The 144,179-nt window shown below is 44.0% G+C and overlaps 2 protein-coding genes across 3 annotated transcripts; one reads left to right on the top strand and one right to left on the bottom strand.

The window, feature by feature from the left end:
• Window positions 1–463: 463 nt before the first annotated feature.
• KIF15 (kinesin family member 15) lies at window positions 464–46,577 on the bottom strand. 2 transcript variants are annotated; one of them, XM_053410179.1, is made up of 35 exons: window positions 46,449–46,577; window positions 43,507–43,531; window positions 42,972–43,149; window positions 41,066–41,142; window positions 40,622–40,659; window positions 38,082–38,179; window positions 36,752–36,931; window positions 35,809–36,018; window positions 35,475–35,600; window positions 34,227–34,349; window positions 32,164–32,287; window positions 29,840–29,931; window positions 29,326–29,535; window positions 27,661–27,838; window positions 26,140–26,272; window positions 25,282–25,423; window positions 24,531–24,725; window positions 23,325–23,432; window positions 22,921–23,026; window positions 19,499–19,664; window positions 17,455–17,605; window positions 16,314–16,399; window positions 15,380–15,455; window positions 15,173–15,259; window positions 13,670–13,774; window positions 12,832–12,954; window positions 11,328–11,474; window positions 9,906–10,010; window positions 9,392–9,547; window positions 8,991–9,100; window positions 7,119–7,191; window positions 5,956–5,993; window positions 2,677–2,842; window positions 2,004–2,135; window positions 464–1,257 (listed from the first exon to the last, which is right to left on the bottom strand). In XM_053410179.1, the coding sequence occupies exons 1-35, from the start codon at window positions 46,465–46,467 to the stop codon at window positions 1,186–1,188; spliced, it is 4,155 nt and encodes a 1,384-aa protein (XP_053266154.1). In that variant the 5' UTR covers window positions 46,468–46,577; the 3' UTR covers window positions 464–1,185. The 2 variants fall into 2 exon arrangements, with proteins under 2 accessions (XP_053266154.1, XP_053266155.1); XM_053410180.1 differs by lacking the exons at window positions 43,507–43,531; window positions 46,449–46,577 and adding an exon at window positions 43,279–43,307.
• Window positions 46,578–46,648: 71 nt separating this feature from the next.
• On the top strand, window positions 46,649–62,663 carry KIAA1143 (KIAA1143 ortholog). Its single transcript, XM_053410192.1, has 3 exons — window positions 46,649–46,847; window positions 52,769–52,916; window positions 61,784–62,663. The coding sequence occupies exons 1-3, from the start codon at window positions 46,740–46,742 to the stop codon at window positions 61,987–61,989; spliced, it is 462 nt and encodes a 153-aa protein (XP_053266167.1). The 5' UTR covers window positions 46,649–46,739; the 3' UTR covers window positions 61,990–62,663.
• Window positions 62,664–144,179: the final 81,516 nt, after the last annotated feature.

Here is a 144,179-nt window from a genome sequence, read left to right on the forward strand (position 1 = left end):
TGTTGTTCACCGCCTTTTCTGTGATGTAGGTATGATGTTTCTGGGGGTGGTCTTGGACTCCAGGGCAAGCAATTTTAAATGTATATATAAGGGCTTGTGCGCCTGTGCTCGAGGTCTCCCCCCCCCCTTGTGTGGGGAATACCCTGTTGCAACAGCTTTAATAAATATCAGGCTTACTAGCCGCCTTGCTTCTCAATATTCTCTGGTTGGCCTCTGTTATTTTCTCCTACTGAGAGAACTTAAATAGAGGACTCTATATGGGCTCTTGGGTACCCCATAAGGGAAAAAGAGGTTTTTTTTCTTATAACACGTATGCAACAGGAGCGGAAAACCTAATCATTTTTAAAAATGTTTAATTAATTTGGATTTATTTGTTAAAATTTGGAAAACTAGTAAAAATTAAATACAAAAAGAAAAGAAAAAGAAACAAGTTATTATCCAGGTCAATTTCTGCAGAGCCAACTTAATTTCACAACATATTTTCGTTTATTGCCTCTGGTGCCCGTGCACCAGTTTTAAATTCTAACGTTCCCAGTCTTCTGTAATAGGCATCCATGAATTTTATTCCGTCTGATTAATAATGTTTGTTGTGATCTTCCAGGATGAGCTGGGTACAGTTGACACACACAACCACTGCTAGTTAGATGGCAATGCTGGCAATTATGTTTAATATTGGTCTTGGACCGTTTACAGGAATGTTTTTATATTATAGGGTGTTTGGCTAAAAATGACCATTAATTACAAATAAAAAAGCAGTTCACACTGCCTATAGTATCAAATATAAACTTAGTTTTGTTTTACTGAAGAAAGAAAAACCTACTAGTAGAAAAAATAACAATTAAACAAGTCATCTAATTTTCCTCACATTCAGTATATACACATTCTGAAAGAAGTGCTACAGGGATTCATCTAGGAAAGGTAAGGAACTTAAAAATTCATACGAATACAGTACATCAATAAGAAGTCATGGTGATAATCCCAGCACCTACAACACAAGACTGAATTAGCACCATGGCTTGGTAAGAAAGGAGAATTTCACTGAGGCAGAAGATCTACCTGCAGCAAGAAGGCTTTACTCAGAATTTGTAACATAATTCGCAGCAACCCTGATTGAGACGTTTCGCTAGGAAGGATGAAGCCCAGTCGCATGTCTTTGTGAATAGAATTAAAACTCTTGGTGCCGTTTCAGGATGGATCTTGATCAAATTCACTCTTTCTTTTCAAAAAAGCGTTTTCAACACGAAGCACTTGAACTGTCTGCAAAAGAGAGAACAACACTCAACGAGAATTGCAAGGCATGCTTACTGTGGCGATCACACAGGGTCCCCGGACGTTTGACGGTCTATTGATCCCTGTGCCACCACTGTGATTGCCTCTTCGCTGCCACCAACCCGTTTCTCATGGGTACACACGGAGTCCAGACAGTTGTTAACATTAACAAATAATCAAGTTTATTTTTATAAGCATGAACACGTTTAAGGTTTCAGTTAATTTTTCTTGGCAGTTTCTTAATCTTAGTTTCCTTACTGACCCAATGTTCCTAACAACTTCAAACTGATTATCCCAACTATCTATCGGACTCCACCTAACAGTTCCTCTCTCTTTCTCACCACACAACTCGACCAACCCACAGACTTATATCCTCCCTCTTCCTTCTCCAACTCCCCACTCTCAACTGACTTTTACACAATACCCACTCTAACTCTAACTCCTCCTATCAGTTTCCACTGGCCAATCACATCACACTCATTTTAACCCTTATGACCCACCTAGGAGGCAAACGTCACACTTACATATTTAGAAACTTGGATCTGTGAACCAAGCTACTTGAGTCTGGGCTCAAGAAACTAGAAAGAAGAGCTTCTATCTCAAAGTATGAACCCCAGAGAATGTTGAATGGAAGGGTCGAAAGTTAGATCTGTTAAGTGTACAAAAGTATTTTCTTCATCAAGTATTTGTTCCAGCTCCCATCGGAAGCTAAATTGATTCTCATCTCATTTTACCTCCATCAGTTTAGCATTATCTTTCTTCAACTTCACAAGGTACTGGATCTTCTGATTTAAATTCTGGTGACCAACCAACTTCCCGTTCTCTTCTGCAAGATACTCAATCTGCTTCCTTAGCGAGCACATCTCCTGTATTTCAAGAGAAGCACCAGAGCAATAGTGAATGTAGCTTAAAGGCAAAGAATACAACCCAGGGGTCAGAAAACTTTTTCAGCTGGGGCTGGTCCACTGTCCCTCAGACCTTGTGGGGGGCTGGACTATATTTTGGAGGGGGGGAAACGAACAAATTCCTATGTCCCACAAATAACCCAGAGGTGCATTTTAAATAAAAGGAAACATTCTACTCATGTAAAAACACGCTGATTCCTGGACCGTCCGCAGGCCAGATTTAGAAGGCGATTGGGCCAGATCCGGCCCCCAGGCCTTAGTTTGCCTACCCATGAGCTATATCTTTAATGCTTTCTTGAAAGCAAGGATAGCTATATTGTGGTCCTTCTCCAGATTTTGCTGGACTGCAAATCTCATCATCCCCTGACCATTTGACCACGATTCCAGGGGTCATGGACTTAAGACAACCCCCACATTTAAGCCTACTTGAAAATCTCTCACACGTGGTACAGAATTCCTCTATTTTTGTTCAAACTCACAACCCAACTCACAGCAAACAAACCTTTTCAATTTTTGCCCTCTCTTCGTAGGTTTCCTCCAGTTTTGATCTCATTTCTTCTTTCTCGGTGAAGGCCTTAAACTCCAGAGCTCTTGTCCGTTCCACCTCTTGAAGCATTCCCTGAAAAGCAGCCTCCTTGTTTCTAAGCTCCCTCCTGGCTTCTTCTAACCTGTCAAAAGTGATTGTACACAGAGACATTGTGAACCTGACTGCCACTCTTAAGAAGTTTATTCACCACTATTTATTCTGCAGCAGGAGTTTCCAACTTTTCTTTTTCCAAATGCGGAATTTTACACTTTTAAAATATAGTGGAAATTTATCACTAGCTAGAACTTAATTGCCTGATCTTCCAGTATTTGCTACTTGGAAGTAAACCTTAGATGTTTTACTTCATATCCTGAACTCTCACCCTCGTTTGGGTCATGGGAGTGCGGGGAGGAAAGCACTTTTATTTGAGAATAATTTGGTGTACTGACACTTTATTAGCTCAATTGGTTAGAGTGTGGTAACGCCAAGGTTGCAGGTTCAATCCCTGCATTTTGGGGGGTTGGACTAGATGATCCTCAGGTTCCCTTCCCACTCTACAAGTCTATGATCCTAATCCCTTCATTTGCCCACATGATCACTAATGTAATTCTACCACATCACACTGTAGCTTTATAGACCAAGGATGAGTTTTACCATACATACGTTCATACAATAGATAAAAATAAAGGGTGGATTTTCTCCTCTTTCAAAGTAATACCACGGAAGCATGTAGATTCTCAATTATTCTGAATCACTTCTCTGCTCTTTAGGGAAAAGACCTGTGTGATCACTGGAACATTTCCGACAGGGCTGGAGAATCAACGGCCAAGGGGGTCAAACTGGACCATTGCTTCATTTTATCCAGCCTCAGATACCCTTGAAAAGTGTGGATCAGGTGTTACGTCAGCTGACCTGATCTGTACCTTCAAAGCTCACTTCAGGTGAGGAGGAATGCCATTGAAAAGCAGTCAGCACTTTCAAAGCTTTCCGCAGGTACTGTGTGTGTGTGTGTGTGTGTGTGTGTGTGTGTGAGAGAGAGAGAGAGAGAGAGAGAGAGAGAGAGAGAGAGTGTGTCACGGGGCCCTGATAGGAAAAAAAAATGTTTCCCACCCAGGTTTAAGATGTTGCTTTAAAAAAACCCAAAACCCTCTTGTGAGAGCTTTGGACGATACTCAATTTCACTGGGTCTGCTCCAAGATTAATGCTGGGTTATCACCCTTAATGTATGTATAAATAATGCACTGCTTTTTTACAGTCATTTTATTGCTGTCATAAGTTGTACAGAACATTTTTGGAAAACAAATTATAAATAATAAAAAAACAAGAGGGAATACAGCTTATGATTTATTTAGGCCAAACTGGCGTTATAGTTTCAGCATTTTTTCTTCCTGCTTAAAGAAGCAAGAGCAGTGCTATGCGAAGGTGTTCTAAGAAAACGAAAAAGATTGGCAAGCTATGCAAGATAAAATCTCAATTCGTATGACAAAAGGTGTAGCAGAATTATCATTACCAATCGTGGAATAAGGACACAATCCAGCCAAAGCTATGGGTTTTTTTACACACTGTCAATCCCTGTGTCATTATTTCACTGGTCACCCCAGGCGCATTAGAAACTTTCACTTTGATTGGAACTTACACCGGAGACAGAAAAAAGTCAGTACCTTTGATAGGGTTTAGCGCTGTGTCCTAAATCAGACAATGATGCTTAGTTGCATACTTAGGAGCAGCTTTCACTAATTGAGATTACAATCCTCTCCTATCCTAGTTTCAGGCAAGTCCCACTGAGCACAGGGAGACTTATTTCTGAATAAACATGTGTAGAATTGGATTGCATGTCCCCCATATTCTGCTGGGAGAAGAAACCACATAGGTTTTATAAACTAATGCAAGTATAACAATATTTAAACTTCGGAGAACACTGAAGTGCTTAGCTCAATAGGCAGATGATTTGTACCTCTGTATGGCTTTCATTAAATATTGATTGAGTAGACTAAAAAAATTGCAACACACATTGATTTAAGTTTTAATTAGAAGCTTCCTTTGCTGTTGACAATTCTGGAAAGAGGAAAGGGGTAGAACAGCATGTTCCGTGTCCAGGAAAAATGTTTAAAATCAGAATCGGGCCCTCAAATAGAGAAGACTGCACCCAAAGAAAATAATGCAGGCCTCTTGATAATTGCCTGTCACTATAATCTACTATTGCATTACTTTACAGCTGTTATTTTCACTTCAACTTTTCTTAACAATGGTACTCCAATTATTCTACCTGCCCCTCCATCTCAAAACCGATGCCATGAATTCCTTTGTTCGCCAGAATTAATTTCTGGAAGTAGCTAATAGCTCCTGCATTTTTGTCAGTTTCTCATATCAGTTATGAAACTTCTTATGCATAAAACCCTGTGGGACGCGGGTAGCGCTGTGGGTTAAACCACAGAGCCTAGGGCTTGTCGATCAGAAGGTTGGCGGTTCGAATCCCCGCGACGGGGTGAGCTCCCGTTGCTCGGTCCCAGCTCCTGCCAACCCAGCAGTTTGAAAGCACGTCAAAGTGCAAGTAGATAAATAGGTACCGCTCCAGTGGGCTTAGTTATGCTGGCCACATGACCCGGAAGCTGTACGCCGGCTCCCTCAGCCAATAAAGCAAGATGAGCGCCACAACCCCAGAGTCGGTCATGACTGCACCTAATGGTCAGGGGTCCCTTTACCCTAATAATTGCAACTGATCGATAAGTATACTGCTTTTGCCACGTAGGCTATCATTTATAGTGTTGTAATCCAGGTAATTTTCAACATAAGCATTAAGGTATGAATTATAACAATGTCTGCTAACTGCCAGAAAGACTTGCCTCCATCATTTATTGTGAGAACCTTTTGAAAGCTGCTTTGAGGGCTATAATGCAGGATATAAACACTATAAATCAATCAATTAAAAACACACTTCCTTCCTTGTAACCTGGTTCTACTGTACTCAGTTCAATCTTCAGTTCTAAACCAGGTTCATGTGATTTAAATTTGTAAAAAGTACTTAATTAGAAAGCAGTCTTGTGGCAAATATGCAAGTTTTCTGCTGCCATCTGCTGGCTAAAAGCAAGGAAGAAACTGATGTTTCAGAAAACCAAGTCACTCCATTTGGAACTCTTGTTTTCTTAACCTTAAAAGTGAGTATTTCGTGCTATGCATACTTAGCTGTGTAAGTGAATGGTTAATATCTGTGCAAATGGTTAATCTTTTTAATCAATTCAGAAATTGTCAGCTTACTCTGATGTAACTTTCAGTGTTTCTTCCAGGGCTTTACTCTGAAAAGAAAGAAAATAGAACTGTACTTAACTGCAGTATTTAGAAGTTATAGCAGCAATGATACATTATTCAGCAACAGTCAAGTTATCTGAAATTGCCAATGACCAATTTATGCATGTCCATGCACAAAATCCATGTGACTTTTAAAATGGCCCTAAGTGAGCCCAGAAAGGGCAAAAGGGGCATGAGAACAGTACCTAGCAATCCCACGAGCCTTTGCAAATGCAATCCCAGGAGCCCTTGCACCAACCATTGTGGCCTGTGGAGAGCAAGGAGATTTAGAGGGAGCAGTTGTGGTGGAGTTTGGCATCTGGTAGGTGCTGCTGGTTTTTTTAAGGGTTTTTCAAGGGTTTCCAGAGGTTTAGATGCAGAGGTTTTGGCAGGCTTTTTCCAATGGTGTTTCAAATGTAAAGTGGTACCTCAGATTACAGACGCTTCAGGTTACAGACTCCGCTAACCCAGAAATACTACCTCGGGTTAAGAACTTTGCTTCAGGATGAGAACAGAAATCATGTTCTGACGGCGCGGAGGCCCAATTAGCTAAAGTGGTGCTTCAGGTTAAGAACAGTTTCAGGTTAAGAACGGACCTCCGGAATGAATCAAGTACTTAACCCGAGGTACTATTTCACTTAAAAGCACTGCGTCTTGGAACATAACTCCCGTGTAAATGGGGAGTTGCCTGTATCTGTAACTATAGCCACCTATAGAACCTTGTTATATTCTTGAAGAAAAATACAATTTATCTCCATTTCAGTGCTTGCTGTTACCTCTGCAACTGTTAAAAGACTTGATGTTGATGGAAAGTACATTGTAAAGATAAGTTTCCATAGTAACAACATTGTTTTTTTCAGCATGTGACTGTGATATATGCATCTATCAGGGATTGTGGTTGGGACAACTCCGCCCCCCCTGCCCGGAAAGCCGTGGGGGAGAAAGCAGGGAGTTGAATCCAGAGCAATCCATCCGAATTAACTAATTTCTTTTTTACGTTTTCTGTATCATAAACTTGACTGAAATAACATAATCAAAATAGTTAAAGTTAAACCAATAGTTCAAGTCAAGGACATGAGCAATAACCAAATTCAAAACAAGACAGCCATAATTAAACCAAAAGATGCAAGTACCTTTGCTAGTTTTCCTTCCGCAATTTCCTTATCTCTTTCCCTTAGGTCTTTAATATCTGGATACTTTGTGCCGCTGTTAAGAAACCCAAGGATGAGAAATAGTTTATTTTGTTTTATTTCTTTATAAATAAGACTTCTTGCCCACTGTTTGCGAAGTCCCAGGGCAGATCACAATGTTACAATCAATGGCAACTTAAAACATGCAAAACACTTTATACAATTATAACAAGTAATTATTAATTACCATTTAAATATCGGGTTTTTAAAAAAGTATTTGGAGCATGTGAAATACAAGATCTTCCAGTATCACTATTCCCCATATTGCAGATGGCGGCAGGGCAAGGCTACCTATTGAGTTTATGGATTAGGCATGCTACACCACATAGACAAAGGAATGTAAAAAGGCCAGGAAATTGGTCGTGATCCCACGACACCATGTCTCAACTGCAGCTCCAAAGCATCTGTGGAAACAGAGGAGTGTTGCCAGCTCACCTCCATTTTGGGTCCCTACAGGACCACCTTGGCTCAAGTTTCCATTTAGTCTGCATATGTAAATTGGCAAAATCTAGCAAGCTAGGACAAAATGCTTTTGCAGTTTCCTGCCAGCATTCTATACCAAGATGGGTATAGGAGTGTCTATATATTGGACTGGGACCTCTTGGAATCACCTACGCTTTGTCTCCTCAATTTTCTTATTTAATTAAGGCAACATGTATTGCTTCTCAGTTGGATATGGAGAACCCTGGGTGTTCTTCTTACAAGAAGCAAGTCCACCTAGAACCCACACCTCCTTCTCTGTAAGTTCAGGGAAGAAAGACAAAGATAACCATACCCCCATTGTTCCCCAGGAAATTCCAGGACCCAATCCACTCTTTAGTATTGTTTTCAAAGACTGTAACTGGTCTTAGACCTTGAAACTTGGTGTGAGATTCAAACAAGACTCTGAGATTCAGGAGTGGCCTTGCTGGGAAAAGTTCAGTCTGGCTGGCTCTTGAGCTTGGCGCCCAAACTCACACCTTTAAGCCCCTAAACTCTAGGTGATTCCTGAAGATGTCTTACTGCAACTTGACTAACTCTGAACTCCTAGCTCTAGGTGGCTTGTTCTGTACTCCTGCACCCAGTAGGTTCTAGCTGTGGTTGAGAATAGTCTTTTCCCTTTTGCCCTAACACTATGGTCCACACACTTCTGGGGTTTTGACAGGGCATAAGGAAAGGGGTCAACTTTCCAGCTTCCACCAGTTCAATCTCACCCCCTGCCCTGCAAACACTGACACCACCTCCTCCTCCTTCTCCTTCTTGTCCCTCCCAGTCCTTTTTCTGGGACAGTCTTCAGTGTTAACCTGCAAATTGCCTGTGTTTTATTTTCTGAAGAAAAGCTCAAATTTTGGAAAAGCTCTCATCTTGTCTCTTTTGTTCCCTCCAGGGCATCTTAGAAGGGCACTCTGATACCTAGGCTACATTCCTATAATTATGCATGCTGTGCTGCTGCATATTTTGAAACACGTGCTGGTTTCTGAGCTAGCTCTACCAGGCTGATAGTTGCCTGTCCTCTGGCAGAACAGAACCAGTGCCACAATGGGGAAAGGCCCCGAATTAAAGTGCTTGAGCGATCTACCCCCCCCCCCCCCGCTTCTCATTTGTGCTGCAGAAAGACTTGTTCCCTGAATAAGAGAAAAATAGGTATGTTGGAAGGCAAATATCCTTCCAAGGACAACAATAAAGTTTTAAAAGTCAATTGTAATAATGTGCAAAGTCCAGTAGCATTTCAAACTATTGGTTCAAATTCTGCAAAACAAAAGAAAAAAATGTTCCCTTTAGTTGTTACCGAAGAATTGTACACAAACGATCCTATTATTTGGCACTGATTTGTACCTGATCTTTCTTCCTCTCTTCACCTCTTCAAGCTGGCTCTGCAGATTTCTGTTGCTTTCCATTAATTCCTGCATTTCCAGACGGAGGTTTTCCAGTTCACATAACTGAGCCTAAACAAGAGGACAATATGATTCCGTTGATTTGAAACAAGCGTTTCATAACAGTTCCAGGTATTCTTGAAGTCCGTACCAAATTTGCGTGCTTCACATCAACAAAAAAAGTCACTAAACTCTCTCCAATCTCTGTTTGCCCAATGGCATGTTTGCTCTCTGCTCCTTTTAAAAATACGCTCCATCAAGATTATTAAGATCGTATTTTCAAAATGGCAGCACTTTAAGCATGTACACTACAATAGTTCACAAATGATCAGATTCAATGTACAAAGTGCTTGGAGCATTTACCTTTAGTCTTAGAATTTCACTATTTTTAGCATCTCTTTCTTCATTTAATTCGGATACAAGACATTCCAGGGTAATTGCAGAAGCTGTCCTATCTGCTATCTCCTGCTCGTGTGTTTCGAACAATCTTGCCAGACTGTTGGGAGGAGTTCGAGGGCTCTATCAAGGAAACACAAAACCATTTAAGCAGGAACTCTTTTAGAATATACCACAAGTTGCTTATGGGACAAATTTATGAAACCTTTATACAGGCATTGCTCAGTCAAAACAACACAAATTCTCGCTGTTTTTTGCAGCCACTTAGTCCAAAGGCTCAAATTACCATTTTATTTGATTGGCAATGAAAAAGGGCATTCACAACAGGGGCAATAATGAACAGCCTTTTACCTCTAGCACAGCTCTTTGCCTAGTTATAGATCAGGACCTCTCTTTTGACAGACAAACTTGCAGGTATACATTTCATGGAAGTAACTGTAGGTAATAATAAAAAAAAATGATTTCCTAAGAACAATCATACCTGTGGAAGGGTTGTGACTGCAGAGTCCATAAACTGGTCTATTTGGCGCACTTTAGCTTCATATTCACTTCTCCTGTTTTCCAATTCTCCTGTCCTTTTGTCCAGCTGTAGAAAATGGCAACGCATCAAAATACTGGTATTTAAAGGTCACAAATCATTGCCTATCTTGACTGACATAGACAGCAAACATGGTTCTAGATATTTCTCCTCAGAATCTGGAATATTTCCAAATGTTTCATCCTGCTAGTTCCTAAGTCTACCGTGTATTATAAAACAATACACATCTGCAAGGGTCTCTGGGAGCACAGGTTAGACTTTTATACAGTGGTGCCCCGCAAGACGAAAATAATCCGTTCTGCGGGTGCCTTCATCTTGCAGGGATTTTCGTCTTGCGGAGTACCGCTTATCAGCCGATCAGCTGATAAGCGGTATTTGACAGATAAGCGGCTTAGCGGCTTGTAGCGGCTTAGCGGATAAGCGGCAATTTACAGATAAGCAGCTTAGCGCCTTTCAGAAAAGGCCAAAAAAAAGGGAGACCACGGAAAAAAATTCGTTTTGCGAGACAGCCCCATAGAAAAATTCGTCTTGCGAAGCAGAAAAAATATCGGAAAGCCCTTTCGTCTTGCGCATTTTTCGTTTAGCGGGGCATTCGTCTAGCGGGGTACCACTGTACCGAGGTAGCATGAAAGCATTTCAATCTGGATAACACATCTTCAGCTGCTAATGGGTTTCCTCTGTATCCTTAGAGTCTGTTGTGACATTTGAACTGATGTATATTCATAGCCCACTTACACTAGTAAGGAACCGATATCGAAAGGGACTGCATTTAGGTTTCTAGCCATAGCCAGTGCAAGCTGCAATGATGGGCTATGATTGCAATGGCAGAAGAAATTAAAGGGTGTGAGAGAGAGGAGAAACGCCATATTGCAAAGTTGCTACTGAAGTTACTGGACCTCATGGTGCAAGAAGCACCATAGGTGGGGTTCTGGGGGAAATGACTTTGGCAATCCCACCCACCCCTGGTGGACTGGCACAGAAAAAATAGTCAGCCTGGTGCTTGCCATGAGCTACAAAATAAAATAAAAAAGGACCTTAGGCAGGGAGCTACCATTTCAAAACTACCATCAGAGGTGGCCTATGATTTGGTGGCTGTTTTGAGGACACCACACAATTGTAAAAATAATGGCAATCCATGAAATCCTGAAGTGGTAGCTCAGTCTTGGCAGGAACTAGTAGAAAACCTCAAAAGTGCCACTGTGCCCACTTTAGTGAACCCAACACTTTAGTGAACTAAATCATAAACATAGACATTCTTTTAACAACACAAAAGCAACCAGTCTGGGCTAGGATAGGTCGGGCCAGGTCAATAAGCTTGTTTTTCCTCTTCCACTATTTCTCAGAGGTGGTAATGTTCATATTTACCTGTTCCTGAAGTTCTTGGATCAATGCTTCTTTCCTAATTAGGTCTTCTTGTGCAGACTGAAGAAGCGCCGCATGTTTTTTAGAAGCTTCTGTTAAACTGCTAAGCTGCTCAGTAGTATGTTGTAGTTCTTCACAAATAATCTCTTTCTACGTAAAGCAAAGAACAGCAGCAGCAACAAATAGCCTAGTGGTTATACGGCCCATGGTATAATTAACATGGTAATATACATAGCCTCTATTTTTCCTCAAATGCCCTTTAAAAATAAATGCAACAGTTTCCATAACTGCAGTCCGTTATCCAGAATTATAAACACAAAACTAGGTTGATAAGTGGTACCTTGGTTCTCGAACATAATCTGTTCCAGGAGTCTGGTTGACCCCCGGAACCGTTTGAAAACCAAGGCGCGACTTCTGATTGGCTGCAGGAGCTTCCTGCACTCAAGCGGAAGCTGCGTCGGCTGTTCGGCTTTCGAAAAACATTCGCAAACTGGAACACTTACTTCCGGGTTTGCGTTGTTTGGGAGCCGATTTGTTCAGCAACTAAGCTGTTCGGGAACCAAGGTACAACTGTATATTGTACTGCATGTCTAGAAAAAGTGATCTTATTCTAAAGTAGATGTGTGCAGTACATCACTATCTTATTTATTTTCCATGCTGGGACTATTTTTAACCACACAACTCAAATATAGTTTAAATTGAGGCAGAAGCCAGAAAAAGTGTGCAAAATGAAATTCGTAACCTACTATAGAGTTATGAATCTAAACTAGATTTATTTATGTGGTGTTGAGAGCATTGATACTTCTGAGTCAGTTTAGGAAAGAAGAAAAGGATGTAGAAACAGATACATTTATTTTTAAAAAGCTACTCCTTGTGAGAGGGTGACAAAGTTACCCAGAATCTGAACAGAAAGCTAGGCAGGGGGAAAAGGAAGGGGTTATCTCTCCACATGGTGAGATAAGGGTGTGTGATTCGTGTTCATAAGGGAGGGGCAATTAATCCAAGGATCCACTGCAGTGCTAGGCTCTGTGGTTTAACAGCCCCACCCGCGTCCCAGTGGAATGCAACCTAAATGTCTCTTCACTGGTTTCCAACCACCACCACTGATGAAACCATTATTCCACACGGCAAGGATTCAAATTTTGATTGTTTAAAGCAGGGGTAGTCAACTTTTTTTATATACCTACCGCCCACTAATGCATCTTTCTTCATGGTAAAATTTCCTTACCGCCCACCAGTGCTCGATGGAAGGAGGGTTCAGCTTGTGCCGTAGAACTGTGATTGCTCACCTAGAATCCTGAAACGCCCACAAGTGGGCGGTAGGAACCAGGTTAACAACCCCTGGTTTAAAGGGTGGCAGTTGAGATTCGATCAACAGCACTCACATCAGGAAATAGTATGTTCATTCCCAATTCTTGCTGAACGATTGTACAAATATATCACACATGGTATAGGCAGCTTTAAACAGGGATACAATATGAAATAGCACCATAAACAAAGACTTTACCTCAATTCTGTCAGCAGCTTGTGCTCTTTCCAAGGCCTCTCTCAACTCCTCAATTTGCTTCTCCTGATCTTCTATAACTGCTCTGCTTTCCTCTTTTGCAGCCAAAGCAGAATTATATTTACACTAAGAAAGCAGGAATGTAGATATGTCAGGAAAACAACGTATATTAGATCTATATTTATTTCTACAGGTCAGTAAAGATAATTGCTGACTACATCCATTCTGATACACATCACAAAGTCCTCCAATTCTTCATAATTAGTATAAAGCAGGTGAATAAATGAGCAAATTGAGTTAATTTGGATATGCAGAGGATATTAAAAATAAATTTAAGGAACCGCAGAGAGAGGGGGAAGGAAGTAAAGTTTTGAAATGTTAAAATGATTGTAAAATTAGTGAAAGGTATAAACTTGAAAAGTATAAATAAAATTTGAAAACTGGAAAAAAAACCACAATTCTTCATAATTAGAAGACTAAGGGGGAATAAAAAAACCGAGTGACTCAAAAAATACCACAAAATAATTCACCCAAGATGATGGCCGTCTAACAATAATAGTTATATACTCAGTTAAAGACCATCAGCTAGAATATCCTATTAACTGTTAACAGTTTCTCCATGCTCTGTCACTAGACTTCTTTTTCTGACTTTTGGAACATCTAGGTTACTGCTCTATCATGTACATTTCAAAGCTGTTTTTCTGGTCTATGGAGATGATACACAAAGTTCAGTCATCAGCCCAGCCAAAGAAACCAGAAGCACTCAGCACAACCTGCTGTTGATCTGTTACTCCACTTTGACACATCACTCTGGGTCACTATAGGAAAGAATGGAACGTACTTTTATGTCCTCCAGCTCACTTGTAAGCCCTTCTATGCACTCTGTCTTCCGGCTAATGGATATCCTCATGTCCTGGATCTGGTTCATCAGGTCTGACACAACTTCCTGCAAGAAAAAAAACAACGTTGTATTGATCTTGATTTGTTAAGGCATATAATTCCACATAGCAACTATGTCACAAGGTATTATTGTGTTTTTAATATTCTGTTGAAAGCCGCCCAGAGTGGCTGGGGAGACCTGGCCAGATGGGCGATTTTTTTTTTTAATTATTATTATTATTGTCAGGGGCTCAGGAGCAGAAGCACAGGGGAGAGAGGAAATGGAGAGCAAAGGGGAGGAATCCGAGGGCAGCGTAGGGGGGTATGACAGTGACCCGAGAGATTCCATGAGCTTCTCCAGCGAATCAGAAGATTCCCAGAAGGGGGCGCCGATGGTGAGGGCAAGGGGGGTCCCAGGGGGGACGCACCAGAAGCAAGGGGCCAGCGGGGACTCCCAAAGCAGCAGCGGGGGATCAGGACCAGCTTCCCCACCAGAGCGTAGTGGGGGGGAAGAGTCACATGTGTCAGGACCAGCGTCTCCTCCAGCGGGGAGAGAAGATGAGTCAGGGCTGACCACGCCCCCATTGGAAAGTGGGGAAACGGAGGGGAGGTCAGTTCCAGCTAGCCTTCCCGAAGGGGGGAGCAGTGACAGCAGCAGTGTAACGGTCAGGAGGAAGGTGGCAGGCTGGGCGCGCGCGCCAAGTTCAAATGTACAGGCGCGCGGGACAGCAGGAAACCCGGATTGGGAACCAGGTCCTAAAGCCCGACGGAGGGAGGGGGAAGATTCAGGGGACTCAGCGTCAGAAGAGTCTAGGAAGGGTGAGACCCCGACGGACAGGCGGACCCAGAGGAGGAAAGAACAAAGGAAGAGGTGGAGCAAGGCTAGAGTCTTAAACTGGTGTCAGGGGGGAGGAGATTCAGACGGAGCTTCGGCGGTCTAGAGTTTGAGACGTAGGGCTGCACGCTGCGGCTGTGGAAGTGAAACTGAACTTCAATAAAGACTTTTATACTTAACAACGAAGCGGCGTTGGTCCTTTGTGAGCTGGGACCTAGGGCAGCTCTGACAATTATTATTATTATTATTATTATTATTATTATTATTATTATTTTGTTTTTGATCTCCTTGGGCCAGCATCAGGATGGTGTTTGTAAATTACTCTCTCTCATACACCCACAAATGTATCAACACTTTAACCAAAACTTTACCTTTAAAAAGTGTCAAGTTTGTTAGAAAACATTTCTCTCTCTCGTTAGGTTCCACACATCTAAATAAATTAAGTAAATGAAAGTTTTTTTAACTGGGATTGCAAAACTTTGATTTACTGTATACAGAATGCCTGCTACAGCAGGGAAACCTTTTCTTCCCTGAAGAAGAAATAGTTTATCACCCAAGCAACAATATCAACTCTCTCTCTCTTGCTCACACACACACTTAGGATATTTTGTGCACAAGTTGTATCCATACCTTATCAGCAGCATTTGTTTTCTGCAGAGAAACAATAACTTCTTCAGAAGCAGTTAGATTTTGCTCCAAATTCTGCAATTTTACTTCCTAGAGAGAAAAAAATGGCTTCAAACTAACTCTCCGTAGCATTTGCAAATATAGCAGTCAAGTACATTTACCGAAAATCTAATTTTAAAATGCTCCATTTGTAAGCACACACGGCTGTACCTGCTGCTCACATCTTGACACCATTTCGGAATATTGCTTCTCTAGCTCCACGATTTCACTAATTTTCAGGTGTTCCCTAGCAGAGAACAAATACAATCACTTATAAGGGACAGAAGAAAAGGCACTAACCAAAGTAAACTTTGCAAGTTTGTCCTGTGCTAATTTTAATTTAGTTATTCTCTACAGTATGAAAACGGCACTACAATTGTCAGAAGAAAGCTCTTCCCCAAACTTACTGGAATTGCTGTTAGCTATCACTTACTACTTCTTGTGGCAAACACTCACTTGCGGTTTTGCAGCGTTCGGGAGCCAAAACATTCGAGAACTAAGCTGTTTGAAAACCAAGGTGTGACTGTGCTCTAGTTATAATCTGTGACATTGGATTGCTTGATTTTTTATTTTTTTTAGTGAATTACCGGTATAAAAATGATAAAAGTGAAAACTTTGATTGTTTATAAAGCTAACTACTTGGTCAAATTTCAATGTATATATTATTAAACATTGTCTATAGGTGCTGTCTTGAGATATTAAAGGAGTTTATGCTTTTAAAAGCAATTAAAGCTACTGTATATAGTTAAAGGGAATGGGTTATCTTTAAATTTTTTTAGTTCCCTAGTAATGAACCTGAATCAAAATAGCTGAAAATTAAATCAACCAAAGTTTTGTTTGTTTGCACTTGCTATTAAACATTGCACCTATACTAGAAATATAAATTTAATTGCTCTCATTATTAAATGGCATTTCTTTGTGGAAGATTTTGGCATTTTGGAATTGGTAGATGTAGAACATCTAATGTACAGGGCATATTTCAATTACTTCCTCCACAAAAAATGGATTTATATATTTCAATGCACAGATACTACTCAAAAATGTTAAAATGATGCAACCAGCAACCCAAAATTGAACTCAGTGATTTCATATAGTTAAGACTTACTTGGAATTATGCTCTTTATCTTCTTGTAACTGCATTGTTAATTTTTGATTATGTTCTTTTTCACTTTCCAACAGGCCCAATGCATTCTAAAAGATAATAGACGTACAAACATTTGGCGAACGGTTGCAGTATTTTCAGTTCTTTCTTTAACATTCCTAAGTACTTCAGTAAATATATAATATTATTAACCTTAGGAAAGCCTCATTAGTGAGACAGCAGCGCAAGGCTGCCAGTCCTCATTTTGCCAGTCATTGCAAGGGCAGTTTGGGGGTTTATTTGTTGATAAAAACCCTGAGCAATTTCATAAGGATCCAAATCGCTGCTGAGATACAGCCCCTGCACTCGTGTCTGATCTAACACAGGGTGAACACAGAGCTTCCAAAAGCTTTAGACAGGAAGTCAGTGAAGGAAATTTGTTCTGAAGGCCAAGCTTTTAGAATTAGTGAGTTTTTGCAGAAATACATAGGCTCATCTTCAGTTCCACCAAAGAATTAACTGCCTGTGACAGTAGTAGCTGTTTTACCATAAGAGGGTATTCCTTAGAAGCAGATAGACAAGTAAAGGTAAAGGGTAAAGGGACCCCTGACCATTAGGTCCAGTCGTGGCCGACTCTGGGGTTGCGGCGCTCATCTCGCTTTATTGGCCAAGGGAGCCGGCGTACAGCTTCCGGGTCATGTGGCCAGCATGACTAAGCCGCTTCTGGCAAACCAGAGCAGCACACAGAAACGCCGTTTACCTTCCCGCCGGAGCGGCACCTATTTATCTACTTGCACTTTGACGTGCTTTCGAACTGCTAGGTTGGCAGGAGCAGGGACCGAGCAATGGGAGCTCACCCCATTGCGGGGATTCAAACCACCGACCTTCTGATTGGCAAGTCCTAGGCTCTGTGGTTTAACCCACAGCGCCACCCGATAGACAAGTAGAAGCCTGGAAATGCATGGCTCCCCCTCCTCGTCTTCACCTGTGTAATGCACGTTGCATAAATGTTTACACTTATATGTGTCCAATCCGATCTTGCAGTAGGTGGTGGGATTGGGGCAAATTGATAGTTTGCTCCTTTCCCACTGCCACAAATCTTTAATTATGCTGATCTATACAATGTACAGTTAAAGGTGAAATCTTTTTCGTATTCATTACTTACCCAAAGCTCAGTTTTCAGTGCTTCAGTTTCTTGCTTGCTATCAGTGAGCTGCTGCGTTAGCTGGTCAGTCTCAAATTTCAGTATTTCCTGCAGGTTGTCATAGTCATCTTGCAGGCTCGTCTTTCTTTCAAGTATGTTTTCGTATTCGAGCCTTCAGTGAAAGAACATTACGTTAATCATAAGGCATCTGGTTTTGTCTTGCACCTTTCGAGTTTCAAAACAAAGTTAGTATATCACCTCAAGGATTAGTGTGGGCCCAAAAAACAGCTGGAGGAGTGAGAAATACAGAGCAAGAGGCCAAAGCAAGTAGACCTAGGCACACTGAAGTCACATCATACAGGTATATTTTATATCTTTCAAGTACTAGAAATCCTTTCGATATAGGCCAGAAAAAAGACTAACACCACTTCCAGAATGCAGCTAATTATTAACAAGACTAAACTGGCTGTTGGTATCCGTTTTTTACACAATACCGTGGTACCTCAGTTTTTGAACATAATCCATTCCGGAAGACCATTTGACTTCTAAAAGGTTTGAAAACCGAGGCGCAAAGGGCGGTCTGCCAATTCAGTAGAGAAAATTGTGAAAAATAGATACACACAGCGGAAGCCGTTCAACTTCCGAAGGGCCTTCGAAAATGGTAGCATTTACTTCTGGGTATTTGGCGTTCAAAAATGGAAACGTTAAGCAACAGATGTCCGAAAACCGAGGTACCACTATAGACCAAAAGGAGGCCTTTCTATATGACGCAGTCTAAAATCAGTGGTTTTCAATGTCCTTCCAGGAACTCTTTCTACCTCAACACATACTGATTTCCAGATTCTGGGCCATTTTGTGGGAGGTACCCTGTCAAACAAGGCAGGACCCTCACAATTGCCTCATGTGAATTGAGGACATGCCCTAAAGCACAGCCAGCACTCCCCTGTAGCTGTGCAGTGTAAGATAAGATTTCTCTGCCACTACAGATCTTCTCACTGACAAGTCCCTGACAAGTTGCCAAAGGACCCCTAGGTGTCCTAGAACACAACTTGAAAAATCAGATGTAGACTGTCATCTTAGCTTATTTTCTGATAAAGGAATAGTTTCTTGTGAATATAAGCCCAATTGTTGAAATAAATTACTGTATAGACACCCCGTAAGGTTCATTTTATTTTCGCAATCTTCTGCTAATTTGAGCCTGTGGAACTTGAAGTTAGCATTTTAATCCCCTCACAAACCAAGGTGACGGTAAAAGGAATAGCACATAACGAAATCTTCCTCTTGAAAATATTACACAGCTGGTACAGTGGTGCCCCGCAAGACGAATGCCTCACAAGACGGAAAACCCGCTAGACGAAAGGGTTTTCCGTTTTGGAGGTGCTTCACAAAACGAATTTCCTATGGGCTTGCTTCGCAAGACGAAAATGTCTTGCGAGTTCCTGCAGGGTTTTTTCCCCCCCCCCCCTTTTTCCCAAGCCGCTAAGCCGCTTATCAGCTGATCCGCTAAGCCGCTTATCAGCTGATCCGCTAAGCCGCTTATCAGCTGATCCGCTAAGCCGCTTATCAGCTGATCCGCTAAGCCGCTTATCAGCTGATCCGCTAAGCCGCTTATCAGCTGATCCGCTAAGCCGCTTATCAGCTGATCCGCTAAGCCGCTTATCAGCTGATCCGCTAAGCCGCTAAACAGCTGATCCGCTAAGCCGCTTAACAGCTGATCCGCTAAGCCGCTTATCAGCTGATCCGCTAAGCCCGCTAAGCCGCTAATAGCGCTAATCCGCTAATGGGCTTGCTTCGCAAGACGAAAAAATCGCAAGACGAAGAGACTCGCGGAACGGATTCTTTTCGTCTTGCGAGGCACCACTGTACTTCAGTGTAGGAGACAGCAGTTCATGTGAATATCATGACATATGTAGATGGTTCAGCAGTCACCACGTGGCAGCTTACACAGAGACATTTGTGCACATTTTCTCTTATTCAGAGGTGCTGTTCATATGGAAATATATCAAGTTTGAAATAGCCCTTATTCTCATGTATTTAAGAAGCTTTTGTTAAAATAACGGCATACCTTACGTTATCAAGCTGCAGTTGTACATTCATATGTCTGCTAGAGAGTTCACCCATTTCTTTTTCTTGAGTCCTTCTGAAATGGTCATATTCCATTTTTACAGCAGACAGATCCTTGTCTGCAGACTGCAGGACTATTCGTAAGTCACGAACCTCAGTGTTTAACACTGTTTGGAAAAAACAAACAAAATCCTTGTAAAATGCACTTGTAAAAAATTCCATTATTAGATACCAATATTCACTTGATGTAATACCAAATATTCCAGTCTTCCCTGAAAGCTAAAGAAATATGCGAAAGTTCCAACTAAAGCCATTCTTGCCATCTTTCAGAAGAAAAATACTCAGTAAGTAGTAAAGTCAAATTATAAATTTGGGGGAGCTATGAAAGGCAAAACCCTACGAAGATCACAAAAGCACTTCAGTAAGTAAAGAATTCAAGGAATGATGCCAAACCCTTTTTCATGTCCAGTTGTATTGACTTGGGATTAAGCTGTGCTTTTTAGCATATACTTCAGAAAGCATTTACTGCCATAAAAATTGTTTTATCATACTAGCTGAGTCACATTCATTATGCAAGCAGAGATTCGTTCCTCCACTATTAGCAGTGTTTAGAGAAGCAACCAATCTTCAAGAACCCAATATTCCATTCCATATGTGGTTGTTTCTATTCTATGTGATATTCTAGGGAAAATGTCATGCTTTGAGAGAAAGAAGTGCCTCCTATCTCTTGCGGGGGCGCAGTTAGTGCCAGCACTGTCCGTTAAGAGTTTGGGTGTAATCTTTGACACCTCCCTTTCCATGGAGGCGCAGATTGCAGCTATAACAAAGGCGGCATTTTTCCATCTCCGCCAAGCTAAGCAGTTGGCTCCTTACCTCTCTCGCCCTGACCTAGCCACTGTGATCCACACAACGGTCACCTCCAGACTGGATTATTGTAACTCGCTCTACGTGGGGCTGCCCTTAAGACTGACCCAGAAACTCCAGCGGGTGCAGAATGCTGCAGCGAGACTCCTTACGGGGTCTTCGCTGCGAGATCACATTCATCCGGTGCTATATCAACTGCACTGGCTCCCGGTGGAGTACAGGATCAGGTTTAAGGTGCTGGTTTTAACCTTTAAAGCCCTATACGGCCTAGGACCCTCGTACCTATGGGACCGCCTCTCCTGGTATGCCCCACAGAGAAACTTACGGTCTTCAAATAAAAACATCTTGAAGGTCCCAGGCCACAGAAAAGTTAGGCTGGCCTCAACTAGAGCCAGGGCTTTTTCGGCTGTGGCTCCGACCTGGTGGAACACTCTGTCACAAGAGACTAGGGCCCTGTGGGACTTGACATCTTTCCGCAGGGCCTGCAAGACAGAGCTGTTCCGCCAGGCCTTTGGCCAGGGCACAGCCTGACTCCCTCCCTCGGCAATCTTCGCGGAGCTCTGCCCAATGGTGGCCAGTGGCTTGAATTTAATTAATTTTATAATGAATGATTTTAGAGTGTTGTTTGTGTTGTACTTTTGTATTGTTTTATTGTTGTTAGCCGCCCTGAGCCCGGCTTCGGCTGGGGAGGGCGGGATATACCGTATTTTTCGCTCGATAACACGCACCTGACCATAACACGCACATAGTTTTTAGAGGAGGAAAACAAGAAAAAAAATTCTGAATGAAACAGTGGATGTATCATTTTTGTGCTTCATGCTGCGGCCACAGACATGTGATTTGACGGTGAGTTTGGGGTAGCCCAATGCAAAGATCCTGAGGATCCATGTGGATCCATGCTTTGTAACCACGTTTTTGCACCATTGCAGCCCCAGGCAACAGTGGGTGCGTGATTTTTTTGGTGCAGGCTGTAGCCATGGACATGCTATGTGATCTGATGGTGAATTTGGGGTGACCCAATGCAAAGATCCTGAGGATCCATGCTTTGTAACCACGTTTTTGTACCATTGCAGCCCCAGGCAACAGTGGGTGCGTGATTTTTTTGGTGCAGGCTGTAGCCATGGACATGCTATGTGATCTGATGGTGAATTTGGGGTGACCCAATGCAAAGATCCTGAGGATCCATGTGGATCCGTGCTTTGTAACCACGTTTTTGCACCATTGCAGCCCCAGGCAACAGTGGGTGCGTGATTTTTTTGGTGCAGGCTGTAGCCATGGACATGCTATGTGATCTGATGGTGAATTTGGGGTGACCCAATGCAAAGATCTTGAGGATCCATGTGGATCCGTGCTTTGTAACCATGTTTTTGCACCATTGCAGCCCTGTTTTTGCATCAGATCATTGCTATGTGATCTGATGGTGAATTTGGGGTGACTCAATGCAAAGATCCTGAGGATCCATGTGGATCCGTGATTGGAACCACGTTTTAAGTAGGGAGGGAAGGAAAAACATAGAAGCGACAAGGAGAGGGGTGTGCAGAGAAGCAGCTGGCTAAGAATGCAGGAGAGGGGTTTTACCGGAGGGAGGAAAGGAAGGCAAAAGTCCCCCCCCCACAAGCCAGCCAGCTCTCTCTCTCTCTCCCTCCCCCCCCCCAACCTGCATGTTGCCTTCGAGTCCCAGACTCACGGAGAGGGAAGGACGCTCTGCTTGCCTGGAGGGGAGGGGTTTTCTCTGCTCTTTGTTCCGTTTGAGCAAACACAGTAAGGAAACAGAAGAGGGTGGGCAGTAAGACCCTGAGGCAGAATGCAGGAAAGCAGCAGCTTCCTACTTTCCTCCCTTCTCCGGACGATTTGATATTTGCCTGATTTTTGCCTTCACTCGAGCTTGTCAGCTCCAGGGACCACACATTCGCTCAATAACACGCACAGACATTTCCCCTTACTTTTTAGGAGAAAAAATCTGCGTGTAATAGAGGGAAAAATACGGTAAATAAAATTTATTATTATTATTATTACGTCCTCTTTTCAGATTTTTCTGATTAATGGAGTGCCTCAGACTCTGTGTATAGCAGATTTCAGAGCTTTAGCAAATGCACTAATAATTCTGAATGAAGCCCAATAACTCTCATTAATTTAAATTCTTTTCTGTCTTTCTACCCAGAAAGCAGCATGGCAGTTTCCAACAAATGCATACACATACATGGAGGCAACATCTATCTCTCTACCATTTAGGGGAACATCTTTTCCTCCCTCCACCCAATTCTATTGGCTGCGCCCACTGACTCCCATTCCATTGCAATTTTCAGACTAAAGACAACTAAATGATCTGCTATGGGGTTACCTACAAAGAACAATGACCCATAGATATACAGAAAAATTGAATTAATTTTGAAAAGATGAAGGTAGTGGTCCTATCTATCACATCTCAACAAAAGACAATATTCAGCCACACGAAAGTAGTAAAAACAGTGCACAAATTGGGACTGTTTCGTGCTGCACTAGAAAAAAATACATCTTTGGTAAAAAATCATGCAGAATTCTATTGTTGCCCAAACTTACTGTCCGCTTTGCTCTGAGTGTCTTGGTATTGTTTCTCAAGATGGTCTAGCTTTTCAAGAAGCCCTTGCTTTTCAGTCTGCCAATTGCTTCTTTCCGAGGCAAAGAGCTTCAGTTGGAAAAAGAAGAAGTCAAAGAATGAGTGTTTGAGTATGAGGATGCATATGTATATGAATTCATAGGATGTACAAGTTACAAAGGAACATTGCCCGGCCCTGTTGTTCTGATTGGATGGTTAAGTCTTGGATCCTGTTAAGTCTTAAAATGGTACAAGCAGCCATGGACACTTCAAGAAAAATCTTTGCATGCAGTTAAAGTAAATAATGAAGTATTACATCAGATAGTAACAATAATTAAGCTAAGCTTTCTACTTCCTCCTACAAGAGTCCTTGCACTAGTTCTTTTACCTCTTGCACTTGTGAAGAATGGTGCTCCAATTTATTAATATGCTGCTGAAGTTTTACAGTTTTACTTTCTTCGGCATCTAGTTTGATCTGAAGAGTGCTTAATTCTTCCTGCAACAGGACAAATAGGGAAAACTAAGCAAATTTATAATCGTACTAGCAACTGCTTTGCCGCTACTAAGTATTTTCTTCTAATGCATTTATATATTCCTGCACAAACTTATGGGGTATGTAAATTGTAAATCTACAGGAAGAGTTCTAAAGCCCTAGCTTTACTGTATTGTAAATGCAGCCAGAATCCAAATGTCCAAATACAGCTAAACGGCTAAAGTGGAAAGTTTCCATAGAAAGATGAACAGCGTCAGATAGCTCTCTCATTTGAACAGCCTTTGCACACATTTTCTAAAAGCACTCAAGTAAAATCTGAGCATAAGTAGTCCCTGCTGGATCAGACTAAAGGTCTATCTAGTCCAGCAACCTGCTCTCAGTGGCCAGCCATTGTCTCCTTCATTATTAATTTTCAGGAAGAAATTAAAAAAATTACTGTTTACCCAGGCATTAGATGGCTCAAAGGTTCCTGGCAACCTTGAAATTATTAGCATAGATGCTTAAAATATTTTAAAATTTATTTTTAATGGTATTGTTTTACTATGTTGGTGTTTGCTACTCCGAGCTTCTTTGAGAGGAAGACTAGCAATTTAATAAATAAAATGAAGTTATCCAAGTTGGCGGACATCGCCACCTCTTGCAGGAGCAAATTCTATAGTTTAACTATGTCTGGTGCGGAGAAGCATTTTCTTCTTTTCTCCTGAATCTTCCAACATTGTTTTTATTAGATGGCCCTGGGTTTTACTATTATGAGGGAGGAAAACTGTTTCCTATCTACACCATGCCCAACCTTATGCACCTCTATCATGTCCCTCCCGTACACACCTTGTTCTAAACCAAAAAGACCAAAATATTGTAAACTTTCCTCACAGGAGTCGCTTCAAGCCCTCGGTCATTTTGATTGCCTTTTTCTGAACCTTTTCCAGTTCTTTTTGAGTGGAAGCAAGTAGAACTATACGCGGTATTCCAAGTGCAATCTCACCACAGGTTTGTGGATCTGCCTGAGACTGTTGACTTAACTTTGCCCATTCATACCTCCTAGTTCACAGCATCTTGATGAAACAATTTTAGAAATCTGCATTTTGCATCCTGAAACTTCACCTGTGCCACTCTCAGCTCTTCTGCAACAGCCTCATAGGCTTGTTCATTCATCTCAGGAGGCATGGGCTCATTAAAAATATAATCGTTATCGGCTGAGCTTTGAATATCAACAGACTCCGGGCTCAAGGTTTCAGGGGTAAATCGTGCCACCAGTCGAGATCTTAGCTGATAAGCCTTTGTTGGGGTAGCAATATTCTGTAATAGAAATGATATTTTTTTAAAAACACACACACAAAACACATTTCCATAATAATAATAAATTTACATAGGTAGAAATACAGGAATAACATGGAAGTAAATTTAGAGGATTTGCGTCATATGGTAAGTAAAGTTAAGGAACTTCATGAGATGAAAATTTTCCTGCCCTCCCTCCTCTTGCAGCCACTTATTCCTGCCCCCTGCTTCTCTGGTGAGTTAGGAAGCCCTCCTGAACAGTGTAGGATGGAGCATATGGGGTTGCTGAGGGAGGGGGAAATCACCCAAAATTGTATGTAAATAAAACAAGTGCAAGCACTCTCAGTTTGCTTGAATCTCTCCTTAGCTCTTTTGTAGTGTTCAGACATCTGAATTCCAGGTTCCTTTCCTTATTTTTCTCAAACAGCATTCATCTATGAAACAGTGCATCCCTATTATAAAACATGAATTTTAATGCCTGCACTCCCTAAATGAGAACTTTCTTTTTGCACAAAGCTCATTAACATTCCTGATATTTTAAACAGCTAAATTAGCTTTCCTTATCATAGCCTCATACCTTTAAAGTTTCTCTGTGTATTTTATTAAGATGGGAGACTTCCTGGCGTTTACATGCCTTAGTTGCCTCTAAAATTTTCTCAAGATGCTGGTTTGCCTTCTGCAGAGACAGAAGTTCCGACTCAAGCTCTATCTGTTTTTTCCTGTTAAAGAAACGAATGCATCATAAAATCAAACATGGTTATCTTATTAAAATGACTCTCATTAAGAAAAAAAAAATCTCAAAAAAGAAAAACACAGCAAGATTCAAGATGGTGTCTTCTGCTTAGATTGGAAACATCCCAAAAAAACTCCTCCCATGCATTTGTTAGATACAAGGCTTGTTGATGCTTTTAACTTCTGTCTCAAGAGGAAACCATACTTTTAGAAATATGGTTTTAGAAATTCTGGTTGGAACCAGAATTTTGCCCTTGATAAACAGCTGTTTATATTTTAAGGGAAGGGTATTTCATAGAATGGGAATGAAGGGACGCGGGTGGCGCTGGGGGTAAAACCTCAGTGCCTAGGACTTGCCGATCGCATGGTCGGCAGTTCGAATCCCCGCGGCGGGGTGAGCTCCTGTCTTTCGGTCCCAGCTCCTGCCCACCTAGCAGTTCGAAAGCACGTCAAGTGCAAGTAGATAAATAGGTACCGCTTTATAGCGGGAAGGTAAACGGCGTTTCCGTGTGCTGCGCTGGTGCTGGCTCACCAGAGCAGCTTCATCACGCTGGCCACGTGACCCGAAGTGTCTCCGGACAGCGCTGGCCCCCGGCCTCTTAAGTGAGATGGGCGCACAACCCTAGAGTCGGACGCGACTGGCCCGTAGGGGCAGGGGTACCTTTATTTCGTAGAATAATGTTAGGACACAGATTCATCTTACTTTGTTAGCTCTTTAAATTCTTCATGTTCCTGTTTGGAACTTGCCAGTTCGCTCTGTGTAGTGAGGAGGCGTTCCTTCAGCTTTTCACTAGAGCTGCTGTCTGTTGACGAGGCAGTAGAACACATCTGCTGACCTGTTTGGGATTTAAAAATTTACACTTTCTTAGATGTGCGAAAATGAACACCTTCACCTGTCCATGCAGCATATGAAAGCTGCAATGATTTTTATTTTTTTAATGTTTAAACCTGCATAAGATCAAACATTGTACTCCTTACAGAATGTATTGGATTTTGTTTCTGAATGCATATTGAACAATTGTCACATGTTTTTTTTACATCTATAGCTTTGCTGTCCTGCGCCACTGGCTAATTAAGTCAAAAAGGTGCTCAGCGTGTGCTTTCACTTTGATATGATAGCCTTGGGCCTAGTTCTCAGAAACAGCTGGTAAGTATGCCCAGGTTGTACCACATGGCACTGTAAGGTGGGCTATGCCCACACCTGTACAGACACTCCATTCACATAGATGGATGGGGTATGAATAATAAAATTATTCTCTTTCTTTTTTTGAAACCTTATAATATTTTTATTAAGTAAAAACTTAGGATATTTATATTTTAAGTAATGCTTTTTCGCAGCGGGAAGTTCAAATGAATCAGTTTTGTTCCTGCAAGGAGTTGTGATGACAATCCATCTCCAAAGGAAATACTTCTCATGAAGGAGTTAATAGTGCAGATTTCATCTGTGCAGCCTTGTTCTAGGCCAGGCATAGGCAAACTCTGCCCTCCAGATGTTTTGGGACAACAACTCCCATCACCCCTAGCTAAAAGGACCAGTGGTCAGGGATGATGGGAGTTGTAGTCCCAAAACATCTGGAGGGCCGAGTTTGCCTATGCTTGTTCTAGGCCATATTATGCCAGACACCGGGTTATGCAACTGCATAGCTCAGCTGGCCAGAGCATGGTGCTAGTAACACCAAGGTTGCAGGTTCGATCCCTGTATTGGGACAGCTTCCTATTCCTGCAGTGCAGGGGGTTAGACTAAATGATCCTCAAGGTCCCTTCCAACTCTACAGTTCTATATTTCAGGTAGCCGTTTCTAACTTTCCTTCATTGTATGCATAAAATTTTATTCTATCAGCAACTAGCTCCTGTTAATTCACAAGATCTTCAACATGATGCCAGGCAGACAATTGCCTTTTAAAATATGCAGAAAGCATTGCAGAGGGAGATCAGCCCGACTGCAGTATGTTCATTTGAAGCAGTCTGTCTTGACAAGAACTGCCGCCACAGTTACTAATCACAATGTTTATCAGTATATGACTCATTCGGTCTAGTAACATCCTCTAAAGGAACAGACATAAAATCCATCAAACCTGGAAACAAAATGCCAGTGAATTTATTGGGCACTGCTTTGGAGGAGAAAAATGTTAAAACAGCATTGCTTTAAGTATGAGATCAGAGTAGAGAACCTTTAAAAAAATATAACTTCATATATGAAAAACGTATTTCAGCTTTTTCATACCTCTTTTATTGCTTTCTCTACCTGAAGCTTCTAAAAATATTTTTTCCAACTCTGCCATTGCCTGAGCATCAATATCCTGGGCACTTTTCACTGACTGCAGGGAGCGAAGTCGTTTGTTCTCCTCTCGAAGGGCATGGTTCTCCATAGCATATTTTGCAACACGTGGATGCTGTTCCACCTGCACATAACACATATTCTGTTAATTCATGATATAAACAAACCTCAAAACCTGAACAGGTATGTTGCTATATTAGTACAGGAAGTTTTAATTTTTAAAAATCCTGATTGCTTTTCTTAGGCTCTCTATAAAACGTTTCCTAGCACACAAAAGGGAACGAACATCAAAACTACATACAATGGAACCTTGGTTGTCGAACGTAATCCGTTCTGGAAGGCTGCTCGACTTCTGAAACGTTCGACAACCAAGGCACAGTGGGTGGTCAGAGAATTCAACTGAAAAAATAGAGAAATGCGCCTTGGAAGCTGTTGGAGTTCCGAGGCGTGTTTGAAAATGGAAGCAATTACATCTGGGTTTTCGGTGTTTGGGTTCCAAAACGTTCGGCTTCTGAGACGCTTGAAAACCAAGGTTCCACTGTATTTACACATATCTGCTTTAAATAGTGATGCTGTTCCTTGCACATTTTTACACTATGGCCCACATGACATTTCTGAAAGGCTTGTGTCCTATTTGATCATATTATAATTATTAATTTCATTTCTATACCACTTTATATGTAAAAGAAAAAGGATCTCAAAGTGGTTTACAACCCACATTAAAGGATCAAACAAAACAATCGATAACAAAATATTACAGAAGAAAGTCAAATACAGGGTGAGTCCTTTAAAAGAGGCCCCGTGGATACAAAGTACACATGTTCCATGGGGCCTCTTTTTAAAGACTCACCCTGTTTAAAGTGTATATCCAAAACAACATGTGTAACAGGAAACTAAAATATTGTCTTTAAGGATTTCAAAAGAAAACATCACGAAGGAGGCCAACTACAGAATGCATATTGAATGCAGCAAAGTTAACAAAACAAAACAATCTTGAAACATTTCAAAAGAAAACATTACTAAAGATAGTCAAATATAAAATGCACAAGTACATCCTTCTTTGGAACATTCTACTGCTACTTGGTTAAGTGGTTCAGCTTAGCTTGGAAGAAATTGTTTGCTGCATCCAACTGAAGTCAATACATATGTTAATAAAAATAGAAGCTGATTTTCAATATGTGTTTTCAGAATTAGATAGATTATAAATTATAAAATCAATTCAACAACCACAAAAAGAAATGCAAAACCTTCAAAATCAATTAAGATCCATGAGTTATGGAAGAGTGCTGAAATCAGCTTAAAAGTTTTTCATCCAAGTTTAATACCAGGGATAGCGTAAAAGTGTGTCTCTTTTTGGTTCAGCTGTGTACATTGGCCAAAAAAACCTACTTACAATTTGTGTGTAGAACTTTTAAGGGCTACTAACCACAACAGCTAACCTCCATGTTTAGAGAAGTACACTTCTCAATAACAGATATAGGAAGACAAGAAGAGAAGAGGACTGTTGCTCAATTAATGTGCTTTCTGGGGGCATCTGGCTTGCCAGAGAATGCCGGAGTAGACAGATGTTTGGCCTGATCCGGGTAATACATTAAACAAAAATACAGCTACCTGTTCTCTGAGAATCTTCAGCTCCTCCTTCAGTTCCCCAAAGAGCTTCTCTTGTTCATTGGGCAAAAAGCTGCCATGAGCCTCTTTATGTAGTTTTTCCAGGCGAGTTATATGATCCTCTCTGAATTTAACTATCATTTTATTGGACTGAATGAACTTCTCCTTTTTGACACAGAGATCTTCTAGTTGGGCAACTTTTTCTAACAGCATCTAAAAAATAAAGGCAGCCGATTAAGCAGGAAGCAATAGCATCATGACACATACATAATGAAAAGTATACTTGTCCAACCCTCTCTTAGATGTGATCAACAGAAATCATTAAATGAAGGAACAAACTTATGTTAATATGCTATTCACACACTCTCAACATTTGTGTTCAACTGATTTGGGGTGCGTGGAGCCATATAAATACATTAGATCAACTTTTAAGAAAGGGACAAATTATTGTTCCAGGGCAAATATTTTTGTTAATTGGACCTTTCCTAACACTATACCATAGTGTTCCTATTCTTACCTTTCTTTCACTTTCAGCTTTTTCCAATAACAGCATTGCTTCAAGAAAATGGCTCAGATAATCTGCATTTCCTACATCACGTGTGAGGGTAGCTTAGAGAGAATAATGTAGAACAAAATACATTAGGTTACACTTCCTTAGATTTATTTGTCTATTTTGTGTGTCAACTGAGATATTTAGTGCTGATTTTTAATATGTTATAGCTGAAATACACATTATCGTTTTATTATTATGGCTAAACTTTCTTATCTAAAACTACATTTAAAAGAGATTCAGGATAAAGAGGTTTGGAATTTTTATATTTTAAAAAAATGTTTAAATACAAAAGCTTGTTGAACATTTCAGTTAAGCATAACTGAAATACAACAGAATGCTAAATGTGTTTACTAAGAAGTCAGTTCCAAAGGATTCAGTTTGATTCTGTGCAGAATTTGGGATCCTTGCGTTTGCACAGAATTGGCCATTAAAGCAACAATCATACCCACATTTAGTTGAGGATAAGTTTCACAAACATTGTTGCTTGGTTCAATATCATGGTTATAATTTCAACCATGTCTACCTTGTGGTACATGCCACTGAATTCAATAGGCCTTACTTCCAGGTGGAGAATTGCGGCCTATGTTCGTTACTACAGAAATGAATGGGAATTGCGGATGTAATTTAGTCCCAAAGATTTGGATCCAGACTAACTTTCAAGGTGACATGCACAGATCATACTGTTACTCCCTAGCAAATATGCAGAGGATTTCACCGTAAGCGCCTGCATTGTCTGAGCTGTAGTGATAGATATCTACAGTTTACACACATTAAAGGTAAAGGGACCTCTGACCATTAGGTCGAGTCATGGCCGACTCTGGGGTTGCGGTGCTCATCTCGCTTTATTGGCTGAGGGAGCCGGCGTACAGCTTCCGGGTCATGTGGCCAGCATGACTAAGCCGCTTCTGGCAAACCAGAGCAGCGCACGGAAACGCAGTTTACCTTCCCGTCGGAGAGGTAGCTATTTATCTACTTGCACTTTTGACGTGCTTTCAAACTGCTAGGTTGGCAGGAGCAGGGGCCAAGCAACGGGAGCTCACCCAGTTGCGGGGATTCGAACTGCCGACCTTCTGATTGGCAAGTCCTAGGCTCTGTGGTTTAACACACATCACCACCCACATCCCGATCAGACTGTTAAAGGTAAAGGTAAAGGTACCCCTGCCCGTACGGGCCAGTCTTGACAGACTCTAGGGTTGTGCGCCCATCTCACTCAAGAGGCCGGAGGCCAGCGCTGTCCGGAGACACTTCCGGGTCACGTGGCCAGCGTGACATCGCTGCTCTGGCGAGCCAGAGCCGCACACGGAAACGCCGTTTACCTTCCCGCTAGTAAGCGGTCCCTATTTATCTACTTGCACCCGGGGGTGCTTTCAAACTGCTAGGTTGGCAGGCGCTGGGATTGAGCAACGGGAGCGCACCCCGCCGCGGGGATTCGAACCGCCGACCTTTCGATCGGCAAGCCCTGGGGGCTGAGGCTTTTACCCACAGCGCCACCCGCGTTACTCCCTAGCAAATATACAGAGGATTTCACTGTAAGCTTCTGCATTGTCTGAGCTGTAGTGACAGATATCTACAGTTTACACGCATGAATTCTGTGTTAATAACCATAGTGAAAACAAAATGTTAGCTATTAAAGGATTCTACCAAATAGTGATCTGAAAATGAGACTTGCAATAACATGTGGTATTGAATGTTTCTGTTCAGAATTCTAGTCAACTAGTCATATTCTCTTCTAGTACACCATTCTATCCACCTCATTTCCCCCTCTTCCTCCAACACCAGCCAGAATTCTGTGTCTACTGAGCACAGATCCAGGTTCACTTATTCATGATGCTCACTGGGTGACTGTGGGCAAGTTACTTGCCTCATGGGGTTATTATGAGGATAATATGGGAGCTCAGGAAGAGAGAGACTTTGAAAAACACCCCCAGCAATTTGGAAGAAAGGTTTGGTAAGAATATAAATACACTCAGTCCTCAATGGACTATTTTGGTTTCCCCCACTAAAGATTTATTTATACTTCTGCAAACTTTGGTTCTTTGAAGCTTGCTGATACCTCCGCTCTTGTGTGTGTGGAAGATGCCATTTTTGAATACAGAGAACCAGTTTTCTATTACGACATTCTGTTTCTGCGATATATTGGGAGCATGAATTAAGTTTGATCCTGTACAAAAGTCATGTTTTATTTTTTAAAACTCTGAGGGGTTTTTTAAAATGGAAAACAAATGGAGTGCTTAAACAAATCATCCTGAAACACCAGTTTTAAGGGGGGAAAGGGGATAGGGCTTTACCTGTAGGTAGAGAAGCATCTTGCAGAGACTGCCCTGAATTAAGCAGAGCAAGCTGCTCTTTCAGTTTCTTCACTTCAGACTGCAACTGCTTCACATTTCCTTGGGTGTCTTCATTTATCACAGCCTTAAATAGAAAATTTAAAATATTGAAATGCACACGCCTGATGATCGGATAATTCAGATCCTACTGACAAAGCCAACTAGAATGCGTTGTTCTCACTTTCAAACATAATAGGTTAAAAAGAAAATAACATTGAAAAAGAAGACTATGTGATACTAGCACGGCAACATATATTCTATGCATTTACAAAAGCAGGTGTAGAATTTAGCCTTCCCCTGATCTCAGCTCTCTCTTCTTTTAGAAAAGCATGTTCTTAACGCAAGGCTTCACGTGAGGAGTGAAAAATGTATAGGTTTGCTTTGTGAAGGCGCAGAAACGAGTTTAGGGAGTCTTTTTCTGTTTTCCTACATGCTGCCCCTACTCATGACTAATACTACTGACTCCCCCCCCCGCCCATTTCTCGCTACCTGTTGGTGTTTTGCAACTTTCTGACCTGTTGCAGGAGCTTAGCCAGACCTTAGCAGAGTATACGCAGAGTTCACAAAAGCAATCGGTTGCAGGCAGGATGGACGAAGAAGGAACCAGTAACTTGTTACTTATAGGTGTTTATTATATACAGTGGACTTCAAGTTACTGAGGTCCAGCGCCGAGGGCCTTCTGGCGGTTCCCTCATTGCGAGAAGCAAAGCTACAGGGAACCAGGCAGAGGGCCTTCTCGGTAGTGGCGCCCGCCCTGTGGAACGCCCTTCCAGCAGATGTCAAAGAGATAAACAACTACCTGACATTCAGAAGACATCTTAAGGCAGCCCTGTTCAGGGAAGTTTTTAACGTGTGATATTTTACTGTATTTTTGGTTTTTATGGAAGCCGCCCAGAGTGGCTGGGGAGGCCCAGCCAGATGGGCGGGGTATAAATAATAAATTATTATTATTATTATTATTATTATTATTATTATTATTATTATTATTACTATTTACAGGAACAGAACAGAACACGGATCTTTAACTAGCTCTCTCACCACACGACTCGTAGACAACACACTGACCAACACTAACACCTAACTCCCAACTAACACATTCCAGTCAGTAGGCCATAAATCATTATGCCTGTGAGAGACCTTGACCAATGGTAGAGCTGTTTCCAGGCCTCTATATCTCCAGGCAGATTTTACTCCTTTACTTGGCCTTGGCTGTCGGCCAACTCTTAATTAACTCTGTGTGACGCCGCACGTATTCAAAAACCCAACACTACCGTCACCCCCTTAACTAGTGGCCCTATTTCCCTCTGCAGCCTAGGAAGGTTTTGAAAGTTGATGTTGGCAGAAGCAATAGTACACATATGCACATTTATAAATTTGTGAATCGTGTTTGCATAAGATGCATATAGCTCTGCCTATCAGTTTTGATTCTTCTAGCTTGGGAGTTCTTAATAGATGCACTGTAAAGGTTTAGCACAGAGAGTTGTTCTAGGCCAGGAAGCTTGTGTGTCTTGGTTGTAAGAACCGCAAGAAGGGAACTTCAGACAGTTTCTTCATTTTTACACAAGTTCCACAATGTCTGATACTGTTTTAAAAGTCCAAAGTGAATAGAAATTACTTTTATCTCATGTAATTATCATTGAATTGTATGTTGCACAGCTAAAAAATGTGAAACATACCTCACGTATTCTAGAAAGGAATGCAACCCATTTGCTAATACAGCAAATGATAGAATTTTCAGTAATTTGAAGGAGACAAGGTATTTGTTAAATGTCTGCAACTGCAGTCTCTCCCTCTCCCTGTTGGTCTATTCAGTTTCATGATTGGAATATTAAGACTTAGCAAGAACATAGTATTATAAGAGTTGAAATAGATGAGAAATACTCACAATATTTATTTTGATTTAGCAAACCCTTTTTCTGCCAAAGAACCCTTTCAGACAAAGAAATTGCTTACACATATGTACATTTGTGAAGAAAAATGAGGTGACTGAATAGCCAATGTAATATTCTGTCCCAATTAAATACCTTGTTTTTTATCAGTTTGGCTCTCTGAGCAAAATTAAGGGTGGACAAGGTTTCACCAAAACATCTGGAACTTGGATTAATGTTTGCTATGATGCAAGTTTTGGCATTACCTCCAAGAGAATCCTGTTTGAAGACATGAAAATTACTTTGAGATACAGCACTTTTAAAAGAAGAACAGTTTGGATTTGATATCCTGCTTTATCACTACCCGAAGGAGTCTCAAAGCGGCTAACATTCTCCTTTCTCTTCCTCCCCCAACAAACACTCTGTGAGGTGAGTGGGGCTGAGAGACTTCAGAGAAGTGTGACTAGCCCAAGGTCACCCAGCAGCTGCATGTGGAGACACGAACCTGGTTCACCAGATTACGAGTCTACCACTCTTAACCACTACACCACACTGGCTCTCTTCATTTTTACACAAGTTCCACAATGTCTGATACTGTTTTAAAAGTCCAAAGTGAATAGAAATTACTTTTATCTCATGTAATTATCATTGAATTGTATGTTGCATAGCTACAAAATGTGAAACATACCTCACGTATTCTAGAAAGGAATGCAACCCATTTCCTAATACAGCAAATGATAGAATTTTCAGTAATTTGAAGGAGACAAAAAAAGCACATAGTTTAACTAATTCTAGTGTTTATAGAAACACAAACTATTTCCTCCTCTTCTACTAAGCCTTGTTTAGGGGAGGATACCGCCCTCCTCATAAGACCACTGTTTTAGGCAACTGTGTTGCTTCAGGACTTAACATTCTGATGGGGCACTTTCGGTAGAACATTGTGACAGGATGCTCTAAAGCAAGATTAATACCTATTATGAGGACCACATACATATGTATTGCCACTATGTTTGGTTTACGATGCTCTATTATGCGTACTGCATACTAGTGCAAGCAGCCTGAATACTTATGTAAGCAGTATATCCAAATCTGGAATCACGGCTTGTTTCGCCATAACAAACCACAATTGCTAGCCTGCTTTAGACAAAAGCTTGTTGGATTATCACGTGATTTATTATGATGAAACAACTCTTCGGCTGTGTAAATCTACATGCAGCTTGTGTACAGAATAGCTTAATAAGCAGAACTTTGTGGTTTAGCATTATGTGGCCAATGGCAACAGACTGTAGTAATCATTGATTTCCCAGGACAACATACCGCAAGTAAGACATCTGAATAATATAAAAGTCAAAAGTATTTTGTCTTTTGAAAACCAATGTCCTAAAAATTAATGGTACACATTACCCGTAGCAGAAAAGTGAGCCTGGAGTCCCTGTAACAGATGTGCCTCTGTTTTCCATTGCCCACATCAACAAGTGCAGTAATCACTTGGCCCAGACAACTTAATGAACGGTTTATGTTCCCTGCTTCCTAGAACAAACAAGAAAATAAAAGTGAATGCCTTTGTTTTTAGTGGAAAAGAAATCAACAAGTTGGTGTTACTGTGAAGTGTGCTTCTGGTCAGCGGGTAGCGGAGCATGCATTATACAAGTGCATGGACTCTGTTTCCAGGAGGAGTTAACCCTTTTCTGCATGCTCCAATTCCCACTGACCAAGAATGCACTGTTTCGCCACTAACCTTTAACCTAACTCCCTCTGTGTGAGTATCTTTTTGTCTCTCTGATCCAGCCAAATCTACCAAATTCAGCAGAGATGATCGAATATTCATAACGTCATTGGTTTTCTCCATTGATTCGACCGTGATAGTAAAAACAGCATGAGATCTTGAGGACTCTCTGTTCATTGAGGTAGACGCTACGCGACGATTTCTCCAGCCCGTTGTTAACACCTAGTCAGAATAAGATACGAGTAGCATTTACAATATATTATGGAACAGGCTCAACAACTTTATCTTAAGCTATTTTGAAGTCACAACTGGGATTATAGTGCTAATCTTAAATGTGTTAACAAAAGATCCCCTCTATTTCTAATCCTAATCTGCAAGAAGTGTTAGATTAACATCTTACTTGTAGGTAACAATGCATGTTTTACACATCCCTGTTCAAAAGGAACTTAGAACATGGCTTCCCAAGTCTCCCATCCCATTTTTAAAAAATCTTATACTTGTCCTTCTGAATGTAAATTAAAATGAAAAGATGTCATTTGATAATGTTCCTATGTGTATATCGATGTACACATGAGCCAGGTTGATGATTTCCCCTTCCAGAGACAGTCTTTCACACCTTGTGAAATACTGTTCCAGGTAGTCCCAAGTTGTGGAGTGGATTTTGGTGCAAGAGTGTTTCTGCTGCTGGAAAGGCGAGCGTGAAAAGTTCTCATGCACACTTAATGCCTTCTGCATCCCGGGCACTGGAAGCTGAGCTGCAGGGATGAGTGTTTATTGCAGAACATAAATAGCCCAACATAAGGGAGCTGAAGGGCAAAAGGTACAAAACAAGCATAAGAAGCCCAAGTTATTTCTTTGAGTTAAGCTCTTCAAATCATAATACTGCTACTTCAATGAGTGCTGCCTCTATTACAACATGCAAGGATGTCTACCTCTACTTATCAAAACAGCATACTTTATATGCTTCAGCAGCTGAAGTCAACACTTGCTCCACTGCACCAACAACAAATACTCCTTTTGTGATGTGCTCTCTGAGGAAGAGTCCAGCTGAAGCAGAATCCAGCAAGTCAAATAGCTGCTCATTGTAGATTTCAATAAACGAACACTTGCAGAGAAAACTCTTTTCTGCACCAGCCTATAAGAAACATTAACATTTGTGTTATAGAAAATGCTGTTTTAATTTTATCTGGCCTCTAACGTCTTTACAAGGTTTTCACAGCAAATATGAAGGCATGCCTTTATTGATCTCTTACAGTTTACAAAAAGACATATTTTACCACCCAACTTCTACCTTCACTTTACATATTTGGAGCCTTTATTGTACGAACGTCAAGTCCTTCAAGAAACAGTTTACCCACCTACTTCCCTGCCCTATCGCACCACCTTTGGTCCTGTTCATAACCAGCTGTCCTTCTGCTGTTACCCACTGAACCCATTTCAGCTATTAAAAGCTGGGGCAAACTGACTGGATTGTCCAACTCTTCTACAGTGGTACCTCGCAAGACGAATGGCTCGCAAGACAAAAAACTTGCTAGACGAAAGGGTTTTTTGTTTTTTGAGCTGCTTCACAAGACGATTTTCCCTATGGGCTTGCTTCGCAAGACGAAAACGTCTTGCAAGTTTGTTTCCTTTTTCTTAACACCGTTAATACAGTTGGGACTTGACTTCGAGGTGTGGTAGCCTTTTTTGAGGTTTTTTAAGACTTTGGTGATTTTTGAAGATTTTCCAAAACTTTCCCGACACCATGCTTTGCAAGACGAAAAAAATCGCAAGACAAAACTCGCGGAACGAATTAATTTCGTCTTGCGAGGCACCACTGTATTTGCAGCCTGGAAAGAGTAGCACTGTACTACATTTATGCAGCTCTGTATCCTTTTTGCCTTTAAGGGCCAACAGAGCTTAATCAGTGCAATATTGTAGCAGCTTAGCCCTAGCAATTAATTCTCTGGTTGGAAGAGAACAGTGAGCACAGGCAATAAGGCACAACACAGTATTCTGAAACAGATAAATTTACCCTTGAAATTGGACAGATGGCTGGGAGGGTCAACTAGGGTAGAAATGAAGTTTACCATTTCACTTGCACATTGGGAGCCAATTGCTACTCACCATGCGTAAGTAGCAAGCTAGCATGAAATAGTGTGATCCCAAGCTATACAATCATTCCAAACATGCAGGTTATTTCTTCCAAATGAATAAAGGGCACCCAAGAGCTGGATGCCATTGCTACTAATTAAAACGAACCCTCAAGGACTTTTACCACAATCTTCATTAAGAAAAGAATTTACCTTTTCTTTTTCGCGCTCAATTAGAAAAAACAGATATTCAAAACTCCGTGGTATTACTCCTCTCAGATTATGAGTAAAGTTATCAGAGTCGGGAGGACCTTGAAAAAAGAAAGAAAGAATTGCTTGGATAGAAATCTAAAAATATCTAGCAGAAATGAGGTGGTTTACATTATTAGTATTAGTAATATGCAATGTTTCTGAAATAGGAAGGAGGCCTTACTGAATACCGTATTTTTCGCACCATAGGACGCACTTTTCCCCTCCTAAAAAGCAAGGGAAAATGTGTGTGCGTCCTATGGAGCGAATGCAGGCTTTCGCTGAAGCCTGGAAAGTGAGAGGGGTGGGTGCGCACCGACCCCTCTCGCTCTCCAGGCTTCAGGAAGCTATCCGCTAGCCGTGGGAGACCCAGCTCTCCCACGGCTAGAGGAGCGCTGCATTAATCCCGAAGCTTGGGGCGTGCGGAGCTCAGCGCGCCCCAAGCTTCTGGGTGCCGGCAAGGTCTCCGCTAGCCGTCTAGACCTTGCCGGCACCCAGAAGCTTGGGGCGCGCTGAGCTCCGCACGCCCCAAGCTTCGGGATTAGCGCTCCGCTAGCCGTGTCTAGGCTGCGGATAGCAGCCTGCTTCCCGGAGCGTCGGCCGCCCTGAAAGCAGAGCGCCCGGCGCTTCGGGAGCACATCCGCAGCGTGGGGAGCCTTGCAGGAGTTCCCCGCAAGGCTCCCCACGCTGCGGATAGCAGCCTGCTTCCCGGAGCGTCGGGCGCCCTGAAAGCAGAGCGCCCGGCGCTTCGGGAACACATCCGCAGCGTGGGGAGCCTTGCAGGAGTTCCCCCACGCTGCGGATAGCAGCCTGCTTCCCGGAGCGTCGGGCGCCCTGAAAGCAGAGCGCCCGGCGCTTCGGGAACACATCCGCAGCGTGGGGAGCCTTGCAGGAGTTCCCCCACGCTGCGGATAGCAGCCTGCTTCCCGGAGCGTCGGGCGCCCTGAAAGCAGAGCGCCCGGCGCTTCGGGAACACATCCGCAGCGTGGGGAGCCTTGCAGGAGTTCCCCCATGCTGCGGATAGCAGCCTGCTTCCCAGAGCGTCGGCGCCCTGAAAGCAGAGCGCCCGGCGCTTCGGGAACACATCCGCAGCGTGGGGAGCCTTGCAGGAGTTCCCCCACGCTGCGGATAGCAGCCTGCTTCCCGGAGCGTCGGGCGCCCTGAAAGCAGAGCGCCCGGCGCTTCGGGAACACATCCGCAGCGTGGGGAGCCTTGCAGGAGTTCCCCCATGCTGCGGATAGCAGCCTGCTTCCCGGAGCGTCGGCGCCCTGAAAGCAGAGCGCCCGGCGCTTCGGGAACACATCCGCAGCGTGGGGAGCCTTGCAGGAGTTCCCCGCAAGGCTCCCCACGCTGCGGATAGCAGCCTGCTTCCCGGAGCGTCGGGCGCCCTGAAAGCAGAGCGCCCGGCGCTTCGGGAACACATCCGTTCGGTTTCCCTGACCTGCTTTTGGGGGGGAAATAAAGGGAATTTTTTTTCCCTTTATTTCTCCCCCCAAAAAACTAGGTGCGCCCTATGGTCCGGTGCGTCCAATTGTGCGAAAAATACGGTAGATAAAGGCCATGGTTAAGAGCAGGCTTCGTCAAACTTGGCCTTCCAGATTTTTTTTTGGCCTACAACTCCCATGATCCCTAGCTAGCAAGACCAGTGGTCAGGGATGATGGGAACTGTAGTCTCAAAACATCTGGAGGGCCAAGTATGAGGAAGCCTGGTTAAGCGATACAGTGGTACCTTGGTTCTCAAACTTAATCAGTTCCAGAACTCCATTCCAAAACCAAGGTGCGCTTTCCCATAGAAAGTAATGGAAAATGGATTAATCTGTTCCAGACTTTTAAAAACAACCCTTTAAACAGCAATTTAACATGAATTTTATTATCTAATGAGACCATTGATCCATAAAATGAAAGCAATAAACAATGTTCTGCAGTCACACAATCAATCAATCAATCAATCAATCAATCAGTAAGTAGCTGAACTGGGTTCCACAGTCACAAAAAAAAGAGCCGCAAAAATGCAAAAATAGCAAAAACAGACAGACCTCAGCGTAAAACTCAAATCGGAAGCGTAACACGCAAAACAGAGCACGTTCGGCTTCTGAAAAAAAGCTCACAAGCCGCAACACTTACTTCCGGGTTTGCAATGTTTGGGTTCCAAGGTGTTTGAGAACCAAGGTACCACTGTGCAATATCCCCCCCCCCCAAGATGCTGATGCCTGATTAGTCTAACTCTAATCCCTTCCAAGTATCTTTTTCGCCTGTCCCTTTGATGAAGGCTTTGGCTGTCTCTAACAGAGTCAGGAACACTGCAGTTCCTTGGTCTATGTTGTTAGATCATAGACTATGGCAAAATTAATGACATCCTAATATGAAACTAGCCCTAGATTTGGGAAATACTGTGTTAGAAGTTAGTATTACACAATGCGAAGGGGTGGTGAAAGAGGATCCCACACTGCGATCTAAAATGAGATAAACAACTGTAAGCACAAATCAGTATGTGTTGTACTTACCCATCATCGTAAAGGTTTTCCCTGAACCAGTTTGGCCACTAAAAGAAAAAGAAGCAGCATGCACATTTATTTATATCTCAGTAATCAGAACTTACTCATTCATTCATATATTTGCTAGGGTTAATTCTGTACCACTAAGAGGGTTAAATGCAGAGAGACCAGACTCTGGCAGAGCACATGTGTTGCATGCAGAGATTTCCAGGTTCAACTCCTGGCATATCAAGTTAAACAGGATTGAGTAGCAGGTGATGTGGAAGATGCTGGGCCCCAGACACTAGAAAGCTAATGCCACACATGGATGAATGGACTAGATGAATTTATGCTTTAAATTTTACAGTCCTTAGAATGGTCTGACCCGGTAATGTATTTCTCAAACGGAGCAGTTCATACAATTCAAATCAGATATTTTAATGTTTGCATGAAATAAAAAGGTTAAAATCTTACTATGCAAAAATGGTCCCATTGTAGCCATTCATGCATGATTCTACTATCTTTTTGGCCACACTTGAGAACACTGATTCCTAGGCAGAAAAGATTAAAAAAAAAATAGTTTTAATATGTTATAATGATAAAAACAGCTTGACTTCATGGTATTCACAAACATATAACCACACACTGTGCACTATTCATTAAACAATACACATACCCTGACATTAAGGAATACTTTTCATTAAACACAAGCAATTCCACTGATACTAAAGAACCATTATTATGCACGAAATAATGAAATCAATGAGACTTGCTTCCAAGTAATAGGTTGGAGCCATTATGAGAATATATCTAATGAATATGGCTATTACTAAAACAGAAATTGTTAATGTATCATAAATCTTAGCACACACCAGTCAGCTAGCAATTGTTTCCTTACTTTCATCTTCTTTCCTTTCCCCTTTTCTTCTCAACATTCTTAGATCGCAAGCTCACATAAAGGGGCTATATATTATCTATGTATAATTCTTAGCTATTTTAGGCACTTTAAAGCAGTGTTAGAAAATGAAAGCTAGGAGCTAAGTGGCACCTTAAACCATAGGTTATGGGTGCAACAACAGAATGTCTAGGCACGCTTTTTTATAACAAGAATAGAAAGCTGAAAATGAATGAACGGCAGCCAAAATATTATGTTCACTTTTCTCATGGTCTAGTCCAGGGGTCAGCAAACCTGGCCTTGCACGACGGGCTGCAGGGCGTGGTGCACACTGCCTGGGAGCTCCGCGGGGATGGGCCAATGGAGCGCCGAGATGCACTCCTGAGCACATGCAGAGTGCGTTCCTCCTCCAGGTCCGGAGGCAGCTGCAGGACCGGCTTGCAGGGTATTTATATTTTTCAAAATATAGTCTGGCCCCCCACAAGGTTTGAGGGACAGTGGATCGGCCCCCTGATGAAAAAGTTTGCTGACCCCGGTCTAGTCCTTCCCCAGCCCACCCCCTAATATTCTTAAAATGGTCTTTTCTCCAGAGAGTAGTCTGAAGTCGGGAGGCAGAACTTACCCCTCAATAAGTGTCTATAAGATTGCAGCCTAAGGTAGGTGGGTAACAATTTTAATAACCTGTGTTATACTAGCCTCTTAAATAAAAGCACCTACAGTGGTACCTCGGGTTAAGTACTTAATTCGTTCCGGAGGCCTGGATCCTAATTCCCCCCCCCCCCCCGTAAACAGAAGGAACCTCTTTTCAGGAAGGAGAGTTCCACACAAGTAAAGAGTCCTTGTGTAGGAGCAATTCTCATTATGTTAAAAGTCACTCCTTCTGTTCATGAACTGAAATCTCAGGATCCAAGCTACAGACTCCGCATAGAGATGTTTCTATTTGAAAAAGCTATGGTTTTGCAAAAATAAAATATTTAATGGAATGTAGTCATTTCATACGGTGATTTACTGAATGGAATGATGTTTTCCATTTCACAAAGTGATTTGTGTTGCCATGTGCATGCAAAGTGAGGAGAAATAAAGACCTCCCCAAAATACAGGTACAGTAGTACCTCAGGTTAAGTACTTAATTCGTTCCAGAGGTCCGTTCTTAACCTGAAACTGTTCTTAACCTGAAGCACCACTTTAGCTAATGGGGCCTCCTGCTGCTGCCGCGCTGCTGGAGCATGATTTCTGTTCTCTTCCTGAAGCAAAGTTCTTAACCTGAAGCACTATTTCTGGGTTAGCGGAGTCTGTAACCTGAAGCGTATGTAACCCAAAGCACCACTGTATCTGCAATTTCAGTTGAAAAATTTAATGTTAATGTAGATGGCTCAATGCAAACTATTTTCTATTACAAATGAGAACATGGCCAAAGAAGTCTCTTTTCTTTCTTTTTTAAAAAAATTGTTAACTTTTTAGGAACTAACTTATCTGCTGAATTACCTGGGTTGTGTCCACATCTGCCACATGATCAAAGGTAAAAATCTTAGGTTCAGGCTTTGAATTCAGGCGAATAGTGTTTGATGAAAGAACAGATAAGCACAAGCCATTGTCAGCAAGCACAGTTCCTTCTTCTAGAGGGCGCACCCTCACGAAAACCTTGATAGCATCACCTTCAGCACTAAAACAAAGCAACAGCTACATTAGTATACTAGTAACCAGCTGTAACATGTTTCTAAAGTCATTTTATTTTTGTCTCATTCTTATGACACAATATGCAGACACAACTAGATAAACGTATTTATCTTACGTTACGCCATACATGTAACTGCTGTGGAAATGTTATTGTTTTAACCTGCATCAGCAATTCATCTGATTTTGTTGCAGGTTGACAGTCGTCCATGCCTTTAAAAAAAAATATTTATTTTGGAACAGCCAGGATTGTAAATTAGGATCAAATTGTAAATCTCTTGATCACACAACGAAGTTGCCCAATCTGATGTTTAATTCTTGCACACAATAATTAATGGATTCTTACCTGGAGGCTGCTAACGCTGTGTCACCTAAAAAACGAAAGTTGAGAACATTGTGATAATTTAAAAACTGTATGTAAGAAATTATCTACTGCTAATTATTCACATTTCTATGGAGTGTCTACAAAAACAAGCTACAGAAAATGGGACGACAAAAACTGAAGCAATGACAGACAGCTGTTAGCTATGATGTCACACATAATGCAAACACCCATACTCTGGTACACGTGGAAGGTGTGTAGTGTGAACACCCCAGGGGTGTAAACTCCCCAGAAAGTTTTTTGTCCGAAGTGGACATGCATTACTTATTGCATGCACATTCATATTGATCAATTTACTTGAGGTGTTTGCATGTGAACCCCTGTATCCGTTCCTTAACCATAGAACTGCAAAGAGGATGCGGGAATCGCAACCAGGTGTCCATCCAATCTCTGAAACCACGATTTATTTATTTTTTAAACTTATCGCTTTTTCATGAAAATGCTCTTTGCCAACTGCGCCATCTGATTCACGTCTCAAGCCATGGGTAGGCAAACTAAGGCCCGGGGGCTGGATCTGGCCCAAATGCCTTCTAAATCCAGCCTGTGGACAGTCCGGGAATGTGTGCTTTTATTTAAAATGCATCTCTGGGTTATTTGTGGGGCATAGGAATTCATTCATTTTTTTTGTTCAAAATATAGTCTGGCCCCCCACAAGGTCTGAGGGACAGTGGACTCGCCCCCTGCTGAAAAAGTTTGCTGACCCAAAGAAAAAGAAGGAACATTTTATCATATGTGGTGGGAATGTAAGTAAAAAACTTCTGGGAAATGATATACTGTATAATGAGATGAAAAAGATGTTGAAATATAATTTTTTTAAAAAAACCAGAAGCATTTTTACTTGGTATTATAGGTGAGGATATTAACAGACAAGACGTTAAATTGTTTTTATATGCAGCAACAGCAGCAAGAGTATTGTTAGCCCAGAAATGGAAGCAGGAAGTAATTCCAATGAAAGAAGAATGGCAGACAAAATTAATGGACTACGCAGAATTAGATAAAATGACAGGAAGGATTCAAAACCTGCGGGACCAGAGATTCACAGAAGATGGGAAGAAATATACGAATTATTTGAAGATTAACTGTAATCAACAAATTACGCTAGTGAGACTACAATAAGTTTTGTAAGGAGAAATATATGAAACATTGCAACGTAGAGAAAGAATAGATATTAGTTATGAGATCTAAATGTAATGGTGAAAGTAAGAAATGTATATTAAGTGAACAGATTTGAAAATTTTCAGATGTGATTGATGCAAGTCAAAAAAACTGTATAAGATGAAAAAGTATGTTTAATTAGTGTTGAAAATGATATGTTAAAAAGCTAATAAAAATTTATAGATATATAAAAAGAAAAAGTTTGCTGACCACCCCCTCCCGCCCCGTCTTAAGCAGAAACAGATCCTGCCGAGTTAGGTGGGGCTTATCCTTAGATAACTTAAGAGTTGGAAAGGGACCATGAGGGTCATCTAGTCCAACCCCCCGACATGTAGGAACCTTCCCCCCCACCAAAGTGGGGCTCAAACCCCACAACCCCGAGATGAAAATTCTCACGCTCTACCAACTGAGCCATCCCTTCAGCACTACCTTGCCAAAGTGAAGATCCCAATAAGCAACTTAGGAAAGGGCATTGTTGTTGTTTAGTCGTTTAGTCGTGTCCGACTCTTCGTGACCCCCTGGACCAGAGCACGCCAGGCACTCCTGTCTTCCACTGCCTCCCGCAGTTTGGTCAAACTCATGCTGGTAACCTCGAAAACACTATCCAACCATCTTGTCCTCTGTCGCCCTCTTCTCCTTGTGCCCTCCATCTTTCCCAACATCAGGGTCTTCTCCAGGGAGTCTTCTTTTCTCATGAGGTGGCCAAAGTACTGGAGCCTCAGCTTCACAATCTGTCCTTCCAGTGAGCACTCAGGGCTGATTGCCTTCAGAATGGATAGGTTTGATCTTCTTGCAGCCCACGGGACTCTCAAGAGTCTCCTCCAGCACCATAATTCAAAAGCATCAATTCTTCGGCGATCAGCCTTCTTTATGGTCCAGCTCTCACTTCCATACATCACCACCGGGAAAACCATAGCTTTTACTATACGGACCTTTGTTGGCAAGGTGATGTCTCTGCTTTTTAAGATGCTGTCTAGGTTTGTCATTGATTTTCTCCCAAGGAGCAGGCGTCTTTTAATTTTGTGACTGCTGTCACCATCTGCAGTGATCATGGAGCCCAAGAAAGTAATATCTCTGACTGCCTCCATTTCTTCCCCTTCTATTTGCCAGGAGGTGATGGGCCCAGTGGCCAAGATCTTCGGTTTTTTTGATGTTGAGCTTCAAACCATATTTTGCCCCTTCCTCTTTCACCCTCATTAAAAGGTTCTTAAATTCCCCCTCACTTTCTGCCATCAAGGCTGTGTCATCTGCCTATCTGAGCTTGTTGATATTTCTTCCGGCAATCTTAATTCCGGCTAGGGATTCATCCAGCCCCGCGTTTCGCATGATGAATTCTGCATATAGTATTCCTTTTTTAAAATATTTCTAAAAAGGGGGCGAATAGCCTCCTTCAGTTACAAGGCGCCCCACATAACCGTGTGTGTGTGTGGGGGGGTGTTTGTGAGGGGGCCTCGGAACCTCCCCGCGGCTTCAGGGCTTGAGCTGCGTGTGCGGGTCCGACCCCATCCCGTCGCAGGGAGTTCCGCGGACCCCGCCCGCCTCCCGCCAAGAGTTATCCTGCTCGCACGCAGAGTTCTCGAGCCCCAGCCAGCTCTGCCCTCCTCAGCGCCGACTCCCGACAGCAGCTAATGTGGGGGAAACCCCGCGGCCACTAAATAAATGCATACGGCGAAAGAGCGTTTTCCTCACAGCTCCCGTCCAACCTCCCTCCCGCGAAGCCCCATTTCTCCCTCACCGCCGTCTTTCCTTACCTTTCGACCCGGGGGCCATTCTCCGCCCCGATAACCCCCCTCAGCAACTTCGACTCCTCTGAGGGCTTAAAAGCCTGAAAATGGCGCCCTGTTTAAATTTGGCGCGAACGAAGCTACCGCGGGGGCAGCCATTTTGGGGGGCGGGGGAAAGGGAAGGCCTCCGTCACGTGAGAGAAGGCGGGAAGGGAAAGGAAGATGGCGGGGAGCGGGGTGGGCGGGGCGTCGGCGTGACGCGACGTGAGGCGCCGTCGCTCGGCGTTCACACAAGCCTAGGTTTACCTCAGCGGCACCATGAGCAAAAAGAACCAGGTTTCGTACGTGCGGCCGGCCGAGCCCGCCTTCCTGAGCCGCTTCAAGGCGCGAGTCGGCTACCGGGAGGGGCCCACGGTGGACACCAAGGTAACGGCGACGAGCGCCCGCCCAGGGGCCCTTCCCTGGCCAGGCGGGGAAAGGCGGCGAGAGGGTCGCCCTGGTGTCCCGGCTTCCGCGCTTCATAGAAGCGGAAGGGCCCACGGAGGTCGTCTGTAGTCAGCGCAGGGATCTTTTGCCCAGAGTGGGATTCGAACCCACGACCTTGAGCATAAAGGGTCTCGTGCGCTACCCGGTTTCGAATTAGGGTTGCCGCCTCTGTTCTGGCAAAAGGCGGGGCGGTTGGGGGGGGTCGATTTCCCCCCCCCCCAGATCTGGTGCTGAAGTGACTTCAGAGCTTTGCCTAACATCATAGCCCCTCTGGAAATGCCACAATTTGGACAGACCCAAAGCTTGAGTACATGGCCTTTTGCACACCGTTTCAAACACATGCGTTTGGAGAGGGTCCCTAACTTGGATCCTTGCTTAGGGATCCTCTCCCTAACAAGTTAGGGATTCCTAACTTGGCAAAGATAGAGAGATGATTTGAAATAACAGGACAAAACTATCAATACGGGATGTAGTGTTTCTATTTATTTATTTATTATTGATAAATATTTTTATTTGAATAAAAATCCCCCCTTGAATAACTTTCTTTCCCTGGAGTATCTCCCCCCCCCCCGCATTCTGTTCTCTTCTCTTAGGGAACATCCTAACTAATGAGATCCCAAATCTTTCACTCCCAAGTGCATTTTTATTCTTTAGCCAGAGTGAATCCATCAGTGTGTGCAAGAAAGAGATGGGGATAGGAAAATACCTGCTTTCTTGAGAAAGGAAGGATCCGATCACAAAGACTGGTGTGCTATTTTTGCAGAAACAAACAGCAGAGGGAGTGCAAGCTAAACGGAATTAATCTTACTCCTGGCACTTTGCAGCATAAATGGCCACTTTGACCAACAATCCCAAACCAGCATGCATGGAATGGCATTGCTGGCTTTTGATCTGGTGTCAAACCCTTAACCTGTGCTTCATTTGATAACAGAAGTTATAGGTAGATCCCCTCCCCTACAAAAAAGCACACTCTAAATGCCTACGATTTAAATAGGAACATAAGAAGAGCTTGCAGGATCATACCAATGGGCCATCTCACCAGGGTCCGAAATTAGCAGGGCGCCAGGAGCATTTTGCATCTAAAGATTCTCCATTTGCGAGCACCTCAAAAAGTCTAGGTGCCGTTTTTTGAACCTGGCTGACACTCAAGGATTACTGGAATGTATGTGCTTTGAAAAGGGACATGGGCGGCGCTGTGGGTTAAACCACAGAGCCTAGGACTTGCCGATCAGAAGGTCGGCGGTTCAAATCCCGGCGACGGGGTGAGCTCCCGTTGCTCGGTCCCTGCTCTTGCCAACCTAGCAGTTCGAAAGCACGCCAGTGCAAGTAGATAAATAGGTACCGCTCTGGCAGGAAGGTAAACGGCGTTTCTGTGCACTGCTCTGGTTCTCCAGAAGCGGCTTAGTCATGCTGGCCACTTGACCCGGAAGCTGTACGCCAGCTCCCTCGGCCAATAAAGCGAGATGAGCGCCGCAACCCCAGAGTTGGCCACAACTGGACCTAATGGTCAGGGGTCCCTTTACCTTTACCTTTATGTGCTTTGAAGCCTCAAAGTATATATTAAGGTAGACAATATGTTAAGGAGTTTAACAATAAAGAGCAGTTTTGAAAACAAGTGTGGTACCAATATTTTTACTGTAAACACCAAATTAAACATGTATTAACAATTTCTGCTAAAAATGTGATATTAACAATGTGTCACTTATGTGAATTGCATCTTAATTCATGCTTATCAAAATAATAAATAAAAAGTGTTGCTGACCCCCCCCCCCCGGCGACTAGATGTTCTGTTTTTGCACCCAGAACCCAGACCCTCAAAGCCATTTGGCACCTACCTTTTCTGTCCCAGTTTCTAACACTGCATCTCATCCATCATCCACAGTAGCCAACCAGATGCCTGTGGGAACCCCCAAAGCATGACTTGAGCACAACAGCCCTCTCCCCACTTGGGATTTTCCAGCAACTGGCATTCAGAAGCATCACTGCTTCAAACAATTGGTCCTAAACCCAGAGAAGTGCCTATGTCAGATTTGCATGCATAGCCAGGCTCTTTGTCTCTCTTGACATAGCAGCCCTTGGGCTTTGCGCCACCAGCTGTTTGCGAAAGAAGTGGGTGAAGACTGAGCTTTGAAAGTGGTTCGTGTGAGTGAGACAGAGTCCCAAAACAGATATGAAAAGCCCCACTGCTCGTGCCTAGCCCTCGAGTGCATGCAAATAAGCTTGTTGGATTGAATCTCTGTAGGCCTCTCTTGCTCCGTACGAGGGTGACACACAAATTCACGAAGCATTCCATAAGGCTGTTGAATAAGGCCTCCACTGAAGTCATTCTAGAAATTAATAATTGTACAATTGTCTACAGTGCTGGTTTGGTTGTGAAGCAGTTGATAAATAAATTAAAGCCAAATAAATAAATATTGGAGCCACCCCAGACTTGTGCATGTTTATTAAACACTTGACTGCCCCTTTGGCTATAAAGCAGGGGTAGGAGTTAACTTTTTACCCTTAAAAGGAGCATATTGGTGGAGGGGAGTGAAACTTGGCCACCCCCCACTCACACTTACCCTGCCATGCTTCTCTGCTTTACTTATTTTTTCCCCTTGCCAGTATTGGAGCCAGGCAGGGAGGGGCAGCTTTAAGCAGCAAAGAACAGGGAAGTAAAGATTGGGTGGGTGGGTTTGCCTCCCCTCCCCTGTGGGCCTTTTAAAGTATAGTTACATACCACCCCCACCCCCACACTGTGTGGACAGAGCATGGATCACTCACTTGGTTAGAGTGTGGTGCTGATAATTCCAAGGTTGCAGGTTCGATCCCCATAAGGGAAAGCTGCATATTTCTGCCTTGCCAGGGGTAGGTCTGATCATTAGGGTCTCTTCCAATTTCATGATTCTATGTCTATGTGAATTTGCATACAATTATTCTCTCTATCCAAAAGCAAAGTCCAAAAGACTCAAGCCATGCAGCAGTCTTGCTGATGTTAATCAGGTCTGGGTCTAGTTGCAGAGCAGACCTTCTGGGAACCTTATATACGCTGCCTTGGCAGGGCAAAAATCTAACAAATACGGTAGTATTTTGCACATGGAACTTGCAGCAAGACGTTGGAGTATGGAATGCTCAGGGTTGTTCAGGGTTCCAGCCTGCCTTCCAGCCATGCCCTTTTGCAAGACGGACCTTTTCTGCAGTGGCTCCCCATTTGTGGAATGCTCTCCTTAGGGAGGTTCAGCTGGCGCCTTCATTATACCAGGCAAAAACATTCCTCTTCAACCAGGCCTGTGACTGATTGACATTTGATGCCCTTTTGAATGTGTTGCGTGAGAGTTTTGTTCTTATTTTTAATTATGTATTTTGTGTTTTTTATAATGTAATATTATGTTGTGAACTGCCTTGAAATCTACAAGTGAAGGGCCGTATACAAGATAGATAGATAGATAGATAGATAGATAGATAGATAGATAGATAGATACAGACAGAAAGTTTAGTTTGGACAAACCAGGCAAGATCCTTTCTTAATGAACAAATTGTCAAAGGGGGAAAAGGCAGCAGAGTATGATAAAGAGGAGGAAAAGTAATATTTCCATTTGTCCTTAGTAACAACGCTTCTCTGACAGTTTCATGCAGTGTGATGGAAACCAATTTGTAGCTCTGCATTTGATGTCTCGTAGGTTTGATTGTTTTCCTATTCTGCTTTCGCTGGTGAGTGTTCTGGGGCTGCAGAAATGAGAAGCAGTACAAACCTTCAAGCTGGGTTGCTTTGCGTAGATAAAAAGCTGTCACATTTTGTATTTTAGATGCAAGCTGACTGACTAGTTGCACTTCACAGAAATCTGAAAGCATTTGAGTTGCTTTCGGTATAAGCTGTCTTTGAAAATCACAGATTCGCAAATCTAGACTGGATTCCAGAAAGATTGGTGGATTCCCATTGGGCTCCCGGAAGGCCATATATACACTCATGGGGTCTGAGCTGGTGCTGACAGGAATATGAGACCTTGGGGTTGTAGTGGAGAGCTCCATGAAAATGTCAACCCCGTGTGTGGCAACTGTGAAAAAGGCAAATTCCATGTTATGAATTGCTAAGAAAGAAATGGAAAAGAAAGCTGTTGATATCCTAATGCCACTATATAAACATGTGGTGTGACCGCATTTCAGATACACAGGGTACAGTTCTGGTCACCACACTTCAAAAAAGATATTGTAGAGCTGGAAAAGATTCAGAAAAGGGCGCCAAAATGATCAAGAGAATGGAGCAACTCCCCTATGAGTAAAGGTTGCAGCATTTTGGGTGACTAAGAGGAGAACGTGGTAGAATTTTATAAAATTATGCATAGCAAGGAGAAAGTGGATAGAAAAGGCTTTTCTCCCTCTCTCGTGGTTGTAGGTGTAGAGGGTAAAAATCAACAAAAATCACCTGTCCTGTTGTGTTAGTGGAGCCGTCTAGATCCAAAGGTCTTGTGCAAGTGCAAGGGCACCAGTTGGGTTCTGCCTGTTGATTCTAGCTGATAACTGGAAGCAAGTTTTGTGTAAGATTTTTGGAATCTGTAGCTGTAAACCAGCTCAAGAACATTACATCTTTTGCCTAAAAGGTAAAGGGACTCCTGACCATTAGGTCCAGTCGTGACCAACTCAGGGGTTGCGGCGCTCATCTCGTTTTATTGGCCGAGGAAGCCAGCGTACATCTTCTGGGTCACATGGCCAGCATGACTAAGCCGCTTCTGGCGAACCAGAGCAGCACACGGAAACGCTGTTTACCTTCCTGCCAGAGCGGTACCTATTTATCTACTTGCACTTTGATGTGCTTTTTGAACTGCTAGGTTGGCAGGAGCAGGGACCGAGCAACAGGAGCTCACCCCGTCGCGGGGATTCGAACCGCTGACCTTCTGATCGGCAAGTCCTAGGCTCTGCGGTTTAACCCACAGCGCCACCCGCTTCCCACACACATCTTTTGCCTACTACTTTTCAATTAATGCTGCAATCCTAAGCATACTGACCTGGGGAAAAAACATTGATTCCTGTAAGACTTTCCAGTGAAAATGGCTAGGATTAGGCACAAGAGCGACATGGTGTGTTCAAAAGTCCTTTAAACAGCAGTCCTTAATACCCGCTCAATTGGAATTACTCCTGTTTAGGATTCGGCCTTTATGTTTTATCTCAGCAAAACCTAGAACGGCAGGTCACTATTTATCCCAATCGACAACTGAAAAATGAACTGAGGCAGTGAAGGTGTAGTTTGTCCACGGGCTAACTTCACGGCAGAGGTAGGACCTGAATGCCGCTTCATGTTTAACCAACACCAGACTGCACTGACTGTTAACTGTCTGAAAGTTTTGTTTTCTTTCCTTTTCTTTTTATTAGAAAAGTATTGGCTTCTTACTTGCTGGACATAGTACATAATTAAATGCATGGTTTGCCTCAAAGTGGCATTCTTACAATAAAACTAAATGATGTGTGGGATTCAGGTGATGTAGTTGTTATTAGAATTATTTTACTATATAAAAGAAGACCCTTCAGAAAGAACAAGACTGAGGAACCTTTGACCCTCCAAGTGTTGCAGAACCACAAGTCCGTTTAACCCTGATTGTTGGCCATGATGGTTGGGGGTGATGGTAGTTGCAGTCCAACGATGTCTGTAGGGCCAGAGGTTCTCCAGTCCCGACATAGAAGATAACAGGGAGAAGCTATTCCAGCCAACCTTCTTCCTGACATTTTATAATTTCATGTTCTGCCAATTCCGATTATTGTTTTGTCTTTTCCTTAACCCAAAAGAACTGGTCAGATGGTAGTAGATGACTGCAAATCTTCCTTCTCTTACCTTAAAATTATTTTGGGAATGACTGTCTGAGTAGCTTAGCTTTCTTCCTTTCTTCCAGAGAGAACAGCTCCCAGCTGATGACGATGACGATGGAAGCGACAAAGAGGATGAACAGCCACAGGTGATTGTTTTGAAAAAAGGGGACCTGAGTGCCGAAGAAGTGATGAAGATTAAAAAGGAGGTTAAAGAGACTCCCAAAGCCACAGGTACGTTTTGTAAATACTAAGTTCAGCATTCTTTACTAAGCAGAAGGACCGTTTCTATCAAGCAGCCTTCTAATTTGTCAGTTACTTTGGATACGATGCCTATCCAACCCCCTGCTCGGCTCACTTTGATTCCTTATTGCCCCTCTCCCTAGCACTCTCTCTGTCTTGATCTTCCAGTACTGCCACCAATTCCCATTTCCCTGGTTTGCCATTTCAAGTTGCTGCCTTTCTCCTTTCTGCATTACAGCTGCTTCATCTCTCTAGGGGCTCCTTTGGGTGTGCTTTCTCTCTCTCCTCCTAGCTTTAGTTAGAGATAATAAGGTTAGAGATGCAGGGTGGAACTTAACAGCACAAGCGTGACAGCCACGGCAAAGGGACAGAAAGACATAACCGCGTTTAAGGCAACTGCTTACTGTTCATCTGTCTCGAGGGACAATCGAGTGCGCCTCCCGGGGTGAAGTCAAACAGCTGGAGAGTCACAGCACTCGCTGTGGCTGCAGAGACCCATAACTTGTAACTGCTGCCTCCTGCATTGTTTTTGCTGCGTTAGCAGCACCAAAGTGGCCTCTCTAAGGTGCAAACCTGGGCAGTGCGTATGGAGGTCATGGGCTGCCTAGATTAGTGTTTCCCAACCTTTTTCCAACCATGGCCCCCTTCTGAACTTGTTTCCTTCCTGTGCCCCCCATGGGCACAATGCCCCATTAACAAAAGCCTGCCCCCCAACAAAAATCCTGGCTGCGCCCATGCCCCCTCTTGTCCTACTGGTAGAAAGGTAGCTATTTAAATGTTTTGTTTGTAAACAGTTATTTGATCTACATATACAGTCCAAAAGGTGCACAGGGAGTTCTGTATACAGTGGAACCTCATGTTACGTACCGTACCCCTAACAAATGCTTTGGGTTACGTGCTCCGCTGACCCGGAAGTAGATGCCCCTTGTTGCAAACTTTGCCCCGGGATGCAAGCGGAAGTCGTGCTCCGGCGGCGCGGCAGCAGTGGGAGGCACCATTAGCGAAAGCGCGCCTCATGTTACGAGTGGTTTCCAGTTACGAACGGACCTCCAGAACGGATTAAGTATGTAACACGAGGTACCACTGTATATGGGATAAATTTTAAAAACAATTGGTCCTCACTGACCTGGTGCAAAAAGATCTTATCAAGCAGCTTGGGCTTGCCCAGCCCTACCCATTGTTGCCCCACCATCGCACTTATCTGACCTGGGGGTTCTGGATCGTGGGCTCTACTGGTCAAAACGGGAGTCTCAGTGATCGCCCTCTCCTGCCGGAAACAAACCAGGACTGCTCCAAGAAAACACACATGACAAAAAGGAGCGCTAGGCCCTGGTGGGCCGCTCCCTTACTCGCTTGTGATTGGCCAAGCGGATAGCCAGCCAATCAGGATTTAAAATAAAAATAAAAATTGATTTCTCCCTTCTCACTTTCCTCTGTGGCCCCCTAGCCTCATGCTGTGGCCCCCCATTTATGCAATTTTCACCTATGCCCCCCTCGGAACATCCTGGAGCCCCCAGGGGGCCATATGCTCCTCCATTGGGAAACACTGGCCTAGATAACAAGACACTTCACTGATGTGGTCCAAAGGAAAGCAGACCAATACATTTGGCACCAGCTTGGCTGCAGGTGTTGGTGGAAAGAGGTGTACAAGACACCACCCTCAGGTTTTACTTCTGAAGCTTTTCTCACAATTGAGTACAGCCACAAGGCAGTGGAGGTTTACGATCAAAGTTTTCCTTCTCTAAGATGGTGTACCTGCCCTATTGACAAACCCCATCTGCCCCTCACTTCCTTCTACAGCATGCGCAGAAACTGCCTTCTTGACCATTTGGACCGGCACTTGGTCTCGTCCGCTCAATCTGCCAGAGCCTGTATTCGCATGCAGGGAAGTTCCTAACTCACAGAAGGTTTGGGACCCATCGGCTACCCTCACCTGGTTTAGTCATCCAGTTGAAGCTGTTCCCAGGGTGTGGCTGCTGTCACATGCTGACAGCTTCTAGGAGCCGCAGGTGAGAGCTGAGTGCTGGGTGGGGACCAAAGGTGGACAAACTAACCCAAAATGAGCACAATGTGCCCCCCACCAGAGGTACCACCTCTCCCCTAACACCCCTTACACCCCAGCTGCTTATAATATTTTATATATATATATATGTATGTATGTATCACAATGCACACAAAGGAGATAGACAGGAACACACAAACATCAGTTTGGCAGTGATTCCACCAACCACATTTCTTCAGCGGATAAAGCAGATCTCTCCTAACAGAATTGTTTTTAGCCACAATCTAAATATTTTCACTTAACCTTAATTTATTGGTAGAAGCTAAATTAGTTTCTAAAAATGAAAAGAGCTTAAGTCTGTCTCTGCACAATATTTTTCTGTAAACCTTCCGCTTGAATCCTAGAGAGAATTACTGTCCTGTCAAAGGTAATTTTTTCTGAGATAAAATTTCATAGAAGCAGAAAATGGTAATTGGTGTATAATGCCTTTTTCATGTATTCATTATAATCTCTAGAATTGATTTTTTCTGCTCCTTTTCTAGTACATCTGGCCTCTGGGACATCGTAATGTATGCACAAGTCCAAAAACTTGGCAGCGAGTGTCCTTACTCATTCAAACTGTAATATTATTCTAGTCTTGTTCAATTTGCTTGGTTTCTCTCTCTCTCTCTCTTGTTTAGTTTTTTTTTTTTTTAAGCCATATGCCACACATTATCTGCTTGGGCATCAAAGTACACTTTCTACATCCCAAAGTGCTGCTTTAGCACTTTGTGAGTTTGTGCTGACGTGTAGCTGATCGGCAGCCTTACTGACTTGCTGTTATTTCTATAACCTTGTGTACCACTTGACTTTCAACACCGGGACAATAGATTGGTTTCCATCACTCTTTCTTTCAACACTTTTTTCGGGGGAGAAAGAGAGACATATTTAGTTTAATGATGTCGGTGGTCTGAAAACTGAGGTACCATACCAGTGGGAACATTAGAGCAAAGCCTTTCTGAATAAGTGGCTAGAGGAACATGTACAGTCGGTGCTGGAGAAAGCCAAAAGGTTTGCAGTTAAGCTATTCAGTCTTCTGCCGTTAGTGAGTAAAGATCATGTTGATGAGCCCTCAGCCCTGCCGTGGTGACAGATCTACATGGCTTTCCTGCTTCTGTCTTGAATTGCTGGCAGGCAAAGGAAGCCTGGAAGAAAGCTCCATTTAATATGGGACTCCATTATGGAGAAAGAAACTGAGCTCTGTGCTGTGTCTCTTTAAGTTCTGCACAGCATTGTGGAAACTGAGGATTGTATAGATGCCTTTGCAGTCTCACAGTACCCCTATTGAAATAGACTGTTAAGAGGGTGGCTTCACAATATAAGTTTTTAAAGCATACTCCCCCAAAAGCATAATATGTGTGTGAAACAGATGCATGTTTTCAGTCACACCATGATCCCACCATGTGTGCATTTATTATCATATAATGTAAAAGTGCCCTGACACCTTTCATTAGTTTTACAATCAATTTAACATTCAGAGTTTGACTTCCTTCCCCCTCTTTCTGCAGTTCCTTAAATTTATTTTTTAATATCTTCCATATATCCAAATTTGCTCATTTAATTGTCTACTTTAAATATATACTCTTATGAGACTGCAGGTTATTACAATAATCCTGCTGATGTTCTTATCTGTTTGCAATTTATCTGTAAATATTCAACAAACCATTTCCATTCTTTTATAAAAAGTTTGTTATCTTGATTTCTTATTTTCTGGTAAGTTCCACAATTTCTGCATATTCCATAAGTTTTTGTACCTGTTCTTCCTTTGCTGGGACTTCTGCTTCTTTCCACTTTTGGGCGAGTAGCATTCTTGCTGCTGTAGTAGCATACATAAATAAATTTCTATACAATTTAGGTAGTTCTGTCCCTATAATTCCCAAAAGAAAAGTTTCTGGGATTTTTTCCCCCAAAAGTTATTTTGAACATCCTTTTCATTTCATTGTATATCATTTCTCAGTAAGCTTTCTCCAAGGCTTTCTTAATCACTGGAGGAATATGAAGTTAGTTCCCCATCATCTGGAACTTCTCTAGGTTTTCATGGCCAGGGTTCAAAATCCAAGGCGGAGGACTTTATTTGGGAAGGACCAGGAAACTAGTAAGATCCTTCCTTCGAGCCGCTGCTGGAGAGCTCAGCCTCTGAAGGTTCTTGGTCCAGGACCACAGCAATGACACAAACAATATTTGTTTAAAGGTTTTTAAACAACCTCATTTGTTTAGCATTGTCCCCAGTAACATTGCCAGCTATTTTTAAAACATTGGTTTCCTTGTTTGTGCCAAATATGTTCTTCCTGGGCAGTCTTAGCTGTGCTGATCTGTTAAAGTTTTAATGTTGTTATTAATGTTTTATTTCTCTTTCTGTCAGAATTAACTTCTGCTTCATTTCTGTAAAACCTAACCATTCACTGGCCTACAACTGTCAGCTCACTTTCGATAAAAAGCAATTCCTCTCAAATTCCTGGCTTTGGCTGTTGTCAGGCTTCTAACAGCATTTGTTTCTTTTACAAATCCCTCTCTGAACTTTTCAAAGATAGATAGCTCATCAGTTTCTGGAGGTCATTGGCCCAACTGTAAGATGCGGTGGAAATCCATCACTCTTGTATCTCAGAATGGATGAGATGTATTTTGTTCCTAGCTAAAGGAAAAGTATCCTTTATTTCTTGCTTTTTTTTGCAGGCCCTCACAAATCAAAGTTGCTTTCCTTCAACATGTTAGCCAAGCTGATTTAGGACTTCATCTCCTCTTTCTCATTCTTCCTGCAAACTGCTTGCATAAGACTTTACCTGTAGTCGTTCCTCAGCTGATTTATTCCCCAGTTCACCACTGCTGACAATGTGGAGCGGAGTCAAGGGCTCCCAAAATTGGTTGGTGTTGTTGATTGAAAGGCTTTGATCTCTGTGAGCCAACGTATCCTATCCTAGTTCTCTCATCTCTCTCCGCTGGCAGGTTTTCTTTTCTTCTGTAGATAAACTATGAGTCAAGGTCTGATTTTGTGTGTGTGTGTGTGTGTGTGTGTGTGTGTGTGTGTGTTTCATTAAAAACATTGTTACAGCATATTTATACTAGTCACTCTGATTTCCACATCATCAGAAAGATCAACCCTCTCTCAGTGCTACTTTAATTAATACACCACCATATGATCTAGAAAATCCACCATCTCAAAATGGTGCACGCCCCCTCAGGCATTGACGTCTGTCTGCTCTGCATCTTCTACAATCATAAGCAGGGTGGATAAAAATCAATGTTATTTTTTAAAAAATAAAAATAAAAAATAGGATTTTTTAAAATTTAAATTGGATTTTTTAAAATTTAAAATGGATTTTTAAAATAAAATCCTTTTGGAGGAAAAATATTTCTAAAGGTAGTTTTCTATTTAAGTTACATTATAGTCCAAAAGCTTTTCATCAGGAAATAAGGATTTGTTTTAAGTTTTTCATGTGTGCTAAAACTCAAAGTTTTTTTAAAAAAATTGTTTAACCACATCAGTTAACATACATGGATACATATGCTATAATGTTCTTGTTTTAGTTATACAAATTGTTTAAATTGTTATTAAGGAAATGATTCTTTTTCTCCTTCCAGTAAAGTACAGCAGAAAAGTTGTCCAAATATAAACAGTTAACTTATTAAATCTCACAATAATTTCATAATTATCTGTCTATGTAATTCTAATAGTATAACCAAATCAGTAATTTTTGATATAACTGTAAAAACTACTCTGAAAATTTATTATTCCAAAAATGAAACCGTCATCTAGTTGTAAATATTAAGATTATACCAGCAAGAATGAGTCTTTCTGTAAAAAAGAAAAGAAAAAAAGATTTAAATCAAGTCTTACTGATTAGTGATTTAAATCGATTTGATTTAAATCAAATCCACCCTGATCATGAGCTTTCTTTTGAGTCAACTTTCTGTTCATCACCTGCTCTTCCTGCCAGCCCTTGGAGTCATCCACTTTCTCCCATTGCTGGGATAGGCCATAGTAGCTGTGCTGTACCATTAATTTTGTTTGAAGTTCTGGCAGCTTTCAATGGAGACAGGTAGCGAAGTGGGAGTCTTGGTCAGTCCATGGGTAGTAAGCCATAAAACGAGACCTTGTACGGGATAGTAGAGAGAAAGAGAGAACATCGGTCCAGCTCAATCCTGCCCTACCTGTTCTGCCTTATTTTATTCAAAAAGGCAGCTGCGTCGAGCAGTAATGGAGAACCAGCTCTTGTCTTTGCTGGGGTCTGAATGCGAAACTCTTAGAATACATAGCTGAGTTTGCTTGGATCCCAGAACTGGTTTTAAATAGTGTAATTGTTACGACAGGAGTGCATTCTATATTCCACTTTGTTCATATTAAATCCACCTTTGCACTGCTTTCCATGACAGCCTTGATGGAAAAGGTACCATGTACCGTCGCAGCTGTGGCTTATTATAAATCTCAAGATAATGGTGTTGCAAGGGCACAGAGTAAGTTATTAAATGAAGATCAATCAACCACAGTGTTTCTGGCAAGTTTCTATTAGAAAATTGATTTTTAAAACATTCTGTTACTTAGTTAAGAAAAATGTGTTGCCGAGGAGAAGCTTAGATTTTTCTTTCAATGCTCCGCCACCTATAAATTATCAAAATTGCAAGCCATCTCAGCATAAGGCTTTGCTTGTGATTCATGGCGCTAGCTTTCATAACCTAGCAAAACAGTTTTGAGATGCTTCAATCTTGCCGATGATCTTCATCTCGCACATTACCAGTCTCAAGAGTTTGTCTTCATCGACTTCCTCAAGCAACATTTACTAGCCTTCACATACTGCATTATGATGCCCTTTATGCACCGTGGTTGCAATCCATCAGTCAATGCCTCTTATGCAACCAGCATTTATTTCATTGCGGGTTTCACCTAAGCTGTGCTGCGGGGTTTGGTAGGTTATATGCCTTGTATGTGCACAATGACATAGTTTAAATCTGTTAACCAGACCATGATTTAGCTGATGTGAATGGGCTATATTCTGTCCTTCCAATAATAATAATAATAACAATAACAATAATAATAATAATAATATCTTTATTGTCATTGTACAACCTGTGTACAATGAAATTAAACAAGCCTCCCTCCCTTTACATACTCAATCAGTCAATCTTTATTACGGTCCAGAGACCCAACAAATCAATGCACAATTCATACAGCCTAGCTCCAGGTTAATCAAGCATTTTGTTTAGAATATAGGGCTCATTTGTTCTTGCAACCACCGATAAAAACTTTGCCACTGCTAACGTTCTAGCATTTGTCCGGTCTTCCAATAGGAACCTGACATAGTGAGCCTCTGATTTTCCCGGGAAAGGTACCAGCAAGGGTAGTATCAGTTCAGCCCTGGCCTGCTCATATTTTGCACAATGCAACAAAATATGTTTTATGGAATCGATGTCTTGAGCACACGAGCAAAGTCTGTCCTGGTAGGGAACTCCTCTCAACCTGCCATCCAACACTGCAGAGGGAAAGACATTTAGTCTGGCTTTGGTGAAAAGCCTTCGGTAGTTTGGTACTGTCAGGTTTTTAATGTAAGATGTTAACTTACCCATATTGAACTCCTACTGCCAGCGGACTACAGACTGCGTGTGATCGAGATCGCAAGTCACTGTGTGCATTATCCCATAATCTTTGCTTTAGAATCTTTTGGGCGCCTTCATAACCCAGGTAATACAGTTGGGAGGGAGACAGACCAATAGAGGTGGCTTTACATACTCAAGATTCCCTTCCTGGTCTGTGGTAGCTATATTATTTTATTTATTAATTGCATTTATACCACACCCTTTTCTTCAATGAGCTCAAGGTGGCGTACATTGTTCTCCCCCTCCACTTTTAACCCCACAACAACCCTGTGGGGTAGGCTAGGCTGAGAAGCAGTGACTGGCCCAAGGTCACCCGGTGAAATTCATGGCTAATTTGGGGATTTGAACTCTAGCCTTCCGGGTCAGAGTCTGTTAAATCGGGCAAGAGGCAGTCCTTAATTTCAGTGGGTCTGCTCTTACAGTAGTTAAGCTTGGTTGGATACCATCCATACTGATAGTACCAGAAAAAAAGAGGAAACTTTCAAGTTTAGGGTCGTTTTATTTTTTAAATTTTCATTTATGAATACTATTTAAGTTAACTGTGTGCTTACCTGCTACATTAGTTACAAAGATTCTTTGTAACATTTGCCAGTTTCCTTCAAATAGTTGCATCAGATTTCTTCCGCTCTTGCTCATTTTGAAGTCAGGTGATCCTAGGCTTTCATATATGAAATTTTGAAAAATTTCATTGCAGTGGGTCAGATCAACATATTACAGTGGCAGCACATCACTGGGCCAACCTGACCTTGTTATGACTTCCACCACATATAGTGTAACTAAGACAGAATGGGGGGGGGCATATTTAGACAAATTAATATTGAGAAAGACAGAAGGCTACCTTATAATGGCTTAGACAGCCTTTCTCAACCTGTGGGTCCCCAGATCTTGTTGGACTACAACTCCCATCACCCCTAGCTAGCAAGGCCAGAGCTCAGGGATGATGGAAGTTGTAGTCCAACAACATCTGGGGACCCACAGGTTGAGAACTGCTGTCTTAGACCGTTGCTTCATTTTAATATTTTCTGCAGTGGCTCTCAGAGTTTCGGATTGTGGTGTCTCTCAGCCTTTGCCTTAAGATACTGCAGAATAAGCTTATGCACTACTGCAGCCTTTTCCCAGGATACTTGAGCTATCCGGTAGGATTCTCATACTTTTTTGAAACTCAGAAGGTGGGAAAGTAGAGATGCGAGAGTGTGCACATAAAGGACTATTTGCATTCTTACCCTAGATGATGAAGCTGACGCTGGAGATGGAAAGATTATGTTTAGGAAACCTCCTAAGCGTTCATCAGAAGAGAAGTACTCCGGTTTGACGGCCACATCAAGTAAGAAGAGAAAAGAGACAAAGAGGATTTCTCCAACCTCCCAAAATACAACCAAGCAAGTAAAAAATAGCAGCTTGCTTTCGTTTGATGAAGACGAGAGTGATGATTAGGAGCAGATTCGGATAGACATACAGTTTTTCCTCACAGGCAGAAAGTTGAGCTGAGCGCACCATGGACACAGAAACAGAATGGGACTTTTAATTTTATTTGAATGCTCATCTATAGTCATGAAAGATCTTTGTACAAAACTATGGAAAAAAAATGAAATCCGTACAAGTTTAATATTCCACATAATGGAATCTTTATTGGTGCACATATAAATTTTCAGAGAGATTTATCTGCCAGCCAGTCCCCTTATTTTGTTTCCACAAGAATTTAGTGGCAATAGATGGCATCTGTATGTGCATATTTACTCAATTACACCTGATTACCCAAACGGAGGAATGTAAGGTTTGTTTACTGTGGACTAAAAATGTATAATGTTGCTTTGGCAAAGCTGTCTGTTGTATCTCAAAGGACCGAAAGAATTGCTGGGATTCTGATCACACTGGGCATATTGATTTCAAAAGAAGAAACCCTGCCGCAGAGTGTCCTTTAGTGGAAAAATATTTGGAAGTTCAGTGTGTTCTGTAACCAGGAATGGATTGTGTGTTGCTACAAAACATGTAGCAGGATTAACAATGTAAAGCTTCATCAAGGAGCTGGTCCGATGTTGCTGGGCGCAACAGCTGTTTTTAGTATAGCTGATATTTTAATGCCACGATTAAATGGCTGCGTGAAATTATTTTCTGTGATTCCGTTTTTGCCCACTGTTCTTGAGAGAATAAAACTGTTTCTCCCCAGGCTATAACTTAAACTTTCTTAGCAGTATTTCCCCCCAAATTATAAATGATTATCCTTTAATCTAGAAGGTAACAGAGGCTCCAAACATATGGAGACTGAAAAGACCCCAATGAATGGATTATCCAGTCTCACTCTAAGTCTTAAGAAAGGATATCCTGTTTCTAAAGCATTCGGGACAGATGCTTAGGTACAGCCCACTTCTTCTATGACCTCACATCATCTCTGATAACTAAGAGTACAAACTATGGTTATGCCATTGAGTTTCACTTCCTCCTTCCCCATGTGCCTTAGTGACAGCAGCTAAGCATAGCATCCTTTCCCCTTGGAGCAGACTGTGAAGCTACTCAGCATGTGCAAATGTCCCATGTGGAGAGGCAACACAACGTCTTCCTCAATTTATTTCAGTAATCCAGAGAAGGGGACATCACCCAGTTACAGAGTTAAGGACATTCAGCAGGCTTATGTCGACTATGGTATTCAGAAAAATATCTATGGCAGGCATCTTCCCATATGGGATTTGTGGGTGCATATATCTGCATGTAGTCAGCACCACATACCGCTGGAAGTTCCTAGATTCATAAGAGAGGAGGTGCAGAATTATCATCATTGGTGCCTATCTAGCCATGGCCACTGTAGTGATACATCACTGCAGCAGCTGAATGGCTGATGGTAGCAACTGCCTTTACTTCCCTTACAGATATCCCAGGGCTACAGCAACACATAACATCGCCATGTGCAAACCCTCCTCCTGACAATGTGACACATTCTCACACACTTGGTACAATAGAGTATGGTGAAGAGATGACCTTCTGTGCCCGGGTGTCCTCTGGACAGAAAGAGTGACTGATTTCTTGGATAGTTTATGAACCAAAGAGTAGCTCCATCTTTCTGCAGATCAGTTTGTGTATTGGAATGCATATCTCTGAAATGCAGCTTTCCCAAGATACAGTGGTACCTCGGTTTTTGAGCATCTTGGGAGCTGAATGTTTCAGTTTTTGAACGCCGGAAACCTGGAAGTAATTGCTTCCGTTTTTGAATGCGTCTCGGAAGTTGCACATGTTTTTCAATTTTCCCAATTGAACTTGCAGCCAGCCCTTTGCTCCTTGGTTTTTCGAACGTTTCAGAAGTTGAACGGTCTTCTGGAAAGGATTACATTCAAGAACCTGAGGTACCACTGTACCACAATTACAGAAACTGCTAATGCAGACAAATAATAAACAAACAAATAAATAAATAGTTTATATGAACTGCCCTTGGATTTGGCTAAAATGGAGCTTACATATAAACACACTTCCTGGTTGGTTCCACTGCCATTTCCCCTTTTCAGCAGGGTTGAAAGTAATAAGGATACAGTAATAAGAGACAGTCGATGGGGCAGAAGCTTTGGTCTAAAAGAAGGTTTGGCCTGCAGGTCATGGTAAGAGACCAGGCCTGGATTTGAGAGAGATGGGAGATGGCATGGTGAAAGGAGGGAAGAACTTTAAGGATGGAGGAGTTCTATTAGAGAGAAAACAGTTTAGATTCAGGCTGAAGAAGTGGGTGGGGTTATTTGGAATGGGATGAAACTCACCCGTAACACAAAAGCACACACTGAAGTTGCTGAACTACAACTCCCATCATCCCAGACCATTGGCTATACTGACTGGGGCTGATGGTAATTGGGTTCCAAGAACATCCATAGATTCCATACCGCTATAGTAAGCCTAAACAGGTATGCACATTGTGCAGGTGGGTTATATGCATAATTGTAGACTTCTGTTGCTAAACTAAAAGGAAAACTAATGTGCACTTCCAGAAAAAGAAAAAGGGCAATGAGAATTCTGTGTTTCTGGGATGTGACTGTATTAAATATTGTTTATGCTGATCACCGTAGTGTATAGCTGTTTGCCTGCTTAACCAATGAATAAATGTACTCTCCAAGGAACTGGAAGTGCGCCAGAAATCCTCTGGACTCTGTTTTCTACACAGAAATGCTCCCCGTGCATTTTTTCCCACACAGTCGGCAAAGCAACTCACATTAGCTGAAAGGTAATTCCAGCGCTGTGTTTATCAAGGTGGTGAATGATGCCCAAAAGATCAAAGAGAATTAAATTGACCTTGAAAGCAGGAAGGGGGCTGGCGAGAGAGAGAAACCATCGAGCTGATTCTGCATAGGCAGAAACAGTTGTTAGGAGCATAGTAAGCAATTGTATTTAAGACCTGTCCTTTTTGAGAGTGCTACTAGGGTTCAGTGAACAGAGCATGCAGGCCACTTGCCTACTGTTTTGTTCGCTGTGCTGCCCCATGTACAATCTGCCTTCAACAGGTTCATTATTGGCTTGGTGGCTTTTCCTCTGTCTGCACACAGTTTAGCAGGGACAAAAAAAGCACTCAGAGTGGGGCAAACCTCCCAGTCGGTTCTGAATCCTAACCTGTCCTCCACAGGCATAAAAGGTAAAGGGACCCCTGACTATTAGGTCCAGTCGTGGCCGACTGTGGGGTTGCAGTGCTCATCTCGCTTTATTGGCCGAGGGAGCCGGCGTACAGCTTCCGGGTGATGTGGCCAGCATGACTGAGCCGCTTCTGGCGAACCAGAGCAGCGCACGGAAACGCCGTTTACCCTCCTTCCGGAGAGGTACCTATTAATCTACTTGCACTTTGACATGCTTTCGAACTGCTAGGTTGGCAGGAGCAGGGACCGAGCAACAGGAGCTCACCCCGTCGCGGGGATTCGAACCACCGACTTTCTGATTGGCAAGTCCTAGGCTCTGTGGTTTAACCCACAGTGCCACCCGCGTCGCAGTCCACAGGCATAGTTTTCAGCAAAACCTGCCTAGAGCTAGGGTTGGGCAATATATCTATATATCGTCCCAAACTGGTTTGAAGTCCATGTCATGATAATCGTTTTCATAATTTTTGACCTGGCAATATATTGTGAATCGTTTGTGTGTTTATGTGCTATGCAAAAATCACGATTCAGGAAAAACCATGAAGTCAGCCAATGCCTCTACATAAAGCTCCATCCTTGTTTCAGACATTGTGATATATCAATATACAGTCGTACCTTGGAAGTCAAATGGAATCTGTTCTGGAAGTCCGTTCCAAAACAACTTCCAAAATGTTCGGAAACCAAAGCACAGCTTCTGATTGGCTGCAGGAAGCTCCTGCAGCCAATCAGAAGCCCCGTCGGATGTTCGGCTTCCAAAAATAGTTTGCAAACCGGAACAGTCACTTCCGGGTTTGCGACATTCGGGAGCCAAAATGTTCGGGAACTAAGCTGTTCATCTTCCAAGGTATGATTGTATGGCAGTGTTTAGCTGTGATATATCGTGATATTGAAAACCAAATATCGCCCAGCCCTACCTAGAGCCCTGTGAGTGAGTTGGGCTGGATCTACAAATATCATAGCTATCAACCATGGGGAAGTGGGGGGAAAGGGCCAGGGTGCAGGGAGAAATAACAGTTGTTGGAAGAAGGGTGATGGATCTCAAAGGGCTACGCTTCCGGGATTCTTAAACAGGTGTATTTGGCAAACCCTGGTTCAGAAATCATATGCAAACATGCCTCTCCATGCTAAAAAGAGTGACAACAGGCTCAAGGGCTGTAAGTGAAGAAGCTGTCAGAGACCTTTCAGGGTCTCCAAGAATTAAGACCCATGACTCCTGCTTCCTTGTCAACGAAGAATTGATCACAGAACCTCATCACTTGCCTCCTTCGCTCCTTACTGCCCTATCATCAGAGAAATTCTATTCAACTTGGAGAAGTTAGATCAAAAGTGGCTGTGACAGTGGTTTGGTTCAGTACTGTATTGGGGGGATGGGGCTGGCAGGTGTGGAGGACTCCCTGGTCCTGAATGGGGTAACTGTGCCCCCGAAGGACCAGGTGTGCAGCCTGGGAGTCATTTTGGACTCACAGCTGTCCATGGAGGTGCAGGTTAATTCTGCGTCCAGGGCAGCTGTCTACCAACTCCATCTGGTACACAGGCTGAGACCTTACCTGCCCGCGGACTGTCTCGCCAGAGTGGTGCATGCTCTGGTTATCTCCCGCTTGGACTACTGCCATGACCTCTACGTGGGGTTACCTTTGAAGGTACCTGGAAACTACAATTAATCCAGAATGCAGCAGCTAGATTGGTGACTGGGAGTGGCTGCCGAGGCCATTGGCTCCCATAAATCCTGCATGAGCTGCATACCCTCCAACATTTCTCCGATGAAAATAGGGACGTCCTATTCCAGGGGTCAGCAAGGTTTATCTTGCCTGGGCTGGATTGGTCCAGCAGAGATTCCTCCGTGGGCTAGATCATGTGTGCACATGAGTGCGCCCACCCGCAAATTTTGGCGTCTCAGCATGTGCAGACACTATTTTGGCATCGGCGTCTGTGCAGACGCAGTTTGGGGTGTCTGCGCATGCGCAGATGTGGTTTTCGGTGCTGCAGAAGCGAGTCCCTGCACCGCGCTGCACCGCTTTAGTGCAGCGCGTGAGCGAGCGCCTCAGTTCAGGGGTGGCTCATAGGCCGGTCAAACAACCTCTGCGGGCTGCTTCTGGCCCATGGGCCTTAGGTTACTGACCCCTGTCCTATTCAATGATGATGATTTTATTATTCATACCCGGCCTATCTGACTGAGTTGCCCCAGCCACTCTGGGCAGCTTCCAACATATATGAAACATTAAACATTTAAAAAACTCCCCTATACAGGGCTGCCTTCAGATGGCTTCTCAAGGTTGTATAGTTTCTTATCTCCTTAGTTCGGGGGCCGCATAACTCCATACCCTCCAACATTTATTTGATTAAAATAGGGATGTCCTAAGGAAAAGCAGGACATTCCAGAAACTGGGATGGCATCTGTAAATCTGGGGCTGTCCCTGGAAAATAGGGATACAGTGGTACCTCAGGTTAAGTACTTAATTCGTTCCAGAGGTCCGTTCTTAACCTGAAACTGCTCTTAACCTGAAGCACCACTTTAGCTAATGGGGCCTCATGCTGCTACCGCGCTGTCGGAGCACGATTTCTATTCTTATCCTGAAGCAAAGTTCTTAAGCTGAAGCACTATTTCTGGGTTAGCAGAGTCTGTAACCTGAAGGGTGTGTAACCTGAAGTGTATGTAACCCGAGGTACCACTGTAACTACCTTTAGAAGACATCTGAAGGCAGCCAGGTATAGGGAAGTTCTGTAATTTTTATATATATGTTGGAAGCCGCCCAGAGTGGTTGGGGCAACCCAGTCAAATGGGTGGGTTATAAATAATAAAATTGTTGTTGCTGTTGTTGATTAAGACATCCCTATTTTTATCGGAGAAATGTTGGAGGGCATGGACTCAATGGTGAAAAACACTGGTGTAGAGATTTGCGTCTCAAGAGAGGAGTAACAACAACACACACACACACACACACACACACACACCGCCCATCTGGCCAGGTTTCCCCAGCCACTCTGAGCAGCTCCCAGCAGAATTAAAAGCACAATAAAATATCAGACATTAAAAACTTCCCTAAACAGGGCTGCCTTCAGATGTCTTCTAGGAATCAGATAGTTGTTTATTTCCTTCACAGATGATGGGAGGGCATTCCACAGGGTGGGCGCCACTACTGAGAAGGCCCCCTGCCTGGTTCCCTATAACTTCGCTTCTTGCAGTGAGGGAACCGCCAGAAGGCCCTCAGAGCAGGACCTCAATGTCCAGGGAGAACGATGGGGGTGGAGATGCTCCTTCAGATATACTGGGTCAAGGCTGTTTAGGGCTTGAAAGGTCAGCACCAACACTTTGAAATGTGCTCGGAAACGTACTGGGAGCCAGTGTAGGTCTTTCGGGACTGGTGTTATATGGTCTCGGCAACCATCCTCTGTCACCAGTCTAGCTGCAGCATTCTGGATTAGTTGTAGTTTCTGGGTCATCTTCAAAGGTAGCCCCATGCAGTAGTCCAAGTGGGAGATAACACCATGTAAATCGGAATAAGGAAGTGGCACCTATCTTTCTGGACACCCTGAGCCAGCTGTAATTTATTTGGCATGGTTGAGTCTCCACAGCAATTCCATCTGGGCCAGTTTCCCCCCCAACGTGGCTCGCCAGTTGTTTTTGAACTACAACTCCCATCATCCCTAGCTAGCAGGACCAGTGGTCAGGGATGATGGGAACTGTAGTCCAAAAAAGCTGGAGACCCAAGTTTGCAAAACACTGACCTAGATCAGTATCTAAAGTCCTCAATCTCCACTGTTACAACTGGGGGTGGGGAGGGAAGTTCCCTCTGATGCTAGAGATGTTCATAACTGTTGCTACAGACCAGGCTTCCTCACCCTGCCTCCCTCCAGATGTTTGGGACTACGAGTCCCATTGTCCCTGACATTGGCTGTGCTAGTTGGGGATACAGTCCAAAACCATCAGAGTGCACCAGAAAGGCTACTAGAAGCTGTCTTGGTAGTAAATAGAGTCCTCTTGTGATTGCCTACATGAGGTTTGAGAAACAGCATGCACGAGAGGTTCAAGAAACAGCAGGTAATTCTATACCATGAAGTGACTCTTCAGAAATATATCCCATTGCTGAAGGGTTGGGAAGAGGCCAATGACACGAGGAAAACTGCTCTGCCTTTTCATTATACGTGTGTCTGGGGCCTATGTGTGGAATCAATGAAGCCTACGCATTTCTGCGAGAAGGGAGGGAGAAGCAGGTAATACGATCCGCGCTGAAGTTATTAACTGGCTCCATTTCAAAATACTCAGTGAGGCTGCATTATCATCTCTCTTGCGCTGTGCCAAAGGCATGCCTCGTGTCCTTGAGAGCGAAATTGTCCCCACGTAGCTGAGTGAAGCATTACTTTGTTAATACACTGTGACACAAGGAAAATAATCAGCCGAAACAACTGCCAACACTGGTTCACTGCAAATCATAACAGGATTATCCATTAAAAGAGACCCTGTCGGTATAGCATGTTTTTCATTAAACATTCTGTTTAAGCGTTCAAAATCGCAGCTCAGGACCGGTGTTCTCTGTTCAAGGCACTATCGGTACACACAGCGTACGGCGTTTGGGCTTAACACCCATCATCTATTCTGTGTCTCCGAAAGCAAAGCTGAGCAGTGAACAGTGTGGTAGCCAAGGGCACCAGCTTGGTGACAAAAAACATTTTAGTTATATAAAGTAGTCGTCAAAATAATTATAATATGAGAGCCCCTTTCACTGCTCTTGCAGACCAGGCCCCAAGAACAGTTTGATCACTTCCAAGTTGAGGTCTTCTCTTCTTCCAGTTATAGCGTATGGCAGAACAGTGCAACTCAAGATTCTCCAAGTACAGTGGTACCTCGGGTTACATACGCTTCAGGTTACATACACTTCAGGTTACAGACTCCGCTAACCCAGAAATAGTGCTTCAGGTTAAGAACTTTGCTTCAGGATAAGAATAGAAATCGTGCTCCGGCGGAGCGGCGGCAGCAGGAGGCTCCATTAGCTAAAGTGGTGCTTCAGGTTAAGAACAGATTCAGGTTAAGAACGGACCTCCGGAACGAATTAAGTACTTAACCCGAGGTACCACTGTATCCCTATTTTCCAGGGACAGCCCCGGATTTACAGATGCCAACCCAGTTTCTGGAATGTCCCGCTTTTCCTTAGGACATCCCTATTTTCATCAAATAAATGTTGGAGGGTATTGAGTTATGTGACCCCTCAGCTAAGGAGATAAGAAACTATACAACCTTGAGAAGCCATCTGAAGGCAGCCCTGTATAGGGAAGTTTTTTAAATGTTTAATGTTTCATATATGTTGGAAGCCGCCAAGAGCGGCTGGGGCAACTGTTTCTGATTTCTGATCTTCCCCGTCAGTCTTGCCACCTCTACATATTCCCTCAGCTTGGTCTGCTGCTTCTCTGGTTAGTACCGTATTTTTTGCTCTATAAGACTCACTTTTTCCCTCCCAAAAAGTAAGGGGAAATGTGTGTGCATCTTATGGAGCGAATGCAGGCTGTGCAGCTATCCCAGAAGCCAGAACAGCAAGAGGGATTGCTGCTTTCACTGCGCAGTGATCCCTCTTGCTGTTCTGGCTTCTGAGATTCAGATTTATTTTTTTCTTGTTTTCCTCCTCCAAAAACTAGGTGCATCTTGTGGTTTGGTGCGTCTTATAGAGCAAAAAATACGGTACTTCTTCTTTCCACCTCTGAGCAAGAAGTATCCTTGCTGCTGTCCTTGCATATGTAAACAGACTTTTATTTTCTTTTGGTAGTTCCGCACCTATAATGCCTAACAAAAAACCCTCTGGTTTTTTTAACAAAAGTTATCTTAAACATTTTTTTCAACTCATTATATATCATTTCCCAGAAAGCTTTTACCACCCCACCACTCTAAACACAACCTGTTTCCATGTCCAGGGATTAAACCCTTCAAGATCAGTGCATGATAGCAGAAGGGGGAATTTAGTTTGGTATAAAGTGGACCTCTTCCTCTGTGGCCCACGGCCCTTTTAGCCACAGGCAGACTGTTATCATCCCAGTAGAGCTGTCCTCAAAACTAGCACATCTGCTGAATTAATGGGAGCACAACACAGGTAACGTAAGTTATTTGGCCTGAATAGTGGAACTTCCTCGTAAGGATCCTGGAAGGGAAAATGGAGCTGAGACTTTGGGATTTAACCAAGAAGGCAAGTTTCAATTACAATACAATACAACCATCAATAGGCTATCTCAGGACAGAGGAAGTAGCAGCAACTAAGGTGCACTAAACTATGGTCTAGTGTTTTGTGTGAACACAGCTGCTGTATCCCATGTAGCAGAATGCAATATGGGCACCTATTTCCCCTAATCTGATTTATTTCATTTCCATAAAGTCAGAGCAAACAAAATCAAGGAGAATTACATGAGTCTGAATTAAACGAATTTAATTATGGCAAGTTAAACTAATCTAAATTGGAAATATAGCTCTCAGGAGGTACCAGTCAGCATGAGAAGAGGCATTAAATGCTGAGATGTGCAACGCACAGCTCATAAGCAGAACATTTTGTTCTGGGCTGTCCCCTACCCACCCACATTAGAAAAATGCCGTATTATCCCACATTTCCACCCAGGAGATTTTGGACTGACAAAAGCACAATTTGCTAGCAGATTATAATATATCACTAAACCATAACACTCTCCAGAGTGGAAAGTCACAGGAAAGCTTTTCAGCACTCTATATGATTATTTAGTGAGGGCAATTTCTAAGCTACCACCACACACCCTCATTTACAGCATTGTGATCTCATAGCTGGTTTCCATTCTATAGCAGGTACGCCATTGTCCTTTGTCAGAAAACACTCACATGACCCAGCTCCTGCCAAAGTCTTCCTTCTTCCCTTCCCAAAGGGAAAGCAATATTTAGATCTGGATATGTGAAATTAGAAACCCGCATATTGTCAACAACATGCTAAAATGAGTAGCGCATTTATATTGGCAAAACTCCATAGAAAGCAAAGAATCGGTGCATATTTTTCATTTTGACACTGCATTAGTGACTATAAAAAATGGAGAAGTGGTTGGTTATCAGTAGGCTGCCAAGAAAAACAACAGAAGACACCCACAGATCCCGCCTGACGGCTATTTACGAATATTACATGCAGGGGTGCCAACTTGAATAAAATATTTTTTTGGGGGGGGTCAGGTAAGCCCCACCCCACATAACTGATCATAAGGCACACCATTTGAATGACAGTGCCCATCAACTTGGAGGGGAGCTAAATCTCTCATTTTTTATGGGGGGGGCGAAGGGACCTCAGCACCTAGGAGTTGTCTCCTGTGACTACATGGGGGGCACAAATGGTGTATAGCTGAGGGGAGAAAAATTGTTGGAGGTAAGAAAAATTGGTTTATGACTGGTGAGACTCAGGTTCAAACCCCTACCTATTGTGAACTGCCCTGAGACTCCTGGGTATAGGGCGGTATATAAATTCAATCAAGCAATCAATCAATCAATCAATATAATAATGTTGTTGCTGTTTAGTCGTTTAGTCGTGTCCGACTCTTCGTGACCCCATGGACCAGAGCACGCCAAGCACTTCTGTCTTCCACTGCCTCCCGCAGTTTGGTCAAACTCATGCTGGTAGCTTCGAGAACACTGTCCAACCATCTCGTCCTCTGTCATCCCCTTCTCCTTGTGCCCTCCATCTTTCCCAACATCAGGGTCTTTTCCAGGGAGTCTTCTCTTCTCATGAGGTGGCCAAAGTATTGGAGCCTCAGCTTCAGGATCTGTCCTTCCAGTGAGCATTCAGGAATATAATATAATATAATATAATATAATATAATATAATATAATATAATATAATATAATATAATATAATATAATATAAAATGTAATGTAATATAATATAATATAGTATAGTATAGTATAGTATAGTATAGTATAGTATAGTGTAGTGTAATGTAATGTAATATAATATAATATAGTATAGTATAGTATAGTATAGTATAGTATAGTATAATATAATATAATATAATATAATATAATAGTATAGTATAGTATAGTGTAGTGTAATGTAATGTAATGTAATGTAATGTAATATAATATAATATAATATAATATAATATAATATAATATAATATAATATAATATAAATACCAAGCAAAAAGACCATAGGCCTGTCACTCTTTCTCAACCTACCTCATACGGACTTTGTGAGAGTTAAATTGGAGGGGGGTGGATATGTGAAGGAACATAGTCTAAAAGTGCATAACCGAGAACCCCATGACTCTAAAAGGAAACATACCTTGATGCATATAGATTGAATTGCGCCATGCTTGTGTAATATCCTGTCTTACTGGGGAAAAGGGTGAACCTGAGCACAATATAGGATCCCTGGGCCTGTGGTTAGGAGCTTCATCCTGCATGGACTAGCAGGCCTGCCAAGTGTCCCTATTTTCCAGGGACAGTCCCGGATTTACAGAAGCCGTTTCAGTTTCTGATTTGATCCCAGAACGTCCCGCTATTCCTTAGGACATCCTTGTTCTCATCGGAGAAATGTTGGAGGGTATGGAGTTATGCAACCCCCACCCCTGAGCCAAGGAGGCAAGTAACTCTACAAGCTTTAGACGACATCTGACAGCAGCCTGCTCTGCTGCAATGGTCCTGGCACTGAGAAAGCTATTAGCCACTTCCTGATATTTTCTGAATGCTGGCTGATAGGGATTCTGAGCTGGGAAAAGCAACATCTCGCACAGCTGCCTCCACTTTTTCAGTGGATGCATTTATTTATTTAGAAGATCAGTATCTTGGCTTTCAGTCAAATGATTCTCAAGGTGACTTACAAACCACAGGTAAACACACACACACATTCCAGAACATGCTTCCGTTTCCTTTTTGCAGTCAAAATGCAAACTTTGGTGGAAAACAAAATCACTTCAGCCACTTCTTCTTTGTCGAACGGCTGAGGTCAGGCTGACCCCGTTTCTGCCATGGTGTTTTTCCTCATTTGTACAGCTCACATCTAGCTGTGGAGGCACATCTCCTTTTTGTACACTTGTCAGCTTCCAGGACAAGGGACGCGGGTGGTGCTGTGGGTTAAACCACAGAGCCTAGGACTTGCTGATCAGAATGTTGGTGGTTCGAATCCCCGCGACGGGGTGAGCTCCCGTTGCTCGGTTCCTGCTCCTGCCAACTTAGCAGTTCAAAAGCATGTCAAAGTGCAAGTAGATAAATAGGTACCACTCCGGTGGGAAGGTAAACGGCGTTTTCCGTGCACTGCTCTGGTTCGCCAGAAGCAGCTTAGTCATGCTGGCCACATGACCCGGAAGCTGTACGCCGGCTCCCTCAGCCAATAAAGAGTCGTCCGCGACTGGACCTAATGGTCAGGGGTCCCTTTACCTTTACCTTACAGCTTCCAGGACAATGCAAAGCAAAAAAGGCAGCACTGCTTTCTCTGTGTTTCCGTCACACGCATGCCAAGAGCTTCTGGATTTCGGGAATGAATGTTTGCTTGGAGCTAACTCATTGAACATTGATCAATTATACACAACAGCAACTGGCACAATTACACATATCAGGCTGATTTATTGTGGTAAACAACCAAGCCCAAGGAAACAGTAGAAGGGAGGGCAGACTTCTCATTTTACGTATGACTCGCTCATTCTTATAAAGCCATCAGTCTAATTTCACAAATGCTCACTTCTTATAAACTGCTAACATATCTCCATCGTCTTCCCTTTGCCAACAGCTGTGTGGAAATATGTATGGGGTTCTGGAATGCTTTCTAAAGACACTGAGTCTGTCTGCTGTCTTTCCCCTGGTGCTGCTTCTTCTTCCTGCTCCTCTCCCAATTTTTCCCAGCTTCTCCCCTCTGCAGCCTCTGAACTGTGCCCTTCTGCAAACCGCTGATCTAAATCTATACTGTCTCCCTCTTTTCTGCGAATTGCAGGAGGAGGAGGGGTAGGTCTCCACCATTCCTCCATAGTTCAGTCCCTGACACACGTCCAAATCTACAATTTTGTGATTCTGCGAAATGCATAGCATGTGGTTCATCTTTTCGGTCTCAACTCCATGAGAATTTTCAACAGTTGTTCCAGTTTGCTCTGCGCAGATGGGCGGGGTATAAATAATAAAATTATTATGATTATTATTCTAAGGGCTCATCCACACTGCTGTTTGCCCTGCTGCTTTCCCCCAGGGAAACCTGTGTTTTAGCGCTACCTCATGCAGAGGCAGGTGGTCTGAAGCTATTTTTGAAGTCAGGAAATCTTAAGCGCTGTTTAGCAGGGCTTTTCTCTGGCACTTACCGGTAGTTACCAAGGAAATCAATGGGATGTACACGGAGAAAGAAAACTATATTGCGACCAAGGTGGATAAAAATCTTTTTTTAAAAAAAAAATCAATAAAATCAGATTTTTAAAATTTAAACCGTATATATATATATATATATGATTTTTTTTCATTTAAATTGGATTTTTAAAATACAATTCTTTTGGAGGAAAAATATTTCTAAAGATAGTTTTCTATTTAAGTTACATTATAGTCCAAAAGCTATTCATCAGGAAATAAGGATTTGTTTTAAGTTTTTCATGTGTGCTAAAACTCAGTCTAAGTTTTTTAAAAAAACTGTTTAATTGTTTAACCACATCAGTTAACAAACATGGATACATATGCTATAATGTTCTTGTTTTAGTTAAATAAATTGTTTAAATTGTTATTAAGGAAATGATTCTTTTTCTCCTTCCGATAAAGTACAGCAGAAAAGTTATCCAAATATAAACAGTTAACTTATTAAACCTCACAATAATTTCATAATTATTGGTCTATGTATTTCTAATGGTATAGCCAAATCAGTAATTTTTGATATAACCAGTGCTTTTTTTCTGGGAACATTTTGCGAACCTTTGTACTTTTGTCCATTTGCTGTATTTATTTTCCCCAATCTGAACTATAAAATGGTGGTTTTCTTGAGTCAAAATGAGAGTACCCCTAAACACTTTTTAAGAAAAGAAAAGAAAGCACTGGATATAACTGCAAAAACTACTCTGAACCTAACGTAACCCTAGTGTCTCAACAAATGAAACTGACCTATGAAAAATGTAACTTGAAAAAAGAGACATTGTGCATACCTTTGTAAACCAAGAAAACTTTAATATATATGTATTTTAAACTACTCTGAAAATTTATTATTCCAAAAATGAAACCTTCGCCTGGTCTTTCTGCAAAATAAATAAATAAATGATTGAAATCAAGTCTTACTGACTGGCGATTTAAATCGTGATTTAATTCGATTTGATTCAAATCAAATCCACCCCGATGGCGACCCTTGTAAAAGCATCCAGAGAGGAAGAGCTGCTGTTGAAAGGTGAAGAAGTCAGAAGCGAGATGGAGATCTGAAGGGAATAAGTTGCACACTTGTGGGTGGGTTGGGATGGGGGGAGAAGGCTGCAGCAAAGATCACCTGCTGGCTGCAGGCGGGACAGTCGGATTCCCAGAGAACAGGTGGTGTCTGAGTGCGTCTGTGCCATCAGGTCAAGATTCCAGGAGGAGGCCTTGAATACAGGCTGCCCTGTTGAGGGTCCCAAATACCCAAACAGTGATCTCTTACATCCGAGCCTCTTGCTCTGAAAGCAGCTAGTGTACTAAAGGACAACAGGATGGGCGGTAATGCGATCGGGAGACACCCAGACCAGCGAGCAACTGTGTGGCTGCATTCTGCGTAAGCTGCAAACAGCAGAGGAGCACAGCGGGAAGCCCGTATCAAAGGGAATGGCTGGGGAAAATAAAAGAAGATTTCTCGTGGTCACCAAGGCACAATCAGCCTAAAATGGCCACAGAGAAGGTCACAGATTCGGCAAACGCGAAGAAGAGGTTGTGCGTATGCGGCTACAAATGAAGGACACCTATTAAAGCCGCACTAATCCTGCCCACCTAGCAGTTCGAAAGCACGCCCCAAAGCGCAAGTAGGTAAATAGGTACCGCTCCGGCGGGAAGGTAAACGGCGTTTCCGTGTGCTGCTCTGGTTCGCCAGAAGCGGCTTAGTCACGCTGGCCACATGACCCAGAAAAACTGTCTGCAGACAAACTCCCTCGGCCAGTAAAGCGCGATGAGCACCACAACCCCAGAGTCGTTTGCAACTGGACTTAACTGTCAGGGGTCCTTTACCTTTTCAATCCCGCCATAAAGGTAAAGTGACCCCTGACCATTAGGTCCAGTCATGACCAACTCTAGGGTTGTGGCGCTCTGGCGAACCAGAGCAGCACACGGAAGCACTATTTACCTTCCTGCCGGAGCAGTACCTATTTATCTACTTGCACTTTGACGTGCTTTTGAACTGCTAGGTTGGCAGGAGCAGGGACGAGCAACGGGAGCTCACGCCGTCGCGGGGATTCGAACCGCCGACCTTCTGATTAGCAAGTCCTAGGCTCTGTGGTTTAACCCACAGCGCCACCTGCGTCCCCAGTACATTATAAACTTGTGTAAATGACCAGTAGCCGCTGGAAGATTTGGTTTTTCGACTCTTATCCAGAGTGGAGAAAAGGACATTTGCACCATACGGGATAAGAACTGTATATTTTTTCCTCCTGCGCATGTGATAACTCACATGCCATTGTCATCGTCGTCATCATTTTATTTGTATGCCACTTCCCCATAATTAAAACCATGCTCATTGTGTAAGCGCCAGTCGCACAGATGTATCTGCAAATGAGCGCAGGAACACACCTGCCTTTTTTTTTTCCAATCGCAGATTCTGCCCGATCATCCTTAAAGTCAGCGGGAGACACCGGGAAGAGTGTCTGGAGCATGGCAGCGATGATTGGCAGGAAAATACGCACGGTTGGGGATGAGGCATCCAGCACTGTGCAATCTGCATCCCTGAGTGTTTGCCAGGGACCCCCACACAGCTGCAATCGCACAAAGTGTTTTAGCAACTATCCTGCTGTGCGAGGAAAGGAATCCTCCCATCCTTTCTCCTAGGATTCCCCTGGTCCCCTGCTGAGATGCTTAGACTGGAGGCTGGATTGCTTGTTTGCCTTTATGCAAAAGAGCCTAGCAGATGTCATCACCTAAAAACAAAATGGTGCGAGAGAGCGCTCACGCACACACACACAATGCGTTCAGAGTGAAGGTAATTTTGCCAGGCACATTTTCTCACTTTGCTTGCTGCACAAGGATCAGGGTTCTGCGTGAATTTAAGCCTAAAATCCATATTTGATTTGTTTTACGCCTTGGCAAGGACTTAGGCATCTGAATGTATCGCAGTTCCACTCTAATTACCAGCATGAGGTGCAATTGAGTTGGAAAGAGAGGATTGCATTTTGATCCCACTTTGCTAATGGCCCTATTTCTCCTTTAAATATAAGCAGATAATGGATGCATAGTCACCTGAGTGCTTCCTTCCTTTAGCCCAATCTTAGATTTGCTTTCTCTCCTCATAGCTTGTCATATCAACAGTTATTCATCAACCCATTAAAGAGCTTAGAGTGCTTTAGAAAACAACTGGGGGAAAACCCCAACATTAGTAATGCACATTTAGCCATTTTCCATTTTAAACCTTCATTCAAACACATACATTTTTCAGGCCTATGTAAATTACATCAATTATATTTAACAGTCCTGAACCAGTGCTGCTCCCCACACGCTCCCCGCAGTTGCTCCCAAAATCTTGTGCACTATTTTGCAATGTTTTGGTTGGCCAAACCAAGGTATTGCCCTAAAAATGCACTTTGGAATAAAGTATTTGGAGATTGCTGCTTTGACCTGATAAAAAAGGTAAAAGACCCCTGGATGGTTACGTCCAGTCAAAGGCGACTATGGGGTTGCGGCGCTCATCTCGCTTTCAGGCTGAGGGAGCCCATGTTTGTCCACAGACAGCTTTCCAGGTCATGTGGCCAGCATGACTAAACCGCTTCTGGCGCAAAGGGACACCGTGACAGAAACCAGAGTGCCCGGAAACGTCGTTTATCTTCCCGTTGCAGCAGTACCTATTTATCTACTTGCGCTGGGGTGCTTTCGAACTGCTAGGTTGGCAGGAGTTGGGACAGAGCAACAGGAGCTCACCCCGTTGTGGGGATTCAAACCGTTGTTATAAGAATTTTAAGGTCATATATTAAAAATTAATATAATAATAATAATAATAATAATAATAATAATAATAATAATAATAATAATTTACTATTTATACCCCTCCCATCTGGCTGGGCTTCCCCAGCCACTCTGGGCGGCTTCCAACAAAATATTAAAATACCGTAATGCATCATACATTAAACCACATGTCTGAAACCCCACAGAAAAGGTCCTGAACAAATTGACCTCAAATATTTCTCTGCAAGTTCAAAGTGGGAAACCTCCCTATTGTCTCTTTCCTCACAAATCCTGTCCTCACAAATCCTGTCTTAAGGGCATATTCAAGATATGAACAGGGTGTGAGCCTGTGGCCTGTGACCTAGATTCAAGAATTAGTTATCGTAACAAAAGAGTGGCCAGGATGCCATTTAATCCAATCAGCTAACCTGCCAGACAGCAAGAAACAACACACCCAGATTTCTGCTCCTTCTCTGATGTATTAAGGGGATGGTCTGGGCTACACCCCTTCTGTGATGTACCATATTTATGAAGCTTCTGGGGGTGGTCTTGTTCTTCAGGATGGACAATTTCAAATGTCTATATAAGGGCTTGCGCACCTGTGTTCGAGGTCTCTCTCTCTCTCCCCCACCCTCCGTGTGTGGGGAGCACCTTGTTGCAACAGCTGTAATAAAGATCAGGCTTACTAGCTGCCTTGCTTCTCACTATTCTCTGGTTGGCCTCTGTTATTTTCTCCTACTGATAGAGAACCTAAAAAGAGGACTCTATATGGGCTCTTGGGTACCCCATAAGGGAAAAGGAGCAGGTTTTTTCTTATTACACCATCGACCTTCCAATTTGCAAGCCCAAAAGGCTCAGTGGTTTAGACCACAGCGCCACCTGTGTCCCTTCTGACTTCTAGAACCCATCTTCCAGCACAAGTGAGAGCTGGACCATAAAGAAGGCTGATCGCTGAAGAATTGATGCTTTTGAATTATGGTGCTGGAGGAGAGTCCCATGGACTGCAAGAAGATCAAACCTCTCCATTCTGAAGGAAATCAGCCCTGAGTGCTCACTGGAAGGACAGATCCTGAAGCTGAGGCTCCAATACTTTGGCCACCTCATGAGAAGACTCCCTGGAAAAGACCCTGATGTTGGGAAAGATGGAGGGCACAAGGAGAAGGGGACGACAGAGGACGAGATGGTTGGACAGTGTTCTTGAAGCTACGAACATGAGTTTGACCAAACTGCGGGAGGCAGTGGAAGACAGGAGTGCCTGGCGTGCTCTGGTCCATGGGGTCACGAAGAGTCGGACACGACTAAACGACTAAACAACAACAACAAACTATCACGGCAAGATGATAGAGCACGAGACTCTTAATCTCACGGTCGTTTCGTTTCGAGCCCCACATCGATTCCTGCTTTGCAGGGGGTTGGACTAGATGACCCTCGCGGTCCCTTGCAATACGATTCTAAGAGCCCCGGCTGCTTTGTCCAGAGATCCTTTTCTCCTTCCTTCTTGCTATGAAACTGAGAAACTGCAGGGGGCAGTAATACGTCATCAGAGCGTGGGGTCCTCTTGCACCCCCCCATTTCCACTCAAAGAACACACTGCAAAGCTTCCCAAACTTCTCCTCTGCAGCAGGGAAATCTATCTGGGCTCTATTTGTTTTTAAATGGATTATATCTGGGCTTCTTTTATGAAAGCGTCTAACATCTGGCATTCAAAGAATATAATCACTCCGGACTATCAGCGCCGGTATTGGCTTGTATTAAATTTTCGCTTGTCTTCCCAGTCAAATACCTTCCCTCCCCCTTCCCTCGCTTTCCTTTCCTGACCTTTCATCTTAGCAGGGGGTCTGACAAGAAAGCAGCTTCTAGAAGCGCAGTGTGTTTTTCATTTGCTTTTCCAGCCTCAGAGTTGCAGGCTACCTAATTCCACTCTCCGCCCTCCCAGCCACATATCTATTGTTGCACCTGCCGTCTGGGTTTTTATTAAATTTGAGAGGCGCAAGGCACAAAGCGCTGGGGACGGCGAGATAAAAAAAGTCACTTTTAATGCAGATTACTATTATTAATATTAATATCATTATTATTTCCCTCTTTTCGGTTGTGGCAAAAAACCCCAGAAAGGCATTCCGAGGATGGCTGCCGCCTTTGCTTCGTGTCAGATTGTTCTCAGCGCCGACATATGTTACAGCAAGTTTCGGACCATATGGGTGGCTTGTGTAGAGGGGTTAAAGGTATCTGTTCTCCCTCTGTAAGGAGACAAAGATGAATGTGAGGGAAGGAAACCAAGTGTGTTGTGCTTTGTCATTCCCCAACAATTGGGCAGCTTCCCAAAAAGCTGGATGCCGCTGCTTTCTGGTGGCTCAGCCACCGCTATTCTGTCATAGAATAGGCACCACGTAATATTAGAACGTAATATTATAACTGGACCTGAGCTTGACAGCTTGAAGCTCCTCATATACCGTATTTTTTGCTCTATAAGACTCACTTTTTCCCTCCTAAAAAGTAAGGGGAAATGTGTGTGCGTCTTATGGAGCGAATGCAGGCTGCGCAGCTATCCCAGAAGCCAGAACAGCAAGAGGGATTGCTGCTTTTGCTGTGCAGCGATCCCTCTTGTTGTTCTGGCTTCTGGGATTCAAATTTTTTTCTTCTTGTTTTCCTCCTCCAAAAACTAGGTGCGTCTTATGGTCTGGTGCGTCTTATAGAGCGAAAAATATGGTAATTGAGGGCCTGTGGTAGGTTAAACACAGAGAGTAAGGATGCCAGCAATGGCTGGGCCAAAAGTCTTTACAATAGTACCTCAGGTTAAGTACTTAATTCGTTCCGGAGGTCTGTTCTTAAGCTGAAACTGTTCTTAACCTGAAGCACCGCTATAGCTAATGGGACCTCCTGCTGCTGCCACGCTGCCAGAGCACGATTTCTGTTCTTATCCTGAAGCAAAGTTCTTAACCTGAAGCACTATTTCTGGGTTAGCGAAGTGTGTAACCTGAAGCGTATGTAACCTGAAGCATATGTAACCCGAGGTACCACTGTATGTTATGTTTTAAAATAATTTCAGTTGAATATATATATAGATGAAATGGAAGCCCTCTAAAATGAGAAAGCCAAGGGTTAACATATGGAACAAAATGTAGTTTCTCTGTTTCACAGGGTCGTATTTACCACATCTGATTTCTAGGTAAAGGTAAACAAATGGTAAAGGACCCCTGGACTGTTAAGTCCAGTCAAAGGCGACTATAGGGCTCAACTCGCTTTCAGGCCGAATGAGCCAGCGTTTTTCAACAGACAGCTTTCCGGGATATGTGGTCAGCATGACTAAACTGCTTCTGGCACAACGGAACAGCAGGACAGAAACCAGAGTGCACAGAAATGCTGTTTACCTTCCCGCCACAGTAGTACCTATTTATCTACTTGTACTGCCGTGCTTTCGAGGTGCTAGATTGGCAGGAGCTGGACCAGAACAATGGGAGCTCACTCCGTCGTGCGGATTCGAACCGCCAACCTTCCAATCGGCAAGCACAAGAGGCTCAGTGGTTTAGACCACAGTCCCACCCGCGTCCCTTCTGACTTCTAGGACCCATCTTCCAGCACAACATCTGGAGCATAGGATTGAATTCCTAGGCACCGAGGGGTCTTCAGTCCCCTCAATAAAATATTTGAGGAGGTTGATGGGCATTGCCATTCAAATGGTGTGAATGCACTGCGTCATGTGATGCAGGGCAGGGGTTACCTGGGCCCTCCCAATATTTTATTCAAATTGGCACCCTGATCTGGAGTAAGGAACTGGCTCTGCTAGCAATTCCTCAAGAGTGTCTATTGCACTGGGACTTTCCAGAACTTCCCTGGTCCCAATGTATATGGAATAAAATTAAGCCGTACGGAATAGTACATGTCTTGTTCTGTTGGCTCTTGAGTGAGTGAAGCTTTTGTGCCAGCTTCGCAGACATCGTGAGGAACCAAACCTAATTATGCCAGGCTTGCTCAAAATACCTCCAGACTGAATTGAGTAATTCCATGAAAATGTCAACCTACAGACCCATTTTCACTTTCTTATATCGTTAACACGTTTTATATCACTTTTAAAGAGAATGTCACAAAGTTTCATTATTTGGCAATGGTTTCTCAAAATGACAACTGCTGGGGAGCTGAGGAACACTCTCCCAGTGTCACTCTCTAAACATGGCGCTGAAGGTAATCACAGAACCGCCATAACACAGGACCTCTGACACCCATCCCATGGGTGAAGATGCCATGGTCAATGGTCTCAGAAGCCGCTGAGAGGTCAAGCAAAAAGGGTCGCACTCCCCTCTCTCACAATAAAGATTGGGGGGCCCAGGGCTGATTTGGTGCCCAAACTGTGTCTGAACCCAGATTGTAGTCTACAGTGCTACCTTGGTTCTCAAATGCCTTGGTTCTCAAATGCTTTGGTTTTCAAACTGTTTTCGAACAGTTTTTGGAAGCCAAACGTCTGATGCAGTTGTTGGCTATTGTTTCCAGGGCACCTGCACCAATCAGAAGCTGCGCCTTGGTTTTCGAACATTTCGGAAGTCAAATGGACTTACAGAAAGGATTAAGTTTGGTGCTTTTGCTTTTCTGTTTTTGAGGCTTTTTGGTTAATTTGTTTTTGTGACTGTGTGGAACCCAGTTCAGCTACTGATTGATTGATTGATTGTGTGACTGCGGAAATGGATAAAAGCCCCCCATCCAAACAATGCCTATCATCAGTGCAGAGAAGAAAAAATAATAATTTTAATTTTTATCATCTACAATACTGTCTTATTTATTTTATAGTACAGTACATTGATTATTGCTTTCATTTTATGGATCAATGGTCTTGTTAGATAGTAAAATTCATGTTAAATTGCTGTTTTAGGGGTTGAACAGATTACAGTGGTACCTTTGGTTACAGACGCTTCAGGTTACAGACGCTTCAGGTTACAGACTCCACTAACCCAGAAATAGTACCTCGGGTTAAGAACTTTGCTTCAGGTTGAGAACAGAAATTGTGTGGCAGCGGGAGGCCCCATTAGCTAAAGTGGTACCTCAGGTTAAGAACAGTTTCAGATTAAGAACGGACCTCCAGAATGAATTAAGTTCTTAACCCGAGGTAAAACTGTAATTCGTTTTGCATTACTTTCTATGGGAAAGCACACTTTGATTTTAGAACGCTTTTGTTTTGGAACAGACTTCTGGAACGGATTAAGCTTGAGAACCAAAATACCACTGTATAGAATTCCCACTAAACATCAGAAAAAACTTTCTGACAGTAAGAGCTGTTTGACAGTGGAACGGTCTCCCCTAGAAGGTGGTGGTGAAATCTCCTTCCTTGGAGGTTTTTAAACAGAGGTTGGATAGATACTTTAGCTGTGATTCCTGCATTGCAGGGGGTTGGACAAGATAACTCTTGGGGACCCTCCAACTCTACAATTATATGATTTTAAGATAACGAGTTTTATCCAGGAATACTTGCAATCGCACCTCAACCACCCGCTCCACCATCTTTGTCAAGAAAGGGGTGTTGGTGACTCTTCCATAGTTATTACTGTCCATCGGGTCTAGAGTAGACTCATTACCTCAAAAGAAGTTTTGCTTAAATCCGCCCCCTCTCCTGCCATGTGTATGTTTCCTCCAAGCATACTGATACTTCATTGTTTCTCAGTGACCCTGCTTTGGGTCCAGTGTTGGCAATCACTTCCTGAGTCCACTGTTGGAGTAATGATGCCTTTGTACAAGTCCAAAACATAGGAGAACTTCTTTAGAAAGCACCTGTCTAGGTCTTAACAGTATAAATATCCAAAGTAAACCCCATTGATTATTATATACAAGGGATGACCGGAAAGCTTGGTGAATGGTCACAGAAATCGGACAGCAAGAAATATTCGAACATACATACCTTAAAGGTAAAGGTAAAGGGACCCCTGACCATTAGGTCCAGTCATGGCCAACTCTGGGGTTGCGGCGCTCATCTCGCTTTATCGGCCGAGGGAGCCGGGTCGTGTGGCCAGCATGACTAACCATGCGAACCAGAGCAGCGCACGGAAACGCCGTTTACCTTCCCTCCGGAGCGGTACCTATTTATCTACTTGCACTTTGATGTGCTTTCGAACTGCTAGGTTGGCAGGAGCAGGGACCGAGCAACGGGAGCTCACCCCATTGCGGGGATTCGAACCGTCAACCTTTTGATTGGCAAGTCCTAGGCTCTGTGGTTTAACCCACAGCGCCACCCGCGTCCTTACAGGACTTCAAATTAGGCCCCCTCTGATACAATGCAGCGTTGACAACGTCCGTAGAACTGGTGGAAACGTCTGGAGAAGTCCTCTTTTTGTACTGCTTTCAGTTCCCTCATCACAGCAGCTTAGATGTGTGAAATGTTGGGAAATCTGTGCCCTTTCAGTGCAGATTTCAGTTTTGGAATAAGAAAGAAATCAGGTGGGGCCAGATTGGGAGAATATGGAGGGTGGGACAACTCAGTAACCTCAGTAACGATTTCATGTGGAATATGCAATTCTTCTGCCATCATTCGGACGGATAAACGCTGATCCCGCATCAGTAATTCATGAACTCTGTCGACGTTTGCCGCCATTTTGTGTCAACGGTCTTCCAGACTGAGGGTCATCTTTGATGGTTTGCCGCCCTTCACGCAAAGCTTAAACCACTCACACACTGTATTTTGAGTTACAGCTGCGTCTCCGTACACAATTATGGGCATTTCGTGGGTTTCCGATGCCAATTTAGCCAATTTGAAACAGAATTTCGTATTGACTCTCTGCTCCATTTTCAATCACAACGCTACCACATGGATGTAGGCCTGTCAACAAATGCTGAGGCACATGTGCACAAGTGAGCTGAGATACGGACGAACACCTCCCACGTGTCTCAGTGAATCCGGCAGTTCCCATTATCCCATGCAGGGGTGATTCACCCTACTTTCTCGTCACACCTTGTAGGTTATGTTTCTGTTATAGACCTATTATTAATTATCATGACTGAGCACCACAGAGCCCACCACAGATCAGCATTAAGCAACATCAACATGAGTTTAAAGCCTTGGCAGGAGTGCTCTTAGTATTGCAAAAGGCAAAGGTCTAATAAAATGTGATGTATAGTATATATCAAAAAGAACCGCGGAGTTCAGATCAATTAATCAATATTTGAAAAATTACCAAGCTAAATAGCTAACCACCAGGCATTTGATAAAAGGATATTTGATTTTCATACTTTAGCATGCTTACAGAAAAACCTGCAAGACACATCAGATAGACAAAATTTTTACCATTTTGGACTGGTGAGATGGAGATTATAATGTGGGGTGCAGGCATGCTCCAGAATTTTGATTCGCTGGCTGCACATTAAATATGGGATGTGTGGTAGAGTGTGAGTTGTAGCTGGAGTAACAAAATGGTAACCAGAGATGTTGTTCCCTAAGATTGACTGGGAAAGATACGTTTCCCAAAATTTAATTCTTTTTTTATAATACTGCGAGAGCTGCAGACCTTCCTAATGTCCCGATTTTCCAGGGACGGTCCCAGATTTACAGAAGTTCCTGATTTGATCCCAGAATGTCCCACTTTTACTTAAAAAGGTAAAGGGACCCCTGACCATTAGGTGCAGTCATGACCGACTCTGGGGTTGTGGCGCTCATCTCGCTTTATTGGCCGAGGGAGCTGGCGTACAGCTTCCAGATCATGTGGCCAGCATGACTAAGCCGCTTCTGGCGAACCAGAGCAGCGCACGGAAACGCCGTTTACCTTCCCACCAGAGCGGTACTTATTTATCTACTTGCACTTTGACGTGCTTTCGAACTGCTAGGTTGGCAGGACCGAACAACGGGAGCTCACCCCGTCGCAGGGATTTGAAGCGCCGACCTTCTGATCGGCAAGTCCTAGGCTCTGTGGTTTAACCCACAGCGCCACCCGTGTCCCTCTCACTTTTCCTTAAAGTAAAGGTAAAGGTACCCCTCCCATACGGGCCAGTCGTGACCGACTCTAGGGTTGTGCGCTCATCTCACTTAAGAGGCCGGGAGCCGGCGCCGTCCGAAGACACTTCTGGGTCACGTGGCCAGCGTGATGAAGCTGCACTGGTGAGCCAGCACCAGTGCCGCACACGGAAACGCCGTTTACCTTCCCGCTATAAAGCGGTACCTATTTATCTACTTGCACTTAAGGGTGCTTTCGAACTGCTAGGTGGGCAGGAGCTGGGATCGAACGACGGGAGCTCATCCCACCGCGGGGATTTGAACCGCCCGACCATACGATCAGCAAGTCCTAGGCACTGAGGTTTTACCCACAGCGCCACCTGCGTCCCATTCACTTTTCCTTAGGCTGTCCCTATTTTCATCAGAGGAATATTAGAAGGTATGGAGTTATGTGACCCCTGAGCCAAGGAGAATAATTATGCAACCTTTAGAAGACATTTGAAGGCAGCTCTGTATAGGGAAGTTTTTTAATGTTTATTTTTTTAATTATCTTTTTATATATGTTGGAACCTGCCCAGAGTGGCAACCCAGTCAGATGGGTGGTGTAATAATAATAATAATAATAATAATAATAATAATAATAATAATAATTTGTGTGTGTTGGGAAGATATTGAAATGGATAATAAAGCACCCAGTTTCCGGAACTGTGGAGTATCCAACTTCTGGAACTGTGAGTGGTAGCCAGATTTTGAGCTTTTGCTAGCACCATAAAGTAAGCAACGTGAAGTGGCTATATGCACAAGTACAGCAGCAACAACAGGGAAAGAGGCAGGACATGATTTTGTTTGCACCAAATACACACCAGTTACACACAATGCACAAACACACACGGACACAGACATTTGTCAACTGCATCATTTTTCACGAGTTTTCAGCTAACGGGATGCGAAAAGAGAAGATACGAGGTACAGATCTCACCATCTCTCTTTCCGGAAATAATACCAGCTGGCTATATGAACAACTGGCTACATGCAGCCTAAATAATGGCTTAATGAAGAATTTGCCATGAAAAGTGTCATTTGCTTTTACGGAAAGCCGAAATTCTTTTCTAGTTCATTTCTCACTGAACTCCCATGTTTTCTGGAAAATGTGAGCCAACACACCTCATTTTCCCATGCAGAACCAGTTGTCACAACCTAATTACTCAGAGCAAGATTTTAACTTGGTACCTTCTTTCTTTCTCTGCTGTTTCCCTCACGGCTGCTTCCTTCTCAAGGCAACAGTGTCTTGCAGAAACAAATTGTTCCATGTGACCCGACAGAGTCGTTTGGTTGTAATTAATTCAGGGGGTCTGTTCTGTTGCTGATTCCCTTGCAAAACTTCGATTAACGTTAATAGGGGCTATGCGTGCATGTCCAGAGCAAAGCAACCCCTTTAATAACGTTTCACGGAATGTTATTATATTACTGCTGTAATTACATCCTGCATGCACATCACTTTTACTTTACTTCACGACATGCCCCTCAGCTGCGGTTGGAGGCCATCTATTATATCGCCCACTCCGACGCTAAGGCTGCCATAAACATCCTCAGTCATCGTCCCGGGTCTTTTGGGCCGACTTGATGATGAGGAGCTATGGCAGAAGTGAAATATTTTACAGTCTATCACTTGGCAGTTTTCGAAGCCTGGAAATGTTCTGTTTGGTACTTTTGCCTCTCCATTCTCTTGAGGAATCCTAGTATCAGAAAGGAGAATGAAGACGAGATCTTCTGTTCCTGCCTCATCGCAATGTAAACTTCCATGGAGGGTGATAACAATTGGTTTTATCCAATTTGTGCTTCTGTAAATCACGTCAAGATGAGGAACTAAATTTTTACTTAGTATAGTAGTATAGCCAATACTACTACTGCTACTACTACTAATAAGTCTACCCCCCCTTCCCTGGGGGAGGGTGGCATTGCGGGAGGGCACCCTCCAAGTGACAGCCATTTGCAGAGGGATGCCACCAGCATCATAGGGACTCCTGGCTGCGTCACACCCCCAGCTGACCAATCGGGATATCCGGGGGCGTGGCCGTTTGCCATTTAAACTGCGGCGCGGCCAGGGGGGGAGGTGACATCCTTTCGCCTCCTTGCCAGATCTCCCAGCCCACCTGCCCTCTTTTTTATGCGTTACTTGGCAGCGGCCTTGCTATGGACTATGTTGGCCGCCATATTGTTGGGGCCAGGTAGGAATTTTTCCACTTGGCAATTTGGCACCAGCCATTTGGTTTTCACCTACCTTGTAGCAATGGTCACAACTTTGTAAGATTAGGCATTGGGTAAGCCTTGTTTGCGGGACGCGGGTGGCGCTGTGGGTAAAAGCCTCAGCGCCTAGGGCTTGCTGATCGCAAGGTCGGCGGTTCGAATCCCCGCGGCGGGGTGCGCTCCCGTTGTTCGGTCCCAGCGCCTGCCAACCTAGCAGTTCAAAAGCACCCCTGGGTGCAAGTAGATAAATAGGGACCGCTTACTAGCGGGAAGGTAAACGGCGTTCCGTGTGCGGCTCTGGCTCGCCAGAGCAGCGATGTCACGCTGGCCACGTGACCCGGAAGTGTCTGCGGACAGCGCTGGCCCCCGGCCTCTTGAGTGAGATGGGTGCACAACCCCAGAGTCTGTCAAGACCGGCCCGTACGGGCAGGGGTACCTTTACCTTTACCTTTTAAGCCTTGTTTATGGGAGGGGAGGTTGTAGCCTCTGCCTGCCCCTCCTCGATAACGGTATCCCGTTAAAGGGATCCGGGGATGTGGATCTTGTCCATGCCACAACCCTGTCGGGGACTGTGGGGGTGCCCCGATTTGATGTATATCATAGGGCTCCCCCTACCGGTGGTTTACCCTTATGGGACTCTGTGCAGATGGGCAGGACTCAGAATATAGTCTAGTTTCACCCAATGCCTAAGCCAAACCGCTCACATCTGTAGCCAATAAAGTTGTGGCCTATTTTATCCCATTAACCTAAACATTTGTGTCCATATGTTTATTATCTAAGGGGATAATAATAATAATAATAATAATAATAATAATAATAATAATAATTTATTATTTATACCCCACCCATCTGGCTGGGTTTCCCCAGCCACTTTGGGCGGCTTCCAACAAAACACTAAAATACAATAACCTATTAAACATTAAAAGCTTCCCTAAACAGGGCTGCCTTTAGATGTCTTCTAAAAGTTTGGTAGTTATTTTTCTCTTTGACATCTGGTGGGAGGGTGTTCCACAGGGCGGGTGCCACTACCGAGAAGGCCCTCTGCCTGGTTCCCTGTAACTTGGCCTCTCACAGTGAGGGAACCGCCAGAAGGCCCTCGGAGCTGGACCTCAGTGTCCGGGCAGAACGATGGGGGAGGAGACGCTCCTTCAGATATACTGGACCGAGGCCGTTTAGGGCTTTAAAGGTCAGCACCAACACTTTGAATTGTGCTTGGAAACGCACTGGGAGCCAATGTAGGTCTTTCAGGACTGGTGTTATATGGTCTCAGCGGCCGCTCCCAGTCACCAGTCTAGCTGCCGCATTCTGGATTAGTTGTAGTTTCCAGGTCACCTTCAAAGGTAGCCCCACGTAGAGCGCATTGCAGTAGTCCAAGCGAGAGATAACCAGAGCATGCACCACTCTGGAGAGGCAGTCTGTGGGCAGGGAGGGTCTCAGCCTGTGTACCAGACGGAGCTGATAAACAGCTGCCCTGGACACAGAATTGACCTGTGCCTCCATGGACAGCTGTGAGTCCAGAATGACTCCCAGGCTGCGCACCTGGTCCTTCAGGGAGCACAATTACCCCATTCAGGAACAGGGAGTCTTCCACACCTGTCCGCCTCCTGTCCCCCCAAAACAGTACTTCTGTCTTGTCAGGATTCAACCTCAATTTGTTAACCGCCATCCATCCTCCAACCGCCTCCAGACACTCACACAGGACCTTCACCGTCTTCACTGGTTCCGATTTGAAAGAGAGGTAGAGCTGGGTATCATCCGCATACTGATGAACACCCAGCCCAAACCCCCTGATGATCTCTCCCAGCGGCTGCATGTAGATGTTGAAAAGCATGGGGGGGCCTCGCCACTCAATAGGCACTACCCATGGACCAGAGGGAGTTTTCAGCAAGCTTGGAGGGACCCAAACACAACAAAAGCACACATGCTCCACCTGGGTAACCCCAGAACACTTAGTGGCTATGGAAGGCTGACTGACAGCTGGGGTGGGGGATAGAAAATAATGGAAGAGGAAACGGAATGTAGCTGGAATCTTAAACAGTAGTACTCTGCACACTGCAATATTTTGTTGCTGATCCCGCTTTCATTTTGTGAATGAAAGGTGAATGGAAATATTTATTTGCCATTTGATCAAAAGCCCGTTGGGTAGGAACTTGTATACTGCTTGATTACAAGTCATTTTGGCACGTAATAAGAATAAGAACGCCTATGCTGTAAAGGTGTTTGCTTTCAGTGTGATATTCAGATGGAAGCAAAAAGCCACATAGAGGAGGGAGAAAGGTTGTTTTCTGCTGCTCCAGAGAAGCGGACACGGAGCAATGGATCCAAACTGCAGGAAAGAAGATTCCACCTAAACATTAGGAAGAACTTCCTGACAGTAAGAGCTGTTCGACAGTGGAATTTGCTGCCAAGGAGTGTGGTGGAGTCTCCTTCTTTGGAGGTCTTTAAGCAGAGGCTTGACAACCATATGTCAGGAGTGCTCTGATGGTGTTTCCTGCTTGGCAGGGGGTTGGACTCGATGGCCCTTGTGGTCTCTTCCAACTCTATGATTCTATGATTCTATGATCTTGAATGAGGCATGAAAGTGTCCAGTGAAAATGCTCACACCCCAATAAACCACACAAAATATACCAGCCTTCCTCAACATGGTGCCCTCTGGATATTTTGAAATACAGTTTTCACCATCCCAGGTCAAGGATTACAGTAGACCAAAACATATTGAGGTCACCGCATAATACCCACCAAATCATGCCAGTTATATGTCAGCTCAAAGAAGATAATTTGTCAATGTTTCCAGAACACGCTCAGGGTTCGGTCACTCCCCCAGGGAAAGGTCAATAACTGTGAAGAATCCAAACAGAATTCCTTGACACAACCTTGCAGCCTGAACATACATCAAGAGGAGGCACTCAGCCATTTGTAATGGCTGAAACAGGGCCAGAAAATCGAGGCAGCCTTTTATTTGTAGTAGTGATTGTATGGCAAATATGCAACGGCTTCAGGCATTAAGCCCTCACAATTTTGCTCATGTGCATTGCTGTGGAGAAGTAAAAGGTAAAGGAAAAGGACCCCTGGTAAAGTCCAGTCAAAGGCGACTATGGGGTTGCGGCACTCATCTCGCTTTCAGGCCAAGGGAGCTGGCGTTTGTCCTCAGACAGCTCTCTGGGTCATGTGGCCAGCAGGACTAAACTGCTTCTGGCACAACGGGACACTGTGACAGAAGCCAAAGCGCATGGAAACACCATTTACCTTCCCGCCAGAGCGGTATCTATTTATCTACTTGCACTGGCATGCTTTTGAACTGCTTGGTTGGCAGGAGCTGGGCCAGAGCAACGGGAGCTCACTCCGTCGTGCGGATTCGAACCGCCAACCTTCCAATCTGCAAGCCCAAGAGGCTCAGTCTGCCAAATTGTTGTGTGACAAGGGATTATGAAGTGTATGTGAGTTTCTATTTATATATATTTCTGAAGGCCTGGGCCACTCCCACTCTCATCGTGATTAGCTGACTAAACCCCCAAGCTGCGAATTGTAACCCAGAGCCAATGCCTGTAGCCTTAACCCTGAAAATGCTATGTGATTGAATATCATGTATCGAATCAAAACATGGGCCTCAAAATCCTAGTCCAGACTCAAAACCAGGTGAACAGAGACCACTGCAAACAGCATAGATGCCCCTCAAAGATGCTGTCTTATGAAGCGGGAGCCAAAACAGGACATCCCGTTCTTATGTACTGAAGTTCTCACCCTGGGCCAGCAGGTGGATACTGTAGATAGTTATGCAAATAAGGGATCGAAAGTGACATTCAGTGATTGGATAGTTTTAGAAAATTGTTACAGTTACATTGTACTGGAACTCTATATAAGTAGGCTGACTGAACCCTTCAGTTCAGTTCTGTTCTGGCCTGTGAATAAACAAGAGCTGTTTGCAGAATCGCTGTGTCGTCTAATATGTTCACCCACAACTTAACACCCGGGATCTAGTCAGAAGCTGGGATGGCTTCTGGGATGGCCAGCTCCCAAAGTGCATCCATTCCATACAATAGCAGTGCTGTGGGCCATCCCTAACAGAAGTATGCAGTGACAATTCAGAGAGTTGTAGTTATATGTGGTGGGTATTCAAGTTCTGTGCGGATTTCTCCTGTTAGAAGGTACCCCCTCCATTAAAAGCAGCATGTGACAGTCTCTCCTCTTCATTTCGGCTCGTGGATGTCTGGCCTATATTCCAAACAGACTTTCCTCTAAACCATCTTTGATTCCGCAGCTTCACTTTGGCATACCATCAACAGGCAACGGCAGGGGAAAAGTGATGGGTACACCGTTAAGTTGATGTCTTAAATGTACGCAAATCCCACATGCTGTGGCAACAACAAAACGAATAACAAATATGCTGCATGAAAATCCTCTTAAGTTTGCTTTCTTATTTTCATTTTGAGCCTCACCTACAACAAGGAGACGTCTTAAAAAGAATCCCCTAATATTCCTGGAATTCACAGTGTCTGTACAAGGCACAGAATGATTTTCTTAAGCTTTTCCCGCTGTAGCTTCAGACAATCGCAGCTGTTACTAGTAAATTAAATGCTGGTGGTGTGTGCGGGGGGGGGGGGGAGAAGAAACCAGGTATGTGTACGTGACTTCCTTCCTATCATTGGAAAAAACTAATTGGAGTCTTCTCCTGTTCAGCAGTTGACAGCTGTACAGGACAATTCAGAGATGGAGGAATTTATTATTTTCTTTCTGGATGGTGGATATGGTCACTTTTATGATAAATGTTGCTTGCGGCTTTAGCGTACAATGATAATCTGAGTTGCTTTGTTATTTGATACATTTTATGATGCCTTGGGTGGTACCCAACTAAATAAACCCACTAACAAAAAGACCTTGAGTTGAGAGACAGAACTTACCCTTTCTCCCTCTCTATGTTTCCCTCATGGTCCTCTAAATATGTTATTGGGGTCCCTTCGACCCTCCACTGCAATTTTGGAAAATGTAGGGGATGCACAGAAAGAGGAGACGGAAGGGAACTCCCATTGCACAAACAGAAATCCTTGAGCTAGTTAGTTGAATACTGCCTCTTGAGTACTCTACTTTGATAGAAACTATTGAGGTGGCTATCAGACCCTCCAAATGTCCCCATTTTCCAAGGACAGTCCCAGATTTACAGAAGTCATCCCAGTTTCTGATTTGATCCCAGAATGTCCCACGTTTCCTTAAAGGTAAAGGTATTCCTGACCGTTAGGTCCAGTTGCAGACAACTCTGGGGTTGCGGCGCTCATCTCGCTCTATAGGCCGAGGGAGCCGGCGTACAGCTTCCGGGTCATGTGGCCAGCATGACTAAGCCGCTTCTGGTGAACCAGAGCAGCGCACGGAAACACCGTTTACCTTCCCGCAGGGGCGGTACCTATTTATCTACTTGCACTAGCATGCTTTCGAACTGCTAGGTTGGGAGGAGCAGGGACCGAGCAACGGGAGCTCACCCTGTCACTGGGATTTGAACTGCCGACCTTCTGATCGGCAACCCCTAGGCTCTGTGGTTTAGACCACAGCGCCACCTGCGTCCCTCCGCTTTTCCTTAGGACGTCCCTATTTTCATTGGAGAAATGTTGGAGGGTATGGAGTTATGCGACCCCCGAGGAGATAAGTAACTCTACAACCTTTAGATGACATCTGAAGGCAACCCTGTAAAGGGAAATTTAAAAATGTTCAATATGTTATTATGCTTTTATATATGTTGGAAGTCGCCCAGAGCGGCTGGTGGAACCTAGTCAGATGGGTGGGTTATAGATAATAAAGAGAGAGAAAAAGGGTGATCTCACTCATGTCTAACTACTGTTTCCCCATGGCCAATCCATTCCTTGAGGGAATGTGTCCTTAACAAAATGAGGAGCTTCCTCCTCAACTCTTTGCCTTATAATAATAATAATAATAATAATAATATAATAATAATAATAATAATAATAATAATAATAATAATAATATAATAATAATATTTATTGTCATTGCCCCCTCTCAGGGACAACGAAATTACTTGACTGCTCCATAAAAACACTAATTAAAACAATACAGTATAGTACAGCAAGGGAGATTAGATGACTTTCAAAGTCCAGGCTTCCCATTCAGGGCTGAGATCGCTCTGGAGAAGAAGCTGTTCTTAAGACGGCTCGTTCTTGTCTTCATCGTCCTGTATCTCCGTCCCGACGGCAGGAGCTCGAAGAGACAGTGACCAGGATGCGATGGATCTTTTACTATGTCCAGTGCCTTCCTATGGCACCTTGTGGCATAAATCTGCTCTAAGGTGGAGAGTGGGCAGCCAACAATGCTCTCTGCTGCCTTAACAACTCTGCACAACCCCATCCTGTCCTGGGTAGTACAGCTTCCGTACCACACACATAAGCCATAAGTGAGCACGCTCTCAATGGCACAGTGATAGAAGGCAAGCAGCAGTTTCTGCGGAAGATGGTTTTTCCTTAGAATTCTCAAAAAGTACAGTCTCTGCTGCGCCTTCTTCACAAGCCCCCTTGTGTTGACCTCTGATTGCAGAGGTGATAACTTGCTGGGATCCTAGGTGCCCGAGCAGCCACAAAATTCCACATGAAGAGGCCGGGCACCCACAAATTTCAGTGCCAGGGCCATGCACACTGCATGGCACCCACGGCCCCGGGCACCCATGGTCAAGTTGGCACTCCTGATTGCACACATGAAACCAGTGATGGTTCAATGACACTTTTACTCATCAGAATGCAGCATAATTTGTTGGCACGTCATAAGGCAATATAGGATCTGGACGATGTGAGGCATTCTTGCTCATCTCAAGCATCCCATCATCTTTTTCTGGATATGTGCTGGGGTGGGTGAGGCGTGGATGCATTGAAGGGAAGTTGTAAACAAGCATAATTGGTGACGCTGCACAACATCATTGCAGATCACAAGGAACGTCTGCTAAGGCACGACCCTTGCTATTGAATGATGTCTTGCAGGGAAACGAAATCTTTTATGCAATGCTCAGATGACCAGTTTCTAAAGAGCCTGGGTGCAAATGAAATAGGACATATATATATATATATATATATATATATATATATATATATATATATTAATAATAATAATAATATTTTATTAAATTTTAAATTTTAACAATAAAGAAATTCCAAAACAGCAAATAAAGAACAATAAAAACACAAGAAAGATATAAAACACAACAATACAAAATTACACAATAGAAAAATACAAACATTTAACCTAACAAGGGGAAAAAAGAAGAAAAAGAAAAAACAAATAAGCGCACAAAAAAGAAGAACACAAATCCCTCTTTTTTAATTTCTCATCTTTGATTAACTTATTTTCCTGACTTCCTCACGCCTCCCTTTTTTGTATCCCTTTTTGAAAATTGATTCAGCAAATTCATATCCTATTACTTTATCCTTAATTGTTTTTCCTCCCGAGTTATAATTTCAATTTTTTATCTATTATCAATCCAGTCTTACATTATATCTTGTTGCTAGAACCCCTTCATTTCATTTCAATGTCATCAACATTCATACATTTTACAATATTTCTGTAGATAAATTTTAAATTTCCTCCAATCTTCTTCCACCGACTCTTCTCCCTGATCTCGGATTCTGCCAGTCATTTCTGCCATTTCCATATAGTCGATTACTTGCATCTGCCATTCTTCCAGAGTGGGTAAATCTTGTGTCTTCCAATGCTTTGCGATGAGTATTCTTGCTGCTGCTGTAGCATACATAAAGAAAGTTCTATCCTTCTTTGACACCAATTGGCCAACTATGCCCAGGAGAAAGGCCTCTGGTTTCTTCAGGAAAGTGTATTTTAATACCTTTTTCATTTCATTATAAATCATCTCCCAGAAAGCCTTAATCCTTGGGCACGTCCACCAAAGGTGAAAGAATGTACCTTCAGTTTCTTTACATTTCCAGCATTTATTATCGGGCAAATGGTAAATTTTTGCAAGCTTGACTGGGGTACATCATTTTCATAATATTCTCTCTTAGGGCATTACATGCCGTAAATTTAATCCCAGTGGTCCACAACTGCTCCCAGTCAGCAAACATAATATTATGTCCTATATCTTGTGCCCATTCAATCATAGCAGATTTTACCGTTTCTTCCTCAGTACTTCATTTCAACAGCAAATTGTACATTCTTGATAATATCTTAGCATTGGGTTCTAACAATTCTGTTTCTAATTTTGATTTTTCCACCTGGAAACCAATTTTTTTATCTAGGTTATAAACCTCTCTTATTTGAAATAGGACATATAGATGGATACGATAGCTTTAACCAAACACCTTGAGTTCCTCCAGCATGTTTTAGCAGAGGATTTTCACAACATTCTCCCGAGGAAATGGGTACTCAATCATTAATATCAAAAACTCCCATTGACTTTAATGGACTGGGATTGCAACTCATATTGTGCCCTGTTGAAATCAAACTGGACCCATTATTCTGGTTTGGTTCCTAAGCTCTTTACACTCAGTCGGAAGCAATTTTATGTGCCTCTGGCTACAAGAGATTTCTCAGTGTCCCTTCCTACATGTTCCTTTTGTTAAGGAACTAGCATGTCATTGTTGTGTCAAGATAGCCCCATTGCATTGCTGGCCTTTAAGAGCCAAAGGAAAGATACAAAATTGGCAAGAGGAAACCTTTTATTGAATCCATTTCTTTGGGTGAAAGAGTTTCCAAGGTGTACAACAGGGAAAATGCTGTGACTCTAGCTAATCCTCATAGGATTCAAGGCTATATTGGATGCTTGTATAAAATGCAGATTTCTCTGAAGAATCAGAATTCCTGTTGATTGCATTTCTCAATACCTGAATGTGGATTTTGAATGGTATATGTGGTAGAAAAAGCTGCAGTTGTTCATTTGGGTATGCATTGCATTCCAGTGTAGTGTTTTAATATAGCAGTTATGCTTAAGGCTCCATTTATATATATAGCAATTGTACTCCAGTAGTCAAAATATTGCTTCCTATTCCTACAGTGGTACCTCAGGTTAAGTACTTAATTCATTCTGGAGGTCCGTTCTTAACCTGAAACTGTTCTTAACCTGAAGCACCACTTTAGCTAATGGGGCCTCCTGCTGCTGCCGCGCCGCCGGAGAACGATTTCTGTTCTCATCCTGAAGCAAAGTTCTTAACCTGAAGCACTATTTCTGGGTTAGCGGAGTCTGTAACCTGAAGTGTATGTAACCCGAGGTACTACTGTATTTTTGTTTTTAAAAACTCACCTCAATAGCATGACATGTGCTCCTGCATTCTTCAATTTATGTGGACCTATACCACCTGCAAGGGACGCAGGTGGCGCTGTGGGTAAAAGCCTCAGCGCCTAGGGCTTGCTGATCGAAAGGTCGGCGGTTTGAATCCCCGCGGCAGGGTGCGCTCCCGCTGCTCGGTCCCAGTGCCTGCCAACCTAGCAGTTCGAAAGCACCCCCGGGTGCAAGTAAATAAGTAAGGACCGCTTACTGGCGGGAAGGTAAACGGCATTTCCGTGTGCTGCGCTGGGTCGCCAGATGCAGCTTTGTCACGCTGGCCACGTGACCCGGAAGTGTCTCCGGACAGCGCTGGCCCCCGGCCTCTTGAGTGAGATGGGCGCACAACCCCAGAGTCTGTCAAGACTGGCCCATACGGGCAGGGGTACCTTTACCTTTACCTTTATACCACCTGCAACGCACTTGATAAAAATATGTCGAAGCCCATAAAAATACATACCAAAGAACGGATTTAGAGATGAACAAGAAAATGACTCTGCTGTATTGATGCTTCCCTCTCCAACTGCAACCACAAGGCATTTCCAGATAGTGTCTATATTCAGGTGAGATTCAATCACACACCAGCACATTCGGGCTGCGCCATTGAAATTGATTTAGAGCACAGCCAACCTGCTTCTCCCACTCCCACAAGAGACCTGGACTTTTCATAATAAGGAACGCGCCAGGAAAGTGCAGTACAGCACTTGAGGCTATGTCATATAATCTCTCTGCAAACAGATCAGAATGTTGTTGGCATCCGTCTGCCTCGAGAGACAATGGAGTGCACCTCCAGGCGTGAAGTCCAACCATGGCAGTTGCAGCACCTCCCTGGGGCACAGCCTAGACAATTTGTATGGAGATCGACAGACAAGACACCTCCTTCTTGTCCTTGCCGATGTGGTCCAAAGGAAAGCAGAGCAATACATTTGGCACCGACTTGGCTGCAGGAGTTGCCCTTACAAGGCACCATCTGTCACGGTCCAGTCTACGGGCGATCAAAGTCCCGGCTGAGGACGTCGGGACCAGGGGCAAGATGGCGGGGCTGGAGCAGGAACGAGAGTCCAGAAACCAGGGGTCCGAGGGTCAGGAAGGAGGGAGTCACGAAGTCAAGGGTCTGAGGGTCGAGAAGCAAGGAGTCGAGAAGCCGAGGTCCGAGGATCAGGAAACAAGAAGCCAAATGCAGCGAGGCAGGAAAAGTGTTGCTGTGGCAAAGAGCCAAAGGGAAATGCTGACCTTATATCCCTTCCCGGCTCTTACCACCAGGTGCAGTGAGTTACCAAGCAGCCTCGCCTGTGCGGCCGCTCCTTGCCTCTCCAGAACAAACTTAGGAAGGCCCCAGTCCTGCGAAGCCCTACTGGTCACAGGGCCCAGCTCCTGCATGCACTCCTGACACCATCCAACCATCTTTGGGATTCCACTCTGGATTTGTGTAGGTTTTCCTCCCTAGCCTTTCCTTCTCCTGCAAGATGTCCTGCAAGGCAGTGGAGGTTTAGGATGAGAGTTCTCTTTCTTTCGGATGGGCTACCTTTCCAGGTTGACAAGCCCCACCTGCCCCTCATTTCCCTCTACAAAACGTGCAGAAGTTGACTTCTTGTTGGACTGGCAATTGGTCTCCTCTGTTCAATGCGCCAGAGCCTGTCTTTTCATTCAGGGGAAGTCCCTAATTCACTGAGGGTTTGAGACCCACCAGCTGCCCTCGCCTGGTTTAGCTGGCCAGTCAAAGCCGTTTCCTGGGATGTGGCTGCTGTCACATGCTGACAGCTTCTAGGAGCCACAGGTGAGAGCTGAGTGCAGGGTGAGGACCAAAGGTGGACAAACTACTCCAGAAGGAGCATGGTGTGCCCCCCACTAGAAGAACTACCCCCAACACCTCATAAACAGGGGTGTGATGTACTGTTCTGAATAAACAAAACTACTGACACCAAAGTAGATGCGGAAGTTGGAAATCCTCAGGCATTATGACCTATCAAGGATTAGGGAATGATTACTATTTTAAAGTTGTGAAGTAGCAGAATGGGGAGAAAGCCTCCACCTGAGACCCCAGGCATCAAGACTCGCAGTTTCCAAACTTTCTGTCAGTTTGCATTTCTTAGTGCAGAAAATATTGATCTGATGTGTAGAGATCTTTCCTCTTCTACTTAATTCAAGAGAGTTCTGGAAGCTTCTCTGTGTGAAAGAAACAAGCAGAAGGTTCATGATGTTTGGGCTATACTTTCTGAGAAGCTGAGTACAGCTGGTTTAAATTGGTTCTCTTATTTTTTTTGTCAAGGTCATGCTGACTATAAAAGTAAGGCCAGAAGGAGCCTGGGTTTCACTTTCTCTTTCTATCTCTTTTCCTTCTGGCGTGGTGTTCTGTACATAGTATGCTTAGTGTTAAGGTTTAGAGTTATTATAAGTTGTTGTAAGTTTAAGTTAAGTCTGCTGCAACTGGATTTCTTATGGACAGTGTCAATCCTGAATATACTGGATTTGTGACCATTATGCTCATTTGCCTTCAGTAACAGTAAAGCTTTGCTGGATGAAGTACAATTGCCTCTGGTCTATTTTTTGGGAATCTTGCAACTCTGCTAACTATACATTGGAATCTGCTCTGGATCAATATTGAGTAGAATTTCAATGACACTTTCTACCTTCAGGTGACATTTTCCACCTTGATGTCTGCCATGGAAGTGCTGCAGAACACAGGAGAAGCTGAGGCATGCTAGAGTTTTGGACATGGAACTGGCCAGAAGTTCAATGTTTCACCTTTGCTTTCCAAAGGAACTGCATGCACCTAAGGAGACATCCAATGCCCCACTGCTGGTACACATCACAGAAGAAACCAGGTACCGGGGGGGGGGCAAGCTGTCTTTCCAGAATGCTTTCCTGCATCAATGTTCTTCTCACTGAAGAACCTCAGAAAAGCTTCCAAGAGTTCTCCAAAACATGACTAGCAAGTGTCTGATTTAGACTAACACAAGCTTGTTGTTTAGTCGTTTAGTTGTGTCCGACTCTTCGTGCCCCCATGGACCAGAGCACGCCAGGCACTCCTGTCTTCCACTGCCTCCCACAGTTTGGTCAAACTCATGCTGGTAGCTTCGAGAACACTGTCCAGCCATCTCGTCCTCTGTTGTGCCCTCCATCTTTCCCAACATCAGGATCTTTTCCAGGGAGTCTTCTCTTCTCATGAGGTGGCCAAAGTATTGGAGCCTCCGCTTCAGGATCTGTCCTTCCAGTGAGCACTCAGGGCTGATTTCCTTCAGAATGGAGAGGTTTGATCTTCTTGCAGTCCATGGGACTCTCAAGAGTCTCCTCCAGCACCATAATTCAAAAGCATCAATTCTTTGGCGATCAGCCTTCTTTATGGTCCAGCTCTCACTTCCATACATCACTACTGGGAAAACCATAGCTTTAACTATACGGACCTTTGTTGGCAAGGTGATGTCTCTGCTCTTTAAGATGCTGTCTCTCCACAAAACTTCTCCTCTTTCTTTCCTCCTTGTAGGACACCTTGGGCAAAGTAAGCAGCACCTAACACAACAGGCAAAAGAGAAAAGAAATGCACACAGGAAGTATGTTTCTCATATGACGCAAGCATTTCCCTGCAATGGGTTTGCTGTGATTCACTACAGAAAGGACTCAGCGGCAAGGTGACGTCATTCTGCCTCCAGTAACACTCTTATTTGTTAGAAGCCAGATGTTTCCAATGAATTTTATTGTCAGCAACATCTGATTTAAAATATATGGCCCATCTGAGAAAGAGAATGACCACGGGGATCGAAAGAGCTGTTGAAGCTAAAGACAAATAATAATGTATAAAAGCACCATATTTATAGCTGTTGGTTACAGATTGATTTCCTTTTAATCCCTGGAGGAGGAGAACTAACTCGAGATGAATCAGAGGTCCCAATGGCTTTCAGATGCTTCACTTTGCTGCTTTGTCTTCATTTCCAAATACCTCCAGGTAGAAACAAAATATTTCTTTCTGAATGCGCCGGTCGGACTTTCGTCGGCAGTCTCGGGCAAGCCATTTCTTCCTGAGCTGTGCAACGAGGATGATTTACATAGCAGTTTGGAGAATCGGTGACCCTTCCTATGTTTTTTGATACGTGTAATAAAGAGGCTATTGTGTTTGGGCAGGGGATACCATAAAACAGATGGGGCTTGTTTACTCTGGAATCCTGTGCTGCAAGACAGCTTCCATCGCTGTGTTGCTTTAGCCCTGTGGCATTCTCCTTGCTCCATCTTTGCTGTTCTTTTCCAACGCTGTGAGAAAAGCTCCTGTTTGGCGCTGCTTTCCTCAGCCTGTGAGGTTGCGGCGACAGGAAGCAGGTGACGGCACATTTGACTGTCATCCTTTGGCCTGGCCGGGCTGCGCATGTGACAGGTTTTGACAGAGATCTGTGCTGGGCTGTATCAATATCACTGGAGAGCTGCATGTGGCCTGTTGGCTGCACTTTAGTCACCCTCCGCTGCAGTTTGTGTTGAAAGGAAACGTCAACGGTGCCATTTTATCGAGAGCACCCTGTGAAATTTCAAGCTTGCGTTTCATCCAGACAGGCCACTTATGCTATAGCAGATGCTACTGGCATAACCCGACATCCTTGACGTAACCCAAAAGGCATCTGTCTGCAAATGGGAACACTTTTTCACAGCTCATTGTCCGGTTCCACAATGAGGCACGGGAGAGAGAGAGAGAGAAGTGAAACACAGCGTGAGAGAAGTGATTCAGTGACCGCTCAGGACTTATTTCGCCTTGACAGGGCGGTGCTGAAGGAGATTTAACACGCAGTTGACCTGCAGTTTCTCTTTTGCCCTTCAAAGGCTTCACACATTATTCACATTTTGTACACTCGAGTATTTGCTTCCCATGCCCGCCAGCATTTCTGGCCTTCCCATACCTTCCAACATTTCTCCGATGAAAATAGGAATGCTCCCCAAAGAATAATAATGTTCCCTAGTGAAAACTGCCAATAGCCTCAGCATGCTCAAAAGGCCTTAGGCCTCGTTTGAAAAGCAGCATTTCCTGAACTTTAGTTTAAAAACAAGAACAACATAAAAAATCATGTCTAACTCTGCCTCTTTAGGGATGGGAGGGAAAAATTTGATTGTCTTCAATTTCTGAAGCGCATACCCTACAACAACGGTGGTTGTTGTTGTTGTTGTTTTGCTATTTATACACCACCATCTGACTGGGTTGCCCCAGCCGCTCTGGGTGGTTTCCAACATATATAATAACATAATAAAACATTAAAAAACTTCTGTATACAGAGCTGCCTTCAGATTTCTTCTAATGGTTGTAAAGTTACTTATCTCCTTGGCTTGGGGGTTGCATAGCTCCATACTCTCCAACTTTTTTCTGATGAAAATAGGGATGTTCTAAGGAAAAGCAGGATGTTCCGGAATAAAATCAGAAACTGGGATGGCTGCTGTAAATCCGGGACTATCCCTGAAAAATTGGGAAACTTGGAGGCTCTGTCTTCCCACTCATCCCAGGCATCCCAGACTGGTGGTGATTACTTAGTGTTGGGGGACGGGGGAATATCTGCAAATACCAACTTTGGCAACGAAAGCCAGAGGTTGATTTTCTGAGGGACAAATGGCACTGAACAAGAGTTACCATGCACCCCTCGTAAGTACCTCGGGTTACATATGCTTCCGGTTACAGACTCCACTAACCCAGAAATAGTACCTTGGGTTAAGAACTTTGCTTCAGGATGAGAATAGAATTCGTTCTCCAGCGGCACGGCAGCAGCAGGAGGCCCCATTAGCTAAAGTGGTGCTTCAGGTTAAGAACAGTTTCAGGTTAAGAACAGACCTCCAGAACGGATTAAGTACTTAACCCGAGGTACCACTGATATATTGCTTTTTTTCCTTAAAAAATGTTTAGGGGTACTCTCATTTTGACTCAAGAAAACCACCATCTTATAGTTCAACTGAGGAAAATAAATACAGTAAATGGACAAAAGTACAAAGATTTACAAAATGTTTAGGGGTATGCGTCCCCCTGCACCCCCCCAGAAAAGAGCACTCTGTGTGTGTGTGTGTGTGTGTGTGTGTGTGTGTGTGTGTGTGTGTACACACTGCTATGGGAGAGCATGCCTTGGTTTAATAATGCTTTGGCTTAAGAATGGACTTCCGGAACGGATGAAGTTCATAAACCAAGGTACCACTGTATTTCCTTTGACACCCCCCCCCCCCATTTTGTGGTTCCTTGTTATAATTTTCATACTGCATCTCTTTTCTAATTCCAATTATAAACAAATCCCTTAATATTGCTTAGCCCAAATTTTAACTATTGGTTCTAAATTTACCCTGCTGGTGTTATTTTTAAGCGAGTACACCTTGAATCACCAGTGAAATATGCTGGTCTGGGATAGGATCCTCTAAATCTTTTGCTACTTGGAAAGGTATGTCTGGGGAAGGGGAATAAAACTATCTTTAGGGCTTTTTCCCCCAGCCGGAGCTCGCAGGACCTCAGTTCTGGCACCTCTCAGGTGGGCGCCATTGCCATTCTAAAAGAACAAGGGAGGTGGTCATGGTGAGTTCCGGCGCCTCTTTTTCTGGAAAAATAGTACCGACCATCCTTACTTTAAAAAGTCCAGAGTATTTAGGCAGCAAAATGACCCAAGTTTTATTTTTATTTCGCCCAGGAGCGGCGTCAGCAACTGTTAATCCTGGGCAGCTGTCAATGTCTGAGAGCCTCAGCAGGGCCTGGCACTTCAGAAAGTCCTGAGTGGATGGGTCTGGCTGCCATTTAAATTTCCAAAGCAGAGCTCCATCACGGGCACTGTGAGTAATTCAGAGAGACGTCACCGGTATGCCTGGTTATGCTTGGAGCTGCTATCATGGCTGGCCACCTCTAAACGACCTCGGTCCAGTATACCTGAAGGAGCGTCTCCACCCCCATCGTTCTACCCGGACACTGAGGTCCAGCGCTGAGGGCCTTCTGGCGGTTCCCTTGCTACGAGAAGCCAAGTTACAGGGAACCAGGCAGAGGGCCTTCTTGGTAGTGGCGCCCGCCCTGTGGAACGCCCTCCCATCAGATGTCAAAGAGAAAAATAACTACCAAACTTTTAGAAGACATCTGAAGGCAGCCCTGTTTAGGGAAGCTTTTAATGTTTAATAGGTTATTGTATTTTAGTGTTTTGTTGGAAGCCGCCCAGAGTGGCTGGGGAAACCCAGCCGGATGGGCGGAGTATAAATAAATTATTATTATTATTATTATTATTATTATTATTATTATTATTATTTGAGCCCAGCAGTAGAGGAGTGAGTCCGGGCATTTTGTTCCCTCCAACCAATTCAGAACATTGCATCACTCCCCTGTTTATGTTGAGATATCCATTCCATCTTCAGGACCAGACGTGTGGAACTGTTACATGTCACATGTCTGTTTACATTCCAGCACAGCTTGCAGGGAACTTCTGTTGTGTATAGCTTTTGCTTTTTCCATTCTCTCTGAGAAGACGAGAGAGAGAGAGACAACATGTTTCTTTGTCCTGATTTATGATTAATAAATCTGTAGTCGTAGTATGCTTCCACAAGCCTCACGCCTATTCTGTGTGCCCAGTTCTCTCTGCTGATAGTGTGCCATGGCTTTGAAGCCCGGGTCGCTGATTTACGTTGGGCAGAGGCCGATGGTCTTCGCAGCGGGACGACTGGAAGGGGAGGCTCAGCTAGGGCCAGCCAGCTGGCCTCCTGGCCCTCTGCATATCGACAGTTTTTGGGGTGATGGAGACGGGTAGTATCTCTGGTTGGGGACACGTTTTCCTCCTTTGGGGGGTAGTTTGTCTACCTTTGGTCCCGACCCTGCACTCAGTTCTCACTGTGGCTTCTAGAAGCTGCCAGCAACAGCCCAGGAAACGGCTTTGATTGGCTGGCTAATCTAGGGTTGCCATATTCCCAAAAGTGAAAAACTGTTTTTTGCTTTAATAATAATAATAATCAGTCCTTTTTTTCCTGGGGGAACGCAGGGGTACGCATACATCTAAACATTTTGTGAACCTAACGGGAGAAGAAACTAAAAAAATTACAGAAATTTGTTTCTTCTCTAGTACGGTGAATCGTCAGTTCCATTGCTACCCCCAATGGCAGCTGTTTTTCCTGTCACGGTGTTTCCTGAGCCTCAGGCGGAATAAGAGTACCCCTAAACATTTTTTTAAAGAAAAAAGCACTGATAATAATAATAATTTATTATTTATAACCTGCCCATCTGGCTGGGTTTCCTCAGCCACTCTGGGCGGGTCCCAACAGAATATTAAAAACACGATAAAACATCAAACATTAAAAACATTCCTAAACAGGGCTGCCTTCAGATGTCTTCTAAAAGTCAGATAGTTGATTATTTCCTTGACATCTGGTGGGAGGGCGTTCCACAGGGTGGGCGCCACCACCGAGAAGGCCCTCTGCCTGGTTCCCTAGGTCAAAGTTGTTTTGTTTTTTTAATTACCAACCTTGCCATATGCCCGGGTTTTGCCGGACATTTTGCTGATTTAGCAAAAATCCACCCGGATGTCATTCTGCTGCCCGATTCCCAAATGTGTCTGGGAAAATCCGGACGTATGGCAGCCCTAGCTAATCCAGGTGAGGGTGGCCAATGGGTCTCAAACCCTTGGTGAGTTAGGGACTTCCCCTGCGTGCAAAGACAGACTCCGGTGGATTGAGCCAATGAGTTGCTACACTGATTCATCCTGCATCATGTTCTAAGTCGGTAAAGCATGAGACTCTTAATCACAGGGTTGTGGGTTCGAGTCCCACGTTAGGCAAAAAATTCCCACATTGCAGGGAGTCAGGCTAGATGACCCCTGTGGTCCCCACCGAATTGACATGATGCTAACCCGATCCCATTGCTCTCCACATGTTGGGGCTGGCTATCTGCAGCAGTGAGCAAGCTCCACTCTGGCTCAACAGAGGGGGCAAGGCTGGCAAAGTGCTGTCTCCAGGGCCGGATTTAGGTTTGATGAGGCCCTAAGCTACTGAAGGTAATGGGGCCCTTTATAAGTAAGTAAAATATTTAATATAATTATAAGATTTATATATAGCATTATAGTAGCAGGTGAGGGTAATAGGGAACTGTACCAGTAAATAATAATATAGGCTTACTAAATAATAAGAGGGGCGCGGGTGGCGCTGTGGGTTAAACCACAGAGCCTAGGACTTGCCAATCAGAAGGTCGGCAGTTCGAATCCCCGCAACGGGGTGAGCTCCTGTTGCTCAGTCCCTGCTCCTGCCAACCTAGCAGTTCGAAAGCACGTCAAGTGCAAGTAGATAAATACCGTATTTTTCGCTCTATAAGACGCAGCAGACCACAAGACGCACCTAGTTTTTGGAGGAGGAAACCAAGAAAAAAAATATTCTGAATCTCAGAAGCCAGAACAGCAAGAGGGATCGCTGCGCAGTGAAAACAGCAATCCCTCTTGCTGTTCTGGCTTCTGTGATAGCTGCGCAGCCTGCATTCACTCCATAAGACTCACACACATTTCCCCTTCCTTTTTAGGAGGGAAAAAGTGAGTCTTATAGAGCAAAAAATACGGTAGGTAAACGGCGTTTCCGTGCGCTGCTCTGGTTTGCCAGAAGCGGCTTAGTCATGCTGGCCACATGACCCGGAAGCTGTACGCTAGCTCCCTCGGCCAGTAAAGCGAGATGAGTGCCGCAACCCGAGTCGGCCACGACTGGACCTAATGGTCAGGGGTCCCTTTACCTTTACTAAATAATAAGGTTGAATATTTTTCTAAAGTAATTTTATAATGGGATCAAAATAAATAATTATGTATTACATGAAATCAACCAGCAGGCATAAGACTCATACCCTTAGTCTATGCTGCCTGATCATCAGTCTACAAGCACTCTTAAATATTAGATAATTGCTTGACCTACGTTCAACTATGCTGCACTGCAGTCTGTAGCAGCATGCTACACGTTGCCATGCAACCATGCAGAATGTAGGCACCCTATATGTAGAAATGAGCAAACCAGTGATATTTTAGGGAGCAGGCTAGCAGGAGGGGCCCATGACTTACATCATAGGAGCCTACACAACACAAAACACTGTTGCTGTATGTAGCTTTCATTTTATTTGTTTTTTCCCCCTTATATTTTGGAAATGTACATCCAGGGTTTTTTTCCTTCAAATTTTTTTGGGGACGCCAAGAGAGTGGGGCCCTAAGCTATAGCTCGTTTAGCTTATACAGTGGTACCTCGGGTTACATACGCTTCAGGTTACAGACTCCGCTAACCCAGAAATAGTATCTCGGGTTAAGAACTTTGCTTCAGGATGAGAACAGAAATCGTGCTCTGGCAGCACGGCAGCAGCAGGAGGCCCCATTAGCTAAAGTAGTGCTTCAGGTTAAGAACAGTTTCAGGTCAAGAACAGACCTCCAGAACGAATTAAGTACTTAACCCGAGGTACCACTGTACGTAAATCTGCCACTGGCCGTCTCCTATCATGTGATAAGAAATGCAGCACACCTGAACAGAGCCGTGATCTGTTCTACATTCCATCTGCAGGGCGGGAGGGAAATGACAGAATTTTATAAGATAACGGGGACGTGTATGGGGGGGGGAAGAGCTTCCAAAGTGATTAAATAAAAATATTGGATGCCATTCAAAAGAAATTAAATACACTGAAAGTCCCATTGATTCCACAGGGCCTTTTTGTTTGCAAGCAGACAACTGGATACTGAACGTGCATGGCAAAATGGACTGACAGCCCGCCAGCTCCATCCCCATTACTATGCAACTAATCTCCCGTAGTTCAACAGATGCTCTTTGATTTGGAGTTCATTCATGCTTTGCAAGAAGGCCATTTGAGTTGTTTCGTAATGGAATAGCCTTCTGCAGTTAAATGAATCTGTCTCAACACTCTCTCCCTCCGACGAGCAGAACACCTAAATATTTTTATTTTGATAATATGATTAATTTTATCGAATTTTCGTGAGCTTCCCATTTTTTGTTTTTCTTTGCAATTGCACACATTGAACAGATTTATTCTTCCACACACTCCTACAGCATTACAGGCATTGTTGCATAATGCCCTAAGACCATTCCACCAAGAATGCCACGTATTCTTAGGAGATAATTGTGTCGTGTTTTCATATCCCTGTGTTTATGGGGAAGCATATTAGTATATTCCTGATAGATCTGTTCTTAAGTCAATGCAAATGTACGGCATCCTGGCTGGATGCGAGAGGGACTGAATCAATGAGAGTTTATCACAGTGAGCCCCATCGACAGATCATGGCATTTAAATCCCATTGAAATCAATGCCGCAAGTAAGTTGTGGGTGTGACCAGTTTAAATCCCATTGATTTCAGTAGTCTTACAGGCAACAAACTTTCACTGGATCTGGATCACAATGCTTTGCAGCAGGTTCTGTATGTTCCCTACATCTAAATATATATCTATATATATCTATATATAAACATATAAAGGTAAAGGTAAAGGGGCCCCTGACCGTTAGGTCCAGTCGCGGATGGCTCTGGGGTTGCGGCGCTCATCTTGCTTTATTGGCTGAGGGAGCCGGCGTACAGCTTCTGGGTCATGTGGCCAGCATGACTAAGCTGCTTCTGGCGAACCAGAGCAGCGCACGGAAACACCGTTTACCTTCCCGCTGCAGTGGTACCTATTTATCTACTTGCACTTGATGTGCTTTCGAACTGCTAGGTTGGCAGGAGCAGGGACCGAGCAACGGGAGCTCACCCCATCGTGGGGATTCAAACCTCCTGATCGGCAAGCCCTAGGCTCAGTGGTTTAGACCACAATACCCCCCGCGCCCCTTATATATATGTATATATAAAACAAACAAGGAAAAATATAATACAGTGAGTGTATTATAAAATATAATAAGCGAGTGTTCAGGGTTTTGAACGTTCTTTTGGAAGCCAAACATCTGATGCGGATTCTGCTACTATTTCCGGAGCACCTACGCAATTGGGAGCCAATCAGAAGCCACGCCTTGGTTTTCGAACGTTTTGGAAGTCGAAGGGACTTCTGGAACACATTCTGTTCAAAAACCAACGTACACTGGTACCTCTGGATGTGAACGGGATCCGTTCCGGAGCCCTGTTCGCATCCTGAAGTGAACGTAACACGCGACTGCACGTCTGTGCGTGCGTGGGACGCGTTTCGCCGCTTCCGCGCATGCGCAAGTGGCGAAACCCGGAAGTAACGTGCTCCATTACTTCTGGGTCACTGTGGAGCGCAATCCGAAAATGCTTAACTTGAAGTGTATTCATCCCGAGGTATGACTGTACGACTGTATGCCGAAAAAGGCTGAGGAGGAGAGCCAGGGCAAGTCTCAATTTATCCCGCTAGGAGCATGCCCAAGCAGTGCCCATTGGTTACCTGAGTCTGGTCCCATGGGGACTCCCAACTTACTGATTGGTCGGTTGTCAGCAGGTGGGCTATCCGACCCAGCCATTCGCCAGATCACTGGTGTGTGTTGTGGTCTGGCCGCAACACTGCCCACCAATGAAGATTGAGCGGACTTACATGTCTGCAGTGTGAATAAATCACTGCAATTGTACCACAGAGTTAGCACAGAGATTGGCGATAAACGAACAACAACATTTTTTGGGCAAGCCTTTAATGGTGGGAGCCATAATAAAGTCAATCATATGACTGGGTCCGATATTCTTTGAGCTTTCCCATAAACACAGATCTGAAAGCCTGGGTTTGGTTTTTTATCGGGTGTTTAGTTCTGAGGAGGACAACATGCTGAATCACGAATAAGCCGACCTTTGGCATGTGCAAATACTTTTAAATTTACGAATGAATCCTTTGGTGTACACAAAAGTAGGTTACTTTTGCACCTGAAAAAGTACTTTTGTATGTTACATGGTGCACCTGACAGAACCATGCCGAACACAGCAGATTCTTCCCTGAACTGATGTGGGGACAGTTTCCCTTCCATCGGAAATGAGGACCTGTGTCTCCACCTAGTTTAGCTCGCCACCAGGGTCAGCCTCGAAATCCTGCTATTGCGGTCAGCGTATGCCATGATCACTTGCGGGGACTGAGCTGGGAGACCCTGGTAATTGACAGATCGCATCATGCTGGTCAAAGGACTTCTCTTTCAAAGAATCGCCTGGAGGGAAGTGTGAATGGAAGAACCCCTGGAGGCAGGGAATAAGAGTGAGACCTGATGAGTTGGCAGATGTTGCTGGATCAATGGCTGCGACATGGCACTCTCCTTGTGATCAGCTGGTGTTTGTGGCTGGGTAGGCGCCAGCGAGCCCGGACTGAGAAAAAAACCAAAACAAAACAAATGGGGTGAATGCAAGTTGGGCAGGGGAACTTCTAATTGCTTTTAAGGTCATGTCGCACAGAGACCAGCACATAGCGATTGAATTTGTTCATGCTTAGAAAGCCACACAGATTTCCAGTAACCACACAGTGTCAGTGCAGGTCCCTCACCCTGCGAGATTTAAGGATGGTAAGGTTTCAGTATCAAAAATGTTCTGCCAAGAAGTCTACAAGCAGTGGTAGACTTGGGGCGCTCAAATTTCAGCAGCACCCTGTGCAGTGCTAAAATTCCATTATACAGCTGAACCAGTCACACTACCCTCAAATTGCCTCTGCCACAAGGACCTCTGAAAGACCTCACACCTTTGCATTTTGTCCATTCCTCTTGCTCCAAGTTCAGACCGCGTGTTTGAAACTATATTCTGCATTTTACAACCAAGAGCATTCTACATGTGTTCTCCTTGCTGCAGCATGAAACAATGCATGAATCAGACCTTCGACATTAGTAAGTAAAGCTCTTAAACTTAAAAGTTTGTAATCTGTTCATTGCTAGAGGAGGAGAGGGGGTGGCAAGAGCATTAAAGCAGACTAAATGGGATATGCAAAAGGGTTTCGTAACATATATTCCATGCTATATTGCTGCTTAATTCTGAGAGTGTTGGGGGCTTTCACCTGCTGGAGAGTGTGCAAAACCCTGTGTTTTGATTCTAGGTGCCCGTATTTTTTGCTCACTTTCCCCCTCCTAAATAGTAAGGGGAAATGTGTGTGAGTCTTATGGAGCGAATGCAGGCTGCGCAGCTATCACAGAAGCCAGAACAGCAAGAGGGATTGCTTCTTTCACTGCGCAGCGATCCTTCTTGCTGTTCTGGCTTCTGAGATTCAGAATATTTTTTTTCTTGTTTTCCTCCTCCAAAAACTAGGTGTGTCTTATGGTCTGGTGCGTCTTATAGAGCAAAAAATACGGTACTTTGTTAATGATCCAGATGTGAGTCAGTTCTGTTGACCGCCTCCACAACTTGTAATTTAGCCGTGGTAAAGAAAGGGTGGGGAAAACCAATATATTGTAAGGAAATTTCCACTCCAGAAGTCTAAGAGAAAAGGGCACCGAGGCAGCTCGCTTTGACTTAAACCAATATTTCATGCATGCCTGTGTGTTTGTGACAGCTGTACTGTAATATGCTTAGAAAGAAGTAAAGAGTTGGTTAAAAATATCTGATGGAGCATGTTTATGAGCTCAGACTCGTTCTAAATTATATGCAACCAACAACACCAAGGCTGAAATCCTATGAGCACTTACCAGAGAACCAGTCCCACCGAACTCAGTGTGGGGACTTCTGAGTAAATATGCTTCAGCTCAGGCTATGAGGCTGTTTTATGATTTCTGTATAGTTAAGTTAATCTCCTCTAAGGTCAGTATGTCTGCCCAGGTAACAAAGGTCAGATATAACAGCCGTTGCAGAAACACAGGCAGAGATTGGTGCTTCGAGTGCAGTTTCCTAAGGTCCTCTCCCTCTTCCTATGATTCCTGCTTGGTTTGAGCCGGCGCGATGGCCTCCCATATTAATCAACAGGCTGTGCAGCGTCCGCTTTTGCTAGGCACTCAAAACAGAATCTGCTGAAGGCGAGAGGAGGTAGAAGGACAGAATCGTTCCTAAGGATTGCATTCTTATTTAGACGCGATAGCCTGCGCGGAGAAGCCACAATTAGGCAATAAGAGGTCTAAATGTCACCGCAGTTGCCACAGCCTCTCCTAAGAAGGGAGCCACTAATCTCTTGAGTTCACTAGACAAGAATGAAGGGTTTGATATATCATAGTAATACAGATAAATGGAAGTTTAAGGTCCGTACACCAAGTCAACTAAAGTGGCCGAGATAAATTGAAGGTCTTTTTTTCAGAGTAAAGATGGAAGGAACATTTGCTGCTTTCTACTTGAGCAAATCCTAGATTCCCTCAATCTCAGAAAAGGTCTATTTCTTGGGTGGTCCTTGCCACCGTCTCTTCAATATATGTGTGTGGGGTGGGGCAGGAGGAGCGAACTCTCTCTGAAGCGAAGGGTCTCGATGTTTTGTTTTTAATTTAGCCTCGACACCAGTCATGTCAATATGCAAAGCGGTTTCTTTCTGCTCGCAATGGGATGGCCATACTCACATTTCAAAGCAAGGAGCAGTCTGGAGCCCATTGTGTCTGAAACAAGGACCATCAATTATATTCCACGGAGCTGTCATATTTTAAACTGTAGGATGAGCGTTGAAAGGAAGGTAAAACATATCAAATAGAAGACATCTGGCAGCCTGGAGGACAAGGAGATTGGCAGCATTTCTCAAGTCAAATTAATTTGAACAGTGTGGAGATGCAATGCAATTTAGGAACCTCACATACAACCATGCATTTGCAGAGCTAATGCAATATTAAATGAGATGATGAAGGAGACTTGAAATGTTCGCTTAAAAAAACTCTCTCCCATTGAAAACAAGCAATTGTGTAAATTGGCACACCAATGCCAGGATCTCTGTGTTATCAACACTTTTTTTTCTTCAAATGGTCACCGTTAATCAGATAATCATCGCCACCAGTACTTTCTCCCCATATTTAATTTCTTTATGACCTCACTGTTTACACGCCCCCCAGCCATGCTTATACGTACCTAGAAATCAGGATAAATCTTCAGAATACAAAAGTTTATGCCATAGTAGATTTTTTTTTTTAGTATTTGTTGTTTCTGTTGCAATATGAATGCCGCTAGCTCTTTGGAAATTGTTTGTAGCCAGTCATGGTTTAGCACTGTGTCTGACTCACGGGTTTGAAATATGATGCATGTGGACATGATCTGTAACTCCTGGATGGATGTGTGGATTGGAGCTGTGTTATTTAGTGGCTTTTGCGATTCTGAAATGTGCCACTGTATCTATAGCTATATCTGCAGTTATATACACACACATTTTAAAATGCATTTTAAATATAACTTTTAGAAATCCATATTTTGAAATAATGAGCATAGTTTGAGAGAAAATAATTTCAAAAGGCAATTAAAAGGCAAATTTTGGATTAAAAAAAAATCACAGATTAATATGATACTTATAGCTAGGGTTTGGCAAATATGTCAATTTCAGTTTCCCTTAGTTTCTTATTTATCCAGCCATAAGTTTAGTTCCCCAAAGGTTTTTTTTTTAAGTCCTCACGAAAATTCATCAGTCTTTTTGTGTGAATTTCTCCTAATACTGACATTCTTGTATGAAATTTCCTACACTATAATAATTTCTGCAAAGCTATTTCCCTCAATAGAATGTCATTTAAAGGTCATTTTCACAAAAATATGCATTTTTACCCCTACTTTTTGCTCACATATCCATCTTTGGAGAAGTGCAAATTTCAAAAGCTGGCTGTTTTGGTTCATGTACAGTTGTACCTTGGAAGTTGAATGGAATCTGTTCCAGAAGTCTGTTTGACTTCCAAAACGTTCGAAAACCGAGGCATGGCTTCTGATTGGCTGCAGGAAGCTCCTGCAGCCAATCGGAAGCTGTGGAAGCCCCGTCGGACGTTTGGCTTCCAAAAATCATTCGAAAACCAGAACACTCACTTCCAGGTTTCGATCGTTCGGGAGCCAATTTGTTCGGGAACCAAAGCATTCAAGATCCAAGTTATGACTGTTTTGTTTCCGCAACTGCGAGTTAGGTAAGTTTGGTTTATATGTTAACTGAATCAATTTTCTCCTCCATTCCCGCTAATAATAATTGAACGCATGGGGAAATGGCATAGGCTGCCAGTAGACCAATTCACCCTCTCTACTGTGTCGTTTGCATGACATGATTTGTGTCCGTGACGCAGCCACAGAGGGGATTGTCCCACGGAGGCCAGATTCACACCATACCTTTCAAGCACAATGGTGCTGCTTTAAATAGTCATGGGTTCCTCCGAAGAATCCCGGGAATGGTGTTTCGTTAAGGATGCTGAGAATTGTCCGGAGATCCCTACTGCCTTTGAAAGCTGCCATTCCCAGAGTAGCATAACAATCAGTCCAGTGGCATGAGGTGAATTTTTTCGTAGGGAACAGTTAGGGCCAGAGGTGCCAGCTTGCAAGGGTGACTGGATGGGACAGGACGGGACGGGACTGATGTGTGTGATGTCACAACGTTCTGACATTGCGCATGTGAGCATTGCAAATAACTCCCTAAACTGGGCAGAAGTTTCCTGGGCTTTGGGAAGGAGGCGCTGAGGGAATATTTAGGAGATTAGCCTAGCCTCCCTAGTCCACTGAACACAAACCACCGCATCAATCCCTTTGGAATTGTGGCTCTGTAAGGGGAACAATTCTAATAATAATAGTAACAATAATAATATTAACAATAATTTATTATTTATACCCCGCCCATCTGGCTGGGTTTCCCCAACCACTCTGGGCGGCTCCCAACAGAATATTAAAAGCACGATAAAAGATCAAACATTAAAAACTTCCCTAAACAGGGCTGCCTTCAGATGTCTTCTAAAAGTCGGATAGTTGTTTATTTCCAGGCATAGGCAAACCCGGCCCTCCAGATGTTTTGGGACTACAACTCCCTTGATCCCTAGCTAACAGGACCAGTGGTCAGGGATGATGGGAATTGTAGTCCCAAAACATCTGGAGGGCCGAGGTTGCCTATGCCTGTTTATTTCCTTGATATCTGCTGGGAGGGCATTCCAAAGGGAGGGCGCCACCACCGAGAAGGCCCTCTGCTTGGTTCCCTGTAGCTGCACTTCTCACAGTGAGGGAACTGCCAGAAGGCCCTCGGAGCTGGACTTCAGTGTCCGGGCTGAACGATGGGGTTGGAGACGCTCCTTCAGGGATACGGGGCAGAGGCTGTTCTCAGCTCCCTTAACATCTCCCAGGATACCATGAGTGTTTAAAGTGGTTGTGACATTACCATATGAGAGTGCTAGAGGTGAAATAGCTAAACAGGTTACCCTATTAGAACCCAGGGGGGTGGAGTCAGAGGGACTATAAAACCAGCTCTGGGAGGGGCAAAGGGTGGTGTTCGTTAAGAGTTGGTTGAGGAGTTCGTTGGGAGTTGGGTGGTTGGTTGGAGTGGGAGTGAATTGGGATAGAGTTTGTGGGTAGGTTGAGTTTGTTGTTGTTGTTTAGTCATTTAGTTGTGTCTGACTCTTTGTGACCCCATGGACCAGAGCACACCAGGCACTTCTGTCTTCCACTGCCTCCCGCAGTTTGGTCAAACTCATGCTGGTAGCTTCGAGAACACTGTCCAACCATCTCGTCCGCTGCCGTCCCCTTCTCCTTGTGCCCTCCATCTTTCCCAACATTAGGGTCTTTTCTAGGGAGTCTTTTTTTCTCATGAGGTGGTCAAAATACTGGAGTCTCAGCTTCAGGATCTGTCCTTCCAGTGAGCACTCAGGGCTGATTTCCTTCAGAATGGAGAGGTTTGATCTTCTTGCAGTCCATGAGACTCTCAAGAGTCTCCTCCAGCACCATAATTCAAAAGCAGGGTTGAGTTAGTGTAGCGAAATAAGCTGGGTCAGGAACAGTTAGGGGCTAGGAAGACAAGTCAACATCTGAGAGGTGGTTTAGTGAGTGAGAGCAGGTAGCGGATGTTATAGGTCTGGATAGGCACCCCATGAATGTAATTGACCGATACTGTTCATGAAACCACACGCTTGTTAAACTGCAATAAATAAACAGAAGTTTATGTTCCAATTTAACCCTGACTGGACTCAGTATTGTACCAGGTAGGACCTGGATGGTGGCAGCGAGAAATCAAGTGGTGGCACAGGGATAGATAGGGATAGATAGGGATAGATAGGGATAGATAGACGGTGAAACGTCCGGGGACCCTGTGTGATCGCCACAGTGGTATCCTAGTGCTTTAAGTCTATTGTGTGGACGTGGCCATGCCATTAGAGGGTGAACAGAACGGTCCAGATGAGCTTCCACTCCATTCCTGCGGCTTTGGACCGAAGCCTTGACTCTTCCCCCTTCGCCTCCCGAAAAAACGGAGAAACGCAGACAGGAGCTGGGAACGAAAGCGTTAAACGCCAGCAAGAGCAGCCGCTCCAACACAGTTAATCCATATAAAGCTCATGGATTTCTCTGCAGTGATCTTTGTGTTGTCATTTGCATTCCCCCCCCTCTCTTTTTTTTGTGTGAAATCTTTTCTTCTTTCCCTTTTTTAACACTCGGTCTGCATGGGGAAATTAGCATATTGTACTGAGAGCAGGAGATGTAAGAAGCCGACCCCCTGCTGTTCAGCGGATTGTGCAATCTGCAGGCGGCATCAATTTTTCAGCACTTTCCTCATTTCTCATTACAGTCAGGGCACCGCGCAGCTCCTCCCGGTTCGCCACAATCCCTAGCGGTCCTGCAGACAAGCATATGGGCTGTCAAAGAGCTATCCCGGTACTTTCGGAGCATTAATACCCTTGTTTATGCCTCCTGCCATAATTAATCAGGGTATTAATGCGGCCTGGGCTTAGCTCTGCTAATTATATAGGGTACAGTGGGATAATTATGTCAGCGTGCTCCAACACTAATACTTGACAGCAATTTAGCAATCTGGGGAGAGACACATTAACCCTCTGGCCAAGCTTGCCATGTAAACAAGGAGGGGGAGAAAAACTGGGGGTGGATGGTGGGTGACAGCCGAATGAAGCCTGCAAGATGCACCCCAGAGCCACAAGCCCATTAAGTCGGAGCCGTGGACTTTTGGCCAATTCCGCGTCACCAACTTAGAAGGGAGCCCAGCCGACTCAAATCCACTGGCGCTGCCTTGAAGGTGTTGTCGCCGCTACCGGTGTAATATTTTGCATACGGCACAATAAAGTTGTTCTGGGGTGTCGAGTTCTGCGGTTGTCATAGCGACGTGCGCATCATTGGGAGGGTGTTGTTCATCCTGCCAGCTAATCTTATAATGATGATGTCTTGTTATCAAACGGAGGAGTGGCCCCGGTCCACCGCCCTCCCAGCTCCTCTGCTCATCAACCCTTTCCCGTTTCGTTTAATAGGGCCATCATTAATCGCTACCCATCTCCTCCAAGTCAATTTTTGAAGGTGAAAATGCGGCGAAGTATCGGCCATACAAAATAATGGCCTGTCCAAAGCACTCTAGTTAGTTGTTGATCTGTTCCCAATCTCGGCGTATGCGTGTTTGTGTGACCTTTACAAAACAAACAAACCGCAGCCGCTATCCCTGGCTATCTAACATCCAAATTCATTAAACCGAAAGATGGAAAAGCTCTGGCCTGTAACAGCTCTGCACCTGTTTTTGCTGCTTGACCATTGCTGCTGCATATCTTTCTGTGGGTCAATAATACCTTTCTGCATCAGGCGCATGGCTTAATGGAACTTCCTTTCTTATCATTAGCCACTTTGCATTTTTATATAACACTATTAACCAGGAGACTGACTCGCTTTTAATTCCATGCTGAGGTTTGCCTCCAATTGTTATCCACCCCCCCCCCTTCCCAGACAATCCAATTATCACAGCTTGTCACACAAAGACGGATGGTCCACTTTAACAATTCGTACTGCTGGCTACATTTTAGAGACTGATTCTGCACGAGGTCAATAAAACTAGAGCATTGTGGTCATGTGAGTGTGGTTTTGTGGGGAAAGAGCCCAGAGGTGGGTTTTAATTTCGTTTTAATTAAGCTCTTTGTTTTGTTCGTTGTCCGGCAAAACAAAATAATAATTAAAAACAACAACAACGAAAGAAACGAAAAACAAACAACCTCAACATGAAGAACAGCCAAGCCAACTCTAAATCAGCTGTGAAATTATGTTGTTTGAAGATCTGGAATCTGAAAAACGGTTTTAAATGGTTTGATTTTGTTTGTTGTTTTGGAAACTCGATTTATATCAGGGTTGGCACTGAATAAAGTGAGTTGTAGGCCACTGAAAATTAGAATGGTCCAAGGCAGGGCTTTTTTTTTCTAGAAGAAGAGGTGATGGAACTTGCTGAGCACCCACCCAAAGGGGAAGCAACCAAGGTTGTTGGCCATTTTTTCGGGGAAAACACATCTTCTCTTCTTCCAAACAAGAAGAAACACAGATGGGAATAACTCACAGGGACTTTTCCCCAGTACAACATGTGCCATCGGAGCCTCCTAGGTCAGTGGAAGCCCTTCTGTTGCCATTCCCCATCGTTGCTCCAGGTGAGGTCTTCTTTAGACTTTGGGAAGTGGGGGACTCACAGGGATGCCATGACAGCAAAGGAGCCTAGATGCATGTCCCAGTTTAAGTTGGGTCTTGCTCCAAAGGTGCCATACCACAGCCAGGACTTGGGCTGCTACGCTGAACTGGACAAGGTGTTCAGATTTCAAGTCTTCATCTCTTGTGGGGGCGCAATTAGTGCCAGCACCGTCCGTTAAGAGTTTGGGTGTAATCTTTGACACCTCCCTTTCCATGGAGGTGCAGATTGCAGCTATTACAAAGGTGGCATTTTTTCATCTCCGCCAAGCTAAGCAGTTGGCTCCTTACCTCTCTCGCCCTGACCTAGCCACTGTGATCCACGCGACGGTCACCTCCAGACTGGATTATTGTAACTCGCTCTACGTGGGGCTGCCCTTGAGACTGACCCAGAAACTCCAGTGGGTGCAGAATGCCGTGGCGAGACTCCTTACGGGGTCCTCGCTGCGAGATCACATTCACCCAGTGCTATACCAGCTGCACTGGCTCCCGGTGGAATACAGGATCAGGTTTAAGGTGCTGGTTTTGACCTTTAAAGCCCTATATGGCCTAGGACCCTCGTACCTATGGGACCGCCTCTCCTGGTATGTCCCACAGAGGAACTTATGGCCTTCAAAGAAAAACATCTTGGAGGTCCCGGGCCACAGAGAGGTTAGGCTGGCCTCAACCAGAGCCAGGGCTTTTTCGGCTGTGGCTCCGATCTGGTGGAACGCTCTGTCACAAGAGACTAGGGCCCTGTGGGACTTGACATCTTTCCGCAGGGCCTGCAAAACAGAGCTGTTCCACCAGGCCTTTGGCCAGGGCACAGCCTGACCCCCTCCTTTGGCAATCCTCACAGAACTCTAGCCCAATGGTTGCTATTAATCTGATTTGAACTGATTTTATAATGAAATGATTTTAGAATGTTGTATATTTTGCTGTTGTTAGCCGCTCTGAGCCTGGCTTCGGCTGGGGAGGGTGGGATATAAATTTATTATTATTATTATTATTATTATTATTATTATTATTATTATTATTAAGTCCCCTCATCCAATGACTCTCCTCAGGCCTATAAAATGATCATTTGGAGGAAACCCTTGTAGGAGACTAGAAACCATAGTCTAAGGTAGACTTGTGGTTCTTCGGCACAGAGGAATAATGTGTTTCCCAGTTCCCAAGCTTCTGTATACTGATTGGGCCAGGTAGATAAAGGCAGGCTGCTTATTGTGTTACTTGACAATGCCAAGTGACACCACTCCTTATTTTTACTCTTTTCTTCATTTGAGATCAAAGCCCTAAGAGAGGTCGAAGGGGGTGGCACTGTTGGTTCGCTGAATACCAGGCTTCCTCCTCATTCCCCATGATTTCTCCACAACTGCGAAGACTGGAAAATGCCACTATCAAAACAGTGCTTGGAAGCCAGGTCAGATGCCATGCTCCTCAAGCACTAGACAGAAAACCTGAAATCTAGCTAATATATCTAGCCCTCACTCTGTGCAAATGTTTCAGAAGGACCAGTGTAACAGCCGCAAAGGAAAGAATAACAATGAGAAAGCCCTATAAACAAAACATAGTAGCTACCCGGGATTCTTCTTGCATCGCTCTGGCATGTTGGTCCAGTCCAGGGATGGGGAACCTGTGGCCTCCAGATGCTGTTTGACTCCAGTTCCCATCAGCCTCAGCTAGCATGGCCAAGGCTCAGGTCTAGCTAGGATCTAGGAGCATGTGTAGTAATCCTTTGTGTAGATGGTGGTGATCTTATGTGTCTACCCGTTGACGCTTCTCTTCAGGCAGCACACAAGAGACTCTGATCACATCAACAAATATTTCTAAAATAATAAACACTAAATATGGTCTGAAGCTCAACATCAAAAAAACTAAGATCATGGCCACTGGGCCCATCACCTCCTGGCAAATAGAAAGAGAAGAAATGGAGGCAGTGAGAGATTTTACTTTCTTGGGCTCCATGATCACTGCAGATGGTGACAGCAGTCACAAAATTAAAAGACGCCTGCTTCTTGGGAGAAAGGCGATGACAAACCTAGGCAGCATCTTAAAAAACAGAGACATCACTTGCCGACAAAGGTCCTTATTGTTAAAGCTATGGTTTTCCCAGTGGTGATGTATGGAAGTGAGAGCTGGACCATAAAGAAGGCTGATCGCCGAAGAATTGATGCTTTTGAATTATGGTGCTGGAGGAGACTTGAGAGTCCCATGGACTGCAAGAAGATCAAACCTATCTATTCTGAAGGAAATCAGCCCTGAGTGCTCACTGGAAGGACAGATCCTGAATCTGAGGCTCCAATACTTTGGCCACCTCATGAGAAGAGAAGACTCCCTGGAAAAGAACCTGATGTTGGGAAACATGGAGGGCACAAGGAGAAGGGGACGACAGAGGACGAGATGGTTGGACAGTGTTCTCGAAGCAACTAACATGAGTTTGACCAAACTGTGGGAGGCAGTGGAAGACAGGAGTGCCTGGCGTGCTCTGGTCCATGGGGTCACGAAGAGTTGAACACGACTAAACAACAGCAACCCCTGAAGGATTACATTGCACACTGCGAGAGGGACCACACGGCCTCAACTCGGCAGGCCCCACAGCCATGGCTGAGGAACTTATTTCAGCTTGTAGTCCTCATTCCCTCAAGTGCAACCTTCCAGGGATTGTACGCCAGGGGTGATGAATAAGATCAGGGTTTGAGAGCAGATGGAGAATGGAGGTGGCTCTTGCCGTTGCACAGTAGGCTACATTCCAGCAATGTGAAACCCAGAGGTTCCCACACGAACACCTCCCCATCTTTCATTCAGCCAAGCAAGAGGACCACCTAGGCAAAAGCACCTGAGGAGCAGGGCTGGTGAAGGCTAAATGGGGAGAGTTTCAGGGGCCAGGCCGAGATAGCTGGAGGCCGACAATAGTTTCTGAGTTTCCCCACCTTTGCACTAGGTGAAGTGAGGGAGCTGCCTCAGGGAGCTGATTTTGGAAATCGCGAAAAGGCAGGTAGTTGTTTGTTTGATGTATAACTATGGTATTTTTACCATCAGGGAGAGAAACAGAGAAGTACTTCTGGGATTTTGTGCCCCAGGTTCCAAAATATCTATCAGTCTTGGGTACTATGCATAAACAGGAAAACTAATGCATTATTCCCCACATCTGAATGCAGCCAGTTGTTCTCCTCCAAACCATCCAAAATATTTATATGTTCAGGACTTGAGTTTGCATCTCACTGACATTCTTCTGTTGGATTTGCTTTACTTATATATACAGTATCTCCTTCACTTCATCAGCCCAGAGCTGGCCAGATTCATGATTGCCCCCAAATAATCACTCTATTACACTGGAGGCTGCAAAAGAAATCATATAAAACCGGCATAGATATTGAACAAGATGCACCTTTCTATCACATCACTGCCCCAGGTTACCGTGTGAGAGACTGAGGGGAATTAAGACATAAATGGAACGCAGGATTTCGTCTTCTTCTTCTTTTCTGTCCATGAGCGCTGAAACTATTACCCTTGTTATATGGTTTTGATCAGTGGAAATTTGGGCCTGCCTGCCACACGTGTGCCAGCCATTTATTGGCACATCTGCCTGGAGAGGAATTTAATTTGTATAGCTGACTTCTCTGACAGATTTTGACTCCTTTATTTTTATGAAAGAGCTGTTCTGTATTTTGATTGTGCCGGCTTCACTATTTTCTTGGCTTCTCTTCTTCTGACACTTCTCTGGGCATGTTCCTCTCTAATAGTGATTGATTATACATATTTTAAAATGTTATTATTATAATTAGATGATGTGCATCAAATAAGAAAGTCAGCAACATTTTGAGCATGTGTTAATGTCGACAACAAACTCAGGGGTGAGTTAGGCTGCTGATTTTCTTTATGGCTGGGAGACGTCTCAATATCATTTTATGATTAAGTCTTACGGTTGTTTCAGGTCATAATTTACAGGTGGTGAAAAGAAAGCATATAAATATTGCCCAGCATAAAATGCAACATGAAAACTTAATGCATATGACTTTGTGTTATCCATCAATATAAATTATACTCTTATTTGAAATTAAGGCAGATCTTGAGATGGGTCCATAGGACACGTCTACCCAGCAACTGCAATGCCTCATTTGGTGCCCTGTGTTCATTTTGGGGTGCCACAATTTCAGATGGATGCTGACAATCATTCGGAGGCAAACTGCAAGGATGATAAAAGGTGCAGAAGGCAAGTCAGAGGAGGAATGTCAGACGGCAATGGCTTATGCTAGAGAGAAGATTAAAAGGAGTCACATTGACAGGTCCCAGATATTTAAAAAGGCGTTGCGGGATGAAAGCGGGAGAGCCATTTCCCTGCGACTGATGTGACCCCAAGAAAACACAGCCATGTATCTGAAAATCTCCTCCTCCCATGGTCCAGCTCCATGTCACCTTGGCTATGTTCAGAGCCGTAGCTAAGTGATCTTGTGCCGGTGGCCGAACCATCCAGATTGCACCCCCCTAGCCACGGACAAATTGGATCTTCTTTCGGCCTCTCCTCCAACCCCCCCCGCACCCATTCAATTCCTCATGCACTTCACCTTGTAATGAATTCTTCTTTCGTAATGAATTCTGATTGAAAGAGGCCAAAACAGAGAGAGGACACCAAGATGGGGAAGGCTGACCTAGATGATGGTATATAGGTGCCTCCCCACTTATGCATGGGTGATGTTCTGGTTCCCTGCGTGCATAAGTGAAGTCGCATAAAGTGGGGAGTACCCCACTTTAATAGGGAGGGGGGCATGGGAGCCAACTCCTTGGGGCCAAGGTTCCTTCTGTCAGGAGTTCAGCCTACACTCGAGTAGGACCCTGGCAGAGACACATGCCCGACTGGCATGTTCCCTCCCTCCTTCAAAAGCTTTCTTCAGCCTGAACATCACAGCGACCGATGCCAACCAACACCAGCACACTTAGGGATCCACAGAGTCTTTGCAGCATTGTGTGACAGACCTCAGCAACTCAGCATTTTGGCTAATCTACTTTATTTACATATAAACACACACACAGCACTGCAACATGGCTCCCTCTCTCAGACAGCAAAGAGAGAAAGAACAAAGGACAATAGTGCCACTTCACTGAACACAGTAACACAAACATCCTGTCTCCGTCACTTCCCACTCTGTGGAGTCAAAACATACACTGTCATGTGAAAGACAAAAAAAATCCCATGACTGCAATCACGGAGCAGGAATTCTAACACCTTCGCCAGCCCCCAGTTAATGGGCATTGCCATTCAAATAGTGTACGTGCGCTCACTGGCAGAGGAAGGGGGATGTGGTGGGTGTGGCCTGCCCCGGGTGTCATCCCTGGGGGGTGACATCACCGCGGCACCCCCCTGGGACACATGTGTGCTGTTCCAGGTGCTGGAGCGGCTACCTCCGCCACGCTCGAGCCAGATACCTGACATAGCTCCCACCTGCTGTACTAAGAATTGCTTTTACAGAACAACAATTCCAATTGATGCCTTCCACGGTGTTGGATGGACGGTACGGCAAAGCACATTACGAAGAGAGACTCTGTGTGGACAACCCTGCATTGCAGACCTGTGCCATTATTTATTGCAGTGTCCGTTCTATATAGACCCAAGAGACCGATTTATAAAACCCCTGTTTAAGAATGGAGCACATTTGAATAGGGTGAAATGGCTGCTGAGCGACACCAACGACTTTGTTACCTATAAAGTAGCACTCTGAGTGTGCTTACCTGCCCCCCCATATATTTTATTCAGGTTGACACCCTTGAAGGAGGGTGTGTGAGGAGAGAGAGAGAGAGAGAGAGAGAGAGAGAGAGAGAGAGAGAGAGAAGTCGCTCTGGATTAGGCAGGCTATGAAGTTGACGACTCTCCCCGGCGCCCGGAGAGACAGTGAGGTGGGCTGGACAGCGTCAGGGACCAAGACTAGTGGACCTTCCAGGCCAAACAGGATGAGGCGTTGGGGCACGTGCAGGCTCCCCTGCCAGGCTGCCAGGAGGGCCAAGGAACGAGGGGGGCAGCCAGGAGCAGCTGCCACCCAGCTCGCCCAGCAGGGAGCACTGACCGGACAGGACGCCCAGCAGAGGGTCTTGGCAACCAATTTTGCACCCCCCTCGCCTGCGCCCCTAGTGGGGGCCCACCTTGCCACCCCCTAGCTACGGCCCTGGTCATGTTTGGGAGGTCAGATTACCTGAGGTTGACTTAATCAGAGCTTTTCTCTGGGGGTGCACAGGGGTACTCATACCCCTAAACATTTTGTGAATCTTTGTGCAGTGGTACCTCAGGTTAAGAATTTAATTCGTTCTGGGGGTCCGTTCTTAACCTGAAACTGTTCTTAACCGGAAGCACCACTTTAGCTAATGGGGCCTCCTGCTGCTGCCACACTGCCAGAGCACGATTCCTGTTCTCATCCTGAAGCAAAGTTCTTAACCCGAGGTACTATTTCTGGGTTACTGGAGTCTGTAACCTGAAGCGTATGTAACCCGAGGTACCACTGTACTTTTGCCCATTTACTGTACAGTGGTATCTTGGGTTAAGTACTTAATTCGTTCCGGAGGTCCGTTCTTAACCTGAAACTGTTCTTAACCTGAAGCACCACTTTAGCTAATGGGGCCTCCTGCTGCTACCGCACCGCAGGAGCACGATTTCTGTTCTCATCCTGAAGCAAAGTTCTTAACCTGAAGCACTATTTCTGGGTTAGCGGAGTCTGTAATCTGAAGTGTATGTAACCTGAAGCGTATGTAACCCGAGGTACCACTGTATTTATTTTCCCTAATTTGAACTATAAAATGATGGCTTTTCTTCAGTCAAAATGAGAGCACCCCTAAACATTTTTTTTTGGGGGGGGAGCACTGGCCTTAATCATATTTTTATTTCCCATACCAGCAACGCCCATCCATCTGCTACCCAGGAACAATGTGATGTGAGGAACGGCAAGGGCGCTCATCTCCTATATCAGGGGTGTCAAACTCAAAATCATCGGGGGCCGCATCAGCAGTTTGGTCACCATCAAAGGGCCGGTTGTATCTGTAGGACTATGTGTCCGCTCTTTATTATCATAAATTATTGTCACTGCATTTAATTATTACTGTTTTTTGTAATAATGTAAGTAGTAACTAGCTCTGAAAGCAGAAACATAGTCAGAATAATGGCAAGTAGATATTCAAATGTACAATTATTGTACAATTTATTGAAAAATGATTTTTGGTAACAGACAGTATTTTTTTTAAAAAACATACAAATATTGCCAAACACTTTTTATTACACATATGGCAAACACAAGGCATTAACTTTTTTTTAACTTTTCTGACTAGATGGCTGACATCGTTTTCCTGAGGTCAGTCCATCAATGTCTGGGAACGCAACTGCACTTCCAGAACCTCAAGTGTAGAGGGGAGTGACACAGAATACACACTCACACCACCTTAGGCCAGGTCATAATCCCCAGTTCCGCCAGCTTTTTTATAGTCAGCTGGCAGGGTGCTTCAATCTTCACAGGGTCCCTAGCCTTCATTTTAAAGAGCAGCCTCCAGGATGCACCACCAAGACAGATCCCACCTGAAAGTACTAAAAGCATGCACTTCTGTTGGGATAAAGATATGGGTGTCACACGCCTGTCAAAATACTATTGCAGCAGCTACTGTAGGGTCATGGGGAGTAAGCGCTGCTATTCCTCTGTTGATGGCAGTGAGTTTCCTGCCTGTGGTGAGGATTTCAGCATTCAGTCAAGGGTTCCTAGTCCAGGCATGCTCCCTCTGGACCACGTTCCCATCGGAGGTCCACCGATCCACCAACCTAAGGCAGGAGACTGAGAAGAGATATGATAGCCATCTTCAGCTGTCTAAGGGGCATTTCGCATGGGAAATGGAGCAAGCTTGTATTCTTCCATTAGGGAAGGTAGGACTTGAACCAGTGGATTCACGTTACAATAAAGATTTTGACTAAACATGGGAAAGAACTTTCTGCTGGTAAGGGCTGTTCAACAGGGGAATGGTCTCCCTCGGGAGGTTTTTCCCTTCTTGGAGGTTTTTAAGCAGAGGTGGGATGTCTGTCTGCCATGGATGCTATGGCTGAGATTCCTGCACTGCAGGGGTTGTACAGTACTGGATAGCCCTGGGGATCCCTTCCAACTCTACGATTCTATTAGGATCCCTTTTATAAAAGAGAGAACTTTAATGGCACGGCCATTATTTATTTCAGCTTCTCCCAATGGGGCCACGAAGGATCAGAAAAGCTGAAGAAGAGACCCTTCCTCAGAGGAGGCGGGAGACCACCGGACCCGCCAAGGAGGGGAATCCGGCCACCTTTCCCTCCAGAGCTTCGCCTTTTGCCCTGGCCAAGTTGCGCCGAGGGCACCTTGCGGGCTCTGCGTAGCTTCAGGCGGAGCCCAGGAGCTGCTTCCCGGCCTGGAGGGCAGGCTGCGCGCGGGACCCCACCGCTCTCGGGGCGCGACCCAGACCCGGCTGCCTTCCGCGGCCAGCAGAGGTAGGCCGCCGGCTTCTAACCCGGCGGAACTGGGGCGTCCCGGGCGCCGCGCTTCCCGCTCCTCCCGCCCCGCCCCCTTCTCCCGGGTGCCCCCTCCCTCCTTTGTTCTCCGGAGCCCCGCCTCCCCCTCTCCCCCAGCTCGCCTATTGGCTCACGCAGCCGCCATTCGGGTGGGGGCCCGCTTTGGCCCCGCTCCCCGGCCGCCGAGAGAGAGCGGGAGCGTGCGGGGCTGGGCTGGGCGGCCGGGCGTCTCCTTCCCTGTGCTGCTTCGGCCGCGTCTGCAGCTGCCGCGGGACCAGGCGGGAGGCCAGTCATGCCCAGACGCTGCCAGCCACTCGGAAGGAGCCGTCGCTCCGCCGGGCAGCGCCTGCCTGCGCGCCCCTCGCTCCCTGCGCCGAGGATGGCGGGGGCGCCGGGCGCAAGGCGGCGCCGGGTCTGCTGGGCAAGCGGCAGATGCTGATGCACTTTGGGGAATTCCTGTCACAGGGAGCAAGGCAGAAGCGGAGGATGACAGGGCACGTTCCCCGGGGGAGCGGGGCCGCGGCTGCCTGGCCAGTTTCGTCCCACGATCCTGGAAATGCTACACGGGCCACATGACGAGGTCTGGCGGGCCGGATTCGGCCCGCGGGCCTTGTGTTTGACACCCGTGTCCTATATGTTACTGTAGCACCTGTATGTCTCAGATCCCTCCGGCCTCCTCGCCAGACACACTAATAGGACCAGGAATTATTTCCAGACAAACTCGCTGTGTGCATATGAAAAGATCAAAGTTCAGCCATTTTTTCGAAACCACACCTGACGGATGGGCCTGGATCATGCTTCCCTTGCCAAAAGCCGAAAGGCAAACTTACAGTTAGTCTGGCAATGGAAATTTCCTTTCCCACAGAACTAAGTCAGACCTCTGGGATGTTGCTGAGGGACCATTTCCTCAGAAGTTATTAGCTGGGGGCTGCATGCAGACTGCAGCTGGGACTGAGCTTAGTCATTTGGCTCTGCCAACTGTGACTGGGACTATCCCTTTTCTTTCTAACTCTCAGAGAAGGGACAGACATACCCTCCAACATTTCTTCAATGAAAATAGGGACTCCTATTTTGACAACAACAACCACCATTATTTATATCCTACCCATCTGACTGGTTTGCCCAAGCCACTCTGGGCAGCTTCCAACATATATAAAAACATAATAAAACATAAATAAAAAACTTCCCTATCCAGGGCTGCCTTCAGATGTCTTCTAAAGGTTGTAATCTCTGGGTCACCTAACTCCATACCCTCCAACATTTCTCCAATTAAATCAGGGATGTCTTAAGGAAAAGCGGGACATTCCAGGGTCAAATCAGAAACTGGGGTGGCTTCTGTAAATCCAGGGCTGTACCTGGAAAATGGGGGTACGTGGAGGGTCTGGACAGATCACTCTTCTGAAGCGACCCCCTGCAGCAAGCTTCTGAAATAGGTTGCCAAGGGGTTCTGGGGCTGCACATTATTCACCGCCACTAGGTTAGTGTGCCAGGAAATGTACCTCCCGCAGTTGCATCTTCATTTCTTTGAAAAATATGTGTTCCACATCCTCTTACCTTAAACTCGGTGATTTTTTTGATTCTCTAAAACAGGCTTGAAGTATTGCTAAGGATAAGTAACTGACTTAAGGCTGATCAATCTTTGGAGCGTTGCACATGCTAATTCTGTTTTATCTCACCACCCCGAAAGGGCTCTAGTTCTAGGTGTGGCGCTCCTGTGGTTCTCCCAACGAGTAAAGGCCAATTTGACAGAAATCTACGTGGAGTGAACATGTGGCTTAGATCAACTGTGCTTGAGATGGTGCCCAGAGGAGGCTGTTGTTGTTGTTTAGTCGTTTAGTTGTGTCCGACTCTTCGTGACCCCATGGACCAGAGCACGCCAGGCACTCCTGTCTTCCACTGCCTCCCGCAGTTTAGTCAAACTCATGCTGGTAGCTTTGAGAACACTATCCAAACATCTCGTCCTCTGTTGTCCCCTTCTCCTTGTGCCCTCCATCTTTCCCAACACCAGGGACTCCTTTTTTCCAGGGAGTCTTCTCTTCTCATGAGGTGTCCAAAGTACTGGAGCCTCAGCTTCAGGATCTGTCCTTCCAGTGAGCACTCAGGGCTGATTTCCTTCAGAATGGATAGGTTCGTTCTTCTTGCAGTCCATGGGACTCTCAAGAGTCTCCTCCAGCACCATAATTCAAAAGCTTATTCATGCCAAATGAGCATTATGGGGCTCACTGGGTCTTTGGGTGCTGAAGGATCACATAACAGTGTTATAGAGGAAGAGCTTTTCCGAGGCTGCCATTCCGTAGCACATGCAAGTGAGGCCAAAGAACCATCGCCAGTGCGACTATTAGAGGCCATTCAAATCTGAGAATAATTAAAGAGTGGGAGGGAGTGAAGGAATATATGAAAAAATACGGTTCCGGAACTGGAATGTTAATAGATAACGTGTAAAATGTGCAGGGGTAAGCAAGGAAATTATAAAAGAATCAGCTGAACAATGATTAAATTATAACAACACAACAAGACGGAAGAAGTAAAAAAATAATAATGAGATCACACATGGGTGAAGGGGAACAGGGGGTATAGGGGAATTTGAAATATTATTTATAATATAAAAGCTTTAATATAAAATTTATAACTGTGTTGTATTTGTATACAGCAAAGAGAAGTTTAGAGTAATCAGGTATATTTTAATTTAGTTAATTATGTAATAGGTTTATGTTAGAAAATGAATATGGATGTTGAGTTTGATTTTTGTAATTTTTCTTTTTTCGGTTCTGGAAAATATAATAATAATAATAATAATAATAATAATAATAATAATAATAATAAAAGAACCATCGCCAGTGCTACTTTTCTAGAAGAAGAGGTGTCGGAACTCACCATGAACATGTCAGTCTGCATTTCTTAGTATTGATCTGATATGTAGAGATCTTTCCTATTCTACTTAATTCAAGAGGGTTCTGGAAGGTGTCTTTCTGTGTGAAAGAAACAAGCAGAAGGACATGATGTTTGGGTTATACCTTCCGAGAAGCTGAGTACAGATGGTTTCAACTGATTCTGTTGTCTCTTCTGTCAAAGTCATGCTGACCATAATAGTCAGGCCAGAAGGAGCCTGGGGTTCACACTTTCTCTTGCTATCTCTTTGTTCTGGTGTGGTGTTCTGTATGCTAGAGCGTTAAGGTTTAGTCTTATTGTAAGTTATTATAAGTTTAAGTTAAGTCTGCTGCAACTGGATTTCTTATGGACGGTGCCAATCCTGAATGTATTTGATTTGTGACCATTATGCTCATTTGCCTTCAGTAGCAGTAAAGTTCTGCTGGATGAAGTACAATTACCTCTGGTCTGATTTGGGGGAATCCTGCATCGTGTTTAAGTTTTTCCTCTGCACGTCAGAACACCTCCCTCGTTCTCTTAGAATGGCAATGGCACCCACCTGAGATGGCGAATTCCGGCTGAAAAAAAGCCCCGACCATCGCCAACAATCAATGCATAATAGCCCATCTCTTTTCACAGCTCCAGATACTTAAAATACGGCAAGTGCATATGGATTAACTCATCTGATGAAAGATGGGGGATCAATCGCATAGCCTTGGGTCACTAAACAATAAAACTGTTAGACAAAGAGGCAGAAGGAACAGAGTTCAATGAATTAGGGTAGACACTTCTTTTGGGGGGTATAAGAATTGTAAGCCAACAGCTATCAGTTTTTGTTCAACACAAATAACACATTTCCTCTGTCCAGCAGTCCCTTATGTGTGGAGGGGCTGTAACATGCACACAGAGTTATTTTGCTGCTGCTGCCAGGCTTTCCCTATCCACATATGTTGTTGTTGTTTAGTTGTTTAGTCGTGTCCGACTCTTCGTGACCCCATGGACCAGAGCACGCCAGGCACTCCTGTCTTCCACTGCCTCCCACAGTTTGGTCAAACTTATGCTGGTAGCTTCGAGAACACTATCCAACCATCTCGTCCTCTGTCGTCCCCTTCTCCTTGTGCCCTCCATGTTTCCCAACATCAGGGTCTTTTCCAGGGAGTCTTCTCTTCTCATGAGGTGGCCAAAGTATTGGAGCCTCAGCTTCAGGATCTGTCCTTCCAGTGAGCACTCAGGGCTGATTTCCTTCAGAATGGATAGGTTTGATCTTTTTGCTGTCCATGGGACTCTCAAGAGTCTCCTCCAGCACCATAATTCAAAAGCATCAACTATTCGGCAATCAGCCTTCTTTATGGTCCAGCTTTCACTTCCATACATCACTACTGGGAAAACCATAGCTTTAACTATACGGACCTTTGTTGGCAAGGTGATGTCTCTGCTTTTTAAGATGCTGTCTAGGTTTGTCATTGCTTTTCTCCCAAGAAGCAGGCGTCTTTTAATTTTATGACTACTGTCACCATCTGCAGTGATCATGGAGCCCAAGAAAGTAAAATCTCTCACTGCCTCCATTTCTTCCCCTTCTATTTGCCAGGAGGTGATGGGACCAGTGGCCATGATCTTCGTTTTTTTGATGTTGAGCTTCAGACCGTATTTTGCACTCTCCTCTTTCATCCACATATAAGAAGGAGAAAATCCCCTATGAATTTTCCTATTCTTTCCATTGAAATGAATAGGAAGTATCCATGTGCTGTGTTTGGATATCAGAGTGCATGAGAGGCCTTTGATAAGGTGATCGGTGGAAAAGGTAGCATAGATACTTCAGACCTAGCGCAGATTTGAAAAAATAAAATAAAATTATACCCCATTTTCTCCATAGGAGTAGACAGATTCGTCATTTTCAGCAATTATCCAGCCTTTAAAATCAGGGTATAATGCTTTTCAAAATGGGCTTGCCAGATGTGCAGAAGTACAAATGCAATCTTTTAAATCATGATGAATAGCTCCTCATTTATAAAATCAACTTCTCTGGAAATGGTTCCACTCCATGTAGTAATAATCATTTCTGCCCCTTATCATCCGGTACATTCCAAAGGCAGTCAGTCGGCCATAGGCAGTAATTTAACAACTTATCAACTGCAGGCTCCTTTCAGCCAAAGGGACATTTTATATTATTTAAGATACTTCACCATACATTGCCATCAATTTCAAACTTTATCGTCCCTAGTTGTTAAAATGTTTAATACAACACTACTCTTCATAACCTGGGGGCAGGAGGGCCAAATCCCACTCGCGTTCCTGCAGAATTATCTATTGCACAGAGCTGATTGTGTTACTGGGAAAGAAGTGAAGGCAAAGCTGAGATAGAAAACTATTTTTCCAGTCTGGTGAGAAGATAAATAAGGGCTGAGGGTTGATTCGCACAGCCTGAAAACCGACCGTGTTTTCTATCTGGCTGGTACTTTCATCAGTCCATGACAGCGATGAGAAGCCTGGGGCCTTGCAGAGGTTGTCGGAGTCTTGTTCCCATCATCATCAGCTCCAGCCATCAAGACCAATGTCCAAAATTGATGGGAGCTGTAATGCAACAACTTCTGAAACATCACTTGCTGAAGGCCTTGTGCAGGGATAATGCTGCAAGGGAGCCGAACTGCTTAGGTAAAGGGTGTGTATGCTCCGTGAAGCCCACGTAGATTTGGAAGGGACCACAAAGATCATCTAGTCCAACCCCCTGCAATGCAGGAATCTTTCACCCAACATGGGGCTTGAACCCACAACCCAGAGATGAAGAGTCTCACACTCGACCGACTGAGCTATTCAGCCTCAATTTAGTGGTGATCTGCACTAGCAGGCTAAAAGATCATTATGTGTAAAACTGATCTCTTTGTATATGGTGGTCGTCGAGATCACATAACACCAGTCCTGAGAGACCTACATTGGCTCCCAGTACGTTTCTGAGCACAGTTCAAAGTGCTGGAGCTGGCATTTAAAGCCCTAAACAGCTTCGGCCCAGTATACCTGAAGGAGCGTCTCCACCCATATCGTTCAGCCCGGACACTGAGGTCCAGCGCCGAGGGCCTTCTGGCGGTTCCCTGCCTGTGAGAAGTGAGGTTACAGGAAACCAGGCAGAGGGCCTTCTCAGTAGTGGCGCCTGCCCTGTGGAACATCTTCCCATCAGATGTCAAGGAAATAAAGAACTACAGTCATACCTCATGTTATGTTTGCTTCAGGTTGCACGTTTTCAGGTTGCATCCTGCGGCGACCCGGAAGTACCAGAAATGGTTACTTCTGGGTTTCGCCACCCGTGCATGCGCAGATGTGCAAAATGATGCCACATGCATGCACAGAAGCAGAGAGTCGTGACCCACACACGCACAGATGCGGGTTACGTTCTTTTCAGGTTGCAAACGGGCCTCTGGAACGGATCCCGTTTGCAACCAGAGGTACCACTGTACTTGCCTTTTAGAAAACATCTGAAGGCAGCCCTGTTTAGGGAAGTTTTTAATGTTTGATGTTTTATTGTATTTTTAATATTCTGTTGGAAGCCGCCCAGAGTGGCTTGGGAGACCCAGCCAGATCGGCGGGGTATAAACAATAAATTGTTGTTGTTATTATTATTATTATTATTATTAGTAGTAGTAGTAGTAGTAGTAGTAGTATATGGTGCTCATTCCTTTTTGAGTGGTAGTGGTAGATTTAAAACAAAAAACTTGGAAATGATTTTAACTTGCTTGGTCTGTCACTGCTTGGCTCAGCTGGTGGCTGGACTCTAGAAACACATGTGTTCAAACAAGGTGGTAGATCCTGGGGCCATGTTCTCACCACAAATATCCTACGACCTTCTCTACTCAGATGTCAACGAGATAAAGAACTACACAACTTTTAGAAGACATCTGAAGGCAGCCCTGTTTAGGGAGGTTTTTAAATGTTTGACGTTTTACTATGTTTTGTATATGTTGGAAGCCGCCCAGAGTGGCTGGGGAATAAATATTATTATTATTACTATTATTACTATTATTAGTAGTACAGTGGTACCTTGGTTTAAGAACAGCTTGGTTTATGAACAACTTGGATTAAGAACGTTGCAAACCCTGAAGTAGGTGTTTTGGTTTGTGAACTTTGCCTTGGATTAAGAACATGTTTTGCTTCCTGTTGAGCATGTTCCATTTGTAAATTGAGTTCCCCGCTGCTATGGTAAAGCACACCTTGGTTTAAGAATGCTTTGGTTTAAGAACAGACTTGTGGAACAGATTAAGTTCGTAAACCAAGGTATCACTATTATTATTATTATTATTATTAGAATGCTAGATTAACCATGGCCAAGTATTGGACTCTGGTTGTAGGACAACAAGAGAGCACTCTGTTGATACTTTTGCTCACAGGGACCTAGAATTGCCCAATGGCTAATCGTCTGTTCTTGATTCTAACATGACTCATCAGTTTCTTTCTTTTTTAAAAAAATTATTTATTTTCAAATTACAATTTTACAATCACATATCCAACATACAGCATAAAAACAAGATTCCAAAGAATCTCCTGGACTTCCCTCCTCCCCTTTGTGGGTCCTGTTGTTAGTCGTTTCCTCCTGCATCTTTTATACTAATCCAAATCTTTTACATCTCCATTAGATACAAAATTCACCACTGAACTACAAATCTGGTCTTGATTCTACCATGGCTCATCAGTTTCAGGCACCGGGGAGCTTTGAATCTGGACACATTTTTCAATGCCTTTAGTATTTTTTAATAGCAGGAAGTTCAGAAATAACACACAGCCTTCTAGAATTGCTAGCACTCCTCAGTGTTTCATTAAAGTGTAGGATGGTAAAACATAAGAGGTAGAATCATAGAATTGTAGTGTTGGAAGAGACCCTAAGGATCATCTAGTCCAACCCCCGGCAAAGCAGGAATATGCAGTTGTCCCACACAGGGATAAAACCTGCAACCTTGGCGTTATCAGCAACACACTCTAACCAGATGAGATGACATCCCTGTGGACAACAGGTTGGTGTTTGTGTGTGTATATACAGTGGTACCTCGGGTTAAGTACTTAATTCGTTCCGGAGGTCCATACTTAACCTGAAACTGTTCTTAACCTGAAGCACCACTTTAGCTGATGGGGCCTCCTGCTGCCGCCGTGCCGCCGGAGCACGATTTCTGTTCTCATCCTGAAGCAAAGTTCTTAACCTGAAGCACTATTTCTGGGTTAGCGGAGTCTGTAACCTGAAGCATATGTAATCTGAAGCGTATGTAACCTGAAGCGTATGTAACCAGAGGCACCACTGTATATATGTGCACAGAAACAATCTTTCTGCTGTATCAGCTCAAACAACCATGTAGTCCAGTAGCCGTCAAAGTTAGGGCTGCCATATGCCTCGGTTTCCCCAGACACATCTGGGAATCGGGCTTGAAAATGGCGTCTGGGCAGATCTTTTGCTGAATCGGCAAAATGTCTGGGAAAACCCGGACGTATGACTAGTAGACATGAGTCTGACCAAACTGCGGGAGGCAGTGGAAGACAGGAGTGCCTGGCGTGCTCTAGTCCATGGGGTCACGAAGAGTCGGACATGACTAAACAACAACATGACAAGTAGGGTGATTAAAAAAACCCCAAACAAAAAAACCTTAGAAGATCCCAGAAAATCGGATCAACCAAAGGCCTGGTTAAAAAAGAATGTTTTTGCCTGGTGCCTAAAGGTGTATAATGAAGGCACCAGGTGAACTTCCCTGGGGAGTGCATTCTACAGATGGGGAGCCACTGCAGAGAAGGCCCTGTTCTCGTGCTGCCACCCTCTGGACCTCTCAAGGAGGAGGCACGTGAAGGAGGGCCTCAAAAGATGATCTCAAGGTCTGGGTAGGTTCATATGGAAAGAGGCGGTCCTTGAGCTATTGCGGTCCTGAGCCATTTAAGGCTTTATAGGTCAAAACCAGCACTTTGAATTGGGCCCGGAAACTAATTGGTAGCCGGTGCAGTCGGATGAGGTTCGGTGTAATATGCTCAAACCATCTTGCTCCGGTTAGTAACCCGGCTTCTGAATTCTGCACTAGCTGAAGTTTCCGAACCGTCTTCAGAGGCAGCCCTACGTATAACACATTGCAGTAATCTAACCTTGAGGTTACCAGAGCATAGACAAGATTGAACCTGGGACCTTCTGAATGCAAAGCAGATGTTCTACTACTGAACAACAGTGCTGGGACCAACAATGCAACATGCCCTGAATCTAGCACTGCTAAGGATGCCTATATTGGAGATTACAAGTCTTCTTTCTCCTCTAGCTGCTGTGATGGTCTTTTATGTGCTGCTGTTGTTAACTTTGAGAGCTAATTTGGAAAAGTGGGATATATAGGATCATAGCTAGCAGGGAAGCCACAATAAGAACAACACACTTGTTTCAAATGGGAGATTACAGCAATAACTACTTGTGCATAATAAGCGGTGTTGCAGGAATAAGGTCTTTGCCGCATGGCAGTTGTGCTTTGGCAACACCCGCCCTGCAACTGAGCGGTGGTGGCATAAGAACATGTCCTGTTTGTGAAGTCAAAGTGTGTGCTGTGTGATAAAGAGTATTTGACAAGCCAGCAGAACAGAAATCACAAAATATGGAAGATTAGTTCCTGGAGGTGTTCCAAGATTGTAATAGAATGAGGATATTGATATGAGCTTGTTGCTATTCGCCACTGTTCTAGCGGCAGATGCCAAAAGATTGCTGTGACAATCTCTTTGAAGGCATTTGGAATTCTCTCCCTTTGAAGAAGAAACTTTGTAAACAAAACTTTACTTTTTACAAGATGAAACGGAAATTTCAGTAAATCAGAACGAAGCAGAATGGATTTTTTTTTGGGTGGGGGAGAGAGAATGATTTTTCACACTGCTCTTGAGTTCTGTTCGAGACTGTGTATCAAGGTCTTTAAAGAAGTAAAACCTTGTAAGTTTAGCCTGGACAAACAAACAAACAAACAAACAAAAAGTCATTTGGCTAGCACACTATCTATTTCATTATTTTCAACTATTAGCATTTTGGAGCTCAATATTTGTTAAGTTGTGGTGGCCACATAACGCATTGTCAAAAAATAGGAAATGCATCATCAAATTAGAGGACCAAAAAACACATATCTGGACATAGCTGTCAACCATCCCTTATTTGCCGGGAAAGTCCCTTATCCCAGCGCCGTGTCCTGCTGCTGTCCCTTATTGATGATGTCCCTTAAATTTCCCGGTTTCAAAGGAAGCAGCTCCTCTCCCTCCCTCCCTGCCGGCCAGGGAGGAGGGAGGCTCCAACTGTGTTGCTTGGCTGAGTTGCTTATCCAATAAGGAGTCTAAGAACAACTGGGGGGTGGAGCTTGCATGCCTTGTGCCGATCAAATTGGCCTCGTTGCCAGGGGACTCACCTTTGCTCAGCACTTCCCAGCGGAGAGGTGACGGTGGTTTTCCTTGCTGCATCCTCTTTGCTGGGTTGCTGCGTTGTGGGAACCACCGCTTGAGGCTTCGTTTGGCTGCTTGCTGGGCTTTCTGCCTTTGGCTCGGAGGGGCTCAGAAGTTGAACATACTGTACTTTTATGCTGTACTTTTGTACTGTTTTATTGTTGTTAGCCGCCCTGAGCCCGGCTTTGGCTGGGGAGGGCGGGATATAAATAAAATTTATTATTATTATTATTATGCCTGTGCTCTGAAAATCCCTTATTTTGGCTGCTGGTCCCTTATTTTCAAATCTGTAAGTTGACAGCTATGTATCTGGATCATATCTGCAGTGCAAGAATCTTTTGTCCAACATGGGGCTTGAACCCACAACCCTCAGATTAAGACTCTTGTGCTCTACCGAATGAAAAAGCCCTGGCCCTAGTTGAGTCAAAATGTTAAGACACCCTTCTCTTCATGTTTTGGTGAGATATGACCCTGCTCCACCCTTTCCTTGTTTTACTCCCCACCATGAAAAAAAAAATCCCCAACTGATGGTTAGCTCCCCACTGAGAGTTAATTTCTGCTTTTTTTTCATGGGCTGGAACCTCCAGCCAATCAAATTGAATTTCCCTGACTCAGTCCCTATTTATAAATACAGTGGAACCTTGGTTCTCGAACTTAATCCGTTCTGGGAGTCCGTTCGACTCCTGAAACCGTTCGAAAACCAAGGCGCGGCTTCCGATTGGCTGCAGGAGCTTCCTGGACTCAAGCAGAAGCCGCGTTGGACGTCCAGCTTCTGAAAAACGATTGAAAACCAGAACACTCATTTCCGGGTTTTTAGTGTTTGGGAGCCAATTTGTTCGTCAACTAAGCAGTCCGAGAACCAAGGTACCACTGTACTCAAAGTGATTCTCTCTCTTCCTTGATTTTTGAAACCTGTCACCAAACAGCCACTTCTAAACAGGCCTGCAACACAGAAACAGTGGAAGACCTGGAACAACTGAGATCACAAAAATATTTACGAAAGGAAAAAACAGACAGCGTATTCACAACATTTCCCCACACTGCGGAGGTGCTCCCCCAAGTAAACCAGGTCACAAGCTTTATAGGACGGAAGTCCTTGTTAGGAAGGTTTGGTCAGGTTAAAGTGGAAGAAATTATGTGCTATACTGACTCCGGGTCAGCTTGGGACTCAGCTACCTGAGGTAGGTGATTGAGCGAGTGGTTGCTGAACAACTCCAGGCACGCCTGGAAGAAGCGGACCATTTGGATCCCTTCCAGTCGGGATTCAGGCCTCATCATGGGACTGAAACTGCCTTGGTCGCACTGGTTGATGATCTCCGGCGGGCTAGGAACAAAGGTGAGAGCTGTTTCCTAGTTCTGCTGGATCTCTCAGCGGCGTTTGATACCATCAACCATAACATCCTTCTGGACCGTCTTGAGGGGCTGGGAGCTGGGGGCACTGTCATACAGTGGTTCCGCTCCTTCCTCCTGGGCCGTGTTCAGAAAGTGGGGGGGGGGATGAGTGTTCAGACCCCTGGGCTCTCACTTGTGGGGTGCCTCAGGGTTCTGTCCTCTCCCCCATGCTTTTCAACATTTACATGCAGCCACTGGGAGAGATCATCAGGAGGTTTGGGCTGGGTGTTCATCAGTATGCGGATGATACCCAGCTCTACCTCTCTTTTAAATCAGAACCAGTGAGGGCGGTGAAGGTCCTGTGTGAGTGTCTGGAGGCGGTTGGAGGATGGATGGCGGCTAACAGATTGAGGTTGAATCCTGACAAGACAGAAGTACTGTTTATGGGGGACAGGAGACGGGCAGGTGTGGAGGATTCCCTGGTCCTGAATGGGGTAACTGTGCCCCTGAAGGACCAGGTGCACAGCCTGGGAGTCATTTTGGACTCACAGCTGTCCATGGAGGCACAGGTCAAATCTGTATCCAGGGCAGCTGTTTACCAGCTCCATCTGGTACGTAGGCTGAGAACCTATCTGCCTGCAGACTGTCTCACCAGAGTGGTACATGTTCTGGTTATCTCCCGCTTGGACTACTGCAATGCGCTCTACGTGGGGCTACCTTTGAAGGTGACCCGGAAACTACAATCCAGAATGCGGCAGCTAGACTGGTGACTGGGAGCGGCCGCCGAGACCATATAACACCGGTCTTGAAAGACCTACATTGGCTCCCAGTATGTTTCCGAGCACAATTCAAAGTGTTGGTGCTGACCTTTAAAGCCCTAAACGGCCTCGGTCCAGTATACCTGAAGGAGCGTCTCCACCCCCATCGTTCAGCCCGGACGCTGAGGTCCAGCACCGAGGGCCTTCTGGCGGTTCCCTCATTGCGAGAAGCAAAGCTACAGGGAACCAGGCAGAGGGCCTTCTCGGTAGTGGCGCCCGCCCTGTGGAACGCCCTTCCAGCAGATGTCAAAGCGATAAACAACTACCTGACATTCAGAAGACATCTGAAGGCAGCCCTGTTCAGGGAAGTTTTTAATATGTGACATTTTAGTGTATCTTTCATATTTGTTGGAAGCCGCCCAGAGTGGCTGGGGAAACCCAGCCAGATGGGCGGGGTACAAATAAATAATAATAATAATAATTATTATTATTATTATTATTATTATTATTATTATTATTATTATATTACCTTAAGTAAAGAAACTGCATTTTGAATGCGTTATAAACAGGCAACACCAGATGGCGCTAGAGAGTAAAAGTAATTTCTATGCAATTTTCCATAGCGGTTTTTTCCCCATAATGATTTAATCTATGACTTATTTACAGTGTTTTCCCCCTTATGTGTAGATCCACCCATAGAGCTGTATGCATGAAATCCAACTCCTCAAACTCATAGTTAGGCTCCCTCTCTGACCAAGTGTACAACTTGAAAATAGCCCTTTGCTGAGGAACGCTGACATAAGGAAAGGGTGGGCTAGTTCATGGTTGTTCTGGTGGTCTTCTATAATTGCATCCGAAAATCCACCTTCATATAAACAACAGGTGTGATGCAACAGAACAACAACAACAAAAACAGCAACAATGAAAGTAAGGCTCACATCTTTGGATTGAAGGAGATCAGGAAGCCAATTGTATCCCTGTCTTTTAGGATAAAGGGAAGGGTTCTCATGACTCTTTGGTGCTTCGATTGAAATTAATTTTATTAGGAAGCGTTTGTTCTTTTGTTGCTCGCGCTGCTTAAGGAGGTTGAATAATACATATGGACTATTGTAGAGTAATTGTTTCCTGTCCTCGGATATTCATAGGCTGTTGTTTGTGTTACTTAAGTGGCTTTCGAAAATGCTCAGGCTGTGGTTTAAATGGAGCGACAGAGCACTCCATGCACATTTGCATGTGTATTACGGAATAAACAAGTGCGCTATTAGAGGCTAGCTAGTGTTATTCAAAACTTGACAATTTCTATGTTAGATTATTGTAATATGTTCTATGTGGGGCAGCCTTGATTTGGACCCCCAAAACATTATTATTAATTATATATCTATATCATCTATATCATCTATATCATCTATATCATCTATATCTATATCTATATCTATATCTATATCTATATCTACATCTATCTGTTGGCCATCAGGTAGGAGCAGCCTTTTCTGTGCTGGACCCAGAGCTACAGAAACTCCTCCCATGTGAGGTTCAACTGTTTACCTCTTTGGCTGGATCTAGACACATCAAAAAATACGTTTCGGGAAAACGTGTTGTGAAGCTCTTAATGGGAAATCACGTTGCTGAAGGTGAAAGTGGACATGCCCAAGGATTAAGACATTCTGGGAGACGATCTATAATGAAATGAAAAAGGTATTTAAATATACCTTCCTGAAGAAACCAGAGGCCTTTCTCCTGGGCATGGTCGGCCAACTGGTGCCAAAGAAGGACAGAACTTTTTTTATGTATGCAACTACAGCAGCAAGAATACTCATCGCGAAGTATTGGAAGACACAAGATTTACCCACCCGGGAAGAATGGCAGATGAAGTTGATGGACTATGTGGAACTGGCGGAAATGACTGGCAGAATCCGAGACCTGGAAGAAGAGTTGGTGGAAGAAGACTGGAAAAAGTTTAAAAACTATTTACAGAAATACTGTAAAATCAATGAATGTTAGAAAAATGTTGGAATGAAGTTATATGGCTTTAGTAGAAATGTTATAAGGAATTAAGTACAAATAGATCATTAATGTATTAAAGGGAAAAAATAAGGTTAGAACATGTTAAGAAAAATTACAGGACAGAAAACAGAGGAAGATGGAAAGGAATTGCTGAAACAGTTAATTGAAGTGGAACACAAAAAGGGAGGTGTGAGGAGGTCGATGAAACAAGTGAATGAAAGATAAGATATTGAAACTATTGGATGTGTTTTAAATTGTTTTTGTTTTGTTTTGTTTAGTGTTAGTGTTATGTAGTGTCTTTGTTTTTGTATTGTATTATATTGTTTTGTTTATTTTTTTTTGCTTTCTTTTGTAGTCTCTAAACTGTTAATAAATATTACATTTTAAAAAAATATCACGTTGCTGAAGGATCAAACTCTACAGTGCTATCTAGTGTCACAGTGTAATAAATAATAATAATAATAATAATAATAATAATAATAATAATAATAATAATAATATATTTATACCGCGCCCGCCCCGGCCAGAGCCGGGCCCAGGGCGGCTAACACCAATAAAATCACAGTAAAAACATAATTGGGGGGGGGGGGGAACCAATTTAAAATACAGGTTAAAATGCAGCCTCATTTTAAAAGTAGCCAATAAATCAAGACCATAAGGGGAGGGAAACATAAGGGTCAGACTGAGGTCAAACCAAAGGCCAGGTGGAACAGCTCTGTCTTGCAGGCCCTGCGGAAAGATGTCAAGTCCCGCAGGGCCCTGGTCTCTTGTGACAGAGCATTCCACCAAGTCGGGGCCAGTACTGAAAAGGCCCTGGCCCTAGTTGAGACGCATTTTAAAAGCTTCTTCTTCTTTTTTTACTAATGTAGCTGAGTCCTTTGTCTCCTTTAGGAGTCAAGTAGAACTATATACTACTATTTCCTCCTTTTCTTCCTCCTCCTCCTCCTTTCTGCTTCTTATTACCTGTCCTTCACCAGCAGGTCCTGGGACCAAGGGTAGATCTACTATGAAACCAATGATGCTTAAGTTTCAGGGCCCAAATCCTGGAGGGGCCCCAAAAGCAACTTTAGTCAAGATTGCTTAAATGTTTTGGGTCTAGTAGGTGGAAGGTTTTGTCCATGTTTACTGTTTTATTATGTTTTTATATATGTTGGCAGCTGAGAGCCAGTGTGGTGTAGTGGTTAAGAGTGCTGGATTTGTAATCTGGGGAACCGGGTTCGCTTCCCTGCTCCTCCACATGCAGCTGCTGGGTGACCTTGGGCCAGTCACACTTCTCTGAAGTCTCTCAGCCCCACTCACCTCACAGAGTGTTTGTTGT

The sequence above is a fragment of the Podarcis raffonei genome, chromosome 12 (assembly GCF_027172205.1).
Source record: "Podarcis raffonei isolate rPodRaf1 chromosome 12, rPodRaf1.pri, whole genome shotgun sequence".
In the NCBI taxonomy this organism is placed as follows: Eukaryota; Metazoa; Chordata; class Lepidosauria; order Squamata; family Lacertidae; genus Podarcis; species Podarcis raffonei.

Bases quoted from the DNA above. Each gene is read 5' to 3' on its own strand.
- KIF15 (XM_053410179.1), bottom strand. The intron at 41,143-42,971 runs GTAATTCAGCAG...TTTTCTGCCTAG, and splicing joins CAGATGTGGACACAACCCAG to GAATCAGTGTTCTCAAGTGT. The intron at 10,011-11,327 runs GTAAATATGAAC...CATTTTCTACAG, and splicing joins TCCAAGAACTTCAGGAACAG to CTGGACAAAAGGACAGGAGA.
- KIAA1143 (XM_053410192.1), top strand. From the start codon at position 46,740: ATGAGCAAAAAGAACCAGGTTTCGTACGTGCGGCCGGCCGAGCCCGCC. The intron at 46,848-52,768 runs GTAACGGCGACG...CCTTTCTTCCAG, and splicing joins GGCCCACGGTGGACACCAAG to AGAGAACAGCTCCCAGCTGA. The intron at 52,917-61,783 runs GTACGTTTTGTA...TTCTTACCCTAG, and splicing joins AGAGACTCCCAAAGCCACAG to ATGATGAAGCTGACGCTGGA.